Source organism: Podarcis melisellensis (assembly GCF_964234715.1).
Source record: "Podarcis melisellensis genome assembly, chromosome: 5".
NCBI classification, from domain to species: Eukaryota; Metazoa; Chordata; class Lepidosauria; order Squamata; family Lacertidae; genus Podarcis; species Podarcis melisellensis.
Window position 1 is genome coordinate 68,337,354 of NC_138537.1, and position 144,179 is coordinate 68,481,532.

Genomic DNA, 144,179 nt, shown 5'->3' on the forward strand with positions numbered 1-144,179 from the left:
TGCTTTCCACAAATTTGTTTGTTCCAATTCAGCGCTAAAGAGCGGGGGGTTTCCTTCTTGTGGATAAGCCCCGCCCCCTTCACATACACGTCTATTCCAAAATAATCCAGATTCTGTGGTTTGTGGATTGCAGTCACAGAAGAATTCAAGTTGCATCAGTACCAGCATTTCTGCATGCCCAATGGAATAATCACACACACACACACACACACACACACACACACACATGTCCTGCAGCTTCTGATCCTGCTTCCCCAGCCAATTTAGTGGTGCATAGGGTGGAGAGATAGGAAGCCCTACTGTGCTAGCGGTAGTCCTTGCATGGTTTTATGCTAGCGGGACCAGAATTTTCCTCCACCCCCACCCCACATCCATTCTGGTTTCCGGACTGCTATGCCATTTTGGCCAAGAAAAAGTTAAGTGAGTGCAGCTAAATGAAAGTCAAAAGTCTGGTGGTCTAACCCAAATCAAGCCATAGAATAGAGGTGCAAGTGATATAGGTGCCACAATAGGACAACGAGAATGTCGTTTGTATGACCGTGAGTGATGGAGCGTTCATCCAGCATTCACCCGGATCCACTTTTTGGTGCATTTCCCAGCCACTTTCTAGACATCAAAAGGTTGAGTTTCAGAAGTGGACTTGTAAGGTGACAGCACTTTAATCCACATTAAGCTTTATAAACACGCACCCAAAGCCCTGGTAGGTGCTTAAAACCTTCCAGCAAAATCCAGCAGGCTAGAACTGTACAGAGGTGGAGGATCTCCCCACCACTGCCATGTCAGTGGCTGTATATGTCAGAAGTGGAGAACCTTTGGCTTTCCAGAGGGTGTGCAACTTCAGATCCCAGCTTGCTTGGCCTTGTGTCAGGACATTCGCCTTTCCTCATCCTTCCCCACATTGGTGCCTTCTAGGTGTTGTTGGCCTAACCATTCTCACCATCCCTGACCACTGGTCACGCTGTCTTGGGATGATGGGAGTTGTAGTCCAAAGCATTTTGGCCAGGGGCGCATCATATAGGTAGCTGTTTCATGGCTGTATCTTCCCACAGTTCTGCAGGGCAATTTTGAGCTGAAGAATGGCAGGAAGGAAGAGCTAAACATCTGTTTCTCCTTGTGCCACTGTCCCTGAACAAAACTGGAGCCCCGTGTCTGCTTTAATTGTTGTTGAAAGTCAGGAAATTTGATTACAGACCTCCTGTGTTGTGTCTGTTTAGCCTTGAATATGTTCCTCCATAAAATGTCCCAGAATCCTTTGCAGCATGATAGGGTTCAGTGCTGGACACTAAGGAGCTCTTCTTCAGCCAAAAACTCATGTAAAAAAATTATTATTTAAAAGCAGAAAGATGGAGGGATTAAGCAGGCAATGACTAAATGATCAGATTCCTTTTATCTTCATAAAGCCAATGTTTATAAGGCATTGTAAACCAACAAAGTGCACCATTGAATATAGAAGATTATCCATCTGCCCAGCACTGTTTCCTCTCTCGTTTGAACCTGCAGTTGTGACTGCAAGCAATTGCCTTCTATTAAGATATTCCCCCAGTTTTTCTCTCTCTATGGAAGCAGACACTGGCATTGCTATAGAGGCTTGATGTCAATGGAGGGGGGTGGGTTCTTAGGACAGCAAATGAGAGAGGAGGTGGATTCGTGAATCAGTTCTTTCCTGGACAACTTTGAAGGAAATGATTGAAAGCCTCTTCCAATGGAAATTTACAGGTATTTTTATTAGCTGCCATAAAACAAAAGGTAGCAGCCCTCGGACCACACTTAGAACCATGTGGTTCTCTCTGTGTGGTCATGTGACCTTGTGTGGGAATATCGTGGCACCCTGGGTTGTGAAACTGACCGGCAAGGGTGTATAATCAAGGCTGCATGGACAATGTGTAGCATCATTGCTGATAACATGGACACACAAAATAGTTCAACCCACAGATTCATTTGTTCAGTAGCATGTATTTTCAGTAGCAGGGAATTCACTTCCTTAGCCGTTCACTGTCATAAACTAGACTGATGGATGTTAAAATGGTGGCTTCTACTGAGGAAAAAGACCCCCTGCATCCCAGCCCACCCTTCAGTGATGACAAGACTTGAAAAATAATGAATACGACAAACTTTTATAAGCCCTTCCGCTCACCGCTCCTGTAGTGCTTTTTTACTACTATGACTTCAAAATTATCCCTGCAGTAATGAGGACTCAAAATCTGTTTTTCTAAGAAGCTAAATTAAAGGTTTTATACATTCTCACAATGTTCTGTGTGATGCACAAAACTGCTTTGCGGACTGTCTCATGGGACCCGCAGGATATGCATTACAAACCCCATATATAGTGGCTCATAGATTGTAAAGTCACTCCAAAAAAACATACCGGTATACACTGCAGAGAAAGGTGTGTTTGTGTGTGTGTGCGATGTAGGCAATACATTATTGCTATTTACATTGCATCTGTTAAAATACACGTAGCCCTTGTTTAAAAATCCGTATTATTGTCTTGATATGTGGAAGCTTGCAAAATAGTGTGTGGGACTCAAATAAATTTTACCTGTTGAAATGAATAAAGCTAACCTATTCATTAACTTCAGCAGATGAGTAAAAATGAGCACATCCCTTGGCTGGAATTCAAAGTCATGCTGTGTTGAATGTTCCACCTCTACAAACCTATTAGCTTGCCAGACAGAACAATCCCCCCTCAACCCTGTGTGCTGTTGTGGGGGTTCTTCCATAGTTAATTTTGTGGGGTTCAGGGGGCAAACAGAAGGAGGAGAGGGGTTCATTAGGTTAACCCCACCCATTGCTTTTAGAAAAAAAAATGATGGTAAAATACAGACCTAAAAAGAAAAGCAGCATTTCAAATCCCCCCTCTTAAAAAAGCACAGACTCTTGCATGGCTGTAAGTATGGAGGACCATAAACGTCCCAGTCTCTGAAAAGCAGTGCAATCATTCATGTTTTCAGTTGAATGCCACCCTTTTTCTGGCTGGTGGGGGGCTTGCTCTCTTTCTTTCTCTTCCAAGGGTCCACAGGTTGCCTTGGGTCATATCCAGTAGATCCTATGAAGATTTTATTTTTAAAACGTGCACCCTGGTTTATCTTCCTAAGAAATCAAAGCAGCTAGCCACATGAAGACCAGTAACACAAGAATCATGTCAAGAAAGTAACCCCAAACAGCAGCAGACAGGAGCAAAAGCAGCCAAACAGATAGCCAAAGCTAAGCAAGCTCATAAATGTCATAAAAAGTAGTAAAATCAGAAGCAGAACATTGAAAAGAAGAGCCTAGCCCCATCAAGGCAGCAAACAGAAGGGACCGAGACTGATAGTAAAAGGCCTCTCTGAAAAAGGCAGGTTTTATTTAGGCAGCTGGAAATATTCATGGTAGTATCCAACATTAGTTATACTCAGATTAGATCTATTTAAATCAATGGAGTTATGTTGCTTAAATCCACTGGTTTATGATTAACACTGGGTATGATCCTCAGTGTTGGTGCCACAACTGAAAAGGCCCTGCTTCTTATGAGTAGACTGCCAGGGACGGTTTTGTAAATCATGTGTGTTCATGTGATACACCATCACTGCAAAGGTTCCGATGCATTATAAAGGTGGTATATTCAAATAAAGTGTCGTTAATGTTTAGATGCAGGGAATACAGCATTTTCTTTTGGTCTCATACAGTGCTCCTTTTATTTTGGAACTCTTTAGCTGGCAGCCCCAGCGGGTGAATGAGGAGGCAACAGCGGCGAAGGGGATGAACGGCAGGGCCCCTGTATCAGAGCACACCTTGACAGATGCCTCAGTCATGCTGGTCCTAGGCATCATCTCTCGTTGGCGAGAGAATATGCAGCAGAAACTCAGGTGTTGAGTGGAATGCAGGCGTGGGGTGGGGGGAGATGGGAAGACATATGGGAGATGGTGGTCTTTAAGTTGCCCAGGTCCCCGAACCACTTAGGCCCTTAAAACCAGTGGCGTAGCGTGGGTTGTCAGCACCTGGGGCAAGGCAAGTAATTTGCGCCCCCTAACCCGTGGATTTGCGCCCCCTAACCTGTGGATTTGCGCCCCCTAACCCTAACTCTCAGATGTTGCGCCCAGTACGGCTGGCCCCCCTTGCACCCCCACGCTACGCCACTACTTAAAACTAAGAACTAGCACCAGAACTGTTTCCTCCCAAGCTGTACATGCACTGTTCTGCTCTTGAAGCCAGTGATTCAGCAACAACCTGACCATTTCTTTACATCTAACTTTAATTTTTTTAAAAAGTGGCATTTTCTGAAAATGGTTCCTTCAAGCATCCCCTGAAAAGTCTGGCAAATGCTCTAGCATTGTGTTTACCTAGGAAGCATGCTGTATTAGCCGATTTACGTTTTGCAAAGTCAAAGAAAAGGAACTGGACAAGTTAAGCATTTGACGCCACTGGACCCTAGGATGCAGATGAGTTTTATATGCTACAGATTGGCGCACCATCTGTGCCCTGGGCTCAGCCTCGGGATCTGTTTTTAATGCCAGGGCTCTGAGTCCTGGAAAATGTGAAATAATCCTAAGGAAACATGCCTTTGAGCATGTGCAGAGTGTCCCCTGCTCCCCATGGCCAACAAATAACCACAGCCTTTCTCCACACACCTAGGGCTATGGAACGGGGGCTTCTAGGACAGATGGCATCCTTGACCCCGGGCACACCTCTCCTGTTTGAATGTAAGCACTGGTTAGAGAAGGAGGGGAGGAATTAGGCCAGCTAGTTCTATTTGTAGATCCCACTAATGACTCAGCATGTCACCTTGGTGGCAACAAGGAGGAACCGGGTTTTTGCTCCAGTGAATCAATCTGTAAAAGAATTTAAAACTGTGTCTGATGCCTGCGCGGTGCTCTCAGACAGGTTTATACCTGAATGGTGCTCCCGTATGTCCAAATCTGCAATTTATTATCAAACAGCCAAAGATCAGAATTTGTTAAAGGCTGGGGAGCATTTCCCATGGAAATGTAAGCATCTGTATTAATTCATTGGTAGCACACCCTCAACGTTTATTTTACTGCATTACTAAGGATAACTTTGATCATTGTGGAAGTCAGTATATATTTTTGAGCACTGTCCCTTCCTAAGGGATTAGTTTAGGAATGATGGAGCGGAAGATACATACTGCTAGGCAAAGGCTTCCAAGTGGCTGAGGGACACAGATTTAAGCTCAACCTGTTATTTTGCCCATGATTCTTGTGCCGGCCGCAGATTATTTGTGGGGGGACTCGTACATCATTTGACCTCAATTTTCTCAGGACAATCGGTCCACTGCAGCTGACCTCAATTCCATCCACTGAAGTCATTTGTGTTGACTACAGACAAGCTGGCGACAATTCAGGGCGGGCTTGATTCGCGTTCATCATCGCCGACAGCATAGGTGACCTGGGAAGCAAATGGCGAGAGGCACGTTGTGAAGGGAAAGGTGCTGAGAACAGGAAGGACGGTTGCAGTCTGCACAGGACTACCTGTGATTACCGAATGTCGATAATACACAGGATGGCTCTCTTTGCTGCCTGGGGAGGGTGCTGTTAGCAGGGAAGAGGTTAACCCTTTACCACCAGCACCCCGGCACCCACCCAACAGCTTATTTCTCCTTGTTCAAATAGCAGTTGTGGGTGGGTAGGAAAGCAGTATTCATTAGGCCCAAAGGCACAAAGAAAAAAGTCTAAGAAGACCCCACCTTAGCCCTGCTTAATCCTGGGGAAGAGGAAGGAGACACTCACAACCACAACATTCTGGCAACATTCTGGCCATGGTTCTGGCAACAAGGACTTCAAAGCAGTCAAAAACTTACCCTCCTTTTCCAGTACAGTCTCCCGCACTGCTCTCAGGTTTCAGCCTTGCTGAATCTTTTAAGTGGCCGAAATCTTTCAAGTGGAGATTTGTATCCCAGTCTGTATCCATATCAGACTCAACAACAATGTTGTTGTTTTTTTAATCAAGGCTTTTCGATTATTGGGTTGTTTTTTAATTGTCAAATTGCCTTGGGATTTTTTTAATGAAAAGCTATCCGTAAATGAAATAAATAAACACATGAATAAACTGGCTGCCCATTATATATTGTCAGTGAAATAATTTCCTCACGCGAAAGCAAATTCATGTAGGTTTTCATTCTTTGCGAGGAGGCAGTGGAGGGGAGATGGTATCCTTATGCTGATTCACATTTACTTGCATCATATTAGGAGACAAAGCAACATTTTGTGGGGGAGCGGAGTTTTGTCCATTATTGGTAATTGTCAAGCGGCTAAATAAATGAATAAAAGCAACAGCTGGGGAAAAAACCAACAGCCTAAAACTAATGAAACATTAGCATAAATGCCACATAGAACAGGGACTGATCTTATGGGTTAAAGCAGGCTTCCTCAACCTCGGCCCTCCAGATGTTTTTTGGCCTACAACTCCCATGATCCCTAGCTATCAGAACCAGTGGTTAGGGATGGTGGGAATTGTAGTCTCAAAACATCTGGAGGGCCGAGGTTGAGGAAGCCTGGGTTAAAGCCTGGGCGAATGGATAGGTCTTCGCAGGATGTTTTCAGCACCTGATGGTTGCTACTTCACATATGGCAGAGGGAAGGGCATTCCATAATACAGGGGTAATGGCAGAAAATGCCCGTTTTTCAGGTCACCGCTGGATAATATTCCATAGGGGGTGGTGTCACATGTAGAATTTCCCCACAAGTAGAATGTCCACAACAGACCATGGAGCTGCCTAGCAGGAGGTTGGATGGAGTTGGCTCTGAGGCCGTCCACCCACAAAGGATTTAGAAGGATTCTGGTCTGTGATGTTAGAATCATGACTTGCAGGTCCTTCTGGTGTTCCAGGAAGAAGTAGGGCGTTGGTGCCTTACCTGCAGGGTTCCTGTTATTATACGTCACAAGAGACCACCTGAGGAGCCCATCTTGCCATTTCTCAGTCTCATGGTATAAGGCTGCTTGTGTATGCAATGAGAGGGAGAGGTGGGGAAATAGAACATGATGTGGATTCTCCTTTCTTGGATGTTTTTAAGCAGAGGTTGGATGGCCATTGGTCATGTATGATCTAGTTGACATTGTGGTTGCATTAGATGACCCTTGGTGTCCCTCTACAATTCTATGATTCTATGTATTTGTTTATTTTATCAACTTAGATGCCACTTGCCAGCTCTACAGCTCCTAAAAGGCTATGGCATTAAAATAACAAACAGTCATCCCATATCTGCCTTGACAGAAAAGTCTATCCAGGTTCTAACTGGGTAAGAAGAGAAAGCTGAAGATAAATTTAGATACAGAAAGAAATGTAAATCCTGGTTCTCTAAGCCACACATCAGGTGATATACCTGTCTTTGGACCTTATGATTTACTGATGACCAGTTTTCCTTAATTTCAGATTTCATTTCCCCCCACTTCCTGGAACTCTTGATGGTTGCATCCAAGAGATGTCTTCCCTCAAAAGCTGAAAAAATAGCATTTTATTGCAGCTTCCTGTTGTTTCATTCCAGTGAATGGGCCTCTGTACCTTCAGTCTCTAGAACACTTGAACCAGTCTTTCTCAGAACCATCAATGCCAGCATAACACTGTTTCTGTTTTCACCTTGCTTTTTACGCTGTGCTGTGCTTCCGAATAAGCCCCATTGAACTGAAAGCAACTTACATCTGAGTAGACTTGCATAGGATGGGGTGCAAGCAATTTATTATGGTATTATTCTGTAGCTATAGCTTCCCCAAACCTTCTTTATTTAAAACCAAATTTGAAAAAAACACAACAGCACTATGTTCTGTAGAGTAAGTAAAATGCTGGGTATTTTTGTAACAGAGGATTCAAACAGTCCTGACCTCAACTTTAAAACCAAATGCAAAAGCTACATTTCTTGCAAAACCGTTTCCATTTCTTTTCTACATTCTACCCCACCGTTGGTGGCCTAAAGACTAGTGTTACAATACTGGAAGGAGCACATGTCTCCACGCACCCCAGCCAATTGCTCAGTGATCAGAAGACGTAACTTCTTTTGCGATTTATGAAAAAGCCACCTGAAGCAGGTGGCAAAAAGGGAAGAAACACTCAGATAGTGGGGACCCCGACTTGGAATTGTTTACATGAAGTAATGACCAGCAGGCTTTGCTGGAACCCATTTTTCCTTTTCTCTCTCCCCTCCCCACCTGCTTCCCGTGTTGGTATTGTTTTGATTGTATTTACTTTTACAGTGGTACCTCGGGTTACATATGCTTCAGGTTACATACACTTCAGGTTACAGACTCCGCTAACCCAGAAATAGTACCTCGGGTTAAGAACTTTGCTTCAGGGTGAGAACAGAAATCGCGCGGCAGCAGCAGGAGGCCCCATTAGCTAAAGTGATGCTTCAGGTTAAGAACAGTTTCAGGTTAAGAACAGACCTCTGGAACGAATTAAGTACTTAACCCGAGGTACCACTGTACTATAAATCAATAACATTTAAAACAAAAACAAAAAACAGTTTCGCATTCCATCTGAACCCTAAATTGTGGTTTGTCTTAATTGTGTTTTGTTGAAACAGGCCAGCTTCATAACCCATGGTTTGAAGTTGGCTTGTTTCAAAGTATTCGTATTTAGATCAATTACAATTTGTTAGATTTGAAGAAGACAACACGCTGTAGTTAGTAAGACAATGGAAGTGAAAGCTTCCAATCTCGTCCTTGTGGCTGTCTAGACTGAGCAGTGTTTCCCAAACTTGGGTCTCCAGCTGTTTTGGAACTACAAATCCCATCATACCTAGCTAGCAAAACCAGCGGTCAGGGATTGTAGTCCAAAAACAGTTGGAGACCCAAGTTTGGGAAACACTGGTCTAAAAAAGGAGAGCATTTGACCCCAGGCTTTTTTTCTTTAATGATAAACCGTGGTTATTGTGATGCTCAAAAGTAGCCAGAGAATTGAAGACAGGAAGACAGAAGCATTATTTTTTTAATATAATGTGTACAACATAGATGCATCACACTATTATAGGGTTACCAGACATCCCTGGCTCCCGGGGACAGTCCCTGGATTTGCAAATCTGTCCCCAGACAAATTCTGTCCCCGGAATGTCCCCAGATTTGCAAATTTGTCCCTGGGAAACGTGGCAATGACAGCCTCAGCGGCCCGGAGCCAGCCTGGTAGCGCAGTTGGCTCTGGCTGGTTTCAGGAGCTGCTCGCTGCCGCCGCCACTGCCAAAGGAGAATTGGGGATGTTTGGTGGTACAGATCTCCTGCCCCTTCCCCCTTTGTTTTGGCAGATCAAGGGAGGCTCGGGAGTCGCGGGTGGGTGGCTGTTGCCCAGGAGGGGCGTGAGGCACGCGGTTTCTCTGCCAGGCTAGGTGCAAATCCCTTCTTTCGCACCCTGTGAAACATAAATGCACAGAGTTTTTTAAAAAAACTGGGCAATGGCCAGCTGCCTGCGACTCCTGAGCCTCTCCCGATCAGTCAAAACAAAGGGGGAAGGGGGAGGAGATTGGAGGAGGCTCTGGAGTCACAGGCAGGCAGCTGCCGTTGCCCAGTTTTTTAAAAACTCTGCACATTTATGTTTCACAGGGTGCGAAAGAAGGGCTTTGCACCTTTATACAATATGCATGTGTGCTTGGGCCCAGGGTCTTTTGCCTCACCATCCTCACTACTGACTCCCTGTTGCCACTCAGCTTCAAAAAAAAAAAAAGTATCCCCGGATTCATTGAAAAAAAATCTGGTAACTATACACTATTATCCCTCAGATTTTAGTGATTCTTTAAAATCCTACAAAGCTGGTTTGACCAGAGATGAGGGTGGCATTTAACTAACTTTTACTCATAGTAGATCCATTGAAATTGATGGACGTAACTTAGTTATGTATATTCGTTTCCAGGGGTCTACACTGAGTAAAACTTTGTTAAATTCTATCCTAAGCATCGCATGGGGAAGGATGCCCGTCTTGCGTTACTTTCACCTCTCAGGAATTATTGTTTGTCTCCAGTCTGAGGAGACATGCTTAGGATCAGATCGTACCTCACTTTACTTTGAGGAAAGTACAATTAGGAATTCAGTTCTGGTGCTTGATCTTGTGCAGAGTAAAAAACACTGCGCAAACCAGCAAGTGAAGCTTTTCTCAGCATGGAGGTCAACAGAATCGCTTGTCAGTGCCTACAGATCAAACTGTTTTTAAAGGCACAGCTACAGAAAAACTGGCAAGCCAATCTTCATGCAGCTTTAAAGGAAGAAAAAAAAACCCCAATGTTTGCACGCCCAGTCAGATCTAGCATACCTACATCTACTGCTCCTTAAGAAAAACAACAGCAATTTGACATCTTCTTTTTTTGAACTGCCCTTAAGTTCTTCCTTATTGATATAACTTTCTGGAAGAAGGGAGCAGGGGCATTTCCAAAAAAGGGGGGGCTATATAGAAAGAAAAGGCACCCAGCGACTTTAACTCCAAGAAATGGGCAAATAGAAAAAAACAGTCTGAAGCACTGAAGGTGACTCATCCAAGCTGATTGATGCCTGTTTCCCTTTGGGGCAAGTTGGGGCATGTGTCTGCTGTGGTTTCAACCTGCTCTTACCTGTGGCTTTATTTGGTCTTTTGGAGGCATGCAGAGATCCCCTGCGAGCACGAAGGCCAGATTAACCACGGTGTAATTGGAGTAATTGCAGCAGGGCCAATGCCTGCAAGGGGTCCTTGTTGTCTGAAATATATATATATATATATATATATATATATATATATATATATATATATATATATGCAGGTTTTGGTGTCCTCGGGTGTCTTCCCGTGTAAAAGTTGGGGTGTCTAGGCGACGTTTCGACGAGGTCTCACTCGTCATCTTCAGGCTGGTGCTTTCGGCTTCTTGTTACTGAAACGTCGCCTAGACACCCCAACTTTTACACGGGAAGACACCCGAGGACACCAAAACCTGCATTCCTGTACCCGTGAAAATCTACGAAAGCATATATATATATATATATATATATCCCTTCCTGGAGGCAAGGTATGAATTAAAATGTGTAACCTGACAAGGGAGCAGGTTTTCCAGAAGTTGGTGACACAGGTTTCATGCAGAACACTTCCAGAAGTCTGAAGGACCTCCCACCCTGATTGGCCCTGAAGTCATCGTCTCCCACTCTTATTGCTTTTTTGGAGGCAAAAGGTGGCAAAGGAGCATATTCTGTTGCCTAGGACGAAAATGATGCCAGAGCTCGCTTCTTCCATCAGCAGGGCTTTTTTTGTTTTCAGCTGGAAATCACTGGAACTCAGTTCTGGCACTTCTCGGGTGGGTGCCATTGCCCTCCAAGTGTCCCTATTTTCCAGGAACATTCCTGATTTAGAGAAGCTGTCCCTGTTTCTGATTTGATCCTGGAATGTCCCACTTTTCCTTAGGACGTCCCTATTTTCTTTGGAGAAATGCTGGAGGGTATGGAGTTATCTGACCCCCGAGCCATCTGAAGGCAATGCTGTATAGGGAAGGTTTTGTTTTTCTAAAAAAGTTTAATGTTCTGTTTTTATATATGTTTATATATGTTTTATATATATTCTGTTTTTATATATGTTGGAAGCTGCCCAGAGTGACTGGGATAACCCAGCAAGACGTGTGGGGTATAAATAGTAAAATTATCATTATGGAATGAGACTTCCTTGTTTTCATAGGAGAAATGTTGGACAGTATGTTATAAGAGAACAGGCATTCACGGCAAATTCTAGAACCTCTTTTTCTAGAAAAATAGCACTGGTTGTCACGACTCACTTTTATGTTTTGGTTTGCATACTTCCTGTGAGCGAGAGTGATTTTGAGGTAGGTGAAAGCAAACTAGAGAGCTGGTAGGTTCCTTCCCAGTCTTTAAGATACCACAAGACTTTTCTTTGTGGTACCTTCTTTCATGTGTTGCGTTGCCCCAGGGACCCCAACCACTGGATCTGACCTTGGTAAGTGCATCCACAAGTTCTGTTTCATGTCCCCCAACATGGTACTTTAGCAAAGTATGCCCATGAACAGGCCAGAGTTTTAGTATAGCCCAGTTTTATCCTTCTGGCCAGTTGCCCGGACTGGAGGATGTGAAGTTCTCCCACAAATTGTGTCCTCGGTGTTATCATCATTATTTCCTCTCCTTTTCTACAGAGGAAAAGCAGCAGATTGTAACCTTCAGGGAGGTTGTTCTTCAAACACAGCGGCAGTCAATTCTATCTGACAGAGCGGACTCTGGCCCATGGAAGATGGCAAGGAAAGACGTCCTTCCTTGTTGGTGTTGGCACGGTTTTGAAGCGAATTGGACAACGTTGGGTTTGGGGCATAGCTATGACCCTAGGTTTGAGTAGCAATTGCTCAGTTTGTGGGGCACAGCAAAACCTGGGGGTTTCACTAAAAAAATACTACAAAACAACAGTTTGGCACCAGTTTGGAAGGGGTCCCAAATTTTGGGGTTAATGTTAAGTACGAACCCCGTTTTTGCTGTATCAGTGGCTCAGTTTGTGGGGTGCTGCAAAATGTGGGGTTTTCACTGCAAAACAACCTGCAAAACGTGTGACGCAGGTTTGGAGAGGATCCCAAATTTGGGGGTTCGTAGTTAATTTTCCTGCGGATAAGCCACCTTTGGATCTGGTCTCCCTCTTAGAATTGCAGCCTTGCTTGCTTATCCGCTAAATTGGTTGGCTATTTGACCTTTTGTTGAACTTTGCCCTGATATCAGTATTAGTGAAGGATGGGTTATCAATCTTTTAAATGAGTAAATAAAGATTGATTAAAAGATTTATATGCCGCTCTTTTCAGTCTTAACTTTCACGATCCTAAAACCACCGACCGCTGCCAAGATAAGCATGTAAATAAGAAGGCACAAATGAATTCAGCAGAGCCCTCAAATGCAAATGCTTAACCCAGCAGAAAGCAGCCAAAGCCACTGGAATTAAAACCAGGCAGATCACATGGTGGAAGAAAAGCCGAGGCGAATTATGGCAGCGATCCTGGCAGTCAGAAGGAACCTAGTGACACTATTTTTGCCCTTGTGCAATTGGCTCATTTCTCCCGCCTCCCCGTCTGCTTTTGTCTGACGTGTCTGCAGTAGCCGGGATTCATCTGGAAGGAGATCAAACTCCAGAGCAAAGCAGCACACACTGTGGTACTACCATCCCTGGAAATGGTTAAAAACAAAAACAAAAATTCTTGGGCTGCCGGGACGGACGGCCTTGCGAGGCAGAAGAGGCACTCCCCCCCCCAAAAAAACCCCCCAACCCTCCCACCCGGCTCCAAGGCAGGCATGTGCTGAGCTCAGTGATTTTTGCTCATCTGAGGGAGGGGGTTGGGGGGCCTGCTGAAATTGCGCAGCAAAAGAAGGAAGCAGGAGCAACTATTCAGAAGTGCAGGAGATGGGACAGTCCTGGGAACTCCCTGAGGGCTGAAGGGATGCACTTAAAGGATGACTGAAAAAGCCTTCCTGCTTGCGTTTATTGAGTTCTTCCTGTGTGCTGGGAAGGGAACCTGTGGCCCTCCAGATGTTGTTAACCTCTGGTACCCATAAATCCCAGGCATCATTGCTAACGGACAGGGAGGCTGGGAGCCGAAGTCCAACAGCAACAGGAGGGCCAAGCTTCCTTTATGCCTCCATGTAGCATTCTCACATTTTTCAGAAAAAGCCACTGAGGTGGGATTTTTTTTTTGGGGGGGGGGGGGACAGATGGCAAGGAGACAACAGTGTTCTCCTCCTCCTAAGTATTCATGTTGCACTGCGGAGTAATGTGAATAAAAAGGCAAGTCTCCGCCCCAAGGAACTACAGATCAACAGGAGGAGGGACAAGAGGGAAGGGAGTTTGTTGTTGTCTGCCTTGAGAGACAATGGAGTGAACCACCCAGGGTGAAGTGAAACTACTGAATATGAACAGCTCCTGCTGTGGCTTCAGAGACGGGTAGCTCATAACCGCTACCTCCCCTGCATTGCTTTTGCGCCAAAGTGACATCTCCAGGGAACAAGCCTTGACAGTGTGTATGGAGGTCCAGGGCTGCCCAGACGACAATATCCCCTCTTGGCCTCGCTGAGGTGGTCCAAAGGAAAGCAGAGCAACACGTTTGTCACCAGCTTGGCTGCAGGAGTCGCCAGAAGGAGGCCTACAAAGCGCCATCCGACCATCTCAGGGACTCCAGATTTACGTAGGATTCACTGATGAGAAAATACACATGGGTTGCAGATGGCTTCAAGGGCTAGGTTTAGGGGCAGACAACCCAGAGGATGCCATGCTGGGGGGTGCTAGGCTTGGGCTGCTTCTTCAGCTATCCTCTCAGCAGCTGAGCTTGGTAGTGCAGACATGACACCTATGGCTGGGGGTGGGGGGAGTTGGACCTCAGACCCAGGGGCTGATTTCAGCCTTTCATGTCCCTCTGTCCCTCCCTTCTTTGCACCCTCAAATATTCTTGCCTGGCTGGAATACATTATTGAACTCTGATTATGTCTTTTGCTGGTCTGGGTGGATGCTAGAGAGGAATGTGCGAGTGTGTGTAGAAACTAGCCTCCTGTACAAATGGTACATTCCAAAGGCTTCACAAGCTCGTTGCTTCTATGGCAACACCCTTGTAGTTGACCAACTCTTTAGACACGTAAAGAGGATGCTTAACAAGAGCAGTTCCTTTTGTTACAGACTCCAACCTTACAGATACAAAACCTCCCTGCAGGTGACCTGAAGGAATCGTCCAAATCAACCCCCACAACTATATATAGTGTAATGATTCCAATACAGCATAATAAAAGCATGATAATGAACAAAATCAATACAATAAACCTTAATACAAACACACCCTAAAGCCCAGATTGCATTCCTGCAGCATTAATAGAATTAAATATGCCCATATGCCTGGGAGAATATGTCTTGTCTGACTGGCACCATCAGTAAAGGACACTGGAGCCGAAGTCTGAGGCCCCACTCAGCAGAATGAGTTGGAGAGCTCCCCAATGCGGCAGGGCTGGTCTGTCACACTTTGAAGGAATGCAAAGTAATGCACATTGCCATCTATAACGAGGATGCTGTGCATAAGACCAGTAAGCCCCGAACTGAGCCTGTATCTTAGGTCAGACTCCATGCATAGCAGGGCCACATGGGAGGCAGAAATTGTTTCACCACTTCTTTGGGCACCCAAGGGCCACAACCAGTTTTTAGGGGACATAGAGATGGCTGTACCTTCTGTGCATGCCAAAATAAGGAGGTCCGAGGGAGATTCTTCTCGTGTTTGGAATTTGCTTCCTGACTCCAGAGCAATCCTCAATAGCTCAAGGGCTTGAGAGGAAATCTAAAGCTGGGCTTCTTGCCAGAGGTAGCTGGTCTAGACAGAGATGGTCTCCGCTTCCCTGCCCCCCCCTCGCCTCCCTTCCTAGCTGCCAAACCGGTCTCCATGAATGCTAATTCTTCATGCACCCGGTCGGCTAGCTTCATAAAACAGCATCCAGACATCCAAGCACGAAGGGCAAAGGGCATTTCTCTGCTAGATTCGTTTCTATGCTATTCCTGGTGTTGTCTAAATTGGGGGCCTTTTTTGTTGTTGGTGGTGCGTTGCTGCACTTATGCGTGCCATCTCATCGTCTGGGCGGTCGCATTGCTGGAGCGTGAGGGTGCTGGATCATGTATCGCCTCCCAGAGAACGGAGGACAAACTGGGAAATGGAGGAGATTAGAGACGGGGAAGGAGCTCTGTCTAAACATCCTCTGCAGCAGCCGCCTTTCCCAGCCGGCAGGGCTGGGCTGGGAATTGTGGGCCGGCACATCTTGAGGTCACCGGGTTGGGAAAGAGCTGCTCTGCCCTGTCAGCTCCCTCTGTGCACTTGCAAAGCCGGGATGAGAGATGCCATCAGATTAGATCAGGCCTGTACAACCTGCAATCCATCACACCCAACACAGCCCACAACTCTGCAAGGCAGGCTCACCGAGAGGGGGCTTGATAAATCTCCTGCCTGGAACTGTACAAACAAAGGGGCCGTGCAGCCTCTGGCAGACTGCATGACCGATGGGCTGCCTCTGGCTCTGTGGGGCGCATTTTGCGCAGGATTGTGCTCAGATCAGGTTGGACAGGGATTGGCTGTCTCCTCCTCTTGCTTCAGAGTGGATCCGTGATTCTGATCCTGGCTGGGGACCCCAAGTGAAAATAATAAAGAGGATCCTGAAAAGCCATAAGAGGGAGGAAAGGTTGCTACAGAGGCAACTTGCTTTTAAAACTGAAAAGCGTCTTGCCTTTTCAGCAGAGCAGTGGAAGTATACTTTGAAGAACGCCTCCTCCGTGCTTCAGGTTGGACACAGAGGATGCATTGCAATTTGGAAATGTTTCAATGACACCTCCCACAGCGTGGCTGTAATATTTTACTTTCGGTGCTGTGATCACCTATGAAGAACAAGAAAACCAGATTAGCGATCCTCACCTTGGCATAACAAGAGTTTAAGAGCTGAATGCTACAGTACGTACACAATAGCATCTAGTCTGGCTCCGTCAGACTCCCACCGCTGGTTTTTGAAGCCGGGCACACGTGATGTTAGCCACAATCCATCTGCATCCTGTTGTAACTGAAGTGCAAAGTAGGCTCTCAAGAGATACTCCTAATACACCCTCAAACCAGCTTCCATCCAATATGAAAATGCAAGCCAGTTAAACTGAAGTGTGGACAGTTCTGACAGCCTTTTTTGCACATGCCCAGATGACAGCATGTGCATAGATGACATCATCTTTGAACAGAAGTTGGAGGGGGTTGCAGGCATGGGGAAATAAATCAGGTAATGAGGGAAGACATTCCTACCCCACCCCCCTCTGGTTTGTACAGCAACGTTAAAATGCGACTTGTAACGTAATTGGGGGGGGAAACGATCTTGCAGCATTTTAAGCTGCTAATTGTGTACATAGACTTACTAGTTTACCAGGTACTAAAATAGGCTGCTGCAGGATTTTGTTATTAGGCTTTCTGTCCTGGGGCTATTTGCCAGAAGATCGGTGGGATAGTGAGCAGGTAGGCTCAAACTCCTGCTCATCCACGCTGCTCATTGGGACTATTGGTTTTTTACTTGCCCACAAGTGATCTGGAGTTAGAGGGGAGCACTGAAATGGCCAGGTTTGCTGACAAACACCAAGGTAGGAAAAAAACAAAAAAAAACAAGGGATGAATGGACAATAAAATGAGAAATGCAGTTCAATGTAAGCAAGTACAAAGTGATGCGTTTTGGGCCAACTCTGCCCCCGCCCCAATACACGCCAATGCGTGTTTTGCATTTATTCTGGTATGAAGTCCATCAGGCTGGTTGGCTCAGTCTCTCTCTCTGCATGCAGCAGAATCTCAGCCAGTCTGCCCAGACGCTCTAAAACCGTGGAAGTTTCCTGCGCTGTGGTGACCAGTGGCAAGCGACAACCTTAAGACCCTGTTACTTAAGAGCCCATTTCAGGGAGCTGCTCTTTCACTTCCTTTGCTTCTAGTACAACCAGTTCCAAAGGAGCAGCAACAAACAAGGGGCCTCTGGTTTTGCTCTTGTTCCAAGGCAGTCAAAACCCTCCCACTGGTGGCTTATGTGGGAGACTAAGAACTCCTTAAGAACCTTTTTCACAACTTAAGAGAGCAGCTGAAAGGAAACCCACAAAGCTGCTGGGGCTGTTTCCCTTTCAGACCTGCTTTTGGCAGATTTTAGAGCTACTGTTCAGCACCAGAGAAGCAGGGGTGGTTTTTTTTGTGTCTGTTTGTATACCTAAGAGGTTGGTTTTTTTTTAAGGTGCACATTTAAAAATATAAAGAGTGGGCGAGACAAGCACTTAAAAAACACGTGTTCTTTTTTCTGTGTGGTTTATTTCAAGATGTACATGTATTACATAATCAACAATATAAAGTGCCTGCTAAGACAGATAAGCACCTTATCTATCTTATCTTTCTATAGACATAAAAATGTAAGGCTGTCATCACGCAGTGGTTGGCTTGGCTGCTGATAGTTGGCCATGCCAACTGCAATGTCACAAATGGCAGCCAGGTGAGTGGGGAAGCAGTGCAGGTGGCAGGCACCCCAGAGCTGCTGTTTAATGGAAGGGGACAGTATAGAAAGCTATTGTGTCAGGTGCCTCCCCCCTCCATTAAACATAGCTGCACTGAGGATTAATGGAGGTGCTTCACACAGCAGTTTAACAAACTGTTATTTGAAATGCCTGCCTGTCCTTTAAAGGAGAGGGTGCAAGGGGAAGGTTTGGGGTTTGGGGCAAGCTGTGTGGGGAGGGGGATAAATGGGTGAGGTGTAAAAGGCGGTGGTCAGATGTGGGGGAAGGGCAATTGGCAAGAGTAGGTAGCCCCTAGTATTTGTGTTTGTGTGTATACACACACACACACACACACACACACACACAAACAGATGTTGGGAGGAAGAAAAGTCTCTCTGTGGCCATCACAGCAATTGAACAGGAGAAATTGAAGCTGAAAAGGAAGGTCGCACTCAGCTGGGATTCCCTATTTTTGTTTTAATCAGTGTGGCATGCATGCGCTAGAATAAGTCCAAGCACGCTATCCACATGTGGTCCACCTCCCCTCTCCTGCACATCCCAAGTGCGGACCCTTCAAGCTATTTTCCAGGGATGTTCCTGATTTTGAGAAGCCATCCGGGTTTCTGTTTTGATCCCAGAATGTCCCGCTTTTCCTTAGGATGTCCCTAGATTCATTTGAGAAACGCTGGAGGGTATGGAGTTAGCCAACCCCACAGCAGACTGAAGGCAATCCTGTACAGTGATACCTCGGGTTAAGTACTTAATTCGTTCCGGAGGTCCGTTCTTACCCTGAAACTGTTCTTAACCTGAAGCACTTTAGCTATTGGGGCCTCCTGCTGCCGCCGCACCGCTTGAGCACGATTTCTGTTCTCATCCTGAAGCAAAGTTCTTAACCTGAAGCACTATTTCTGGGTTAGCAGAGTCTGTAACCTGAAGCGTATGTAACCCAAGGTATCACTGTATAAGGAAGTGGTTTTTTTAAAAAATGTTTTCTTGTGTTTTATATATGTGTTGGAAGCTGCCCAGTGTTAGGGCAACCCAATAAGATGTGTGGGGGTATAAATAGCACAATTATCATTATGGAAAGGGACGTCCCTATTTTCATCGAAGAAATGTTGGAGGGTATGCAAATGGAAGCATTTAGTTTTGCTTTCCCTGAATCTTGGCTTGCTGTGTCATCCACACCAAGGATCGGCATTTATAACAAGCTCCAGTCAAACCATGGTTGCTGAAGCTGATTTGTTAAACCAACCAGTGTTTGGTATTTACTTATTATTAATTTTATAACCCGCTCTTCCTCCCAAGGAGACTCAGCATCATCCTTGGTCCAGAAGCGCAAGATTCAGGGAAGGCTAAATGCTGGTTCAGTTTGATGTTTAAATGTAGCCAGTGAGACTTACACCTGTCCATCTTACCTCGGAGAAATCAGGGGGCGAAAAGAGGACCAACTCTGGCATATCAAGTATCAGTTACTAATAAGGCAAGTAAGGAGAAAATACGGAAGGATAAACAGCTAAAGGCATAAAAATTCCACAAGCAAGGCGATGCATACATCACAATGTGGCACAGCACAGACATTCCCCTGGATTTCCTAATGGATGTTAAGACTTCAGGTTACTTCACAATAGATTTAGCTAAATCAGGGTCTTGTGTTTAGAGTATGAGCAATGCCAGCTGCCGGATAAACTCATGAAGCAACAGGATCAGTTATTTTCCAAGAGTATCATTTCTGTGTTCAGTTCTCTTACTATGTTGATGCAGAAACAGTAAAAAGAAACATTAGAGTGAGTGTGGAATTCTCTCTCTCTCCCCAACACCCCCGGGTGGAAATTTTCTGCTTGGACCAGAGAGCGTTAATGATAGGTTATATTTAATGTCCAGGGCATGTCACTTCCTGGAAATTAACAACTGTGCTGAAGATTCAGAAAGCATTATGGGATTCAGTTATGAAGTTAAGCAAACATCCGATTTCCTTATTCCAGGGCAGTGCAATGGAAATCTCCACAGCCCAGCGAGTGGCATGTTCTGTGCTTACATAACACTCAAGGTGCAACCTCAGGCACCTCCAGATAGAGGCAGATCTTGAAGAGCCTTTGGCAATCAGAATATACCATACAATAGCAGACTAGGTGGACCAATGGCACGGCCTACTATAAGGACTAAGAGACAGATGGATGTCAACAACAATGCATTCAAGAGAAGATGATCAGATAGCTTGGGAATGGACTTTGACATGATATATCCTCACAGACTTATCAGATAGCCTGCGAACAGACTTTGAAATGACAGCTATGCTTCACAGATGCTTCTCCTTATTTTCTCGGAGGATGTCAGATTGCAAGTTGCATTGTTGTCCTATACAGTGGTACCTCGGGTTACATACGCTTCAGGTTATATACGCTTCAGGTTACAGACTTCGCTAACCCAGAAATAGTACCTTGGGTTAAAAACTTTGCTTCAAGATGAGAACAGAAATCATGCTCCGGCGGCACGGCGGCAGCAGGAGGCCCCATTAGCTAAAGTGGTGCTTCAGGTTAAGAACAGTTTCAGGTTAAGAACAGACCTCCAGAACAAATTAAGTTCTTAACCCAAGGTACCACTGTATTCATTGGGGATGGCCATTCCCAACGAGATGCTACCCATATCCTCAGGCAGTTGCAGAGTCTGATGATGCTTAATAGCAGATGAGAATAAACCACATGCAGAGTGCAACTCTCTGTTGACACTGGCATAGGAAATCGTTTCGCTCTCTGATTGATGTTTGCTGTCATTACAAAAATGTTCTAACAAGTGCTTTGTTCCATGCTGCCTCCTATAAATGCGTTTTCAAAATAAGAGAATTGTCTGAGTACTCCTTAAACAAACTCCAGGAATCGTTCCAGGACACAGAGTACTGAGAAATTTAAAAAAACGAAACAAAGACACCTAGGGCTGAAAGGGAATATGCGATCACCTGGTGTAATCTTCCTTAGGTCTGTCTACTAATTGATAACCTATATAGGCAACAATAACCAACTCCCCCCCCCAGTCCCATTGGTATGCATTTGTGAACATGTGTGACATGCAGAAATTAAGCGGCGGAAGGCTTTCCTCTCATCGCACCCTTCATGTTTCATCTCTCCAATTCCTGCACAATAGACAGTTGGTAAAGACATAGAACATCAAATTGGGGTCTTCTATTGCAGCTTCATGATCGAACCATTTTGTGATGTGGAGGGTGTCCCCGCCCTGTCCCTTTAATGCAAGGACCTATTGTAGGAGCCAAGGCTGCCTATATAAGAAAAGCCTGCTGGATCAGGCCCATCCAGGCCAGCATCCTGTTCTCAAGAGTGGCCAGCCTATGGGGAAACCGGCAAAGAGCACTCTCCACTCCAGTGGCTTCCACCAACTGCTATTCAGAAATATTGGTGGAAGCATCTTGTCTATTATCCCCCTTCCATTAATGTTGCTGTTAACTACCACACGGCAAGCACGAATTCAGCAGGTGAAGCTATCCCCATCACTTCATCAGTTGATCTGCTCATGGGTTACCGGTGCCCTTCAAGGAGAAACAAAACAAAGCTGTTCAGAAGGGTGTGCTGCTCCTTTAGCACGGACAATGGAGCAAGTGGCCCCATTCCAGGATGCAGGAGTCCAGCACAACAAGACATAGGTGCGTGACTGAAGCCACATGATGGGGAACATGTCAGAAAATGTGCTAGTTTCAGCTCTGCAAGCACACACAACAGCGCAGCAAGCCAGGTCAGAAGTACTGGCTTGCTGTACGGCTTCCTTTTGGCTCGGATCGGTAAAATTTGCTGTGCCGTTTGGTCCAAGTTATTTAAGAAGCCTCCCTTCTGCTGTCTGAATCTGGAGATGTTGGCTGGAGATTTGTTTGTACATAATTAGAGTTCATGTACAGATTGTAGCACTTTGGGAGGGAAGAGCTGCAGAAAAGGCTTGAGTCAGTACAAAATGTTCCTCTGGCATTCCTGGAAACCCTGAGAACATCACAGCACAAGGCCTTTTGTTGTATTCTCTCTGCTTGTAAACTATTTTTACGGCATGTTTGGCGTTCCACAATCCTCCCACTTCTAAGAAAGGACGATGCACTCGACATGGTGACCTCCACCATGAGGATTGGGATGGGTCAAAGATCCAAACGTTAAATGGAAAGCATTGATCAAAATTACTTCACAATAATCTTCCCCTTCCCTCCGTTTCTCAGAATGAAAACAAGTCAAGAACCACCACCACCTCTTTCTTCTTTTTTTAAAAGGGTCAAAATGTTAATGAAGATGTTGCAGGTTTCTTTTTAGAAAACCAACATAGGTAAAAAAATTATTTTATGGCCAAACTGTGCCCCTATTTGGATAAGGACAGCCTAACTACTGTTGTCTGTGCTCTGGTAACCTCCAGGTTAGATTGCTGCTGCAACACATTATACATAGGGCTGCCTCTGAAAACAGTTCAGAAACTTCAGCCGATGCAGAATGTGGCAGCCAGATTGCTCACTGGAGCAAGATGCTTTGAGCATATTGCATTCTGGCCTGACTGCACTGGCAGACAATTAGTTTCCAGGCCCAATTAGAAGTGCTGTTTTTGACCTACAAAGCCTTAAACACCTCAGGACCGTAATACCTCAAGGACCACCTCCCTCCATATGAACTGACCTGGACCCCGAGATCAAAGAGTTTTAATGGGATAGATAATTTCACAAAACTTTCCCCCTGCTTAATAACAAGTTTGCTATATAATCTGCTCTGCGATAAAAATTGTGGAATGCAGATTGCTAACAAATTTCAGTGTGTGCATGCTTAAAAGAATGATGTATTGTGCAGTTTGAAAAGTTCTAGTCGGACTATACCTTGCATTAAGAATGCTTTGCCTCAAATGATCACCCACTTTCTATGAAATAATTTGAGATGTGGCTTTGTGTAAAGGATATGAGACTTCTCCGTATAGCCATTGCATGTGACACATTTATGGACAGTTGACAATGGAGAGAGAAAAGGGCAGCTTGATCAGTCATGAGAAGATGGAAATGATTCACTAGTTGTCAGCTTGTTAGATATTTCAGCTGTTTGCAATTTAATATCCTTCGTTTACCTTTTTTTTAATGAATGCAGATGTGGAGCAGCAGTATGCTAGCATGTTACACCAACTCCATAGTATTTGTAATGTAAAATTATGACCCTCAAACTATGACGAATTTGAATAATCTGTAACAAAAATTAAACACACAAACTGGAAGTCCAGTCCTAATGGTCAGCCTGCAGTTGTAGCTAAAGAGATGCTCTTCAGCATTTCAAGTTGGTTAAAGATCATGCCTGTGTGTCCCATTGTCTGTTTGTTGAGCTGAGGTCCTGCTTGCAGGCTTCTATGGACATCTGGTTGGCTATCATGAGAACAAGATGTTGGACCAGATTGGCCTTTGGCCTGTCCCAGCAGCAAGGCTGCTTTTCTTTGTCACTGAAGATCTGGAATTTCTCCTCAACCTGAAAGCAACAGGGCATGCATAAACTTGCATAATGCTGGGATGTTACTATAAAAAAGGAGTGCAGGACTGTCTTCCAGAGACCTTAGGGACTTCTTCGCTCCTGCAGCTATCCCAGTATCAGAAGATGCTGCGAGGACCTGGATTCCTTGCAACTCCACGTAAGCCCTGGTACATAGCAACTGTCCATACGGAGCACAAAAGGCGAGAAAGCGCCATTCGCTGAGCCTCAGCATAATTTACTTAAAAGGAAGCTCCACAGAAATCTAGGTAACTTAGCTTAGGCTTAGGTAGAGATCTGACAAATTTTATGGACTTGAACTTCTATATACCTTTCAAAACATTCCAACTCTTCATGAGAGCTAAAAACAAAGAAGATAAACTGAAATGTTTTAGTACCCTTTAAGGCTGCACAGAAGTTGTACAGGAGCTATGTTTTTCTTACCAATCTTATACTGATTGTATTAAAGCCACAGCAGACTTGTGATAAAATCTGGTGCAAAATTGCAGCAGCAACTTTTTGGTTTTGAGCACCCACTGCTTGCAAAGTTGTGGCTGCAGTATTTCAGCAGTTCCTGCCTCCCACACTACACTGCCCGTGTAGGTGGAGCACTGCTAAAATACACAAAAACTTTCCTGAATGTAATATATGACTCTGTCCTTAAAATTTGATAGAAAACAGGATACACAAAACCCAACCGTAAAACGTCTTCTACAAGCAAATAAGTGCTTAAGATGAGATGCCGCTATTGTGCTTTGGCAGATACAGCAGGAGAACTCATCCACTTGACTCATAATCATCCTTATGGAGTAGATCTTTAAAAAAGATTTAAATATGGACAGCTGCTTTATAGAAGCTTGTGTTGGCACCAGTTGATTCCCGTTTTCCCGACTCCAGAGCCCTTGAAAAGAATACAGGAGCAGACACCATAGCAGTAGAAATAATTTAATTGCCAAGCAGACGGTTCAAGTGAATTGGAACAAAGGAGAGGACAGCCAACGCTGCTTTTCAGAGGCTTGCTCTGCATTAAACAGCAGTCATCTTCTGCCAATATTTCCACAGTCAGTTAAGAGAGAGAAACAGCTGACAAAATGCAGACTCAGCAAAAACCAAGGAATCTAAATACAGGAAACAGTTAATGTTCTTCTGCCCTTCAAGTGATCCTATCCTATTGTTTTATCACATCCATCTTCAAAGGGACAGCTTAAGGCCAAAGCCTGTTGCCTTTTGACTCTGCCCTCCAGGAGTTTAACTTGAACAGTAACAAGGGTCCAATTACCCAGCCAACTTTCAGCACACATGCTCCAAGGTCAGCATAAAGGGTTGTAAGTTTAAATAGCCACCCCTTCCCTTTTGAGCAAACAGGTTCTTCTTCAAAAACTGATTGTATCTCCTTAGTTACAGCAATCACACCCTCCTGAAACAAGCTCTTGAGTGAGGCTGCTGGAAAACCGAATAATTTTTTTTCTTTAATAAAACCTTGTGTGTCTGCAGTTTACTGGCTCTGGTAAGAGGCAGCCCAGTTATGGACCGTTCTTTACTACACTGCAGTCCAAGCAATGGAAAACAGCCAAGTGTTTTAAAAGGGAACCGTGCAAGTGATTTATCTTTCCACATCAACAAACTTTCAACCCGATGAAGGAGTGAACCCCAGCAACTGTTCTATGGGTTTGTACCGCCATTCGTCTGCCTCCAGCTCTTCAACTAAACCAGCAAGTTTTTCCATCCGAGCAACTTGCTGATCTGCAACAGAAAATTTGACTGTGGTTAGCAATAAACTTTCAATTAAGCTTTTCAAATGAAACACATTAACAGCCATGAATAGTCTCCTGCCGCAGACAATTCTTTCATTGGTTACAGAAAAGTTCTCCCCCCCCCCCACTTCAGCAAGTTGGTTTCAATCTGCAACAAAATTTAAGTTTTGATTTTATTTATATATGTATTCTAGATGTACATTCACCTGTGCCTGGAAAAAGCAGGGTGAAAGGTAAGTGTGAATAAGCCCCCCTTCCTTTAGCTGTGGGAGAGTCAATTCCCCAGGGGGTGCAGGAAAACTCTTAATGTCTTCAAAGAGGAAAACCCTTTTACACTACTGAGCTACAGATTACAATTACAATAGCTTTCAATAAACGTAAAGAAAGGTTGTTTATATAACCAGAATCTACTCCCAGGAAAAAGACATCAGTAGAACTGCTTTTGCACAGTAAACATGAAGATCTGAAAGGGAATCTGACTTCAGAACAGTCATCTAACTTTTAGTCCACTTGGATTGATTATTGCAACTGAAGGATTCTTGTCCAATCTGCTGGGCCACAGAATATGGCTGGAACAGTACATTATCTAGTTTCGTACACAAAAAGTTAATCTAACCAGATAACACTTTGAACATTTTGCACAGAACTGCAGTACAAAAAATATATATGTATCTGATAGAGATCTCTTGCATCTTGATGGCACTTCAGAAATACCAACTGATCTCCAATATACCATGTGAGCCAGGAAGGAGGAGAAGAGGTCATATTGAAACCAACTGACCCGTGGGGCAGAGAGTGTTTTTTTTAACAGCAGAATTGCATCTCACAAGACTACCTAGTATGAATGCAGCATTCATACTACTCCTCTTATGCATACAACACAGGACTAAGTAATAGAGGTTTCAATAACTAGACTGCATAAATAAATATTGCTTTTGCAATTCTATTATCTGAGATAACATTGTGTCAACAGGTTCACAAGAGATCAACTAGATTAAGATATTTTTTTAAAAAAACACATTTGCAAATAGGGTCCCTTCTAACTCTACAATTCTATGATTCTATGATTATGGAACTTTTACTACAGATATATCCATTGACGATTCTTATATAAGTTGGAGAGTACTTACCATGTTTCACTTGCTTTAATGTGGATGCCACCTGGTAGCTGAAAACGGATTCACATAAGAATCTCTCTGAGCCATCTGTAAATAGAAGGCGAAGATAATTTAGTCTATGTGGGTGGCGCTGTGGTCTGAACCATTGAGTCTCTTGGGCTTGATGATCGGAAGGTCGGCGGTTTGAATCCCCGCAACGGGGTGAGCTCCTGCCAACCTAGCAGTTCGAAAGCACGTCAAAGTGCAAGTAGATGAATAGGTACTGCTCCAGCAGAAAGGTAAACTCTGTTTCTGTGCGCTGCTCTGGTTCACCAGAAGCGGCTTAATCATGCTGGCCACATGACCTGGAAAAACTGTCTGCAGACAAAACACGAGTTCCCTCGGCCTGGAAAGCGAGATGAGATGAGCGCCGCAACCCCAGAGTCGTCTGCAACTGGACTTAACGGTCAGGGGTCCCTTTACGTTTTTTATGCCTCCCTATGTCCATCTAACGGTGCCACTGGAAACAACAACCATTTCTTTTTGGACCAAGGATTCAAGCCAACCTGGGTTTGAACTCATGGAGTACTGAGATAGAAAATGGTTTTTGGTTTTGTTATCATTAATAGAAAAAAGGGGGCGGGGAGTGACAATTAAACAACCACCTGCAAGACTTCACAAAAACCCTGCCTGATAGCATCTCCAGGGAATGCTGGGGAAATCTCCTGCCTGAAACCATGGAAAGCCACTGCCAGGCAATTGCCCCAGAGATAAGGAATCTATGGCCCTTCAGATGTTATTGGGCTCTGGATCCCATTACCACCAGCCACCACAGCTGGGTCAGGGATGTTGGGAGTTGGGAGTCCAGCAGCAACTGGATGACCACTTTTCCCGGACAATACTGAGCGAAATTGACCACAGGCCTAATTCTTTATAAGGCACTTTCCTATGCTACTGCAGCCACGTTAAACAGAGACACTGGAATGCAAAATTTGAATCAGGGTGTGTCGTACAAATTGATCAAGCCCCTCGCCTTTGTTTTTCTCGTAAATGGCCTTGTTAGCTGTTAGGGGCAAAAGGCATTCTACAAATATAGCAAATAAATATTGCCTAGAAACTTGGACATTCCATTAACCATCACATAGATTTAGCTCAGTCAGTACAGCATGAAAACCTTAATCTCAGGATTATGAGTTCGAGCCCCACGTTGGGCAAGATTCCTGCATTGCAGGGGGTTGGACTAGATGGCCCTCGAGGTCCCTTCCAGCTCTAGGATTCTATGATACAGCATGGTTAAATAGCTGCTGATGGATCTACCCTCCACAGATTTGCCTTTCCAAGCCATCACTACATCTCAGGGAAGCAAATCCTGCAAGTTAAGTTTTTGTGTTGTGTGAAGGAGTATGCTTTTGTCTGCCCCAAGCATAATAATGCCAATCACCTCCTTGGATGACCTAGAGCTATGAGGGGGGAGGCAGAGACTGCTCTCTGTTCATTGGTTTTGTAAAACTCTATTGCACCCCTCTTTAGTTCTTTATGGAGAAAAACGACCAAAGAGTGTTTTGCAGATGCTTCAGCTTTTTTATATTAGAACGATGCTCCCAATACCTTGATCAATTTGGTGGTTGTTTTTCTGCCCTTTTCTCAGCTCTACCATATCCTTTCTGAGATGGGGCACAATCAGGGTTCCTAATGCAGCCACACCAAACTTTATATGAAGGAATTATGACCTTGGCCAGTCTATTTTCAACCCCCTTCCCAATTATCCCTAGCACATAATTTGCTCCTTTCACTATCACAGAACCCTGCGGTGATGCTCCCAGTAGCAAGGCTACCCATGTGGGAAAAAAGAATTAGCTCCTTAAGTGGTATCTGGACTGAAAAACAGATCAATGGAAGCAGACACCTCCTCCTAACATCTATGGAATTGAAGTGCAGAAAACCTGTTCTTGACTAGCCTGTGTTACTATTGTTCTTTCTTTCTTTCTTTCTTTCTTTCTTTCTTTCTTTCTTTCTTTCTTTCTTTCTTTCTTTCTTTCTTTCTCTCTCTCTCTCTCTCTCTCTCTCTCTCTCTCTCTCTCTCTCTCTCTCTCTCTCTCTTCTTTCTTTCTTTCTTTCTTTCTTTCTTTCTAAAAGGCAAATGAACTCCACTCCAATTCAATTGCCTTAAAATACAAAGATGACGAGTTTCACCCTTCAAAGAAAACAATTCTTCGATTTTCTAGAAGTGTCACAAAGATAGTGGGATTTCAGTTAAGATTCAATAGCTCTTCAAAGCAGCTACAAGACGGAGAACCATGTCAGTGCCCAAAAGCAACTGTAGGTGATTCTCAACACAAGGCTTTAGGGAGGTGGGGGGGGGGAGCCTATTCTCCCCAGGAATTGCTAATCTCAGGAGACTATAGGTGACTCATCCATAATGGCAACACACACCTTGCCTACCTGAGAGCAATGGAAAAGAATAGGACAATACATGTTTTAGCATCTCAAGGTGCAATCTTAGCAGTGAATGGAGCTGGCAACCCATGCTCACATTGCAGAATGTTAATCAATATGAGCACGGGTACTTGTCAAGTACAGGCAATCCAACATCGAAAATAGGCCACTGTGCAAATCCCTGGGACAAAACCTCTAAGATGTACCATGGCCACATCACTCATTGAAGAGAGTGCATTAGCACCTCCCACCTTATGGGAACAATCTTCAGAGAGTAGTTAGCACTGGATTCATCTAACTTGGAATTGCACAAGACCGCCAGCTGCCCTGCTCAGAAAGAAAATCCACTCATCCCAGCAAACAGGGTTAGGAATGGGTTGTCAGTCATACAGAAGAGAGAAGAGGAGACACCATTTTGACTCCCCATGACCATCATGTAGACTTCAGAGATTCTACTATAGAGTTTCAAGGGAGGAAAATGTATTAAACATGCCTTTGATTGTTTGGTGGGAGCAGGAGGGGAAATGACTGCACTCTATATACACTGAAGGCAGTATAGAGTTATGAAGGAATGGAGCTAGCAGAGCAAATGGCTATAAAGGATATCACTAAAAATTATGGTTGGAGAGAAGAAGAAAGATTTCAGCTACCAGAAGTGTGAAGTTTTGCACACAGTTTCCTCAGGAAGAGACTTCTTCCCTGTGGAAAGGGACAGGTGTTTGGGAAGGGGTAGAGCAAGTGAGATTAGGTTTGCCAGACATAGGAGGTTCCCTAAGCCCATCTTAAACAGTGGTAGCTACAAAGAGTCATAGATTAGAGTTGGAAGGCACTGCGAGGGTCGACTAGTCCAGTCCCTGCAATGCAGGAATCTTTTGCCCCACATGAGGCTCGAATTCACAACCCTGAGATTAAGAGTCTCATGCTATTAGGCAAGGGTTCCAGATGAAGTTGGACGATTTTGAAAACTAAAACTGAAATCAGTTACTGCACACTGTAAGTGTACATTTTGAAATTAACATGCATCTGAAATCTGCACTTACAGGGACTTTGGACATAAATAGAACAGTATTGTGCTTCGGTTGTGCCCAACTACAGTTCGGAATATTTTGCCTCACCATAGACATTTGTGTGGAAGTAATAGTGCCACTGTATTCTGCTCTGGTCAGACCTCACCTGGAGTACTGTGTCCAGTTCTGGGCACCACAGTTCAAGAAGGACACTGACAAACTGGAACGTGTCCAGAGGAGGGCAACCAAAATGGTCAAAGGCCTGGAAACAATGCCCCATGAGGAACGGCTAAGGGAGCTGGGCATGTTTAGCCTGGAGAAGAGGAGGTTAAGGGGTGATATGATAGCCATGTTCAAATATATAAAAGGATGTCACATAGAGGAGGGAGAAAGGTTGTTTTCTGCTGCTCCAGAGAAGCGGACACGGAGCAATGGATCCAAACTACAAGAAAAAAGATTCCACCTAAACATTAGAAAGAACTCCCTGACAGTAAGAGCTGTTCGACAGTGGAATTTGCTGCCAAGGAGTGTGGTGGAGTCTCCTTCTTTGGAGGTCTTTAAGCAGAGGCTTGACAACCATATGTCAGGAGTGCTCTGATGGTGTTTCCTGCTTGGCAGGGGGTTGGACTCGATGGCAGGGGGTGGTCTCTTCCAACTCTATGATTCTATGTGTTTTCTCCCCTCTTCCTTGGAGGCACCCACAACTAGAACAAAGCAGGGATGTGTGGTACCTTGCCCCAAATAATTTACTGATGGGGGTACAGCTACTGGAAGGGTTTTTGCTTCATACGGGTGACCAGCTCAAACAGAGCAGTCAAGGCTTGGAGGAAATTTACACTTAGACAACACTGGTCAGTGACTGTGTGTGTAGACTGCTTCCAAAGGAGCCACCTCTGCACTCTTGGTTCTGTGGGCACTCACTGGCCTTATACACCTGGCTCACCCCCGCCCTGCAATTGCAGGATCTGAGAAATAATTTAGTACAGGGATTAATTACCTTAGTCTAACTCATGCAAGGGCTGGTTGTTTTAACTGGAGGAACTTCAGGTCTGTTTTGAATCCTATACATCTCTTTATTCTGCTGACGATTACCCGAAGAGTTTGCCTTGTAGTTTCATGAATACTTGCAGAGCATGCAAAGGAGTTTCTGAGGCTTTATATTTAACATGCTACCAACATAGCCCCATCTGATGTGTCTGAATAGGATGTGTGAAGGTATTTGCTTTTCTCAAAGAAGACTACAAGCAGAGGGCCTGAGGAAGCAACCAATTGCAGAAGATACCTGGAGAGGTCCGGGAGGGCCTTGGAATAAAGGGCCTGGTCACAACATAGCATGCACAACAGTTGTCTGGTGGAGGAAAGGAAGGTTGTTCCGTGGGGCAGCCTTCTATTATGCTCTATACCTTGGAGAGGCAGAGCCAAGCTACACCTCCCACATTTGATTTTGCAGATGTATTTTTGTGGGTTACATCCTTCCCCATACACTGGTACCTTGGGTTTCAGACACTTCAGGTTACAGACTCCGCTAACCCAGAAATAATACCTCGGGTTAAAAACTTTGCTTCAGGATGAGAACAGAAATTGCGCGGCGGCGGCGGGAGCTCCCCTTAGCTAAAGTGGTACCTCAGGTTAAGAACCTCAGGTTTCAGGTTAAGAACGGACCTCCAGAACAAATTAAGTTCTTAACCTGAGGTACCACTGTAGTGTGAGAATTGTAAGTGAAAGTGAAATATCCAAATGATTGTTCTAAGAGATGACATGCTCTCACATACAGCTGACCTCCAGCACACAGCCCAAAGGAACTCAGCAGCACCATATTATGGTCGGTGTCTGAGATGAGATAGATGATGCAATTAAGGCTGCAAAATGCACAGTCCGGCCATAAGGACAAAAAGCCCTTTGAAGGACAAACATCTTGCTTCTGCCAGACTGTACTTCTATAACTCATCTGAGTAAAGCTGCACAGGCATTAAAGTTTAGTGATGTATTATTAGCCACCTAGGTCATTGCTGACCACAGTCCAAGCACAGTTAGGCACCTTTAAGTCTAATTGTTTTTGTGGGACCAGAACGTGCTTAAGTTCTGCTGGATCACACCCACTAGCTTTTATTTGTCCTGTCATTTCTAATACAGTGGTACCTCGGTTTACGAACTCAATCCGTTCCGGAAGTCCATTCTTAAACCAAAGTGCTCTTAAACCAAGGCGTGCTTTTCCTATGCAAGTGTGGCACTCAAAATGGAAGTGCACCCCCGAACGGAGTACGTTCGGATTCCAAAAAAAGTTCGCTAACCAGAACACCTTCTTCCGGTCTTGAAGTGTTTGTGTTCCAAATGGTTCGTGAACTAGGCTGTTCGTAGACTGAGGTACCACTGTATAGAAGTTGAAAGGTGTTAGTTAAGTGCAACTGGCAAAGGCAGTACATGTTACCAGGCCAAAAAAAGCATTTTAACTTGTTAAGCCAAGAGAACCACTTGGCTGGAAAAAAATAAATCAGTTTTAGTCGATCTTCTAAGATTCCTTTTCTTCTTTGAACATATTGCTTCCTGAACACTACAAACCATTTTACAATCTATGGCATTTATGTTCGTGCAGAATGATCTGTAATGAAACTCTTTTAAAAGCTAGATTTCTCCAGATAGGAAACAACGTGGAATTTTCCACATAATGTCTAGCAGCCGCAATCTGTAATCCTTCAGCCAGAACTGAACAGAAAATTAAACTTTTCAAAGAAGTAAAATTTATTATTTTAAAACTGGACATATATACTAACTTGAAGGAGACACGAGACGTTTGATGCAATATGCAGCCGCCATGGCTCAGAGGTACGTCACTGACAAAGGCAGACAAATGATGTTTATGTGTTGGAGCCTATAAACTTCTGAAGTGGTTTAGAGTCAGGGTCCAAAGAACTGGGTAGCTAGTTCTGCTTTTCTAAAGGAGTGCTCTCAACTTGTGCATCCCAAACAGCAGTTTTCCCAGTGGTTTCCAGAAACGAAGGGGAGTAGGGTGGCCAGGTGAAAAAAGATAATTGGGACCCTGCATCTTTAATATTTAATATTGCATAGAAGAGAGAATTGCAGCTGGTGTAGCCAAGCTGAAAATGTCCTCCTTTGTGCAGTTACTAAAGGTGCAGGAGCCTCTTTTTCTCCTGACTACCCTGCTGCAGGTTCTGCCTCCCATAAGCTTACACCACACATAATAATAATAATAATCACAACACATTTATTGTCATTGTACAACCTGTGTACAATAAAATTAAATGAGCCCCCCCCCAACACACTGAGGAGCACAGACACGGTCACTGATAAACAGCAAGTACTTTGCTCATTGGTACTGCTAGCCAATACAATGCATTCTTCCTCACAGGATCAGTTCCAGGGCAGAACACACAGTAACCAGAGAGATAATTCCGATGCAACTTCCTGCATGGGGTGAATATTATCTCCATAAGTGCATGTTCTCCCGAAACTGGTGAACCTCAAAACAGTGCTATCAGCAGCAAGCCTACAAATGGGAAAGATGGTGCCTGCAAAAAATCGAACAGTACCTCTGTGGCCAACACCCTCTTTAAACTACTCACTCAACAACTCCTAATGAGCACCTAGCTGCAGCTTCTACCCATTATTTAAAGCTATTTATGCCCCACCCTTCAAAGAAACTTTCCCAGGGCAGCTATAAAAGAGCAAAACAAAAGAGAGAGAGAGAAATTATATATAACAAAAGCAATGAAAATATATGCAATAAAAGCAACAGCAATAAAATCGAAATGAGCAGATGGCTCATTTGGAAGATCTGAAAGATGTTTTCCTGGTACCAAAATGATACTGCACTAGAGGCCAGGCAAGCTTCCTTAAATATTCCACTGGACCACTGATCAAGGAGGTGGAGCCCCCAAAACTCAGTGCTCTCCTGTCTCTCCCACCCCTAGATAACAACGGTGTGATAATAAACCAAGCAATGTTGTTGCTATGTGGTGGAGCCAAATGATCAACCTTTTTTAAAAAAAGGTGATAGAACAGACTGTGGAAACTATCAAGGCATCTCTTTATTAGCTGTGACCAGCAAAATTCCTGCAAGGATCTTAGTAAACCGTCTCCTAACTATATCTGAGGCTACCCTTCCTCAGTCTCAAAATGGGTTTCGACCTTCTAGGGGGACAGTGGACATAATTTTCACTCAACAGCTTCAAGAAAAATGCAGAGAGCAAAATCAACCGTTGTATATGGCATTTATTGACCTGACTAAAGCCTTCAACACTAAATTGTAATGGCCTGTGGACTGTCCTTCTGAAAATTGGCTGCCCAGATAAATTTCTGAACATCCTTCAGCTCCTCCATGATAATATGACAGCAACAATCACAGGTAACAGTGGTTCTCAAAGTGAACCATTCACAGCGGGATCAGGTATTAAACAGGATTGTATTATCGCCCCAACTCTATTATTTTCATTGCCATGATCCTATACCTTGTCAAAGGGAAACTCCTCACTGGGGTAAAAATCATATATTGAACAGCAGTTCTCCCAGTGGTTTCCAGAAGCAAAGGGGAGTAGGGTGGCCAGGTGAAAAAAGATAACCGGGACCCTGCATCTTTAATATTTAATACTGCATAGAAGAGAGAATTGCAGCTGGTGTAGCCAAGCTGAAAATGTCCTCCTTTGTGCAATTACTAAAGGTGCAGGAGCCCTGCCCTCTTTCCCCCCCAACTACCCTGCTGCTGATGGAAAGCTCTTTAACTTGAGTCGGCTGAAAGCAAAGAGTACAGTTACTATAACTTCCATCACAGAGCTTCAATATGCTGATGACAACGTGGTGTGTGCACACTCAGAGGGTGACCTCCAAACCATCCTAAATAGCTTCACAGAAGTTTACAAAATGCTTGGCTCAACATCCAAAAAACCAAAGTGCTGCACCAACAAGCTCAAAACAACCCCTCTGCAGCGCCACAAATCCAACTCAATGGTGCAATGTCGGAAAATGTTGATCACTTCTCCTACCTGAGCAGTTATCTTTCCACAAGGGCCGACACTGACGCCGAAATCCAGCATTGCCTGAGCTCTGCAAGTGCAACTTTCTCCTGATTGAAGTGCAGAGTGTTTGAGGACCGGGACATTCGCAGGGAATACTTGTTTACAAAGCTACTGTACTACCAACCTTACTGTATGCTTGTGAAACATGGACCACTTATAAACGTCATCTCCAACTCCTTGAAAGATTCCATCAATGGTGTCTCCGAAAATTTTTACACATCACCTGGGAAGACAGGCGAACTAATGCCAGTGTTTTGGAAGAAGCGAAGATCACCAGTGTCGAAGCAATGATTCCTCAACATCAACTTTGTTGGACTGGTGATGTTGTTCGGATGCCTGATTATCAACTTCCAAAGCAACTACTCTATTCCAAACTTAAAAATGGAAAGCGTAATGCTGATGGTCAACAAAAGAGGTTTAAAGACTCTCTCAAGGCAAATCTAAGAAAAATGTAGTATAAATACTGACAACTGGGAAACACTGGTCTATGAGCGCTCCAGTTGGAGAACAGCCTTCACCAAAGGTCTCACGGTGTCTAATTCAGGACGAAAGGGAGAAATGTGCTAAGAAGAAAGTACATTTGGCAAACCCTCACCATGATCAAATCCCACCCAGAAACCTACATCCCCACTGTGGAAGGATGTGTGAATCCAGAATTGGCCTCCACAGCCACTTACGGACTCACTGTTAAGACTGTGTTAATTGAAGACAATCTTACTCGGCCAAGAGTGATCACCAAAGAAGGAGAAGGAGCAGAGAAAATCAGTCAGGAGGCCTGCTGGAGAAATAACCAGCAGATGCCGGCAATACTCCAACTAAACATGGGGATTATTGTCTTGGGGTATGTGTGCACCAGACACCTATCTGCATGCTGGACCCTACTGTCTGTGCCCGTCATTCTGATTAGTGGAACAGTGACTTCAATTCTCCTAAGAATTCATAAGCAGGGATTCCACATGCAATCCCTTGTATGGGCTTGCTGTTGCAATTCAAGCGAGGCGTCTTCCTTCTCTATCCATTTCCCTAACAAAATTGGATCTTTTGGGGATTATAACTTCTGTTTGGGTGCATGGAGAAGCCCTGGAACTTGTGACTGAGGGTGTCAGTTGTTGTCTCCCTAACCTGTGAACCATGGAGTCCTCCGTGTACAAGGAAGGCACTGCAGGCTCTTTCACGCAGCAGGTTTGTGCAGAGTGGGTGTGGGCGTCTACTATGTCCCATGGTATAAGCGTACTAATGCTGCCAGGTTAGATGACTGCAATGCGTTATACATGGGGCTGCCTCTGAAGATGGTTCGGAAACTTCAGCTGGTGCAGAATTCAGTGCCCAGGTTGCTCGCCAGGGCAAGATGCGTTGAGCATATTACACCAATCCTGGCCCAACTGCACTGGCTGCCAATTAAGTTTCCGGGCCCAATTCAAAGTGCTGCTTTTGACCTATAAAGCCTTAAATGGCTCAGGACTGCAATACCTCAAGGACTGCCTCTCCCCATATGAACTGACCCAGACCCTGTGACTGTTTTATTTCATTTAATACCATCCATCTGATCATCATCTAAGGTCCTTCTTCGTTTGCCTCTTCTGCGAGAGGTCCGGAAGGTGGCAACACAAGAACGGTCCTTTGCTGTGGTGGCTCCCTGTTTGTGCATGTTCTCTCCCAGGGAGGCTCGCCTGGCACCTTTGTTACATATCCTTAGGCACCAGGTAAAAGCATTCCTTTCGTCCCAGCCCTTTGGCTAATTAAACAACAAATGGCCTTTTAAACTGTGGGGGGGGGGGGTGTAGGTCTGCAAAGAGTTGATTATTTCAACCAAATGCCTGATGGAGAGGTAGAAAACACTACTGAGAGACAAAAATTGAATCTTTGATTGGGGGGGGGGATGATAAGATACTCTGATCCATGTGAATGACCACAAGGCTAGAAATGCATATTAAAATTCATGAAAGATGATGCATAACACTAGGGTTCTTTTGGCATTTCACCAACTTGCAGCTAATCTTACTGTATGCACTTTGAAAAATCAAAATTCAGTTTCTGGTCTAGTATCCCCTCAAAAAAGTATATTTCAATCTGAGACCCTTGCTTTAGGGCATGATGAGGCCGTGGTAAGAAACCTGTGGCCCTCCGAATGCTGTTGGACTCCAACTCCCATCAGCCTCAGCCGGTATGGCCAATGGTCGGGGATGAGGAGAGTTGTAGTCCATCAACATCTGGAGGGCCAGAAGCTCCACGTCTTTGCTCAACAGGCTGCCAGATTTGACAAATGGCAAGAACTGGCCCACCCGAATAAGAAGGCCCTGTAAGCAATTCTAGGCAAGGCTGATTTATTGTTATGCTATCAGAAAAATACTATTAAATTATCAGAAATCTCTCCTCCAGCTACGATAATCTTTACTGTTGTAGTCATGAGACAAGGCAGGGGGTGGTGAGGCAATTGCTTTGGAGATATTAAGCGTTCCTAACTGTGGTGGAGCCATACATCCCCCTCCTCATATGAGCAATCCATTTAGTATAAGTCTCACCAACTATCACCCCCCCCACACTTTCCCAGAACTATTTGCAAGAAAGTGGGGGAAGGATAATGGGTGATTTTCAGCGTAGGAAGTTTTTTTTTAACTTCTCTTAAATACATGTGGCAGCTGAGGAGTCTTATTTCTTCTTTTGGGAACAAAAAGCCTCACCAGACATTCTCTCCTGGGCACATGCCCAGTAACACAAAAATACTTCAATATTTTAATTGGTTCTAGAGGCTCATTAAGTTTGAGGACAAGCATTTAATCTTAATTAATCCAACAGTTTGGCATACAGATGCTAATATGTATACATATTAATTAGGGTTGTGACACAGTATATAATTAGTGCAACATGGCAAGTATTCATGCAAAGTGATGGCATGATCTACAGAGTACAATGTTCTTCCCTCCCCACACTGAACTCTGCATATAAAGCTCTAATGAAAAGCAACTACCTCTCAAGAAAGGAAACAGCAACTATACCCACCCATCCTGCCATGTTTTATAAAGGAAGAGTTCCATCCCAACCTTCTATTTTTTAAAAAAATAAATGCCTCCCATTCTTGGATGGAGAAGCTACACTATGTGATGGCAAGTGCTTCCAAAGCTATTTTTTTTTTTGGCGACGAGCAAGTCCCCATGCTTATGCCTTGTGTTGTTTCAATATGTTAGTTTTTAGTTTTGAAATGCCTATGGGGAAGAGATTCATTCTTTCAGCACAAAGACCTAGGATGAGTGAGTCTGGAAACTGCCACCAATTGCAAACCTTAAGGACACATCAGATTCAAGTCCCACAGCTGAACGGTGCATCCTATTCCTGATATCGGTAATACTTGTGAGCCACCTGTTATAGGGAAGGCAGCTTCTAAAAGCAGACCATGCCATACCCAGATATGGCAATTGGATAAATAAGCATATAATTTGTTCTTGCTATGCGTGGGACTAATTGTACAATTCAGTTCCATTCCTACTCCTAAAACGTAAATGTAAAGAGGATCCATCCTTTCTTGTTGTCATACTGTTAACTGTCCTGAGCTGTTAGGGGAAATGGCCAACTCTATCCTAATAAATATAATCTATACTGAAACTTTACATATACTAGCAATCGATTGCTTTCAAGGATTAAGAGACATGCAGGTCAGTATAAAGCTACCTAGAATTCAATATCTTGCTCTAGCAGCAGAACCCAGGGCAGCTTTATTCTGACTGATATGTATTTGCATTGCTAAGCAGTAGCTACTGCCTCAGATCTTAATGAACAGGCCACCATCCATCAAGCCTGAGCAATTGTACTGACAGCATAGCATACTGGCCAAGAAATCTAAGCCACTGGAATAAAGTCTGAGTTTCAGTCAAAAGGCAAAGTGCCCTTACAAGAGTCTAAAGACTACTTGGGACTCTGTAAAGGCGGGGGAATGAAATGCTTTTGCGTCTTCCTGCTTGAACTCAAGGTTTAAGCAGGGAGAAGATGGGTAAGTGTAAGCAAGAGGAGGAGAAAAATCCAAGAACTGCCAAGGCAAAATAGGAACATATGGGGAGAGTGCTGATGCACTCCAGTCCAGCTTGTAGGCTTCCTCTAAGGTATCTGGTTGGCCACTGTAAGAATAGGAAGCTGGACTAAATGGGCCTTTGACCAGATTCAGCTGCGCTCTTATGATGTCCTTAAGTGTGTCTGGAGATCTATTACTGATAGGATTGCCAGATGCTAACCTAAAAACTTGGCTTGTCTGTTTAAGTGCTTGGAGATGCTGCAGCCTCTGACTTTACCCCTTTGGCTTATCTTGCCTGCTGCAGAGCACAACCAGTCCTGTTTGATGCCGAAGGCAGGACAGAAAGATGGGTCAAGCATTAACTGAGTAGAAGGTGCTGTGGTTGCATGCTCTCCTTTATGAGCCCAGAGGCTCTGAGACAGGCAGTCTCCTGGCTAATACCGGGCAGCTCCTAAGTATCCAAACGGGCTCTATAATTATCTGCAGCGAATCCTGAAACAAGGGTGCAAATCATACATCGCCGACATTCCAAAGCCCAATAGATCAGATCAGCAATACAACATCAGGAGAGTGGTGCCTGGAATCAATGCAGCTTACTGGGCGAACGACTCCATCCAACTATGCAGGTTGAACAGATGCAAAGGGATAACAAAAGTAGCACAAGCTCCACTAGAATGCGCACGGCACAGGGCAATCCTGAGCAGGTTTACTCAGAAGTAAAGTCCCCCCAGGTTTATTGGGGCTCACTCCCTGGAAAGCAGCTTAAGTTGAGAGCCCGTATGCCACACACAAAACTGTTTTACCGCTACTATCTCCTGGCTCTTAACCACTCTCGCCTGCACCAAGAGAAAACCACTTTACTGTAAAGGCCTACAGAAGCCCCTGCTGCACAGGCACAAGGGTGAAAGTTTATGTGATGTTTATCAGTGCCCTTTTTACTGCCTTGATACAAAAGGAGGAGATATGCAGAGCAGTTACCTTCTAACATTTCGCCAGCTCCTTTGGGGTACGTAAAGAGAGCTTTTCTTGGTGTAGCAAGGTCTGAGACGCTGAACCCAGACCCAGTTACGGAACTTCCGCTAACTCCACCAGCCGAAGACGATGACGAAGAGGCAGCCATTTTGCTCAATCTGAACCTAAAGGCAAGAGAAAGGAAGACATGAAAACCAAGTGCTTCAAGTGTATGTACCATCTTGATTGCTTTCTTCTTGTGCTGTTGTTTACATTATGTGAGGCTATCAGTGGAGGGAGTGTAGCAGCACACTGCTGAGTTAACTGGGGGGAAACAGCATTTTGTTCACACATAAGGTAATTAGGGAATATATTCAAATTAATGGGGGACTTGGCTTGAGGTAATGTTCTGTTTGCCTTAGCAAGGGAACAGTGTAGCTCAAGTGGCCAGTCTAGTACCAGCTTCTGGTCAAAAGTTTTAGCCCTGCTTCCTAGGCTAGAAGGAAGGTCAACATATTTATTCCAGACCCATGTCTCAAATTAAATTGCAAACCCACAAAATCTAGGTGCCTGTGATTATGAGAACAGTAACAGAAAAACCAATTTCAGAGACTGCCATCCCAACCTAAAACAAATCTTCTTAAACATATCTGAAGAAGTGTGTATGCACATGAAAGCTTTTACCCAGAACAAACTTAGTTGGTCTCTAAGGTGCTACTGGACTATTTATTATTATTTTATTTCTTCTTAAACACAGTAATCTCTACCATTATCGATGGGGCCCATTAGGAATTAAGAGTCTGTGTATTTAGGATTGCTAGCTGAGAAAACAGATCACACAATCACAATATAGCTGTGTGCCTTTGAGCTAGAATTGGCAACTTTTTAATTCCCCCACCAGACCATACTATTGAAACACATCAAGATTCAAAGGGAGCGCAGTGTAAATCCGCCTCCCACAATTTAGCTAGTTTACATAACTCAATAGATCAAAGCTGGAGGCTGTGCTACACATCTTCTGTGACCCAGCACAAAGTCTGAGTTAAGAGAGCAATATGATTTGAAAAGGATTAACTTGCTGAAAGCTTAATTTATAATAATTATACTCAACATAGTTAATGCCGATTGTTAAATATAAATGATAACAAGAGAGGCATGGCAGCTTACATATCAGCTGCATGAATTCACACTATTTCAGACACCACAGAGACCTTTGTACCAGGAAAGGTTTTAACCAAAGTTATGTCCCTGATAACCAGATTACATGTAGCTTAGGTAGTGATGCAAATTCCTTCCAATCTGATGGGACAACATGCCAACAGAAATGGTTATTCTCCGCAGTGCAGGCTGTGGCCTAACATCCCAAGGATGAGACACTGAGAACAGGTTAAAGCATCATTCATTCAAATAAATAGTAGTTTTATTGAAGTGCTGCAGGGCTTTAAAACCCAGACAGTTCTCATCAAGTCAGGTACTCAGAGCAAAACATGATTGCATGTTCCACACCATCCACCTCCACCCAGCGACTCTGAGTGACCCACATACTGTGGCTCCGGGGAGAAGTGCAACTGCTGGACCTCTCGACAGAAGATGTGGGCAAGCCTGTCATCAAAGAAAATGCTGGACATGTTGCAGTGTGCTTGGCACTATGCACACTTAACCAAAGGCTGGCAAGGAAAAAATGGCACAATAGAATTTTAAAAATCAAAATAGATTTATCTTACAAACACTGTCAAGTAGAAAAATATGCAGCTGGGTATTCTGCTTTTCTTTTTCTAAAAAAAAAGAGTCTACAAAAATCAAACAGTTTAACCTTGGGACCCAGGTTTCTTTAAACCCATTAGGAATTAAGAGGTAGAAGATGAATATATAAAACTTGAATCTGCATCTGTAGGACAAACAAACAAAAGCTACAGGTGCTCTTGTTCTCAGGAATGCATAAGAATATTTGGACCACAAGCAGCCACAGCACCACCCCCAACTTTCAAGTCTTGACTCTTCTTCACCTTTTGCCACAATATGTGTCTGTACCCTACTACTCCATTTGCTCGCAACATGTTTGCTCTTAGAAACAAAATGCAATACAAACTTTCACCACTGGGTGGCAGCCAGAATGCAGAAACCCAAACTTTGTGGAGTTCTGTGGCACCTCAAAGGCCAAGGTCAATGTCATGCATTTCATTATATTATTTGTATTTATTTATTGAATAAAATACATACACTGCTCGAATGTAGGAAAAAACCTCAAAGCAGTTTACAAAGCCCAGAGAAGTTTCCGTGAATCTCCCGGGGTCCAGGACGCATTAGGTTCACATGCTCTTAACTTCACTGTTAGAAGATTAGGTGCTCCTAGACAGGAACTTGGTATTGTGATCACGAACAGATTGAAATCATTATAAAAGGTCACAAATAATGAGCTTTAACGTGCAAAACACTCCTGAGCCAAGTCCTCACAGCTTCTCCAGCCACTTGGGTGTGTTTTGCAGGCAAAAAGCTGTGCATTATATAGGTGTGTGCCATTTTTTAGAGATGCCATGCACATTTATTTCACATTCCAGATACCAGTTCTCAAGTGCAGAAAGTAACAAAAGAATTGGCCCTAAGATGCCACGGGATTCTTTTCACTATCAGAGGCTAACAAAGATGGCTAATGTTCTGAATTGGTTACCAAACACCTTGTGGAATCAGATAGCAGGAAGAGGAACTGGATATGACAAGTTAAATGCCATGCAGTGAACTTCTCCCACTGCTTCTTTCCTTTTGGGTCATCCACCTATTCAAGGACAGAAGCAATGATAAGGACACCATTTCACTGCCAGAATGAATATTATTAGAATATGCAAAAGGAAAACCAGAAAAGAGCCATTTTTACTTATAATGGGGAAAGCCTAGTCAACACAAACTCTTCATACAGCTTAGAAATACAGCAAGTGTAAAACCCAATCTAAGCATTGCTTGTGAATAAATGAAACATTTTTTCAGCCCCTTCCCCCTAACAAAAACACCCTTAGATCTACAATGCCACCTCCTCACATTTCCTGCATTCACATGGGCTGGAGAGGCCTTAAAGCTGTTTCAATTACCTTCCCCAGTTGAAGTCCTTATTGTTATATAAAATCTTTTAAAAGTAAGATACAAAACCTTTAGGTTGTTTTGTGGAGCCGGCTATCTTACAGTATTAACTACTCCCACAACCTAAAGAAAATGCTCTTTTAAGCTGTTAATGTAGATAATTAAAAAAAAAAAACACCTTACAACACACAACACAGTTAAAGCAATTGCTGTCTGTTTAGTCACTGAATACCTACTGTTTTTATTATCCATTCCAGATCTACCACAATTATGTACAGCATCTTCCTTCCTCTTTTATGAGCCATGCAGCCCATTTCACATTTGTAAATCGCCATACTCCAATGACTACCTGATCAATGGCTCAGCATGCTACCCAAGCATTTGCTGGAGGAAATACATCTTCCAAAAGCTGGCCACAGCGGGAGCAGTAAATTAATCCAATCAAGGATGGCTTTTTGTGAGCTTGTATTTCCTTGTGTTGTCCTAGCTAGTATAAGCCAACAAAGCTATCAATTCTGAGGTACACAAGAGTCACTGGATGGCCTATAAGCCAGGCGGGTATTATAGCCTCCTTTTTAAAAGACTTCAGTGTCCTCTCTGCAACAGGATAGAGAATATTGGGAAAACCGGTTCACTGATTTTGAAATAAACAAAGGAAAGAAATCTAGTAAAACTAGAATCTCTCTAAGTAGTAAGCATGAAGATTCAAGTAGCTGTCCTTTGGACTGTAAATGTAGGTGTTCTATTTCTCTCTCTCTCTCTCTCTCTCTCTCTCTCTCTCTCTCTCTCTCTCTCTCTCAGGTCCTGGGCATTTCAAGTATTCCTCTGCTGCTATGCAAACCCAACCACATACCCCAAACCTCTTTCTATCCCATATGGTCACAGACACAGGTTAATAACCTGAAATATGCTTGCATCAATTAAGTTCCGGTTAGAATCACAGCTACTGAAGATTCATAATAGACACTTTTGGGGGTCTCTATGAAAGCAAGTTAAAAAAATGTAGTGATGTAGCGTTAGTCTGTTGTGACAAAAGAAAAACCACACACCTCAAGATGTTTTGCAACACCTTAAAGACTAATGAATGTATTGTGACACAAACCATGCAAACCTATGCACACCTGCTAGAAAGCAATTCCAATTTAAATCAGCAGGACGTACTTCCAATTAATGATGCACAGAATTGTACTGTTAATCTCCTTACCTCTGTAAGGCAACAAGTGGCTTCATGCAATTTGTAGCCAGAGAAATCCCACAAAATACAAGAGGATATGTAATATAATAATGTAATGAAGGCATTCACAGCAAGTCCTGAACTTGGGGTGGAAACTCAGTTCACGGGCGCCACTGCCACACTCTGAGCAAACGAAGGAACTGCAGAGAAACCAACCAGGAAGCCACAAGTGCACCCAAGTGAATCATGCGGCACTTCACAACCTATAAAAATGCCCCAGTCAGACTTGCTGTCTCACCTAAGCCACTAGAAGACGCTTCTGTTGCTCTCTGCCCTTCAAGCAAACATGGTCAGAAGGAAATCAAATAATCTACAGCAGAGAGACATTAGAACTCGAACAAATGCAAAAGAATCAATAGGTTAAAAATAGATTTGACATTGTACATACCTTTAGCCTTGTGTGGGGGTGTATGGGGTGTTAGGGGAGGGGTAATACCTCTGGTGGGGGACACAATGTGCTCCTGGGGCAGTATGTCCTCCTTTAGTCCCCACCCTGCACTCAGCTCTCACCTGTGGCTCCTAGAAGCTGCCAGCATGCGACAGCGGCCACACCCCCATCTAGCTCTTCCTCATATTGACTATTTTTTAAAAACCAACCAGTCATGTAAGGGCTAAAAACAGAAAAAATGTTGCATCTAGTTTGGCCCTTTGAGTGATATCCCATTGCCTACATGAGATATGAAATAAACGGCTGTAACACAAGGCATTTCCCAGAAACAGAACCAACACTGGAATAGTTGGAGGGGTGTGTCCCCACAAATATCTTGCTAAAGTTCTCAGACTGCCAGCTACCTTCATACTGTACCTCTTCAGTCTTTGAGCAAACCTCCTCATAGCCTCAACAGGGGCTTCAGTGTCCACCAGAGATAGCACAACATGTCTGAAGCTAGTAGGGCCGGCCATCAGTGTTTCCCCGGGCACCTTTGTGGGGTCACAATTGGGAGAGGACCACTCATCATGCTACGTAGTTGTAGGCCAGTGAGCAAGCCCTATTACTAGGTTGATTCATTCCATGTATAGTAACTACTTTCTGTGAGTGGATGTAGGTAGCAAATAGCCTAACAAATTTTGAGATAGGTGTCGGCAGGTTTAAAGAACAGATTTAAAGACACAAACCTAACCAATTTCTGCATCCTATTGTTAAAAAAGAGATTGCTTCTCCCGCCCCAGCCCCACAGCACACTTTCCCCTTACTTTGCAGCCAAGGGCTCAAAACCCCTGGAAGAGATCAACTATGGCTTGGCTTACATTTTATCAAACTATGGCCCAGTGGGACCACACAGGTTTGTGGGCTCAGGGAGAGGACCCTACAGCCACTCTGCTCATCCCTGGTCTTCGGTTACAGCTTGTGGTTCATGACAAGAGACCTCAAACATGAGCCCCAGTCTGGATGTGAGCAAAATGGCTTTCCAAGAGCCCATACACCTGTTTCCTCTAAGCCATAGTTTGGCACAAAATGATGTGCAAATCAGGTCAGTGTAATGAAATAAGGAGGGAGGGTACCATCTAAAAGAGGCAAGAAGGCTGAAGGTTATGCAGAACCGAAATCAGTATCTTTAAATTGTGTCCTGACATGGAACTGCAGGACATTTTGCAGAGAACTTTTAATTCAACGTTAGTGGCTACCGTGGGGAAAGAAGTTTTCAGATAGTGAAATAAGAATCACTTTAGCTCTGTTTAGGTGTCCAGCTGTACAAACTATGTAGAGGTCACTAGGCCACCCCCAACACACCTGCATGCACCAGCCCCACACTCTCCACTCCCAACCATGCCACATTCAGCACAAAAGTCTGAAGGCAGATCCTAAGCATATTCAACTTAACATACTTGAAAACCTCTTCCCAATCAGGAATTCTGATAACACAGGTTATGATCACAAGGAGGGTGCATTCAACTCAAGCTGCATTCAGTGGCAGGGGTGGGTGCTAATGCAGACAGGTGGATGGGTCGAGTTTGCGCCCCCATGCATTCAGCTGAATAGAACTTTTCTGAACACACTTTCCTTGTCACCTGATTACACGCATGGGTGTTGCTAAGGGGGAGAGCAGCTGCCCCCCCCCCGAAATCAAGCAAATCTACAAAAATACTTAACTAACTGAGGCTCTGCCCTCTAATATAAAGCCTGCCCCCCAACATAAATCCTGGGCTGGCTATGCCCATGATGACACGTGCCATACTGAGACCACAAGGTCAGCAAGTGGAAGAGGTGCTGTACTATTGGAGTGACCCAACCAACTGAATTATTGTGCCTTCAAGGATGACTTCCATTGAAACTCATTGGGGAATTCAACATCTTATTAAAAGCTCTCTACATTTTTGAGTACCATCTTGAGGGTTTTCTTTTCAACCATGCACTGACACACTTGCACTGAAACAGTTTCCAGGTGCCCCGTAGACATGATAAGCTACCAAAAGACAGTCATGCAGCTACTTTAGGCTGCAGTGGTATCTCTGCTGGTTTGCAAGAAAAAAGCACAAGCACTTATTACATATGGACAAACAGGGGTTCACTTCTTGACATGACAGATACAAGCACAGACATTCTGTTTAGCTATTTCGTTTAACTATCTGTTCTGTATAGAATGTGACCTTCACAGAACTATTGCAAGAATAAATCAATATCTATGTACATCCTTTGGTTTGCCTGGCTGATCCCAGTCCCAGTGAATTCTTTTTACTCTCAGTTGGGCTAGCTTCCCAGTTGCCTTGTCGCTGTTGTTTGTGATGATAATTACCTCCTATCATGAGGGCAATAAAGCAGGATACTATATTTACTATAATCCGGGTCACTGCAAGTGTCAACCGTAAGCCACTAATATATTTTCTATTTGAATACAAAATGCTGGAAGGTGAGGAGAGGGAGGTGATGGAACCACGGCCAGCTGTGTAGCAAGTGTTTCTGCTATGCTTTAAGCAGCCTTTCCCCCTTTATTTTCCAAAGATCTACAAACTTGGTCCTGTGCATTGACTTCAAGAACGTAAAATTAGCCCAACTTTTTATACACGCCTTTTTAACGTCTGCCTGCTCCGCAGATTTGGCAACCTAACAATTCGAGCAGCAGGATCCTATGCGTTCCTGCTCAGAAGGAAACCCTCGCTGTGTTCTTAAGTGCGACGCGACCAAGGCCCACTAAGCTCGGAGGACCGTTTCCCCAAGTAAACTTGAACGGAAAACAGGGGTGGCAGCATGTCCAGAAAGCAATATGGGAACGGCGGAACTCACCGCGACGTTACACCCCGCCGACTTGACTTTCAAATGCCCAGTGCGCTTGCGCCGTGGCGGGCAACCGAATCGAAACACGCATGCGCGCAACCACCCCGCCAATGTGAGGTAGAGACCAGGCCGAACAACCGCGGCCTTTTGTTACTCGCCCATTGGCCTCCCGGTGACCAGACGCGGCCGCTTTAGTGCGCCCCACGGCACCCCCGGTAAGTAAGGCGGCAGGGTCTCCCGTCCTTATCTCGTCCTTACCTCGCTTACCCTCAGCCCCTCGCAACTTCACTTACGAGAGCCGTACCGGGATGACGTCGGCGAGGAAGACGTGCGCGCGCCTAGGAGGCTGGCGGGCACGAGCACGCCCAGAATACGTACAACGGCGCTTGCGGAGGTGGGGGCCTCCTCCTCCTCCCTCAGGCCATTGGGTGCCATGGCAACGGGAGAAGGACCAGGGAGTGCGCTGAAGCCTCGAAAGCAGGCCGCAGCCCCCCAGAAGTTTATGAAATTAAAGGGGAGGGAAATACGGAGGTTATTATTTGATGCCAACATTAAAAAAAAAAAGTTCGTTGTTTAGCATTGAGATGCAGGTTAAAAAAACAAACTAGTATTCGAGACATTAACCCATATCAGCATCTGCCACTTATGCCCAAGAGGCTGAAACTCAACCAGTAAAGCGTCCTACTTTGTCAGGATTCCTTGATGGGGGAAAAGCTCGACCAGTTGCATTTGGGTCTGTCACGTCACAGCAAGAGCTTTGCAAGGGGGGGGGGGAAGGCAACACTGCCTAGCAAAAGTTATAATGTTTTCCGACCTACTAATATATATAGCGAGAGAGGGAGGGAGAGAGAGTGTACTACAACGCCTCACTAAATACGGGGGGTGGATCATCTGGCCAGATTTTGATTCTTGGTACTGCTGCCCTTGTGAATTTATGTATATATGGGTTTATAATTGTATTTGATTTGTATCAATGTTCCTTGCACCTATATCACATGGTGGTGGGTGCCTTAAAAATATTTTAAACAAATATCCCCAAGACATTTGCACATGGTATGACAGAATGGTGGCAAATTGCACCGTCACTTGGCACAGAAGTGAGGAAAGCAAGATCAGGAAACACTGTCCAGTTGATTCATTTAGAACAGTGGTTCCCAACCTTTTTTTGACTATGCCCCACCTAAGCATCTCTAAAATCCTGATCCCTAACCCCCATGACATATAATTATTATTATTATTCAAAAAGTAAGCTGTTCGCATGGAGGAAGCCTAAAAAGCCATTCACTGTTAATAACTCATTCTTGAATTGCCCTATCATAGTGAAGGCTGCAGTCCTAACCATGTTAACACGGGAGTAAGTCCCACTGGACACAGTTGGATTTACTCTCAAGTAAACATGTATAGAATTGTGCTGTTGTACTAATGTACATGTGGGAGGCAGTGGAGGACAGGAGTTCCGGGTGTGCTCTGGTCCATGGGGTGACAAAGAGTCGGACACGACTAAACAACAACAAAACAACAACTAGTGTACAGTTCTAACAACATCTACTCAGAAGTAAGTCCTGTTGAATTCCACTTAGTCTTTCAGCAAAGGGAAAACACAATGGAAGTTCTGCGGCCACCGCTGATAAGAATTGGAGGACGTGTTTACAGGAAAAAACATATTCGAGAACAGCCCCACCAGCATGAAGAGGAAGAGGATTTCTATGCAGGTATGATAAGAATCCACAGAGTTCCATTTCATGAGACTATGATATGAAACTGATCTTGGCATTAGGACTTGGACAGAAGTACTGAATATGGACCATAATTCTCAAGAAAATGCCAACACCCATGCTGTCTGTATGGACTCAGTATAATAAAGAAACAGACACTCAAGATGATAGAGAGTGGGTCTCAAAATTCTTAACCTGTTTGTTTAAAAACAGAGAATGTATGAAATATATGGATTAGAGGACAATATTATACTTAGCGTAATGTAGAGATGTGAGGGTAAGCATCAGGAATACAATTATATGAGGGCTGTAGCTCAGGAATAATATATGGGCTTTGCATATTTATGGTTATATTTTCAGATCATGGTCTCTCCAGTTAACAGAGCTGGATAGCAGGGCTGCCTGTGACTTGCTGCACAAATCAATGTAGACTAGGGATGGGGAATCTATGGGGCTCCATGATGTTGCCACTATGGAATGATTGGAGTTGTAATCCAACAGTTTTGAGGGCCACAGATTCCCCATTTGTGGAGCTGGCCATACTAGGCCTGGGGGACTATTGATATGTCTTGTTTTATGGTTATTGTTGCTTTTTTTGTTGTTCCCTTTGTGAATGATGCCATGGCCTTTGGCTAGTGCAACAAAGTTTATGGTGATGATATGTCTTCATACAAGGGGACTTCATCTCTTGCTACTCTGTTTTATTCATAGGAAACACAGGGCTCTCTATGCCTGTGATTATTTGTTTCTTTAACTTTGAAAGCAAGAGCTTGCCTCTGCTTTTCTGGAAGTGTATGCAATTAGTCAGACTTTTACCAAAAGGCAATTGTCACCATTGATATCACAGTCTTAACTCACAGTTTGGAGTGGAATTCAGCACACTGCTGAAAAATGCCAACATTAGTAAGTTGTGTTGAATTGCTAAATATTTCACATTCTGCTATGGAGTGGGAGTTAAAGCTCTATTGTCAAGAGGCAACACTTGTTTTTGTGCCGAAGTTTGCTTGCATTCGAAACTACTGTTGTAGTCACTTTAACGGAAGCACCAGATGGGCTTCTGAGGAGCCATCCTGCCCTGAAGGGTGGGTGGGCAGAATAAATAGCTTAGACATGATTTCATGAGCAGAAAGCACAAGGAGAAGAGAAACAGCAGAAAAGGAAAAAGAAAAGGGGAACAGGGTGGTAAATATCATGCCAGGTCAGAAGAATCGATGCAGTGCACACCTGATCTTTATAATGTGTACACTTGGATCCAGAATGGATATATTCCCATGCACCTAGGCAACTGAACCAGCTGCTATCATACTTTTTGCATCTTGCTTCCCAATCCCTTTTCCTTGTGTTTCATGTTGTGTTCTTTAGAGGATAACCCTTAGGAGAAGGAGTGTCTGAGGCAGGTAGTGGTAACGAGATTAAATTCCAGACCTAATAGAAAAAATAAAAAGTGACAAATTGCTGGGTCTGGACGGCATTCACCTGAGAGTTCTCAAGGAACTCAAATGTGAAGTTGTAGATCTTCTAACACTGTGAAGCATAGATGTGAACTTTTCCCTTTTTCTAAGGGAAATTCCCTTATTCCGAATAGGATTCCTCACAAGAAAAGGGAAAAGTTTACAGCTATGCTGTGAAGTTGTAGATCTTCTATCCCTTAGACCAGCCTCCACATCTGGAAAGCTGCCAATGTAATACCAATTTTTAAATAGGAATCTGGTGGGGGAGGGGGATCCAAAAATTACAAGCCACTGGTGGCAAGTATTGACAAAGAAAAAATAACTTGGCATATAGAATAATAAGCCTTGCTGAACAGAGACAGAAATCTCACCTTTTAGAGTTCTTTGAGAGTGTCAACAAGCATATAGATTGGTGTGATCCATTTGACATTTGACATAGTGTCGTTGGACTTTCAAAAAGCTTCCAACAAGGTACTTCACAAAAGATTCCTGAGTAAGTTTATCAGTTATGGAGTAAGAGGAAAGGTCCTCTTATAGGCAAGGAATTGGATAAGCAGCAGGAAGCAGAGTGTACATGTGCATGCACAACTATCTGAAATGTCTACGTGTGTATTGCACTATGTGTATGCAAATGTCACTGTGCAACACTGCACATGTACAGACACACATTTCAGGCTGTATATTTTGGTTTGCTATAAACAATCATTTTATAATATATTAGCCTCATTTTTTTCCAGTGGCCTGCCTCTTGAACGCCCTTTCAACAAATTACTCGCAGTTATTAGCCTTAGCTATAGTTCTTTCTTTGACAAACAACAGTGTTTATCAAATCAGTAACATACTGTAAATTAAATTTAAGGCGCTTTAAAATGCTGCTTCATACAATGAAATTTTGTTCCACCTTAAAAAATCCGATGATGGTGAGAGTGGGATAACACAGAGGTTTGTGACATCTTTTGAAATTATATTTCTGGTTAGCTGAAAAATAGTTGCAGTGTTTTCTTGCTGAGATAAAAATATCCCATTTTCCAACATATTACAGTCACTGCTGTTGAGACTAGAAGTCAATATCACTTTGCCTCAATTTTCAGCTTTTGGGTCCTGCATCTGTATCCACTGCTATTCAGTGTTTTCTTAAATAAGCATTTGTATGAGGCCAAAAATTCAACATCTAGGAGAAAATTTTCTCCTACATCTCAGAGAAAAATAGATTTCCACAGGGCTATTCTGTAGATTATTTTCAATGAGAATGTAAAAGAAGAAAGAAAGAAAGCCCTCCAGTTGACAGCAGCAGCTGCTTCCTGACAATGTCAGGAAGACTTAAAAGTTAGCATTATGGGTGGAAGCCATTGTAGTGTGAGTGGACTTCTGCTTATGTAATTGGATTTAACTTCCTTTCCTCCTCCGGCCAGCCCCCTCATAGGCCTCCAGATCTAGAGGATCCCAAAACCTTTGGTTTGTGAGGCGCTACAGGGTAGTGGTCAAGTCACATTTTGCAAACAGAAGTCTGTTTATTATTTACCCTTTAGATCAGGCACCCCCAAACTCGGCCCTCCATATGTTTTTGGGACTACAACTCCCATCATCCCTAGCTAACATGATCAGTGGTCAGGGATGATGGGAATTGTAGTCCCAAAACATCTGGAGGGCCGAGTTTGGGGATGCCTGCTTTAGATGAATAGTTTCTAATCACTCCATACCTTGCAGGTCCTGATGATTGTGTAGATGAACCCTGTGATGCCTTTGTAGTGGAAGAGACAGAAAGAGGCTACCAATGTGCCGTGGACATTCCCAGCCCACTATACAAGTAAGTCTGTGTGTGCATATTCAGAATTGCTAAGCATGCAGCTAGAACAACAGAGGGGAAAGTCAGGTGTTCTCAGTCTTTATTATTGATTTTCCAATTAGCATTTGACAACTACTAATGGGAAATTTGGGATAAATTAGTTGCCATAGCCTCACATTGTGGGGACTGTCCTATGCCTCGATCACCAGGAAACTGGTGCTTGTATTAGCATTTATGATTCTAAAATGGGTAGGATGTTTAAGCTGTTAAAGTTTGGAACTACTTAATCATTTCTTTTTTTAAAAATTATCACTGATTCCCTTTTCTGCTTTCCCACTGTATGCTTATATAGATATATAATAGGCAAAAAAGGAGAAACAAAGAAGAAAATAGAAACAGAAACCCGAACCTCTATCATTATTCCTAAGCCTGGAGTTGAAGGAGAAATTGGTGAGTTCTGGGTTTTGTAAAAATTTAAAGGCCTTTAATTTTTATGCACAGGTCTGACATGGTGTGAAACTTAGAGATGATAAAGGCATCGTGGTACTACTTGGAAAATAAATGTAAAAACTGTCATGAAGAATGAAATTAGCTGCCTCTATAATACTGAATTCAGTACTGTATAGGAAAGGTAATATGACGTCTTCGGTGCAGAATGTCAAAGTAATTTGTGTGACTATGACTGAAGGGTGGCAATTATTACAATCCCAAGTTGCCTGTGGGATTTTGGCTTGGATCCCGAGATCCCATGGGCAGGTCCATGCTCAGTGGATTCTGCCCTGATGGAAGAGGAACGGAGGCAATTTTGGCTGATTCTACCTGCAACCCTTGAAAATCTGTTCTGTGGTGTTGACGAATCCACTAGAAGACTGTAGGAAGTAGCATGGGAGTTGAAGTGGATATAGACAAAAATTGCCTCCCTCTCTTCTGACATCAGAAAGCCCTGCCTAATTAAAGACCCTCCTGCACATAGGAAAGGCTAGGTCCAAGCCACTGAAAGTATCTAGTAGTGAGCATGTCCTTCCATGCTGTGAAATTCCCTAATAAATGCCTACTGTATTACACCAATTATTGCCTATCGCAACTCATTTTTGCTCTCCCCCAGCTGCTTTTGTCCATTTAAGTCTTGGCTGAGGCCACTCACGTATTCTTTTTTGTGTCCAAATAGCTGCTTATCCCCTCACTATCTCCTACACCTTTTCTGGGTATAGGAAAAATTAAGCCACCTTTTAGAACTATGGGCTCTTTACTCTTTTATTCTAGTCCTTGTTTCACTTACTGCCTTCCTGGCATTTGCTGCCTCCTCCATATATTATCTGTCTGTTTATCTCTCTCCTGAGGCTTCTGGGAATAGTCTTTCTGTACTTGCCTTCTCCTTTGCTACAACTCCAGACAATTGCTTTCTTTCCGCATTCCAAGCTCTTCCATGCACACCCAGAACAGGATGCAGAAAAATGGGTTTTGAGCATGTTTGTATTAGGTTTGTTTGTATTACTGTTTTGGTGTTGATTTGAAGACTTTCAGTAACTGAATCTTCACTTCACTTGGCTGAAAATAAGGAATGTAGAAGCACAGTGTGAACACATTTTAAACAGACTGAAGAGGGTCAAATTCTTTAATTCCACTTATGGTATTGCCAAAAAGTAATCTTGTAGATCTAATGTTAAGGCTATCATTGTTGGTTGCATTCTGTTATTCAAAAAGAGGGAACTACATTTTTCTCTTCATATTTATGTTTGCATAATTGTACAGTCAGATACCATAGTTAGCATGACATATTTTTTTAAGAACCAGATATGATTGAATGCTTGCTATCCATTTATTTATTTCCCTCCCCTTAATTATACTTTCTGCATGTAACATTAGATATTTATTTTCCACACTTTTTTATTCATAAAGTGTATGGACTGCTTTTACACAAATCATTGCACAGTAATAACAGTAACACACACGAAAAGCTCTATGGCTAAAACAAGTGACAAAACTCTGCAGTGCACCCATAATGTGAACTGAAAACCTCAAATATTTCCATAGGAAGTAGAATCAGTTATTATAACAAAGAGACTCAAAAATAGACTACTTTGATAAGAGAGAAAGTCCTGGCAATATCAATAGGTATACATAAATAAATACAAACCTGTATCAGGAGAAATAAAAATTGTATGAACTAAAGGACGGAAACATTTTAATAGATTCTAGTAATACATAAATATTAATATATTAAAACCAGGGAGCTTCATCTCACACTTTGAAAACACTAGTTTGATAGTAACACTGACCTGTGTATTCATCTGAGATAGCTCTCACCTTGTTAGGAACTGGCTTTCTGGTACAGTGAAAAATCTTGTTATTAATTCCAAACTTTTGTGAGCACATGTAGCAAGCTGTCATAAATCCTGTCTTCTGTTTTGCTTGTTTCCAGTGATCACAGGACAACACCGGAATGGTATTATTTCAGCTCGAACACGAATTGATGTTCTTGTGGAGAGCTTCCGCAAGAAACAACCCTTCACACACTTTCTGTCATTTGCACTCAACCAGCTTTCAATCCAGGAAAAGTTTCTACAGTTCAAAGAGGAAGTGTTGGAGAAGTGCTCAAATGTAAGTTGCCGTGATAATACTCATAAATAGTTGGAGTTTAAAAAATAAGTAGAGAATGTTGCAAAATGCTACATGAGCTTGTCTAGATTGGGAGACACATTAAAAATATGTCATTAGTAACAACACTATTACCTGAGATGATATACTCAATGTTAGCAATATGGTGGGATAATAAGTATGATGATAAGCCATGAGAGATCATAGAAATACAATTTGTATTTTGCCCCTGGAATTCGCACATTATAAAGATAAAATCCAGGATTTCCCCATTGAAGCTGCCCACATCCTTTAGTGATGAAGAAGTGAAAGCAAGTATTTCCCCAGCGCTGGCACCTTGCTACTTCCAGGACCTCTAAGCTAAGTTCTGTGGCCTGTCTGTGCAGAAGGGGTCAGAAGTGCGTCCAGTTTACACGGAGTCACTTTCAGAAACTGTGTAGTGCTCCTCAAATGTTGGTATTCCTGGGAAAAACAGACTTATACTCTCTGTATAACTAAATTTTAAGAAAATCCCTAAAAGTTACAGTCCTTTTATTATCTATTACCAGTCCTTTTATTATCTATTATCTATCTATCTATCTATCTGGAGATCAGTAAGTCTCACAATATATTTATGGCACACTATTTTCATTTCATGTTGAATGGTATAGGCACCTCTCTGGTGAAATTCTGTGTGCAGCCAGATAAAAAACAACTTCAAAGTACTGATACTCTATTCTGAGAAAATAATTTGATAGTGCATCAGAATGTGTGACTCCAGTATTTTATGAGGGTTTAATTGGATTCCTTGAAATCTGACAACATAATCCCCTTTGTCAAAATTCATAGTCTTCACATTTTTAAAACCTAGAATTAAGTTACTGCAAGAGAGACTGGAGTCTGTGAGGTACATTATTTTTTCCACACTTTTCTCTAAACTCTGTTGTATAAAATACACAGCTGCTAGTTAGTAGGAAAAAAACATACTGCTTTCGCATATGTCTCTCATTCATTTCATGGTCAGTTATCCCACCCTTATGTCACTTTATCTCACAGTGGGATGTTCCAGAAAGCAATATTTGCAAACCTATGCTTTGTAGCACGATATGAAAGTATATACAGCTGTGCAAAGCAGCGGGTGAGCTTTTAGGATGCTTAGAACCTGAATATGGTGCTAGTTATGGAAGCTGTATGTGTTTGCTCTTGCTGCTTTTTTCAGCTTCAAAATAGAGCAGTCAGTTAATGATGTCTCTATTCAAATGAGGCTGATTAACAGCCATGTTATTTAAAAAATGGAATAATATCAGGTGTTGAGATTAGCATTTCTGCTGGTTGTTGAGCAATGGTACGGAATCTTTCCCTCTCACGATAATAGTTACCATGACAACCGAACATCCATCATTTATATTGCTGTAGTCTCATGCGTCTGTATATGCTGCAGATAACTCTTCCTCTTTTTTGCTTCATTAGAAAATTAAGGGTGTATTAAAATGTGAAAATTAATAAGCATTGTCCATCTAAGCTTTTACACTGAGCAGACAACTTGTACTGAAGGTCAAGGAACATTTATATTTATTAAAAGTTATTTTTATACAAACCACAGATTTCTTTCTCAGAGGAAAGCTATGGTTGCCTTAACAACATCAGAATAACAGCAATTATAATCAAAATTCATAAGAATATCATGCCAGATAACATGGAAAATAAATCTAACACAAATAAGTTGAAATCAAGATGCCTGCTTGAACAGAAAATATATAGCTTGCCTTCTGAAAGAATAAAAGTTTGAATACAAGTGTACAAGTTTAATTTGCCCTGGCAGATGTCTCAGGGGACTAAGTTTTCTCATCAAAGCATCACAGCAAAAAAGGACCCTGTCCTTACTGATTTTATTTCTCAAGTAGCTTCTGCTACTTGCAGCTTGTGGGTTTGTCCCTTTGTTAGTGTCAGTATTTTTATATAGCACAATCAGAGTGCCTAACACTTTACAGAACAGATGAGGCAGGTTCCTTCTCTGATGAGCTTACAATATAAAGTTCAGTGGAAGACAGGGCTGGAGAAATAGGGGTGAGCATGGAGGCAATGTGTGATTGTGTTGGTTTCACTTATTTAGGTTAAGTTGCAGGCTGATTTCCATTAGGGTCCCCAAACTGTTAAAGCAGGAAGGACGAAGCATGTTTAAGACAACTAAAAACTAACGGAAGTTGCTGTGAACAAAGGAGCATATAATTCTAGTAGCATATAAATCAAAAGCAGTGAATGTAATGATATATGCCCAAATAAAGTCAGAAAGATGGAAAGCACAATTTGATCAAGGCTTTAATTATTGAGTAAATCAAGTACAGTACATTGGTACCTCAGGTTACAGACTCCGCTAACCCAGAAATAGTACCTTGGGTTAAGAACTTTGCTTCAGGATGAGAACAGAAATCGCACGGCGGCGGCAGCAGGAGGCCCCATTAGCTAAACTGTTATCTCAAGTTAGGAGCAGTTTCAGGTCCAGAACAAATTAAGTTCTTAACCTGAGGTACCACTGTACTTGTATTATATCCTCAAATTAAATTTCCAAATTAGAACAAACAAAGCCATAACCAGCTTTAGTCCCTTGAAAAAGACTATTCCATTGATTGTATTGCAACAATTGATTGCCTTCTGAAATGTTTCTGAATAATGACCACCAGGTGGACATACCATAACAAATTGTCATATGTAAACTTCTATGAAAAGACTGCTTAATGGTTGGGGAATGAATATTGAAGTTCTGGTGCTCAAAGAAGGCAATAAATCTGATTGGATTTATTGTTAGACAGACAACAGCTCAAGACTCCACCAGTTTCTTTACCAGTAAGTTGCAAGATTGGACCAAATTATACAACATAATTTCAAAAGAGCGGGTGGTGTTCAGGAAACAGAATGATCAGTGTTTTGTACTAAATCACCCAATTAGCAGATATACTAAATATACAAAAAAAACCACAATCATTTGTAGCTTTTCATGATGTGCCTCCGCCGCTTGTCAGGATCAAATGAAATAAACTGTTGTTGAAATTATGGAGCAGAGACACAGGTTGTTGTTGGCCTTCATTCCAAAAAATCATACAGATACTACAAATGCCATATAATCAGATTTGGGGATACGTATCACAAATGGTTATTTGATGGGTGTCATCAAATTAGGTCACAGCTTTAATTATTTGGAGGTTGAATTTTCAGAAAGAGGTACCTACAATTAAGTATGGAGTGGGTATTCAGTAGGGAGTGCCTTCTAAATAAGGCACTCTCAGTTCCTCAGTGAAATCTCCCTTGTCTCATATTGGAACTCACGTTCTGCCTCCGTTATTTGCAGCCAAGATCTCCATCCTCCCCTTTCTGCTTTTAGGCAAGGGTAACAGGTAAAGAGGAGCAGGGGCAGTTTATGGTAGTGTGACCTATGTAGTGGCACTAGGAACCACAATGCAGGGAGCGCCACAACAATGCTGTAGAAGCCAGAGGCAGGGGGCACCAAATTTTAGTGTCACACAGGGCACTGCTGAAATCTGAGAACCCAAAGTCTGCTACTGAAGGGGAGTGGTGGAATTGATTGCCTGTTTAAGTGTTCTACCAAGTACTCACCTTTAAGAGTGTTAAAAATGCCTTGATAACTTCACACGTTATCCTTTCTTTTGTTGAAAGTAAAAGAAAATCTCATCTGTTGAAGTATATATGAGGAAGCTAAGATCTGGGGTTTGGTGGTGATAGAAGAACTGGAAATAATCTTGGCCACAATTTTCAAAAGTTCTGTACTTAGTACTCTCCTGATACATTGACAGTATGCATTGGATAGAGACAGGATTTATGCCTGAAGTTTTTGTAATGCCATTTTTTATGTATTGCTGTAAATTTCGAAATGGATAAAAACACATTACCAAGAAAATATTTCCTGGGGGGAAAAGAATAAATCTGGAAATAGCTGTAGATCCAAGTACAAACCTAAAATGCAGATATTTAATATTGGTTCCCAGAATCTAAGTAAATGGAGCCCATACCAGGGCAAATAAAATAAAAAAAATAAATAGGCAGAAGGATCATTTATCTAATCAAGCAATAGATTCTATGTAACACTGCCCCATGATTTATTTAGTACAGTATTATGTGAATGGTCAGAAGTGAGTGTTGGGTTTGTGACCTACTCCATTCCTCTTTTGTTGGTGCGGTTGTGAGGAAGAGCTTAGTGGTATCCACTTACTGGTTTAAACTAATAAGAGTCTTTCATTTTATCTGAAATGGGAACCCTAGTTAGTTTAAACTGTGGTTCGATGAAATGAGACATCAGCACAAACTGATTTGAAAGTGTCTTGCTGCAATTAATAAACCATAGTTTAAACTCACAGCAGTTAGTAATTTGGGCCATAACAACAAACTGTGGTTATTTTAAATTAGGAATCAGATGTTTCCAATCTTCTTGCTGCCTTTGGAGAAATCACCTTTAAAATGAGTTTACTGAGACAGGGTTTGCTTTATATACAATAGATGAGCTTACTGTGCACATGGGGTTAGGTTTGAAATACAGTGGTACCTCTGGTTAAGAACTTAATTTGTTCTGATAAAATAAAATCCAATATTGGAAAGCACAGGAGCTACCCACGCTGGAAGAGTGGCATGCGCAACTGATGGACTATATGGAACTGGCTGAAATGACTGGCAGAATCCGAGACCTGGGAGAAGAAGCAGTGGAAGAGGACTGGAAAAAATTTAAGGACTATTTACAAAAAAACTTTAAAATATATGAATGTTGAGAATTTGCTAAGTTCCGGGACAACATGCTTCAGTAATTAAATTTTGATTATTGTGGAAATTAAGTTAGGACTGTGAAATGACTAAAGTTTAGAGTAAGGTTTTTATTTTTAGGATGGATGGAAAGTGAATTAATAACAAATACTCTAAATCTAACTTATAAATTAGACGAAAGTACAAAAACGCAGGAAACAAGATATCAATTTGCTGTTATCCTTCTTTATTGTAAAAGATGCAGGGGATGGGGGATGTGGGGAAGTCCAGTGGAACATGAAAAATTGTTTTCAAAATGAGAAATTGGCTCTTCTATAATTTCTTTTTCTTTTCTCTTTCTCTGTAAAACCGCTTCTGTGGAATTTTTGACGATGTATTTGACCTTGGAAAAAAGCAATAAAAAAGATTATTTTTTTTTTAAAAAAAGAACTTAATTTGTTCTGGAGGTCCGTTCTTAACCTGAAACTGTTCTTAACCTGAGGTACCACTTTAGCTAATGGGGCCTCCCGCTGCCACCGCACAATTTCTGTTCTCATCCTGAGGTAAAGTTCTTAACCCGAGGTACTAACTCCGGGTTAGCGGAGTCTGTAACCTGAAACGTTTGTAACCCGAGGTACCACTGTACTAAGTACAGTTTCTGGTAGATGGCATCTGACAGTTACTAAATCGCATGAGACTGCCATAAGTGAAAGTAGGTCCTGTTATAGATTGTTAACAGATTGTAAAAATGGCACTTCCAACTGGCTGGCTGGGTGGAAGTTCTTGGTCACTTGTTGGATGGAAAAGGTGGTCTTCCTGGCATCTCTCCCTAAACCTCTTTCAAGGGCTTATGGGCCTTGCTCAATGGAGGAGGATGTGGAATGGAGGGCTGAGAGTGGAAGGGGGATCCCAAAATCAGCAGTGGTACCTTCCATGCCATAGATTATATAAGCTACTATGATGATAACGTTACTATAGTCTCCCGAGTTCTTTTAAATTATGAGTGAGGAATTGGTGGTTCTCCAGATTTGGTTGGACTACAGCTATCACCATCCCTGACCATGAGCTATTTTGGCTGTTTTAAATGTAACTTCCGTGTTGAAATAAGAATGTTCATGAAACTAACATTTTTATTTGTAGTTGTTTTTTCCTGTAATGTAAGTATGAAGAAAACATTGTCGGGGAAAGCCTCAGCAGCCTTATTCTCAATTTTCTCTTTCCTTCAAATTTTAATTTCCTTCATCTGTTTCTAAGCCTTCAACCTTTAGTACTTCCCACTATATGGAACAATGATGGTTACAGTATTTATAGGGTTATAAAGGCTTGCTATTACTTTGTGTCCAGCAGAGGGCAGTGCTAGGAAGGCAGCAGTAGTGGATATCTGAAACTCAGTATTTTAAGAGTCTGATGAGCGACTCCTAAACATAAATGTGAAACAAATGATATTGGTTTAAATGGAATGTGCTTCCATTAAAAAAAAAGTTTCTTAGATGTTAGATGGTATATTCAGTTTTGAATATACTGCCCTTGCCAGTCTATCCAGGGAGTTCCTCAACAGCTTTGGGGAGGGGAAATGTGAGACTTACGGTAAGTGGCTCGACAAGAATTGGCTACCCAGACTTGCATGAGCAAAAATGCTTTCTGCCGTTGTTGGATGCAACACGCTGTCTCTACTCAGTGCATTTACTTAGCTCCATAGTTCTGATGAAGTTTTAGGCTGACTTTGATTCTGGGACATTTCTCATAATTCTGGGCAAAGTATTCCTTGGCTAACATGAGTAGTTATCCCACATCAAAAATAAATAATTGAACTTAAAACTGAATTGGAAATGGCTTGTGGGTAGGAAGGAAATAAACAACTATCTGACTTCTGAAGGCAGCCCTGTTTAGGGAAGTTTTTAATGTTTGATGTTTTATCACATTATTATTATTATTATTATTATTATTATTATTATTATTATTATTATTATTATTAAGTTGGGAGCTGCCCAGAGTGGATGGGGAAACCCAGCCAGATGAGCAGGGTATAAATATTATATTATTATTATTATTATTATTATTATTATTATTATTATTATTATTATTGTTGTTGTTGTTGTTAAGAGGTTTCTTTTTCAGAGCAGGCAAGTATCTAAGCCGAATTATAAGGGCTGTAAAAGCTAGAGCATCTTTTTAGCTTCTAGTGGAGTTCTAAATTCAATTTAGCATTTTAAGAGTGAGCCCCAGAGTACAACTCATCCTACAACAATATAAAAACTGTGACCCTAAGTACACTCATTGAGAAGAGGCAAAATGCACTGGACACTTCATACTTTAGTAATTTGATTGTACTTATGGATACATTGTGTTCTGTTTCTACCATATGTGCAGACCTATTACAGACAATTGCTTTTTAAATGAAATCTAACCACTATTTGCATAGATAATAATATCTAATTACATTGTCCTTCTGTTACATGAAGCAAGCTGAGTTTGCACCAATGTGTCCAGCTGAATTGAATGTTCGTCTTCTCTGAGGCATTAATAATAACAGTGATCATATGGTACCAACATTATACATTGCATTTTATGGAATACAAGAGGGCTGCTTTAACTGTTTGGTGGCCATCAAAGATTTCATTGGGTTTATGCACACACAAGGCACATAGATAGTAATAGAAAGTCATTGTACACATGTGGCTCTGAACCATTCCAATCACTTTATATCCCTTTGTTGCTTTATCACAATATAACTGATGCATTTACTGCTAGAAACTTACATCTAAGAAAGCTTAGAAAAAAATTGTGACAAGTATCTGAGAAGTAATCTAGTGTTAATGGTAGCTTTCCATTATTCTAATGTGGAAGCTCCAAATTAGTTTGTGTCAAGTTAAATGGTGAAAGAAAATAGAATTTAGATACAGTGGTACCTCGGGTTACATATGCTTCAGGTTACACACACTGCTAACCCAGAAATAGTGCTTCAGGTTAAGAACTTTGCTTCAGGATAAGAAAAAAAATTGGGCTCTGGCGGCACGGTGGCAGCGGGAGGCCCCATTGGCTAAAGTGGTGCTTCAGGTTAAGAACAGTTTCAGGTTAAGAACGGACCTCCGGAACGAATTAAGTATTTAACCCGAGGTACCACTGTATCAGCTTGTAAGTCTGGTTTAGTCCAGATTTTTGTGAGCGAACTTTCTTCTCTAACTTTGCTTTACTTAAGAGTTGTTCTAGATATGCTTCTGACTCGCTTTTTTATTATTGTTGTTGTTTCTGCTGCTGTTAGGATGCTCAAGAACAACAGGGGCTGTTTGAAGATATTGCTGGGTGCAGATGTAAAGGAAAAATCAATGCAATTCAATGGCACTGCATTGATTACTAAATAGTAAATTATGAACTGGGAGTTTGAACAAGTAATTTAAAGGCTCTTTGTCTTAAAGCAGGCAAGCATCTAAGCAAAACAGCAAGGGCTCAGCAAGCTAGAGCAGCCTGTTGCAACTTTGCTGCAGGCTTTTCTTGATAAAAGTCCACTCAGAAGCGTCATGGGGTTAAATTGTTAAGATTAAAACACATTTGCAGAACAATCCTAACCCCCAACCTCCACTGCTGGGATGCATTTAGGGTATGGGGAGGATTTCCCTTCTGTTTGTCTCTGACCATCAACAATGTGAGTTCTTGACATGCTATGGCTAGTGGTGTTCCTGTTGGTAATAGTCAGTTTAATGGCTCAATATGGAATGGAATGGCAGTGGAGAGAAGTTGGACCAGCCATGAATTTGCTGGACCCTGAACTGGTCCTGCAGCTAGGGAGGGACTTGATCCAGGTCTCTCTGCTGTTGTCACATGAAGCTGGCACAGCATAAATTAGGTGAAATACTCCTTCCCTTTCCTCCATGGCCAGTGTGAGCAGCAGAGCTTCAGATGTGGTGGCAGCTCTCCTTCTCTGTTCAGCCTGCTGTTCCCTTGCCAGGAATTAAGATTGCGTCTTCAGGTAAGGAGTAAGATCCATTGAACTCAGTAGGTCTTACTTCTGGGTAAACCTACTTAGGATTGTTCTGTTTAGACCAGGCATCCCCAAACTCTGCCCTCTAGATGTTTTGGGACTACAACTCCCATCATCCCTAGCTAACAGGACCAGTGGTCAGGGATGATGGGAGTTGTACTCCCAAAACATCTGAAGGGCCGAGTTTGCCTATGCCTGATTTAGACCACAATCACTAGAGCTCTGAAAATGTAGTAAAAGATGAGAAGCAGTTGGTTTGATATTTGCAGATAATGTATAGGAGGGAGTTATGGATCTCTGCTGTTAATGGGGCTTCCTCCTGCGAAGCTAGTTCAGGTGTTTCCTAGTGATGTGCAGCATCAGAATAGGAAGCTGTCAGAGCATGTAAGATACCACTGATTCCTGGAAAGCTGTAGAGAAGAAATTCAGCTGATTAGGTTGCTGGTAATTATAACATGAAATCTCCTTTCCCCTCCCCCATGGGATTAGATTGACTATCTCTCTTTTCCTAAAAGCTGCTTATTTATTGTGTTAATATATTTTGTGCGCATCATATCTGTGAGCATTACAGAAATTAAAATGAACTGCTGTCAACAGTTGGAACATAACAAACCTGCCCCCTGCTGCCTCCCCAGCTTCTGAGGCTCCCTGTGTTCATTATGGACTAAATGGCTTCTGGGGCTTGTCCCATATTTGAAGAGAAAGCTCATAAGTACAACCACTTTGTCTTTGCAGTATATCCTAAATAAGCTTTCATGCAGAAGAGAATGAGGACCTTTTTCAGCTTTGTTTTTGTACCAGTTGGCAGAATGGAAAGAATGGGGGGGGGGGAGAGCTTTTGTTCTCAGCTGCTTTGAGCATTCCCGTTGAAAGGTGGAATTGACATTAACTGAATTGAATTGAATATTATCAATTTGGCCTCCTTTGTCTGTGAGGGCCTGGAAGGTAGCAGTGACGGTAGTAACGCTTTCCCAATAACATGGGCAGCATTGATAACGGATTCCTAGCTCTGTCTGCAGATTATTGCCCATGTTCAGTGAGTCTTGGAGTCTGCAGGATCATAACTGGAGTCATAAGATATGGAACAATACAATGGCTTGTTTAAAGCAGTCTTTGCCAACCTGGTTCTGTTCAGATGTTTTGGACTGTAACTCCCATCAGGCCTGTCCATCATCGCCTTGCTGTCTGAGGTTGATGGGAATTATAGTCCAAAACATCTTGGGGACACCAGGTTGGCATAGATTGCTGTGGAACTTTCTGTTTCTGGAAGATTTCAGCGAATGATTTAAAAGTTTCTGTGTATAAAGGGGGCTGACAAAATCTCAAATTGGAGCAGTGTTTCTAAAAGCTTAGAAACAAGAAAAAGCCTTTGTCAAACTTCTACTATTCAGGGATCAAGACCTCTGCGTTCCTCATACTTGGATCTATTTTTACACTGAATAGATATTCTATAGTGATTCCTGACTCTTGGAGGGTGCAGGGCCCTAAATCAATGTTCTTGGTCTTTCTTCCAGTTGGTATTTTTTTATTCGTGACACAGTTCATTCACTGTTGAAAATTCATTTCCCTGTGTAGATAGTGTTTAAAGCCCTAAACGACTTAGGCCCCAAATAGCTGAAAGTGTGCCTCCTCTACAGACCCTCTCAGGGGTTAAGATCAGGAAGGGGGCTGGTAGTTCTGCCAACCTCAGAAATTCAGGGGGCAGAGACCCAGGGAAAGGGCATTCTCTCTGTGGCAACCCCTAAGGTGATACATCTGATGATTTCACTATACAGCTTTCAGTGAATGCTGATGATACGCCAATTCACCCCGGCCTTTGGCACCTGAAATGTGTGTTCCCACCCTATTCTGTGACTATTATTTGTTTTTAACATTTTTTAATATTGAATTTTAAATTGTTGTTACTGTTGTGGGACCTGCTGATGAAGGGTTGGTAATACATTTAGTCATCATAATTCCAGGGTCCTTGCGTGGCAGAGCCCCCTGCTCCTCCAACACTTCCTGCATCACCCAATGTCTCCTGCCATGCACTGTCATCTGACACACATGCGCCCCAGCCTTGCTGGTGCCACGCCTAGCCACGGCATATAGCTATTCCAGTGTGATACATATTGCTAGCATTTCCCATGTGTGCAGTGCATAGGCAGGCATCAAGCAAGATGAGAGTGAGGATGTGTTGATTCTACAGTCTGCATCACTGTATATGTGGCGGAGGAGTAGCAAATGATCTGCCACTTTGCTCCTTCAAATAAGACTTGCATAAGAAAGGGAATCATTAGCTGGCCCCCTGCTGTGCAGCATCACTTGGGTTTCTGAAATGTAAAAATTAACAATGTGGTTGAATGGAGACAAGACAATTACCTGTAAGGAAATTACCTTTTCTAAAGCAGCTATGAAGATAAGAGCTAACTGATTTTAAAATGCAGCAACCAGCAAAATGTAGGAAATTATGTAATGTAATTTGAATACATTTATCGGGGCATTTTTTAGTTTGCTGTTGTTGTTTTTTAAATAATATTTCCTATTTGTTGCTATTGCCATGTTATTATATGACTTTAATTTTGCATGTCACCCATTTTGAATTCTGATCATCAGACGTTCTACTTCAAAAATCTGGAGTTGGTTAATACCTTTCTCAGAAGCAAGCAAAACATTACAAAAAGTTATTGAGTTCTCGAGAATTCTTCAATTAGGCAAGATGTTACACAAAATAGGGGATTGGGAGAGAAGGAAAAAGAAATAAAGTAAAATTGGGCTGGATGTTTAGCTATGAGGTTACCTTGAAGACTCAGTTACAAGATGGAGATAGCAGTTGAATAGGTCTCCCTAAGATGCTACAGGAACCTGGCTACAAATCTGTGAGATTGGAATAAAGAACCAATAGCTGCTCCACATTTTTTAGAACATAAAGCCTCACTTGCAATAGAGACACAGATTCCTAGATATGCAAAAGTAAAGAGAAACATGAATTTCTGATGTCACTCAATGAATTTCTCAATGTTTCTACAGGACTATGGTGTCAGTAGTAGCCTGTTCCAGAACCCTGCCAAGCTCCATCTGACTATTGGGACACTGGTACTCCTGAATGAACAGGAAATCCAGAAGGCCCAAGAACTCCTACAGAGGTGTAAAGAAGACTTTGTTGAGTGAGTAAATTGAAAGCACTTGGGATGCCATAATCCAGCTGCAGCACTCAAAAAGAAGTACTGGTTCTAGGGCCAGGGTAACTTAGAGGGGTGTGGGGTATCCCAGTTTGCAGCAGTTCAGCAAACCATTATTAGGAGTAAATGAAAAGCCTACACAAAACAATACAAGGACCTAATTGCACTTTGTTCTTGATATAAACCATTTAGAAGCATCTCTTTGCTTGCAATCTTATTATAACCTTGCATTTCTCTCTCTCTCTTACAGTAGCTGGTTTTATTTGTACATGAACAAAGATTGATTCTCCCCTCCTGGAAGTGCATGAAAAATGTGATTGCCTTGGCACTTTTTCACTAGCAGAGCCTTTGGCAAATAGCTCCCCCCACTCAATGGTCGTATATCCCTGAGATTAATTTCCGAAACAAGTCGAAGGTAGAGAGTATTGAACTGTATTAAAAAAATAAGCTCTAATACAGTAGATCAGTGATTCTACAGTGCAGGAGTTGTCATAATCTACTACACAAAACCACAGTCTTTGAGCTGTAGAATTAGCAAGCTGTGAAACTATGAATCCCCCCCCCCGATATTTTTTTCACTTCCAATCTTTTTGCAAGGACTTTTTAGCAGAATGAGTCCTAGCTTGCAGGGTGAGACCCGCAGATGAGCTTGCAAATGATGAGCATATTTTTTTTAGCAGGTAAGCACATTGGTGGCAAATGCAAAGTGAGTTATGGCCAGGGGCTCGTCTCTGACCTTGCTTTGGGCTTCAGAGGCACTTGAAATCAGTGAGGTGCTCAGAAGTGGCAAGAAGCCTTACTGTGCCCCTGAAGTCCAAAGCAAGGTCAGAGATGAGCCCCTGCCCATCTCTTACTTTACATTCCTTTTGTGACTGCAGGTTTGAGCCTCCTACCACTCTCTCCTAAGGCAAAGGGGGTGGATGGAGAGGGCTTGGCCCTGCTTTGCTGAGCTTCGGAGTCACTCTAATGCAGCCAAATTTCTCACTGCTCAATGCCTCCAAAGTGGCATTGAGCAATCCTCCATAGCAGGAGGATTGGTGGCAGTCACAAAACTGAACTGGCTTATTGAGGCCACAAAAATTGAGGACTTCTGGACCCAGTTTTGCATCACAAGACACGTGTGTGTGTGTCATCAAGTTGACATTAGTGTGTGATGAGGACTTGGCAGCAGAATGAGCAGTGTGCTTTTCTAGATTGTTTGTTTAAATTGTCAGAGAAAAGGCCTTTGTCTGCGTTATTCAGGGAGCAGCTAGCTGCATGGATTCTGATACTATCCACAGAAATAGATAAAATTCTCATCCTTTGCTTTAATATTTGACAGTATTTGGCAGTTTATTATGTATGGAAAAGATGCTACAGTTGTTTGTACTCTTTAACAGTTAAATATTACTAGCACTGTGCTGTATAATATCTAGAAGTTGCTGCATGTAAAGCTTGCAATCTACATTAATAATGACAGGATTTAATTTTCCTCTATGATTCAATATTCTATAGTGATTCAATGTTCTATAGTGTAAGATTGTTGTGAGTTGAATCCATTGGGTTGTAGTCAGCTAACGTGCTCAGAGCAGACGCACTGAAATTAATTGAACTAAGTTAGGTTTATATGATTCTAGAAACAGCAGAAACAAGGGCAAAAGTCAATAGTGATGAACAATTCATTCTGTCTTCTAGGGAAGAAAGGGTAGGTATTCTGGGGAATTTGCTGGGGACAGGATATAGTTGTGAATTCTGCCAATGATCATTTTATTTTGTATGATTTTCTGTTCAAAAAGGTATTCTCAAGCAGCATACAAAGGCTTAAAAGAAAATAATGAAAATAAAAAATTAAATATGCATCAAACTACTGAAATAACAGCTGCGCTAAAATATATAAATTTAATTGAAGTAATCCAAGTGAATTGGTGTAGCCTAGTGCAGCTGACCAAGTGAATTATGCAGTTGCCAAATCTTAAATATGAACTGTGTTTGGTGTTTTCCCCCTCTTTCAAACAGCTCAATTGCTGGAGGCAAACCACTAACTGTAGAAGTAGCAGGTGTAGAGTACATGAATGATGATCCAGCCATGATGGATGTTCTCTATGCAAAAGTTCATATGAAGGATGGCTCTAACAAGTAAGTTTCCCCCTGCATTTTTAATTTTAAAAAAATCATTTTCATTCCACAAAGTGATTATATATGAATTTGCAAAAGTAATATAATGACTCTTGAGAAGGCTCTCAACCTCTGAGTTTGATTGTTTCTGCCAGAAAATATACTGCAAGATATCCAGGAGATAAGGTTATTGCAACCTCTTTGTAGGTAAAGAAGGGTCTGTAATGAGTTTGCCCTTGGGCTGATAACAAGTAGTATTACTGAGAGAGATAATTATGGAGTATCCACCTGTGCAGTTTCTGCTTAATGTTGATACTTCTGAAAACTAGAAACTGTTTCCACTCTCGTTAGTTCTAATTTACCGTATTTTTGGCCCTATAGGACGCACCGGCCCATAGGACGCACCTAGTTTTTTGGGGGGGAAATCAAGTAAAAAAAATTTATTCCCCCCCCCCCAGGTTTGTGCAGCCATCCCCAAGCTAGAAGAGGGAGACGGAGTGCTCCGTCTCCCTCTTCTGCCTTCAGGGACAGCCTCCGTGGGGCAGCGGCTTGCCCCGCTGTCCCCTGAGCTTGTGGGGCTGGTGATGGGGAGAAGCAAGCTTGCTTCTCGCCCCCGCCAGCCTCCAGACCAAGTCCAGGAATAGCGGGGTGGCGGCGCCCTGCCTCCCCACTATCCCCCGATCTTGTGGGGCTGGCGATGGGGAGAAGGAAGCTTGCTTCTCCCCCCCCCCCCCCGCCAGCCTCCAGATCAGGTCCAGGAATAGCGGGGTGGCGGCGCTCCACCTCCCCGCTGTCCCCTGAGCTTGTGGGCTGCAGGCTGCTGCCCGCAAGCCTAGAGAGCCCGCGGGACCTCCCGCCAGGCTCCCAAGGCTTGCGGATAGCTTCCTGAAGCCTGGAGAGCGAGAGGGGTGCGCACCGACCTCTCTCGCTCTCCAGGCTTCAGCGAAAGCCTGCATTTGCCCCATAGGACGCACACACATTTCCCCTTCATTTTTGGAGGGGGAAAAGTGTGTCCTATAGGGCGAAAAATACGGTAAATATGTGGTTGAAATTCTTACCACTGCTAGCTAGTGGCTGCGTTCACACATATGTGGGTGAACCTGAAAGTGCCCAAACAGTGCATCAGGCTTGTGCACTCCCCCCTCCCATCTTCTCTTTCCATGCAGTCAGGAGCAAGACGACTTCAGCAGAGTTTTGTTTCACTTTTAAAGTGTTAGGTTTGAACCACAGATTCTGATTTAAAACAAACCTTGGTTCATTTTAAAACCCACTTTCATAACCCATGGTTTGGAGTTTGTTTGCTATGTGGCTAGCCATAGGCTTTTTAAAACCAGGATCTCTGATGCACATGGTGGTGCTGAGCCAGAATTCTTTAAAAATGAAACTAAATGCTACTGAAGTCCTGGCCCCATGGAAGGCAGAGAGAGGAAGGGGGAGCATGGAAGCTGAAAACTTTGTTTGGACCCGTTCAGACTTGTCTAGATGGCTAACCTGCGAGAATGTGGCCCCTGTCTTTTCAACTGACTGCTAAGTCACATTGTTATCACAATTTTCTAATGCTCTTTACTTTGCTTACTTGCAAAATATGAATGTTCATTTATTTTGTATTCAGTGTTGTCACTACCTTCCCTAAGAAACCAGTTTAAATATAGACCAGGCCATTCTTTTTGTTTTCTTTTCAAATGTATATTGAATGTTTCAATTTATTTATTTCTTCCCTTTGAAATGTATCTGTGGTTTCCTGAAAAGAAGCATCAGAGTAAATAGTTACAGCAAAATTAAATAAACAAGATTTAAATGTATCATTTCAAATTAATCCTCAGCTTTTGTTAAAATAAGGACTACCATGTTTTTATTTGCTTTAGCTTTCTGCCTTACAAGGAATCTGATCCGTAGGATCAATGGTAGAGACAGATCCTAATTACTTTGGGATTTTACAGTTTCAAAGAACAAGTGTCCATTGCTTCATAGCTCTCTCACTACCCATTAACTGGATTCTGTGCTACCAGGACATACATACTTGGGATGATATAAAAGCTAAGGTGCTTGGATTTAATAGATATACTCAGTAGATTCCATGAGTTTAATAACTAATAGTAACATACAGTATTAGTTACTCTGATACCTTAAATAAAGGGACTGACTCTTTCAACACTTAGGATTATAAAATAAGTTCTTGATCCATCCTTTATATGGCAATGTGAGAAGCAAATATCCTTTCTGATTTTTGTTTGCTTCTGAATAGTTGATTTCCCAAAGCATAAGAGTTCCCATTTCCCTCCTTTGCCTTGGTGATGCTGGAGACTGTGTTTAGACTGTGTGGGGTGGGGTGGGGGGAGGCAGTGAAATAAGGTTATGCTCTGATGGTTCCCATGTAGCAAAGACTTTGTAATTCATTTTAATTTGTCTCATTTCTTTGATTAATTTTATAACATCATAAAGCACCATTTTCACTTGAGCTATTTTGTTAATTTGTTTTAGTATCATCTGTGATGATACTTCTTTCATTTGTCATCGCTAATTTTAAAAGTCACTGATGTATCACCAGAAATAAAATGATGAGGGGCGAAACATAAGATTCAATCAGTAAGACTAGAAATTGGCCAGTAACTGCTTCAAAGGGACAGCTCAAAGCTAGCAGGCTGTAGCGTTAGCTCATCAAGGATTGTCAAGCAAATGGTGACCAGAGAGGGAGAGGGAATAACCTTATTACTGTTCCATCTCTGAGTAAGACCTAAAGGGCCAAGGTGGCAACTTATAGCTGGAAAGGGATGAGCTATCTGGCAAATTATGTTGCTAATGGACTTAGTGACAAGATTGTATAAGACTTCCCATTTGTGTGATGATTTCCCATTTTAATGAGCAGGAATGTTTGGTTTTAATGAATGTTCTCTGTCCGTGCTATGAATCTTGCTCAGTCCTTTCAAGGAAGAAAACATACTGAAGAGCTACGGGGCTTTAGAAATGTGTTCATCCCCTAGTGCACACATTTAGCTTGCAGTTAGCACAAATATAAATCATCACACTTTTGTGTGGGGAGATTACTTGTATGTTCTAGCAGGGACAAGTTCCTGTACACTTATCGAGCTTCCTGATTCCCGTATTTGACCTTTCAGAAACGTTCAGTTGTAATCAGAACTGGAATTAAACTGATGCCTTTAAGATGATGTAGAACCAGTGCTTTTCTTTTTGAAAAAAAAAGGGGGGAACTCGCCACAAAGTTTGTTTGTTTGTTTGTTTGTTGCGGGCCCAGTCATAGTGCTGCCGCCCCCACGGGCAGTGGCTAAATGTAAGATGTAATTAATAAACTCAAGCAGACAATGATCTGGATTAGAAATGGCCACAACTTTATTGCTTACAGATATAGGTGGATTTTTGGCTCAGGCATTGGGTATATATCTGTTCCAGTCCCCCTGCCATATGTGTGTGTGTGTGTATTTCCACTTATAGAAGCAACATAGTTCATTATGATTGATGTCATCAGAGACAGCTAAAATCTCACGGCAACTCTATACAGTTCTAGCTGCTTTGGTCAACTACTCATTTTTGGGTAGGTGTTCTCAGCTGGGAGCATTGCTTTGCCTCTTTTCTATCACTTTCTATCCTTCCACTTTTCCTGTGGAGAACCATTATCTCAAGCTGGAGCTGAAATGGTGAGGAGAGCTGCTGTATATGGTGACCTCATGTTTTCCTTCTGTCTGAATTCCATCACTCTGTGCTTTAAATGGCGTAAGGCAGAATAATTCATTCATAAGCACCAGCCTTGGAAAGCATTCCCAGATAAACCATGCAGCTGAGTTGTACCACAGCAGATTAAACCAAATGGGTTCAATTATGCTTGGCAGTGAATAAACAAAAAACGATCCATCTGACTTGTCTCTATATACATCTTAACACTTGACTGTAAATGTTTCGGGTTATTCTGGCAATGTTCAGAAAACAAACATGTCCAAATAAAGTTCCACCCTGTGGCTGTGTGCTGCAGGTTAATTCCAAAATGAATGTGATGTGCACACCCAAATAAAACGATCCTGTAGGATGACCTCCCTGTGTACCACATTGTCCTAGAAATGTCTGCATTGTAGGGTAGGGGAAGGTGCTGTATTGCTAGGGTTAAGCAAGGTATCGTCAGTTCCCAGCTACATTGTTTTATCACCTCTGTCACTAGAGACGATTAGTGACAGGTACCAGCATGACTTGAAGCAGTGCTTGTGATTCAGAGGTGATTTCTTTATCTCAGACAAGCATCCTTGGCCAAGTTTCTGATTTCCACACTACAAAGTTGTACATGGAACAAGATAGATTGTTTTTAGCATGATATCAAGCCATCTTCAGGTGGGGTCAGTATATTTTTGGTCTTAAGAACATAGTTTTGTCATCTCATCCCATGATTGATCCCTTATCTAGGCTTGCCTTGTATTCTAAGCCCAGTGACAAATGTGACTGAAACATTTTTTTCTGTACTCCAGACCCGCCAATTCCAACTTTCACCACTGATATCTCCCCACCTTGAAGAAATGGCAGGCTGCAAATGCAACATCTGTTGTTTGAGTAACAACAATTTTATGTATCTTTCCTTGCAGGGTTATGAACATACAATTATGTATGCCATTACAGTAATGAAAAAATGGTGGCTTTCCTTACTTCCTTTCGCTTTCCATAGGCTCCAGGTCATAGCAGATAGACTGACAGATCGGTTTGTGACCTCTGGACTAATGATGAAAGAGTGGGATCGGGTGAAACTCCATGCCACAGTCATGAACACAATCTTCCGGAAAGATCCTAGTGGTGAGCATTTGTTAAGGTCTCCTTGAGGAAATATAGCTACCACTTTGATCTCTGAAATTGCTGTATGGTTCCTGTGTTTGGTGTTGCTCATTTGTTATTGTTTTGTGACCTTTAGGCAGAAGATAATTGGTTCATGACTCTCAAAAGGAGTAGGGTTCCTTCATTAAGGTTACACAGTACAGAGCAGAGAAGAAATCTTTTGTTAAAACATTAAACATACTGTTTATATCTGGCAGAAATTGGCTCTTTCTTCCCCTTATGTCTGATGAAAGTTAGGGTATTGTATTGCTTTTTAGACAAGACTGTTACCGTCTTCATTCGTATTTCCTGTATCTAAAAAATGGATTTGGTTAATGCTATGTACTTCCAGGCTCCTGTATTGTTTTGCTTTGTTTTAGTGAGAATGACTATATCAGTAAATAGAATAGTAACTGAGTAATTGAACTGAACCCTGAACATGCCTTGCACTAATTCTAACATACTGCTTACAGCAAACTATGACAAGGACATTTCCTTAAGTCACTCTGTGCATTGCATATTTTAAGGCCATAAGAACTACCACGCTAAGTTCATCCAACTAACTGTATATCAAGATTTTGTCTTTGATTTTAGCTGATGGAACAAATAGGACACTTAATAGATGTGTTTGTGTGATGTCTGCATCTGAAAATTCAGACTTTCTATCAAAGAGTCCACACAATCTCAAATCCTGTGCCTGGGCTGCACATTAAAAAATATAAAAATTCTTAGTCCATCGAGGTTTTTACTATCCTTCCTGGAAGCAGTTCTCACAGGTGAACAGGTAGCTTGCTGCTTACAAGCCTGAATTACGAACTACTGCTCATGTTTATTTTTAACAAATAGACAACTTCCAAAAGTCGTATTTTCAGATAGCTGGTTTGCACAACATAGTAAGCCAAACTATGGCGTAGTGAGATAGCACTGAAGTTCTTTATTGATTTTAGCTTATGATTAATGAGGAGAGAACCACTGTTTCTGGTTCTTATGATATGCTAAGCTACACCTTGGCTTAGCTCAGTGCAATGCAACAGCTTGTTCCTTGCTATCATAAGGGCTAGAATTTTGAGGGGTTTTAATGAAACATGAACATCTCAGAAATATTGGTGGTTATATGCTTGTGAGGAGAATATGTAGATTTCAGAGTAACAGAGCCCTAGCTAAGGGGTAATTCATCTTCTTGAGTTTGTTCTCAGATACTGGCATTGAGAGATTAGAGACACCTTGTGAACAAGGATGCATTGCCCAAGTGCTTACTTTTCCTCATTGGTTTTAAATATATACTATGCAGAGTGATCAGATATTTGATTCTGGACTTGGTAATTCAAGAGATGAGAGAATGCTTTATTGCTGAAATGTGTTTTGACAGAGCCCTGAGTATTACACTCTAGTTTCCCCTTGGATGATTCTATTACACTGAGCTGTCAGCCCTGCATAATCCTTGCAACAATATTGATGACTGTAGGAATTTTGACATGATACTTTGGGAAATAATTTGCAGGTTTTCTTTCTTGTATAAAAGGTGAGTGCAGAGTTGTATTCCATGTGTGAAAAAACCCTTTTAGGCTGAGCTGTAATTTGATATATTTATTTTGCAGCTGAAGAGCAAAGTAATAGATCTGCAGGCAAATTTTCCAAGGAAAGGGAGTCATTTGATGGACGAAATATATTGAAGGTCAGTGTGAAGTAGGCTTGTTTAGCTTATGTTAAATGACATTCCAGGTGAAATTAAAAATAAATTGCAAACTTGCACCTGTATATTGTATCTATGATATCCTAATTGGTGGGAGAGAGGATGGACTATTGTACGTACTATGTATGTATGTACTTAAAAAGAATATATGTACTAAAAAGAAAGGAATTCAAACTGAAATGCTATTGGCATGTCTAACATCTGCAAAATGTATAAATGACACTGACATATGGAGGCACATTGACTGGTCTAAGTGAGATCCTAATATAGCTATTAGACATGTGATTGCTGATGCATGGGTCCTTTTGGACCCAGAAGAAGGTGGAATGGGGGCAGAATGGGGTGGGGCACTCATATACAGATATTGAAACTGTAGTCCAAAGCAGGTAACCATAGTTTACCAGTGGGAACAAAATAGGAACCTCTGTTTCGTTCAGGGGTTTGCAACCCGCGGCTCTGGAGCCACATGTGGCTCTTTTACACCTTTGCTGCGGCTCCAGGGCGGATACTAGCGAGGGGAGGGGCGCATTGTGCGCCCCGACACTCCCCACTGTGGCGGGCACTGTACTGGCTGTGACGTCGCATGGGGGTGGTGCGTGCGTTAGTCACGCACCGTCCCGTCACCTTCCCGCCCGCCCGCTACATTGTAAGGGGCATGTACGCTAGTCACTGTTTTGAAAGGGAGTGAAGAACACACAAACAAAAAAAGGTAACTTGTTAATTTAACGTTTATTTCTATGAGGAGGAGTAATTCTGAAACAAAGAAATAATAAAAAATGACAAAAAAGTTATTTTTATAATGACGAGTTTTGCGGCTCCCAGTTTTTTTTCTTCGGAAATGGGTCCAAGTGGCTCTTTTTGTCTTAAAGGCTGCAGACCCCTGGTTTAGTTAGAAATGCCTGCATTTCATTCAAGCATGCAATGAGAAAGGTGGCAATAATTTGCTGTCTATGCAGCCAAAAGAGTTGTTCATATCTTGGCATGTCAAACCCAGGTAGTATTATCCAAGCATAGTTATTGTGTGTGTGTGTGTGTGTGTGTCAGAAAGTCAGACAAAGACATACAATAATAAATACTTAATTGCAACACAGCAGAAAAGAATATAAGCTGTCATTAGGTCTACCTTAAGCTACTTTTGAGTCCTTCATTCCTTGAACATTCCCCAAATACTTAGATTTTTAAAAGAAGCATACATTCAAGTAGTTCATTCATCTCCCACCTGTCCCATCTTCCTGCTTGGCAACAAGTTAAAGATTGTGTCATTTGCACTTCTGTGTCTTGACTTGGCATGCTGATGTATGGAGTTTCTAAGTGGAAAAATACATTACATTTGATCACCCATGTCTATTATTCATACCACAGCTCTGTGAAATGTGAGACAGACCAGTTGTTTTTTAGAAGCATTAATTGTGGGGTTAAATTTTTTTTTTTTTTTACTGTTCCAGCCAATAGAACCATTGGCTGTTTGATGCATGAAAGAATGCTGCTAATTTCCCCCAAGCACGCCTTCTTTTAAGAAACACCATCTTTCTCCAGCACCCCCACATTCTTTCGCCACTCATTTGGCATTTCCCTCCTCGTTGCCAACTGCCCAGAGGAACACCCACTGGCACTAATTAAGTATGACTCATAACTGGCAGTAGAGCCCTGACAGCCCGACCATTGATCAGTGATGCGTTCTTTTGAATTTTGCTCTGATAGGCGCTCTTGCCCCTGCCATTTTATATTAGTTACATTCTTCTGCTAATTCTCCTTGCAAAGTAGTTTCCTTGGGTTTAGAGACAGAAGCCCAAATGTCAGATTGGTTACGAATGCAGCTGCAGCAACTGTCACAGCATACCAGCTGCACCCTGCCATCTAAATGCAATGTGCTTTACAAACTCACCCATTCTCCCTTACTTCTTAAATTGTAGTCTTTCATTTATTTATTTTTACTTCCAGTCCAGATTTTGTATTGTTGACTTGTTATTTGCTTTGTGGATGCTTATGCAACCAGCTCAGTGATTGGGGTTAATTCTCCCAGTCGGATAACTTTCAGATTGGTTTGATAACTGAAAATGGGAGCATGCCAGGTAAGAGCAAGCCCCTTTTTATAGAGCATAACCAAAAGAGGTCGAGCAGTAGTATAAAGAAATTTCATTTGGAAGTGGTAATTAAAGTATATTTGCAAACTCCAAGTGGGAACAGCAAAAAAAAAAAGTGCACAGCTCAGGCACAAGCTGATGAACTTCCTGCAGCAAGTTAGGCACAGGCCTATTTTAAAACACTTTTTCATTTTTGTTCTGCTGTGATACTGGACTGGTACCGTATCAGCCACCGATGATAATATGGAGAATCAGTACACCTCCAGTGGCATTTTCTTCCATAATATGCCACTGCAGATAGCCTTTCCAATAACCTTTTCTGTTATAAATGTAGATTTTTTTTATTTTGCAGTCATTACCTACCAGTGTAGATCTTTGAGATCTATTAACTCACCTTGAATTAATTTCATCCACATCAGCACATCTGCCAGTGTCTTCCAACAATTATTTAATGCTTCACAATAAGCAATATGCATATTAAAAATAAACCTTAGGCTTCTGTGCATCCAGACATTTTCCAGCAACAGCCCTGTTAGACAAACAGAAGATCCGTTACAGCACAATCCTGTGCATATTTACTCAGAATTAAACCCGCTGAATCACAGAGCAATCTTGACACTGGCTGGGCAGCCGAGGGGCATGAATGAATGGGGTGGCCACTGCTGCATCCACAGCCTTGCTACTCAACATTGCCTGGGGCAGATAAAACCCTGTTCCATGCTGATGTGGAACTGATGTGGTGACTGTTCCTGGATCAGGCCCGATACCATCAAGTGACTGCAGTGGGGTTAGTTTGGGATTCAGTGAATCTAGGGCCAGTGCAAACCCACCCCCCAACATGCCCCATTGGGGGGCTTTCTGCGAGTTCCTGCTAGCGATACTTCCACCCCAACCTACACTTTCAGTGGGCAGAACAAGGAGCTCCAGGCTGGAGGAGTGATGCTAGCAGAGCTCTGAGGAGAGACTGTGACAGATTGGGGAGTTGGATTGCAGCTTTAAGTGTGTTATGCCAAGTATGTTTAGGATTACTGCCACACTTTGATCATTTTGCTCTTGTCAAAATACTAGGGCAGGGTTTTTCAAACTGTTTTTGGACTACAGTTCCTATCATCCCTGACCATTGGTCCTGCTAGCTAGGAATGATGTGAGTTGTAGTCCAACAACAGCTGGAGACCCAATTTTGGGGAACCCTGTACTAGGGGCTTCCACCCCTGCTGGCTTAACTCACCAACCTCATTTACCCCCACCCCGCTAAAACCACCCTATCCCCTTCCTTGCCAAAGCCACCTCCCCCCTTACAGCTTGCCAAACTCCTCCCCATTAGATCAGGCTCAATCTTTATCTCCCTTACCCCTAGTGGGCCAAAGTGATTTTTTTGAAGCTGTGCTGGGACATCAAAATGAACTGAGGTTTGAAGGGAGAAGTTTCTGGGGGATGGGTGCTGGAGAAGCTGATAGGCAGGTGGGTTCATGCCTTCCAGTGTACTCCCCCATGCTACCCCCTGTGGAGGTTTGAATGAGAAACGTGGGGTGGGGGCATTTGGAAACCTTGAGTAGCCAAACCTCCCACCTCCTCCTCTTGGATTTAGTCAACTCTCCCCCTCACTCTATTTACAGTATTCATTCTGGTTTGTTTGGGACTTGAGTACTGGCCATTACCTTTAAATTCGTAAACACCTTAGGATCAGTATATCAAATGCACTGGCTCCTCCTACCTTATGAGCCTGCCTGTTCTGTGAGGTCATTTGGAGAAGCCTGTTTGTGTATCCCACTGATATCTGAGAGTGGGCTGCTGGGAATGTTCAATAGAGCACTCTCCCCTATTGTGTCTAGGCTTTGGATTACTCTGCCTGGCAGATTTATTTATTATTTTGTTCCAGCAGTTTGTTTCTCCTTTTTGGCCTTCTCTTTTGCATGTATTTGATTTGTATTTTCTGCTATCCCCCCCCCCCTTTTAAGTGAGTTTTTTAAAAGTGATTTGTGGTGTATGTGTGTATTTACCATGCTGTGAGTTACCTTCAGTGCCTCATATTAAGGCAGGAAGGCAGAATATAAATGCATTGAGAATAATTACTCCTACTACTACTGAAGAGGCCAGACGTTAGGCATTAGGATGCAACAGTAGGGGCTCAAGAGGTAATAAGTCTGTAAGAAGCCAGAATACATGAGGCTGGGAGAATTTTGAGATTAAAGTCGGCTGGTACCTTCCTGTAGAAAACACCATACTGACTGTAATAAATATATAGTAGAAAGTAATCTGATAGAAAGGGCTCAGCAGGTGTCGCATGTTTTCAAATGGATGAGAACATAAAATAACTTTTTGCCTGCTTATAACTGCTACCAAATGCCAACGTAAACAGAAATGTTTTCTTGCTTCCAACAATGTTTAAATTTTGGAAAATTTGGGGCAGGCTTGTGGATTCTATGTTTGGACAGCTGCTGGTAGTTCTTTTCTATGTGCCGTTGTCACCAGAAAAACCCAGGAATGTGATCCTGAAGAGGGCACTCCTAGCTGATCTTAGAAATCATGAAGAAACATGTGAGAGGAAGGCTTTAAGGAAGGGTTTCCCAAACTTGGGTCTCCAGCTGCTTTTGAACTATAATTCCCATCATCCCTCATGCTGCTAGCTAGGAATGGTGGGAGTTGTAGTCCAAAAACAACTGGAGACCCAGTTTGGGAAACTCTGCTCTAATGAGTCTAAGCCATTATTGACTGTATGTTCTGAAAGAAGATGTCATCTCTTCCTTCATATGCAAAGTCCAGTATAATGGGATCCCAGTGACATAGAGTCCCCTTTTGTTTAAAGCAGGAGTAGTCAACATATTACGGATGTTGGACTCCCAATTTCCATAATCTCTCACAATTGTCTGTGCAGGCTAAAGCTGATGGGAGTTGTAGACTGATAAAATATGGGGGCTATTGCAGTGTATATCCCCAGGTTTGCAGATTTCCAGAGGCTTTAACTGACAGTGCTCGGTAATAATCTATCCCTTCATAAGATTCCTGCATACACTTAACTCTTGTTTATTTTAAGGATGTATAAAGATCTTAACATAAAACCTCTAAGTGGTGAACAAGAGTGCATAAACATGCATAAGATAAAATCCATCATAAAACAAAACTATAAAGTATAGTTGGAATGTAGGAATATAACCTTATATTGAGTTAGATCATTGATCCATCTAACACAGTACAGTGGTACCTCGGTTTTCCAACGTAATCTGTTCCGGAAGACCGTTTGACTTCGGAAACATTCAAAAACTGAAGCATTTACTTCCAGAAGCATTTACTTACGGAAAACTCAATACGGAAGCTGCGTGGAATGTTCGACTTCCGAAAAGCATTCGAAAACCGAAGCAGTTACTTCTGGGTTTTTGGCGTTCGAAAACCAAAACGTTCGACTTCTGAGACGTTTGAAAAACGAGGTACCACTGTATTGTCTATACTGACAGGGTTTCAGGGTTTCAGACGTTCCCAGCCCTACCTGCCAGAGAATGAGGTGGGACCTTCTTCATGCAAAGCAGATGCTGTGCCACTGAGCTATAAGCCCCTTTTCCATAATAAAAAAAGCCTTCATCATAGATCATATCAACTGAAAAGCAATGCTGGAGAAGGCCTGAGTAAAAAGGACAGAGTAGTAGGTTTGTCCAATCATCAAGGAAACAGAGTTCCTTACAACTGGTACACTCATGCTGAAGGTTCTCTTGCCAGTTGAATGCATGACACAGCAAGCAAGGTCTTATCATACATTTCCTTAACAATTCTTTGCACTGCACTGACCCGCTAAGGTTTCCCTTTCATCCTATGGCGTAAACCTCACACTTACTTCACTTCCAATCCATTAGAATGTCCAGGCCTTGAGGTACTCTGCTCCTGTAATGAAGCGAAGATCATTTGGTGTCTTTCCATCTCTCTGTGTTTAGGAAAAGTAAGGGAGATTTAGCAAAAGATAATAAAGTGATAATGGGGTATGATCTGTGAGTACACTTGTAATCCACATGTCGGTAAATAGATATAACCTAGATGCAGGACACAGATTTTTAGTATGACCCTTAACTTTGTAATGTCATATATTTAAAGTGAAATAGAGGGGAAACTGCCTGGATTTTTTTAAAAAAATAGCCTAGAGTAACAGCTGCCTACATAATGCTGAGCAGAGTTAATTACATCCTGATAGAGAAGGGTTTTATGGCATTCCACAACAGCCATTATTGAGAAACTGACAGAGCTTAACTTTCTTAATAATGACCCTCCCAGGCTACAGCCCCATCTCCACTAGTGCTGAACACTGAAAATCAGTTTGGTTATTTTATTTAATTACAATACGAGAAAGAAGTGCTAAGGCATTGTTGAGTTTGTACAGGCCATATTGAGGGGGTCTGGTTGCAATCTGAGTGACTTGGATGAGCCCACAATCATATTCTTCTAAAAGCTAGCTCCTGGATTCTCTTGTTTTGTCACACAAAATGAGAGACTAGTCTATAAAGCCAAGGGTGGGGATATGCATATAGGAATGGACTTCGTTCTTAAAGGCTTCCATAGAGTCCTATTGGGTAAAGTAAGCTAAGATGCAAACTGGGACTGGATTGCAGGGGACTAGGAAAATCTACCTGTGCTCTGGACATGGGGCTCATGAGTGTATCCTGGTGCAGCTCATTGGCTATGAGTCAGTTGCTTCCTGTGACAAATAAATGAATTGAAAGATGGTGTGTCAGTAGGGATGGGAGTGGAACATGTCTTGTATTGCAGCTACTTGGGTCACTTGGTGCAGGAGTGGGTTCAGCTCTCATCCCAGCAGTGTTCCCACATGCATCTTTTTATTTTAAAACGAGTAGCTGCTGTCTGGTCTTATAGGTAAAAGTACTGTACTTGGGTACACTGTTCTGAAGCCTGCTTCTTTCTTCTGAAATTAGGAGATCCAGTCTCCACTGACAATGTTGCATGCTAAATGTACACCAGTTGGAGCTACTTTTTTAGTCAAGCTGTTTATAAAGTTTCCAAATAAATAATATTATACTCACACTTGTGAGTCCCTACAATATATGTGCTCTCCTTCCACCCTTCATAATGACAGGCATTTCACAAGTAAATTAAGAAAAGCAAGATGACTATAACACACTACTGGCATGCTTCGTAAACACCAGAAGATAAAACTAAGAAGTTGATGAAAGAAAACAAATATATGTTTTGTAGCATTTTTGGATAGAATATTTGGTGAAGAGTGTTTTTTTAATATTGTAGTGGCTAGGTAGAAAAATTGAAAGGAGAATTGGAAACACATAATGCCACTTTGCACACTGCAGAACATTGCATCTATTTCTGATCCCTGCATTATTAAAGGATTCTGATATACTAGAGAAAATTCAAGAACACACAATTAGAATGATGCTGTGGTAGGGAGACCGCAGGGCTAAAGAGAGATTCAAAATCAACTTTTGCATTGTCTGGAGAAAGGAAGATTAAAGGGGCTGGATGACTGTATAAATACATTAATAGAAATCTAATATTTGAGGGGGGAAAGCTTTTTTACATCCTCTGAATATGGGCAATCCTTAAGCTAGTGATCTAAGAGAGAATATGAGAACATTCAGAAGAGAGACTGGGAAGAAAATTTATTTTGTTGGAGTAACTCGAATACAGCAAAAAAGAAAAAGAAAAAAGGCAATCCACTGGAGAAACAATTCTAGGAAGAAGTGAATAAGAAATGTAATACAGTATAGGGAATTTGTGATATTTTTGTATCTTTCCCTTTCCCTCATACTCCTTTCAATGGGCATTCCTTTCAATGCATTGGGTCAGTAGACCACACTGACCCAATGCATTATGTATCTTATGAGACAGAAGCTTTATGGGAGAAAGTATGTGATTTATTTTGGACATTCTGTATCCCCTTTATGTTAGACTTTCCAGAGTATGTGTGCAATTCACAGCTACAAGGCGATAAATATCATTGGGCACACTCTCACTCCTATACTTAAAAGTACATCCTTCCATTGGGAGAGCTATCCATTTATTACAGCTCCTGCTTCCTGTTCTTTAACCAGTGCCTGATCCATAAGAGGACCTGTCCTCTTATCCCATGACTGCCCGCTAAATCTATTCTCTCCCTTAAAACAAAGCACTCCAGTTTGCACTTCACAATATACTGGGAGTCGGGTATTGTTGTCATCTGTAAGTACTAACTTACTTGATTATTCTCTGCTACTGACCTTGAGTAACCTTTCCAAAAAGCATGGAGAAAATGCCCAGAGGCAAGCATATGTATAGAAAGAGATGTTCCAGTCTCAATCTTTAGGTTTATTGTAAGAGTAATTCAGATGTTTTTGCCTGAGAACAGACTCTTGGGGGACCTACTTGTGGCATATTAACATATATGAATCTTTGGTATTGCCCTAAGGAGGAAATAGCTCTTGATCTGAAGACGAATGTCTAGATTCCTTACACTCTTGTGAACACCTCAGTGTTCAATCCTTCCCTCAGCAAAACACAAACAGAGAGATGGAGCACACAAATTGGTTGTCAAATAATGTGATAGTTCCGCTTAAGGTAGTAGAATGAGGTCACATAACAGCAAGATACTGCTTCACGGAAGTAGCACTGGTACCAAGACAACAGGGTCTGCTGAAGGTGTGAATGGAATATTGTAACGTGCCCAAGTTTTGCAATATGGAGAGACATAGTGGAATGCTTGCTTCTGTTTCAAGTAGTCTTTGTTTAGCTGCGAGGCTACTTGGGAAGCAACCAATAAGGCCCATTTTGCAGCCTAACTACTTCTAAAGCCATCAATACCTCATTAACACATTAGACTCTCAGAGGCCTACATGGCTTCATTCAAAGTGCATTAAAGTTAATGGAGCATCACTAAAATGTGCCAGAGAGCTCTGTGCAGATGTATCTTTAATTCATTATTTTTCAGCAGGTGCCATTACTGCTTGCTTAACTCTCTTGTAACACCGATTAAAGGAGAGGGAACTCTGTATGTGCTTGTCTCTGTGTGCAGCTAGTTACTCAAGAGTATGATCTGTTACTAATTTGAGTGCGGTCCTGTGGGTGGGCTAGTAGTTTGTTAGCAGTGGGTATTGAAAATAATGGAGCATAAAATGCAGCAAATGTGGGTATTTCCAGGTATTGTAATTAGGTCTTGTACCAAGAGTGACTCTGTTGCATGATCATTTAAGTATAACAGGCCTTTGGCTAATTAAACAATCTATGGCCTTTTAAACTGTTTTAGGGGGGTATTGTTTTTATTTGTTACTGAGGTATGTATTTTTGTGTTTTTATATTGTAAACCGCTCTGTGATGCTCGGATGAAGGGAAGAACAACGGTCTCCCTTGGGAGGTGAGGGACTCTCCTTCATCGGAGGTTTTTAAGCAGAGGTTGGATGGCCATCTGTCATGGATGCTTTAGTTGAAACTCCTGCATTGCAGAGGGTTGGACTAGATGACCCTTGGGGGTCCCTTCCAACTCTACAATTCTATGATTCTATGAATTGCCTTCATAATTCAAACACTATCTAATTTTGTTCTCAAATCTTGGGGTTTTTTAACCCTAGCATGAGACTTTTTAATAAGCTTCATTATATTAAAGTTCTTGTGGAAACAGTTAATCAAAATGAGAACTGAACGAAAAGAATATTGTGCTTGCTGATAAAACAGAGGCTTCTATAAATTGCTTGGCATGTTAGTTTTGCAGAATAAGACACAACATTTGGGGAGCTTTGAAGGTGTTTTTATGGAATCCTAAGGAGACCCCATTAATCCTTTATAATCCTACATCTCCAGATCATAGCTCTTTAAAATATTAATACAATGCAGAATACATTTTTTTAAAAAAAAGAATGGGAAGGGAAGTGGACTGGATAGACCACTTCATTCTTGAAGGCAAAGTCCTTCGTGAAACCTTATCCAGATCAATAGTCTTCTCCAATGTTCATGGAACACTTTTCATGCACACTCACTTATGGAAGAACCACTGTCTTATTATTTAGTGGAACAATCTGTCTGAGCCAAGCCAAATGCTGCAGTAGGAGGGAAAAAAGGTCGCTGGATAGCTAGCCTGTTGGATCAGGAGAAAAAAACTGGTAGCCTCTTGAGGATGAAGCACAAGCTATTCAAATAAAAGGCATTCTTATCACAGCATCATCCCAGTCAGCATTCTCAGTGTGACAATCTGTCTTGCTCCAGAAGTGCAGGGAAAAGCTAGGATTTCCCAGCCTGGCCCTGAGAAGGCTTCTGTGCCTTTTGTTTCATATAAGGGAGAATTTTGGCATGTGCTGTCTTCCAAAGTTTTGTGACTGGAGATGCAATTGGACCCAGAAAAAAAACATACAAGATTGAGGGGTGGGGGGAGAGAAAAGCTGAACGCAACAGATTCTGAGTAGTACACCAGATTTTAAAGAAAAAGTATAAAATACTCTTACAAATTATTCCTTTGGGACTTGATGACATTATTTGCTCCTTTTGCTATTCTAGGGAGACTGTTCCAGAAATCTGTCAAGCTGTATTTTCAAGGTGGAAGGCCTTGATAACCTGTGGGTTGTTTTGGAAGCCCTGCTATGGGAAGTAAGGAAAGAATGCCAGGCCGTCATTTTCTTCTTTTCATTTTGTCCCCCGTGCTTTTTGTGAAACTCTGCAGCACATCTTAATCACAAAGCACCTGTGCCATAACAGAAGTTTTTGTTCTTCATCTGGCTAGCATGCCTTTAAAAAGCCATTAGAAAGGAGCAGCAGGCTCATTTTGACAGAAGGTAGCATTCATTTCACTCTGGAGCAGAAGGTAGGGTCTTTCGCTCTGGAACAGCACCAGCCTACCTGCTCTTTTAATGGTTGTGGAGCTGGAAAGCTTCTAGGTGCCATTAAATGGTGTAAGGTAATTACTAGGCTTGCAGAGTCTGGAGTCGCACACAGTCGGATATATGCTTTTTGTACGTGACCAAAACGTTATTGAAAACATATTTCAAATGTGGAATGAAAAGATCTGAATCAGCTAATTAACCCTCCATATTTGTTCCTTCGTTGTGATGGTTAGTTGTATGCAAACTTCTGTCTCCTGATCCAGTAAAAGATCTGACTCAAGAAACATATCTATGAATTCCACTGAATGCCTGTTCACTGCTACTCATCTGAACAACAACTTGCCTCCTGAAGCATGGGCGTAGCCAAGATTCATTTTGGGGGGGGGGGTGTCAGGCTTTATGTTGGGGGAGGGCAGAACCTCAATTAGTTAAGTATTTTTATTGATTTTATTGACGCCCGTGATCTGAAGTAAGCTTTGCTTTGGAAATGTAGCAAAGAGGCCCTTTTGTTAGAAATAGTTGAACGATCTTGGAACATAAATCACTGAAGTGCTGTAAGTTTGTGGTTCTTGTTACGTAATACAGTGGTACGACGGGTTACGAACTTAATTCTTTCCGGAGGTCTGTTCTTAACCCAAAACGGTTCTTGACCTGAGGTGCTCTTTTGCTAATGGGGCCCCCCGGCTGCTGCCACGCTGCTGGCACACGATTTCCATTCTCATCCTGAGGCAAAGTTCGCAACCCGAGGTACTACTTCTGGGTTAGCAGAGTTTGTAACCTGAAGTGTTTGTAACCCAAGGTACCAGTGTACTGATGTGCCGGGGGTGTGTGTGGACGGACAGGCTCTTAACTCATTGTTTTACTGCATGTTCATTGACTGCATGTTCTTATTCCTTCCTGTTTCCTGCTTGGTGGGGCATTGCAATCTGGATCACCTGTGTAAATCAGTGTGCGAGAGAGAAAGAGAAAGCATGATGATGTGTAGAAGCTGGATTTAGGTGATTTTTAGATTCCTTCCAGCTTCATGCCTTCTAGGAACTAAAATATCAGATTCATTCCATGTCGCAATGGAGGTTCATTAACGAGAGTTGTGTGGGACAGATGGCCAAAGCATACTGCGTCCATAGTTCCCATCTGCCTGCTAGCCAACTGAGATCCATTCCACATATTCATGAACTGTGAAATTCACCCCATTTGTATCAATCAGTCTCCTTTGTCCTATCAATCACTTTGATTTATTTCTTATCCCTACAAGCATTCCTCCTCCCCCTTTCTCTCTCCCACAGTATCAATATCTGCCATCTCAGGATAGCATGTGTTTCTAAATCCATGTGGTTCCCAGAGGACTGCAGTAGAGGTTCTTTATTTATACTTGCAGACCCCTCTTTGGTTTTAAACCAATCTTCTCCTTGTCAGAGACCTTGTAGTAGATACTCATTTCTGCCAAAAAAGACTGAACAAGAGCTGCAGGCCAATACAACAAACATTGTCTTCTTTGATAAATTATTGTATGCTTGATGGGTGAGCTACTTACAGCTTATTTCCCTCTAGCTTGTGCTGGTATTAAGGTTCTGATTTAGTCAAAGTCTGAAAGATTATAATAATTTGCACTTTAAGTAATATTTTCCACAAAGACAGGCTATAAAGAGCATGGGTTTAACTAGCTAGTTCTTCTAAGCCACGGGACCAATATATTTTCAATTTAGGTTATTTTATACTTGTTTAGGGTAGGATTATTAAATTTTTCGTGGATAATTTCAAGAGAAGCTGGCTGAGGGCTTGGTACTCTCCTGTATTTTGCAATATAGACTAAGCACTTGAGTAGATAAAAGTTTGTGAAGCCAAGGGCTCTGGAATGCCTGTTTTAAAGTGTATATTTAGTTGTAGTCACTGAAAATTTCAAAGTCTCCAGGTGGAAAACTAGGGAGAGTTATGATCTGTAAGTCAAGAACTGAGCAAAGTTACTTTCTAATATTATCTGCATGATAGATGCAGAGCATGTATTGCTCTTTAAGACTGTAGTCAAATAATGTAATCTTGAGTGTAATCCCAAACTCTCTACCAGTCTGTACCTATTTGAATGTAGCTGAAGTCAAGTCCTCCCACTTCTTCATCAGTGTGGCTGAGAGCTAATTAATATGTGTATGGTGAATTTGCCCCCTTATTTTAAGTGTACACTTGGGTGCTTTTCATTTGTGGGAGAGTGAGATGGTAGGCGACCACTTTCCCTGCTAAAAATGATGTAGTGAACCTCGCTGCTTCAAAATAAGTGTGAATTTTGCCTTCAGAAAAGAGTGGACATGAAAACAACCCCAATGGTATCTTTTGGTGGGGATTTTTTTATCTCCTCTTGGGAAAACTGGGTGCTGCAGATGCGATAAAGGAAAGGGCAGTCACCACAAACATTTTCTGTTGATGGAGTGCCCTTAGAAACATCCATCCTTGGAGTTAAGCTGAGGTAATCATATTTTTAGGTCCTTTTCTGTGGGCGGGTCATGATGGGACCAGTTTAGGCAGCTTAGCTTGCCTGAGGAGGAAACTGAGGGGTGGGTATGAGTGTGTTGTCTCTCTCTGCTCCACCGGCACAAGAAGTCTGACTAGGTCCCTGGTTGCTCTTACTGTATATCCTATCTGTCATGCATAATCTTTATTGTTTACAAAATCAAAGTAAAGAGCAAATTATTACATTTCTTTACATTATCTTTGAAATGGTGACTTCCTTCAGTCTTACCACAAATCGTCCTTGTTCATAATAAACATTATTTCTGCATTCCTTTGTTTGTAATGCCATTAAACTATCTCATTTATGCATTTCCTTTGAACATTACCCTTTATCTTTTACAGAGCATCTTTAAAACCCACCAGAGTTATCTGATCCTCTGTTAGACTTTCCAGATATCTTGTAAAACTTTCCCAATCTTTGATAAACCTCTGATCTTTGATGTATCTAATTTTTCCTGTCAACCTGTCCAATTCCACATAATCTAGAAGTTTTGATCGCCATTCCTCCCGTGTCGGTATAGCCTCTGATTTCCAGTTTTTCGCTATTAGGACCCTTGCTGCCGTTGTTGCATATTGAAACAGCTTGTAATCTTTCTTCTTAATCTCTCTACCTACCAGACCCAGCAGGAACGCCTCCGGTCTTTTACCAAAAGTATATTTTAGCATTTTCTTCATTTCATTGTAAATGCTTTCCCAAAACCCTTTAACCTTTTGGCATTCCCACCACATGTGGTAGAAAGTCCCCTCCTTTTCTCTGCACTTCCAGCATTTGTTATCGGATCCGTACATTTTAGCTAATTTTACAGGGGTTAAATACCAGCGATAAAACATTTTCATTAAGTTCTCCTTTAATAGTACACAGGCCGTAAATTTGATATGTTGGTTCCAGAGTTTCTCCCACTCTTCAAAATAAATATTACGACCCAGATCTCTGGCCCAATGTGTCATTACTGCCTTAACTTCCTCATCCACTAGATTCCATTCCAGTAATATTTTGTACATTTTGGACAAAATTTTTGTATTGTTCTCCAAAATCTCGGTTTGGAATTTAGAATTCTTATCCGCATATCCTTTCTCTTTTACATCTTTCCTGAACATTCCGTGTATCTGATGGTAATGCAGCCAATCAAACACATGGGACTTAACCTGGTCATACGGCCTCAATTTCCACTTCCCTTCCTCCTTCGTTAATAGTTGTTCATAGGTTGCCCATTTGGTTCTCTTATCGCTCTTTTTAACCGACATGACTTCTAGTGGTGACAGCCATTGTGGTGTTTTAGGTTCTAAGACATCTTTATACCTTTCCCACACTTCCATCAGAGGGCCCCTAAAAATGTGATTCCCAAAATCTTTATGTACTTTCTTCTTCCCATGCCACAGATAAGCGTGCCACCCGAATCGATTGTCATGGCCTTCCAAGTCTAACACTTCTACCTCTTCTAATTTTATCCAAGCTTTAACCCAGCACAGGCATGATGCCTCAAAGTATATTTTCAAATCTGGCAGGGCAAAGCCTCCCCTTTCTTTAGAATCCGTTAATAGTTTAAATTTTATTCTCGGTTTCCTCCCCTGCCAGATAAATTTGGAAATCTCCCTGTGCCAGGTTTTGAATATCTTTGTGCCTTTAATCACCGGGATGGTCTGGAAGTAAAATAGCAGTCTTGGAAGTACCGACATTTTAATCGTGGCTATTCTCCCCCAGAATGACAGTTTGAGTCTACCCCACGTTTCTATATCCTTTTTAACTCCTTTCCATGCTGTTTCGTAGTTGTTTTTAAATAAGTCTATGTTCTTTGACGTTACCCATATGCCCAAATATTTCACTTTCTTAGTCACTTCTATTTCTGTTTCTCTTTGTAGTTCCTCAATTTTATCTGCTAGCATGTTTTTAGTTATTATTTTTGTTTTCTTTTTATTCAATTTGAAGCCTGCTACTTCCCCATATTGATCGAACTCCGTCAGAACTTCTTTTATTGAATCGAGTGGGTCTTCTATTGTTACGACCAAGTCGTCCGCAAAAGCCTTAGTCTTGTATTCGTGTTGGCCAACTCTGATTCCTTTGATTTCTTTGTTGTCTCTAATAGAGTTTAATAATACCTCTAATATCATTACAAATAATAGTGGGGACAGCGGGCACCCCTGTCTTGTACCTTTGCTTACTATCAGTTCCGTCGACTCCACATTGTTTATTATCAGTCTTGCTCTTTGTTCGGTATAAATTGCTTTTATCCCATTGTAAAATTCGGTGCCCACTTCCATGTATTCTAATTGTTTCAACAAGAATTCCCAGTTTACATTGTCAAACGCTTTCTCGGCGTCGACAAATAACAGTAAACCTTCTTTGTCACATCTGTCTGTTAGGTATTCTATTATATTGATAACACTCCTTATATTGTCTTTCATTTGTCTTCCTGGCAAAAAGCCGGATTGATCTTTGTGAATACTTTCTACCAGAATAGTTTTTAGTCTCCTTGCCAGGACTCCTGAAAAGATCTTGTAATCTATATTTAACAAAGAAATCGGTCTGTAATTTTTGATTTGTTCTGGGTCAGAGTCTTGTTTGGGGATTAGTGTAATCAGTGCCTCTTTCCAAGTCTCTGGTATTTCTCTTTCCTTAAGGATATTATTCATCACTTCTTGTAATGGGTTCAACAGCTCTTACTGTATATCCTATCTGATCTTGTATCCAAGTCTAAAAACTATCACCCTTAGGGGTATATTTAGATTTGGGGGTGATACCACACAGCGTAGCTGCTTTGTATCACCAACAAGGCATCTGATTCCTTAACACAGTGTTTCTTAACCTTGGGTCCCCAGATGTTGTTGGACTACAACTCCCATCATCCCTGATCTCTGGCCTTGCTAGCGGGGATGATGGGAGTTGTAGTTCAACAATATCTGGGGACCCAAGGTTGAGAAAGGCCCCCCTCCATCTTCTGATGCTTAAAACATTCTTACCTTCAGGCTGAGTCCTTAGCCTCCCACACCCGTGGCTGGGAGTATCTGGTTTTGTGAATAAACTGTACGGGCAGCTAAGGACATGTTATTTCTCTTGCCAGCCTTCTTGTGCGGCTTCACAAAGGACAGTTTTGCACCATTAATCTCCTTATCCTTAGCCGGTGCTTTATATGGTTGATACTTTTTAGTGAATGGATTCCCTACAGACTGACTGCATGTGTGTATTCATTTCCGGGTGAATGTGTGCATCTTATCCTCTGATACTGCTTCTCTTTGTTGGTAGATTTTTAACTGCAGAGCATTGCAGTGAGTTGTTCCCATGGTATTGAAGTATTGAAATTCTCTGCAGAACTGCTAGGTTTTCTTTTTTCTCTCTCTTTTTTTAATTAATTCCAACTGGTCCTTTTGGCCTTGCCACTTTAGGCAAGAGCAAAGCTTTTGGAACCGATCAATACCTGTGACAGTCACAGTGAAATCCAGGCCAGGCTGCCCAAAGCGCAGAGCAGAGAGATTACATGAAGGAAGTTTTAAATACCTCTGCTTCCCCTTTCTCTCTTCTGGTTATATTTGTCGTCCTGCTGCCCAGCACCTTTTCAGCCAAATCTATTAATGTTTCTCATGCTTGCTGTGTTCATGACAGGTGATTTAAAAGCAGTAGTTTGTGCTGGCATGTCCAGGTTTTCATAAATGGAGCTGCAGTGCTGCTCTGCTGGTAGCCTGGTGTATATTAGCCCTGTGATTGATTGTAGCTATTCCCAGGTTTGAAAACAGAAGTGGTGCATCACATTTTGGGGGAAGGTAGCTGTCAGGGTTTCTGGGAGAGAGGAGGAGATGACAGAGGAGACGGAGAGCGAGTGGGAGGAGGGGCAGAAGGATGAGGAAGAAGATGACGGAATTCTGAGGGAATCCACGAGTCTGAGCAGCGAGTCAGAGGATTCTCAAAAGGGGGTTACCTTAATCAAGCAAAGGGGAGGAGAAGGGAGAAGCGGAGAGGAGCCCAGTGGAAGACAGAGGAAGCAAGAGACGTCTCAGCCGGAACGGAGTAAAGGGGGTGGAGTCGTCAGCCTCTCGGAGGGAGCAGGATTAGGAGAGAACAGAGAGAGGGGGTTGGAGCAGGGTGTTCAGCCGGAAAGGGTGGAGAGCAGAGCAGGGGGTGGTGTAGCGGTCGAAAGAAAGGTCAGCAGCAACGTACGCGCGCCAAGTTCAAACGTAGAGGCGCGCGGAAGTGGAGAGAGCTCAGGGGAGGAGCCCGGCCCTAAAGCCAGAAAGAGGGGGGAAGAGGCGGCAGAGGATTCAGCCTCAGGCGAGTCACGGAGAGAGGGAACCCAGGGGGGCAGGAAGACCCCGCGGAAAAGAAAGGAGAGGAAGAGGTGGTCTAGAGCCAGGCTATTAAGTTGGTGCGGAAGAGGGGAGGAGTCAGAGGGGACTTCAGCGGTCTAACGTGGCAGACGTACGGCCACAATGCTGAACTGTATGAGAAGCAGAAATCTTCAATAAACTTTTCCTGTAAATAAGCTGCAACGGAGTGAGGTCTCTTGTGAGCTGGGACCAGACCTGAGTGGCCGTGACAGTAAGTCCCCTCTCTCAAAGCAAAAATTTTTTTTTGCGAAGCTCACGAACGGGAGCAGCCATGAGCGCTGAGGAGCAGCTGGTTGCATTGCGGAATCAGGTTACCGCTCTCACATCGGCAGTCATTGCTTCGCAGAAGAAGAATGACGACTTGGAGAAGACGTGCCAGGATTTGCAGGCAAGGTGGGAGCGCGCGGACAAGGCGGGGGCCCCAGGATCCAGAGCGGAGGGCATTGCGCTTGGACGGAGGGGGGGTGCCCTAGTTCCGCATTTTAATGGCAACTTGCAAGACTATCCCAATTTCAGAGCGGACGTTGTATATGCACTGCACTTACTCCGTCACGATTTTAAAGATGAGGAGGAGAGAGTGGGGTTCATTGTTTCGCACCTGCATGGGGAGGCCAGGGCTTGGCTACGCAATTTGTGGCGCGAAGATGGACCGGCCCGTCGCGATTCAACTGCGTTCATCAAAGCGATGGATTCTTGTTTTCAATCCTCTGTGGATGTGGACATTGCGCGCCGTCAAATGCACGGGCTGAGGCAGGGGAAAGCGACTGTGCGCCAATACCACTCTAAATTTTTTGCATTGCTCACCGCCTTAGATTGGCCAAAGAACAGTAAACCGGTCAGAGATCTTTTTTGGGAGGGATTGAGCCCCCCCATCAAGGATGAGATCGCTAGGGGGGACAGACCCCAGACCCTAGAAGACGTGGTGCAACGGGCTTTAGCTCTTGGAATTCGACATGAGGGGCGTCCGTGGCATGAGGAGGACGGGCCCCAAGCGCGTGCGCAAGCAAGGACTCTCCCTTTTGTGCACAGGGACTTCAGCCGTGCGCACCCCTCGCCAATGGGGAAGGACAGAGAGGAGCCAATGGAGATTGGTGGTGCTAGGGCTCAGAAGCCATCCCAGAGCCCTGTCCCTGGTGCAGCCAAAGCGAAGCCTCCTAGAGGAACCAGGAAGTGTTACATCTGTGACAGTGCGCACCATATGGCGAAAGAGTGCCCCCAGAGGCTCCAGAAGCACACTGCAGCGCTGGCAACTGTAACAGCAGAGGTGCAACCAGGGGAGCAGCTTCAGGGAAACGACAGTGCCTGGCTGGAAGCAGAGCTACTGGGGCTCAGCCAGGCGGATCTGTAGACAAGCCCCCAGCATCACTGCAGAGCGTGGACCCTTTGCCTCCCAAACCGGCAGTTCTGCTCACAGCAACACTCCAGTTGCCTGATGGGAGACTCCTCGAGGTTCCAATAACGATCGATTCGGGAAGCAACGCCGACTTCATGGGACTGCAGTTCGTTAAGCAGCACAACATGGCGCTCCTGCCTGCAACGACGCCTCTGAACGTGGTCACGGTGGACGGCAGGAAGTTGCTGGGGGGGCAAGTGGTGCAGCAAACCCCTCCCATGATGATGCAGATTGGCAACCATCGAGAGCTTATTAGTTTCAATGTCACCCACTTATCGGACACACCCATCGTGTTAGGCATGAGTTGGCTGGAGAGGCACAGTCCCGCGGTTGCGTGGTACCAGAGGCAGATCAACTTTTGTTCATCGTATTGTGCTCAGCATTGCTTTCAGACCGAGCAGGGAGGAGAAGCTGAGCAGCCATTGCATCTGGGTATGGTGCAAACAGTGCCTCACAAGTACCAGGAATTCTTGGAGGTTTTCTGTGAGAAGGAAGCTGACAAGTTGCCGCCTCATAGACCTTACGACTGCGCGATTGATTTAGTGCCAGGGGCGCAATTGCCTGCTGCCAAGCTGTACTCCATGTCGGAGGACGAAATGCAAGAGCTTCGGGAGTTCATAGACCATAACCTCAAGCGCGGTTTCATCCAGGAATCTAAAGCAGCGGGAGGCAGCCCTGTTTTCTTTGTGAAGAAGAAGGACACGCCCCAAAAAAGGCTTATAGTGGATTACAGGTTCATCAACAGCTTGACTAAGCCCAAAGCTTTCCCCATGCCCAAGATTGACGACCTTTTAGCGACCGTCAGGAGGGGCAAGATTTTCACCAAGCTGGACCTACGTGGAGCTTACAATCTCATCCGCATCCGGAAAGGAGATGAGTGGAAGACCGCCATGTTCACCCCTCTGGGCACATACGAATACAGAGTCATGCCTTTCGGCCTCCAAAATGGCAGCCACGTTTTTCAAGCATTTATGCACCACGTGCTAGCAGGTCTCCTCTACAAAAAGTGTGTCTGCTTTCTCGACGATATCCTGATTTTCTCGGAATCGCCGGAGGATCACGATAAGGACGTGAGGGAGGTCCTGCAGAGGCTGAAGGAACACAGGCTGTACGCCAAGTTGGAAAAGTGCCAGTTTGATGTCAGAGAGGTTGATTTCCTTGGCTACAAGTTGTCCGACGAGGGACTGGCCATGGACAGGGCTAAGGTTCAAGCGCTGTTGGACTGGAAAAGCCCTCGAAATCGGAAAGAGGTCCAGAGGTTCATCGGCTTTGCTAATTTTTACCGCAAGTTTATTAAAGGTTTTGCGAACGCGACGGCGGCGATCACTGACACCCTCAGTTCCAAGAAGAAGAAGTTCGTCTGGACCGAACAAGCGGAGCGGTCCTTCCGGACGCTTAAGGGTCTTTTCGCCTCCGAAGAGCAGCTGCTCCACGTGAATCCCGGCAGACCCATGCGGGTAGAGACCGATGCGTCAGATAGAGCGGTTGGGGCCGTTCTTTTGCAAGAGGATTCACAAGGCAACTGGCGACCGGGTGCGTTCTACTCCCGGAAGCTCAGCAAGACGGAGCGCAATTATACCATATGGGACAGGGAGTTGTTGGCCATTCATGCAGCTTTCAAAGCGTGGCGACACTTCTTAATAGGAGCCAAGCACACGGTGCAGGTCCGCACGGATCACAAGAACTTAGAGTATTGGCGGACGGCTAAGTTGCAGACCCAGCGACACATGCGCTGGGCGGAGTTCTTTGCGGACTTCGACTTCAAAATAGAATACATCCCAGGAGACTCCAATGTTATTGCAGACGCGCTGTCCCGAAAGCCGCAATACTTGGAGGAAGCAGCTCCAATCGCAGCAAAGCACATTTTCGCACCGCAGGCGTGGACGTGCGCTACCATCGCAGTCGACCTGGACGCGGTGCGACGCGCGTTGCAAAGGGATCAGTTTGCACAGTCTAAGATGGAGGAGCTACGCGGAGGGTCGCGACACAACGATGAGTTTCAATTACAAGATGGACTTTTGACTCGTAAGGGTGCCCTTTACGTGCCCACCGACGATCTTCGAGCCAAGGTTCTGCAACAGTTGCATGACGCCCCTAGTGCAGGCCATTTCGGCAAAGAAAAGACGATGGAGTTGGTGGCTAGAGACTTTTGGTGGCCCCAGATGAGAGGAGAGGTGGCGGACTACGTCGCCAGGTGTGATATCTGCCAGAGGTCCAAACCAGTGCACCAGAAGCAGGCGGGATTGCTAGAACCGCTGGAGACACCGCAGCAACCGTGGGAGAGGGTAGCGTTGGACTTTGTTACAGACCTGCCCAGCTCCAGAGGTAAGACGGCGGTGTTAGTGGTGGTGGACTTGTTCACCAAGATGGCGCACTTCATCCCTTGTGCCAAGGTGGCGACGGCAGAACAGACCGCAAAGCTCTTCATCGATCACGTCTTCAGAGTGCATGGACTTCCGCAGTCCGTCTTGTCCGACAGGGGGCGCCAGTTTGTTTCCACTTTCTGGCGAAAGCTTCTGGGCATCTTGCACGTCAAAATCAACCTGACATCGGCGAGGCATCCACAAACCAACGGTCAAGCGGAGAGGGTCAACGCGATCATGCAGCAGTACCTGCGGTGCTACGCCAACCAGCGACCTGCGGCGTGGGTGGACTATCTGCCGATGGCTGAATTCGCCTACAACAACACGAAACACGCTTCCACCGGGGTGACGCCTTTCTTCGCGAACAATGGCCGTCATCCCAGAACCTTCCCGAGATTTGCGGCACCAGGAGGGGGGGGGCCTCAAGATGCCGACCAGTTTGCAGCGGAGTTGCAAGAGGTGCACGAGGAGCTGCGGAGACATTTGGAGCTGGCAAAACAGGCGTATAAGGTGCAGGCCGATAAGCACAGGAGGGCGGGAGAGGACATCCAGGTTGGGGACTGGGTGTGGTTAGCAGCCCACGCGATGCCGGCCAGGTCATTGGCCAAGAAGAAGTTAGGACACAGGCAGCTAGGGCCATATCAAGTTGAGGCTAAGATCAATCCGGTGGCTTTTCGTCTAGCCCTTCCGGAAGGTTCCAGGGTGCACCCGGTCTTTCATAGGTCGGTGCTCACTCCCTACAAAACCCCACACAGGTTTCAAGAGTCAGGAGCACCCCCAGAGCCACGTAGGAGGGCGCCTGAGAGGGGGGAATCGCCAAGACCAGAACCTCTTAACGAGGTCACAGAGATACTGGACTCGAGATGGGGGGAGGAGGGAGTTGAATATTTTCTCGCCAGGGAGGGCACACCAGCCGCTGCTAATAGTTGGGTGCCAGGCTACGAGTTAGACGAACCCCTTTTGAAAGAAGAGTTCCATGCACTTTTCCCACATAGACCCATGCCAGCTGAGTACTTTGATGACTGGCTTTTCACACCCACATTGTCAGATAGCACGTTCAGGGGTTTCTCTTCCCCCGAGGAAAGAACACCAGAATCAAGCCCGCCCAGGGGATCGTGCTCGGGGGTGGACACGGAAACCCCTTATTGGTGGGAGGAGCAGCCAGAGGAGGAATGGCGTAAGAGGTGGCTGATAGGTCCTTGGCGGGCAGCACCGGAGGAAGTAGCGATGGAAGCAGAGACTGAGAAGCATTTGGGGGAAGAACCCGACTTCGAATACACTTACACAGAACTGCCAGCAGAGAACATTGACGTAGACGACCTGTATCCTGAGCCTACCCCCGAAGAGCCGCAGTTTCCACAACCGGTCCCCGGCGAGCGGGAGGGGGGAAGGGGGGGCTTCGAGGGGGGGATGGATGTCAGGGTTTCTGGGAGAGAGGAGGAGATGACAGAGGAGACGGAGAGCGAGTGGGAGGAGGGGCAGAAGGATGAGGAAGAAGATGACGGAATTCTGAGGGAATCCACGAGTCTGAGCAGCGAGTCAGAGGATTCTCAAAAGGGGGTTACCTTAATCAAGCAAAGGGGAGGAGAAGGGAGAAGCGGAGAGGAGCCCAGTGGAAGACAGAGGAAGCAAGAGACGTCTCAGCCGGAACGGAGTAAAGGGGGTGGAGTCGTCAGCCTCTCGGAGGGAGCAGGATTAGGAGAGAACAGAGAGAGGGGGTTGGAGCAGGGTGTTCAGCCGGAAAGGGTGGAGAGCAGAGCAGGGGGTGGTGTAGCGGTCGAAAGAAAGGTCAGCAGCAACGTACGCGCGCCAAGTTCAAACGTAGAGGCGCGCGGAAGTGGAGAGAGCTCAGGGGAGGAGCCCGGCCCTAAAGCCAGAAAGAGGGGGGAAGAGGCGGCAGAGGATTCAGCCTCAGGCGAGTCACGGAGAGAGGGAACCCAGGGGGGCAGGAAGACCCTGCGGAAAAGAAAGGAGAGGAAGAGGTGGTCTAGAGCCAGGCTATTAAGTTGGTGCGGAAGAGGGGAGGAGTCAGAGGGGACTTCAGCGGTCTAACGTGGCAGACGTACGGCCACAATGCTGAACTGTATGAGAAGCAGAAATCTTCAATAAACTTTTCCTGTAAATAAGCTGCAACGGAGTGAGGTCTCTTGTGAGCTGGGACCAGACCTGAGTGGCCGTGACAGTAGCCGAAAGGAAACTGCAGGAACCGAGCAGACAAGAAAGGGGGTGTTCCACTCATTCTGCCCAAAGCAAAATATATTGTGCACATTTATGGAAGCCTCACTTTAAAGTATTCTTAAAACTATAGTTAAAATGTTTTTGAAAATTTTAATTTTATTAATCCTATGTTTAACCCACTCAAGACCATGGGTTCAGGGTGGCCTACAGCAGTTTCATCTCTGTCTTCAAAAGATCTACAATCATAAGTAAAGTTTGGGTGGCTTGAGAAAACAAAGGAGGGCAAACAAAAGATCATCCAACTTGCTAACGTTTTTTTACTTGCTGTTAACTCCCCTTAATCTGAAATAATGTAAGCGAAATCAGGACAGGTGTGGCACCTTTTGAAAACTACAGTGGTACCTCGGGTTACATACGCTTCAGGTTACATACGCTTCAGGTTACAGACTCTGCTAACCCAGAAATAGTACCTCAGGTTAAGAACTTTGCTTGAGGATGAGAACAGAAATCGTGCTCTGGCGGTGCAGCGGCAATGGGAGGCCCCATTAGCTAAAGTGGTGCTTCAGGTTAAGAACAATTTCAGGTTAAGAACGGACCTCCGGAACGAATTAAGTACTTAACCCGAGGTACCACTGTAACTGATTATGTCATAGGTTTCCGTGGCCCAGAGTCAACTTCATCAGATGTGAAGTAGAAGGCAGCTCTATTAAACCTAAGCTCAGGAGGCCGGGTCACGGGACCCCTTTTTCAAAGCAAGAAATTAACATTGCAATATCAGAGACCTTTTGCTACCATCTGTGCTCCCAAGAGCCTCTTTCCTAGCTGTGCTTTGAGAGGGAGCTTATGCCCTTTGGACTACGCTATTGCCCTCATCTGCCTACTCTTGATATCCAGCAGCTTCAGTCACCTGAGGCCTGAGGGAATAAAGTGAGGTAATAAAAGTAGGAAGCTTGATGTGAAAGCGGGAAGAGAAAAGGCTGGGACTGTTCTTTAAATCTTGCGCTATGCTCATGATTAATGTACGGCTGGTACCTTTCTAGAAAAATCAATTGTTCTAGTAAAGTTCACTGTGGGAAAGTGCTATTTTCTGTCTTCTTTTTTTTACATGTTGAAGTCACACCCCACTCTGGGAACAGGTGGCTATTTTAAATAAGTGTATCCTTTTAAAATAAGTGTAAAAGGTATTTTAAATAAGTGTAAAGGTACCCCTGACCGTTAGGTCCATTCGTGAACGACTCTGAGGTTGTGGTGCTCATCTTGCTCTATAAGCTGAGGGAGCCAGCATTTGTCTGCAGACAGCTTCCGGGTCATGTTGCCAGCATGACTAAGCTGCTTCATGTTTCCCCTTACCCTTTCTTGAGCGATAGGACTGCTGTGGGGCTTTTTAGTTTAGACAAAAGGTGACTTTATAGAAATTTGTAAAATCATAGCATGGCATGGAGAAAGTGGATCATAACATTAAAACTTGCAGACACCCAGTGAAGCTTAGTGAAACTATGGAATTCAGTCCCACATGAGGCAGTGATGGCTACCAACTTGGATGACTTTGAAAGAGGGTTCGACAAATTCATGGACGATGGGACTTTCAGTGGTTACTATTGGCTATTTCCTGTCTCCATTGTCAAAGGCAATATGCTTCTGAATACCAGCTGCTGTAAACCGCAGGAGGGGAGAATGCTCTTGCACTTAGTTACTATATCTGTTTTTGTGTCTGTGTACACAAAGTGTGTTTGTGTGTGTGTATACATATACCGGTATATAGTGCTTTTTTCTAGAAAAATAGGTGCTGGTACACACCATGAATTGTTACAGTAAGTGCTACACTTTTCAACAACAACAAAAAGAGGTGTCGGTACTGCGTATTCTTGAGTACCCCCTGAAAAGTGTCTGTGTGTGTGTGTGTGCATGAGCTTATTTTCAAATAAGAACTGCCTATATGGGAAGAGAGAGCTTGCTTTTGTTATCTCAAACAGATATTTGCAATATCCTGTATATGCATTTTGCTTCCTGCGCTAGCTTGTCTTCAGGCAAATAATCCCCTTAGAAGTTAAAACTTCAACATTCCGCCCCCGCCACTGCAAATAAATACTTCAATATTCCTCACTTTAAAAACATCTTCAGGCTCACAAACAATCTGACAGTAACAATTTCCTGTTGTGTAGGCAGTGCAGGGAGCATCCTGTTTGCTGAGTAAGCAAAAAGGTAGGATTATGAGGACCTGTGAGAGCTACTTATTTAAAATATATGGAAAATAAAAAAACAGGTGTAGTCTTAAAATCCCACTTCTGGCCACTAAGCTCAAAGCCTATGCCCTGTCAAAATTGCTGCAGTCTTCAAAAAATATTCTCTAAATACTGTGCTCGGTCAAACTGGATTTTAATTTAAAAACAACCCCCTACACACACCATTATTAGTTCTAATATATGAGAAATGTATATCTTGATTGCAGGAACATAAGATTTTGGAGCCTCATTATGGATTCATGTTTATAATTGCATAGGGCTTTTCAATTCTCCTTTTTTTACCCTGTGCTTTAAATATGACATCAAAACTTATTTTTAAATGTTTTCGATAAACTGTATTCTCGCTAGGCTTAACAAGAAGCAATAAAAGGATATGTCTTATTATCCAAATATTGATTTTCCTAGAATCTTGATTATTTCAAAGTAATTTTTGGCCTCCTCCTGTGTAGTTTCATGTCCTTTTCAAAATGTAACTGCACTTCCAGCAGTTGTTGGGGCAATCTTTTAGTAACTCAGGTTTTCAGGACCAGCTTCCAGACCAAGGGTGGAGGACAGTGAGGGCCACATTCCCTTCTTGGCATGCTTCAAGGGGTCACATGCCAATGGTGGGCACAGTGGCGTAGCGTGGGGGGTGCAGGGGGGGCAGCCGCACCGGGCGCAACATCTGGGGGTTAGGGTTAGGGGGCGCAAATCCATGGGTTAGGGGGCGCAAATTACTTGCCTTGCCCCGGGTGCTGACAACCCACGCTACGCCACTGGGTGGGCAGGGCCAGAACCAAAAAGGGGTGGAGCAACAAATGTAAATTCTACTCTTTACACAGTAGGTGACTTTCTACACTGACACTCCACTCTGTCCTCCATCCAGGCAACCAGAAAAATAGTCAAGGAGGGGCCAAAGTAGGGACAGTGAGGTTTATTGCAATTCTCCTTTGCTACTTTGTTCTCTGAAGCTCGTGGGTGGAAGAAGGATCTGAAAATAAAAGCTAGATTTATAGTTTAAGAACCTTTTGTTTGTTTCCAAGGCTCCATACTTAGAGACTCAAGATTTTGAAATTCCTTTTGCCTACCACCCTATTAGATCCCGTAATGTATTCTGCCCAGCCAACCAGATCATTTTAAGTCCCTGTCTTTGCTTCTGCTCTTCCCTATCCGTATATTTGCAGCGAGATTGACAGTACAGCCCAGTCAGCTGCAGCTTGCCTTGAAGTGTCTTCATCTTTGAGCAGTACAGTATATGTCTCTCCCTCAGGCTCCCCTAGCAAACTCTTACGGTGTCAGATGCCCCACCCACTTGGGCAAATCCTGATTTACATAAGAGGGTCATGGAACATAAAATAAATGGCCAACATCAGTGAAGAAGTGGTTTAAGATAAACCGTACCAGGGAGAGTTCAGTACATTTCTGGAAAGAAGTGAAATATATTACATTATGCCTGCCAAGTAGATTTTTGAATTTTAGTGGTTTCACACAGAAGAATCAATGCATTGTCAGCTCTGGATGAGCAGGGCTTAATGAAGCTGTAGATTTTTTCAAAGCCGCTGGGAGTCTTTAATGGCCAGAAGAGTTGTATGTGCCCATGTTGAGCTGAGGTCTGTAGGGACAGATATAAAATGCAGAAGAAGTCAGATGGAGTGTGGGTTTTTAAGACCTCCATGATGGGGAAACTAAGCTACTCAGCCCTTGTTGACCCTTGGCACAGCAGCATTAAACCAAGTTTGAAATTAGTGTATTTGTTGAAAGGTTTTCCAAAGGCATTTTAAAGGCAGAGCAATTTCCTGCTTCTTAATGGAATGGAGAAAAGCACTTGAATGTGATGTTTCTTCAAAGCAATATTACTGGCTTCCCTTTGTAATATATTCTGATGTAATCGTTTCATCTGTCTCCTGTACAGTGTTAATCACTGGAGCAGCTTTCTCCTGAACTAGGTTTCAGGAGTGGTGTGTGTGTGTGTGGTTTAAGTGCCCTTGAAAGACTTCATTGAAGGAATTGGGTCAAAGAGCCTTTTGTTCCGGTTCACTCTTCTTATCTTGAACAAAAGCACCCGAGAGTGTCTCCTTTCAGTATGCAGTTTGATAACCTGCATTAATTAAATGAACTCAGTTTATTTATCATGGACGTTACAAACTAGCTCTCACCAAAGAAAGCCTTGTTTAACCTAGTTCATGAACTACTGGCGATGACCATTTTGTGTGGGGCTGTTGTTCCTGGTCCCTCTACCCCACATCCCCTGCTCCATTACACCTCAGCCCACCCCTGTTCTGCCATTCTTCCAGGTCCAAAAGGACCTGTGGCACCGGTGATCACATGTCAGTCAGATGCACCTAAAATGGTTGTCGCAGAAGAATGAAGACTCAGGGTTAAACTATAATTTTACCTCTTCCTTGAGCCACAATCCATATCTTCTGTGATACCACTACATACCAACAAAGAGAGGCAGTAACATATTTTATGAAATCTACTGGGAACTTGGTCACTGAGCTCATTTTGGCTGATGAAGGAGCAGCACTCACATTCCAATCTGTGGGGAGCCCAGGGAAGCAAGCAAAAGTTTGTCTGAAGGGCTGATTCCACTTTTATGTTTCCCTTTGTGTTTTACTGAGGCAAGTGTAAACAAGGATTGTGAAATGTCAGGAACAGAGATGGCCAACGGTTGGGCCAGAGGCCAGATATAATCTGTGATGCTATTATATCTGGCTTCTTACTGTCCTACAAAATCAAAGTGTTTCAAAAATATTGTTTGTAGTTTCACTCATAAGAAATATGAGCACACGCTTTTCGGGATCTTTCATTATTTCCATCTCGTTTCTTTCAGCTCTTTGAGAACTTCTGCTTCGGAGAAGTGCAGCTGAATTCAGTCTACCTCTCTCAGAGATTCTCCTCAGATAGCTCTGGTTACTATGCGACATCTGGGCAGTTAAATTTCTCCTGAAGTAGAGACCAGTGCCCCAACAGAATGACATCAGAACTGCACAATGATGAAGAAGGAGAAGGAGAAGGAGAAGGAGAAGGAGAAGGAGAAGGAGAAGGAGAAGGAGAATTAAATGGATCCTCTTGATGGGCCAGCGTCATTCTGTCCTCCTTCTAAATTTGCAAATTCACCTTGGTCTGAACACAGTGAAAACAATTACTTGTTCAAATAAGATATTTTAGTTTGTTGGTTCTTTTACTGAAGAATAGGTGCTGGTTACAGATGAAATAATACATTCTGCGTGTAACAGGCTTTCAGTTAGTTGTAAATAAATTAATCAAGGTTACCAATCCATTTTTTTTTACTAGCTTACCTTTGAACACATATCTAATGCTAGTTATTACTCATGGATTGCCCTAAGAATCGATGCTTTCAGTTTACAAAAGCTCCCATCTTCAGTTGCCTAGAAGGGGTTCTTACTGCATGTCCAGGTGGGCTGCAAGTAACTCTTTTCATCTCTGAAATGGTCACTGTCCATGGAGCACTGTCCATGGAGCACAATCCATGCAAAGCAACATTTTTCCGTACGAGGGGCCAGGTTTTGCCACGTGGACAACACCCTGGATGATTCTGCTCACATGGTAGTGAAAAATCACACCCAGCAGTGTGATAATGCTTGCCTATTTCCTTGTGTAGCCCCAAAGGCAGTGGGCATGATGTGTTCGCTTGTGTGCAGCTCTGAGCATTTACTATGGCTCACAGTGTTGTGACCCGTATCTTTAAAAACATCTACAAGCTATTGTATATGAGTTCTAGAATTATTTCATCTCATAACAAAAAGAAGGGAACAAGAGTATATAAGGAGAAACAGTGAGAAGTGAAAAGGTAGATGGAAGGTAAGGCAAAAGCAAATACAAGAATTCTGGTAATATCTGAAATATTATTCCCCATATTACTGAATGCTTGGAGTAAATTCTGGAAGATCTAACCTAGTCTTTCTTAATGACTGGGCAAAGGACACTGGGCAAAGGATGCCTGCATTGAAGCGGGTTGGACTAGATGCCCCTCGTGGTCCCTTCCAACTCTACAATTCTATTGTTTATTTGGTTGGCAGTATTTGATATGGGACTGAATCATGCTGCTTATTTTAGTACTGGCAAGAAATGTCCAATTCGCATCCATATCCCTGTCCCTTGAATGTTACAAAACAGTTTTCTAGAAATTCTGCTAAAGAGAATAAATGTACACCTGCCAATTTTTAGAATGCAGGAGCTATGGCATACATTTTCCTGTTTGCTACTTGGGGGATCATCCTCACTGTCCACATCCAGTTATACTAGCAGCACAATTGTTTCCTGAGGGTGGGCTGGGCTTTGTTGTTTACCAACTCAACCAACACCTGTTTCCTTGCATTAGCATCTCAGGATGTCCTGTCGTGGCTTTTTTTTAAAAAAAAACCCCAGTGGCATATGGGAACACAGTAGCCTGCCTTATACTATGTCAGTCTATCTAAGTATTATCTTCTCTCACTGCCAGTGGATCTTCAGTATAGGAAGCTGCCCTAGAGTCCTACCATTGGTCCATCGACACCGGCTGGCAGTGGCTTTCCATGATTTCAGACAGGACTCTCTTCCAGCCCTGCCTGGAGCTGGGACCTTTCACAGGTAAAGCAGACTTACAGGACTATTCTCAACGATTCCTTACCATCCCTACCTGGAGATGGGGATTGAAGCTAGGATCTTTTGCATGCATTATGGCCTTTCTCCCAAAGGCAGGCAAAGTGAAACTCTTTTTGTGGCATATGAATAACTACGAACCATTTTAATGATTACTCTTAAAATATGCAACCCCTGCGTTCCCTATTCACTCCTTAGCTGGCTGATGTCATCACTTTCGTTCTTCAGCTATCAAGAGTCTCTTCTGAGGCTCTTAAGGCTTGACTTTGCCAGTCACCTCGAAGAGCACAGATAGTTCATTGGAGGTCTGATCCTGAGTGATCTTCCCCTCCACACAGCAATTTTCAGCACCTTTTGAGAGGTACTCTGCTTGCCCAAATACAGGCCCCTTTGGTTCTTCCTTTACCCAGAGCAAAGGCAGAGGGAGGTGGGGTTTTTTTGTTGTTCCACTTGCTCACAAAAGCCAGGCATCTCTTCTGCAGCAGAAAGAAAAGAGGTACATCAGAAAGCTTCTTGACATATTTTTATTTTTAACAACAGTAACCAAGAAGCTGTTTATGCACTTAGCAATGCACTTCATGCTGCATATTAGAGCCCGAAAAGGAGACGAGGACTATTTTTATTCTTCTTTGTCTGCAGTTCCCTCGTAGAAGCTTTCCCAATCATTTTTCTTTCCTGACCAGTTTTGTCCTTTATCGTCTAGCATTGATTTTCCCCCTAGCTGCTTGTTGGTTATTGAGGTTGACATTAATATGGCTGGGTTTGATTATGCAGGGCCAGATTCTGCCATTCTCATTGTTCATAGAGTAGTTCTTTCTGGGTACTACCAACTATACCAAATGGGCCAACCTGAAGCTTGACAAATCTTTTTCAGTGCTACAGATTAAGTAGTATAGCACTGAATTTCGGTGCAAACCCACTATAATATAGTTAATTACTTAGTAGGTCAAGGTCTAAACTCGGAGAACACAATTTATTTTAAATGAGATTGGAAAGGGTTTCTTTTAATTGTATGTACTTTCTTTTTCTTTTTTGAATATATATATATATTTAATAAGTTTGTTCCTTTATAATGTATGAAGTATAATTAATTCAGCAACGCTGGATTAAGTTGGTACATAAAATTCACAGCAGAGAGAAGCAGATCTGGAATTAATTTCTATGAAGCTGAGTAGTAGTCCAATACCTCATATGGACATGTTTAAGGGCAAGCTGATTAATAAATATATTTTTGTTTTATAGCGAGTTATTTTAGATACATCTGTTTTGAAAGCTGTCCTCAGCAGAAACTTGGCAGTTAGCTAATGCAATACACACAGCTTGTAAATGCTTAGCACTGGGGATACCTCAGGTGCCTCATCACAAGTCCTATCAAAATTCTTACATTGCAGGTAGGTGTTCTAATACAAACGTTTGGACTCAGCACATCACAAAGATAATGACTACGTACCAGCATCGCTGGATACCTCTTTCTGAAGACGACTGGGAACTCTATCCAAATAGCCATCTAACTCTAACCCACCTCAAATAAATGGACATTCAATCTATGGACATTCAATGGACATTTGCCTTCCTTCCAGCTGTGTTAGCTGGGGATAATTGGTGCAGCACTGTGGCAGTCCAACACATCTGGGGCACCAAGTTGAGCAAACCTGGTCTATGCTGTTGGTGAAGGCAAATTGGGATCACAAGAGCTGGTGGCAGAGCATTGTCAGTGTTCAGTGACTACAGAAGCTTGTGTTTCTTGATGCTGGCTTAAGTCTTAAGATTTGGGAAATGTCCCGCCCCGCCCCCCCAAAATCTGGTTAGTACAGTATGCAAACCTACACATTGTTGTTTAGTCGTTTAGTCATGTCCGACTCTTCGTGACCCCATGGACCAGAGCACACCAGGCACTCCTGTCTTCCACTGCCTCCCACAGTTTGGTCAGACTCATGCTGGTAGCTTCAAGAGCACTATCCAACCATCTCGTCTTCTGCCGTCCCCTTCTCCTTGTGCCCTCCATCTTTCCCAACATCAGGGTCTTTTCCAGAGAGTCTTCTCTTCTCATGAGGTGGCCAAGGTATTGGAGCCTCAGCTTCAGGATCTGTCCTTCCAGTGAGCACTCAGGGCTGATTTCCTTAAGAATGGATAGGTTTTATCTTCTTGCAGTCCATGGGACTCTCAAGAGTCTCCTCCAGCACCATAATTCAAAAGCATCAATTCTTTGGCGATCAGCCTTCTTGATGGTCCATCTCTCACTTCCATATAACACTACTGGGAAAACCATAGCTTTAACTATATAGACCTTTGTCGGCAAGGTGATGTCTCTGCTTTTTAAGATGCATATTATTGCAGTGAGAGAGAAGTGGCTTACATTTTGCAATGAAAACAAATCCTTGCATTTATACTGGATTGACTATGCTTTTGTTAAATGTTTGAAGGACATTCACATATTTCAAAGCAAGGAATGAATATACCCCTGGGAACTTTGGCCAATTGTGGTAGCTGGGAAATCGTTGGTCATATGTTTACAGACGTAAGCATCCTTTAAAAATTGTGAGGTGCAAAAATGAGGATCTGTCTTGACTGTTGTAACATGTAACAGCACTGAAAGAAACACAAGCACAAAGTCCATTCTTATTTGAGCTTAATGGAGCTGGTGCACAATGGACACTTTAAGGGCCTTTTAAAATTTAAATTATCTAAAAATGTGAGGTTCTGGACATTAGCACACCTCAAATAGGTGCTGACAAGGGGTGCAAGACATCCCAAAGGGAGGGGGTGGAGAGAGACGAGAACCCTGTGTCAAAGATGTCTAAGCAAGGTGACCTCACAAGGTATATCATCAAAAGCCCTGAAGAACAGGATCAAGACAGACAGCGACATGGAACATGCACCTCCATTTGCCTCTGCTTCCTCTGTCATCTCTCCTGTCTCCAGTTGGGCAGGGGCATATCCTCTTATGCAAAGTGCAGTATACATTGAAGATGCTACATTAATATATATTTTAGTCTGAGCACGTCGTACAGATGTATCAGGGTACAGAAGTATACGAGCCTTAATTAAGAAACCTTTCTGGCAGCCACAGGGTTTTGTGAGACACTGCACAAAAATCTACAAGGAGCAAGCAAATCACAACATTGCTCTGTAACCACTGGATCTGCTGCCCAAGGCAATTTCAAAATCACTGCATTGTGTTCTAAGCAGTCCTTATTTCTGAGTCATTGTGTTGAGCACTGTAGCATTAGCTGACTGTAGCAATTGATTTGTGCCCTGCACAAAAGACAAGCCCAGCTGACAGGGTCAACACTTTAGAAACATTAAGAACTGGGCTCATCAGGTTGTAGTCGCACAGCCACTTGACATCTGACAAGTGTGTTAGATGCAGGCAATCTAAGCACACCTCTGTCTCTCTGCTTGCAACTGGCTCCGGTTGAAATTTCTGAGCACAGCATTTTGACTTGGGAATTTTCTTCCCCCCCCCGACAGACAGCTTGGCACTGCGCTTTGACAAAGCACCATCTTTTGCAGAGCAATACAGCTGAATTGATTCTGCTGCTCATGTTGCCCTGCTTTATCCATCCCTTGTGATTCTAGCTGGAAATTACAGGGTTATTCTTACCGTAAAGCCTTTCATCTTGATAGCCACTTTGAAATTGCATCCCTGACTTGAAAATGATACTGTGTGCGCCCAAAATTGCATATTTTTTGCATCTCAGACCCCAAACCTTCAGGACCAGCTCGTGAATAATGCCTGCTGCATACTTTTTCTATCCCTTTCTCCCTATCTGGAATAGAAGGAAGCTTTGCCAACAATGGTGTCTGAGCCGGAGATAAAGACTGCTTGAATTTTCTGGTTTTATTTTATCTTTGCTTTTGCTAAATCTCAAAACACACACAAAAGCTATGTGCATGAACTGTGTCTAGATGGCTCTTCCTATGATTTCTTACTGGAGACAGGGTTGGGAGGGGGGGTATAAACCCTTGCTGCATAGACCTGGACCCTTCTGAATCCTGTTGCCATCTGAGTTCCTGTCTGTAATACACGTTGCTTAAAAGAAGGTTACATGATGTGCCATCTGCATGCAGACAATAAATAAGATAGATGGAGCAGTTTAGGATGGGCTGCGTTTGATCAGATTATGTGTGGCTTTTAGTAGATCAAGCCTCTTTATGCCTCACAGAACAAATATGACTGGCAAGTGGAAAAAAACATGTGACCAGCGATGGCTGAGTTTCCTAATAGAAAGGCAGTTCTCAGGATTTTAGGAGCGCCTTTTTGCATTCATCAACAAAATGCTTTCTGACTGTAATTGTGGCACAAATACCTAGGATTCCAAGAAACCAGGATTTCTTTATTATGTTTATATTTCCTCCAAGGAGCTCAAAGCAGCATACACACATCTCCCATGCCATTCTACCTTTACAACAACCCTGTGAGGTAGGCTAGGTTGAGAGAGAGTGATTGGCCCAAGGTCACCCAGTGAGCTGCTTGGCTAAATGGCGATTTGAACTTAGTTCTTCAGTCTAACACTCGTGGTCACTATACAGTGCTGAATCTTTTCTATGTTTAAAGGCACCCTGGCCATTTCTATGCATAGCCCGATCTTATGTATGATTCCTTATTTTTGGTGAGTTACCGGTATATGGGTCTTCCTTCCAAGTTAGTCTGCATAGGGTTTTAGCTCTATTTCCCCCAGAAAGCACCCTCCTCTCTGTCTGTCTGTCTGTCTGTCTGTCTCTCTCTCTCTCTCTCTCTCTCACACACACACACCCAGAGACATTTTTTGCCTCCTCCCCTGCATAATTAAAGTTTTGTATGCAAACAACTGCAAGCTATGGCTGTAATGAACGGACAGTGTGAAATAGTTCCGATCACATGACTGCATTTCCGATCACATCACTGCATTTCTTGGCTTCGACAGAAAACCGTTCTTTTCTAGTTCATAATCCTGCATATTTGCAAAACCACGTCAGAGAGTGGTGCCCGGTTTATAGATTATGACTTTGGAGCCAACAAGCTTTGGCTCCATTTAAGACCCTCAGCAGTCCACTCTCTGTGTAAATAGCAGCATCTTAAACCAAGTTAAGTTGCACGGCTAGCAATGTGTCACATGATACTTAATCGTGCCTCTCTTGCCAGCGGAACAGATGGCTGATGCATTTCTGTAATGAACGTAGTGCCGCAAAGGCATTGTCTGCAAACTTATAGCCACATGTGGCTTATTCATAAATCAGGCAACCAAGGTTGAATCCACCAAGGTACTGATTCTGCACTTCATTTACTAATTGCATGGGTCTAGTACTCAGTGAGGTGCTAAACCTCTGTCTGGGCAGCACTACTCCAGATAGAGACTCTTAGGACAGAGTGCTTTCCATTTAAATCTCTCTCTACTGGTCCACTTAAAAGCTACTTTACATTTGGCATATGATACTGAAAAGGGTTCAAGAAACTGGGTTCAAGAAATAAGGATCTTTTACTCATGTGTGATAGATTAGCTATAATGTAGATATCTTTGGGGAATGAGCATTTAGCACTATCTCTGACTTAGCAACAATTGGTGCAACTAGAACCATCATTTTCTCTGCTATCTTGAAGGCTCCCCTCTAACCTGCAATGACAGTTTCTTCTTAAATATGTTATACGAGTGACAGGCAGGAAGGAAATAGCTGAGACCTCCAGGTATAGGGTGGTATATAAATTCAATAATAATAATAATAATAATAATAATAATAATAATAGACATTTGGAAACTTTGTCCTGCTATATATTTACAGTATTGGGCTGGGATTTTTTCTTTATTTTTTTAAATTATCTGAGTAACAGGGACAACATGGACACCACAACATCCCATGCTATTTGTCACGTTGCCTGGGCCTCATAGGAATACTCCTCCCCCACCCCCACCCTGGCTAGGAGACAGCCAAACAATAACTGATTATTTCCATATATCAATAACGGGATTTCTAAATTTCAGCTTCCCCCATCACATTTTGGAATGACTCTTCATCTGATCCATGGAAATAATCACATATTGTATTACTATGTCCTGGCTTCTTCTTCTTTGGTTAACTCACGTGATGTTAAAAACTCACTCTCTAGTTTTTGTTTAATGTCTGTTCAATATACCCATCTGTACTCTTCATGTGCAATGTTCACTGATGATACATAGATAGATGATAGATGATAGATAGATGATAGATAGATGATAGATAGATAGATGATAGATAGATGATAGATAGATAGATGATAGATAGATATAGATAGATAGATAGATAGATAGATAGATATAGATAGATAGATAGATAGATAGATAGATCGATAGATATAGATTATAGATGATAGATAGATAGATAGATAGATAGATAGATAGATAGATAGATGGATAGGGTGGCCCACTGTGGCTTATAGTTTCTAGCAGTTGGTTATCAGCAGGTCAAGACAGTGAAAAGCATGTGTGTCAACTCTTGAAACGGGTTTCAACATCCCTGCATAGTCCAATGATTAAATGCCCTACTGGGATTCCTCGAAGCTTTCTGTCAAAAAGGTACGTACCAGGCTTTCTGTCAAAAAGGTACGTACCTTTTCCGTACCAGGAAAAGGTACGAGAGAGCTCATTTGTATCCTGTTCTTGGAGGATTTTCTGAGAAGAGAAACCATAGCTCTTTGTCTGCTTTTCCAATTTAGAGTGGATGAATCCTTGACTATGGGCTTGGAGGTTCTTGAGGGGGGTGGGTTTGCGTTGAAGAGCTGGAAAGATACTGTCTTAAGCATGCACAACATTAGAAGATCGAAGTGTTGGCTTCCCCGCCCCCCCTTACTTCTATGCATGTTCAATGGTGTTTATTTCCAGATAGGTGTGCACGGGGTTGCAGCATGAGTCTGGCAAGACTGTAAAATCCCTGCACAGGAAGAACCAGGACTGATTGGCTTCATTGCTGCAAAAGTAAGGAAGTCTCACTGGAGACTTGCAACATCAAATTCTGCTAGGTGGTTGAACCCGTAGGTGATATGCTAGACAGTGCACTTAATTGCCCAGTATAGTAGCAGCATAGAACAGGGAGGGTGGACATCTGGTGAGGTAGAGGTTAGTTTTTATTGCTGTTGTTTCAGTTGACAGGTTCTATAACTATTCAGGTCAGCAAGAGTAGCTGCACTGAATAATCTGATTACAGTATGCATTTTGGGAGTGAGGGGAGTCAGCGTTGTGGACATGATCCTGCCACAGTTAAGCACTTTCAGTTCCCACTTATTATTTCAGAAGGGAAGTCCAGGACATGCATAACTCTCTCCTGTGGAGAACAATGGCCTCACAAATATTAATAATTGCACCTACCAAATGGGTGCCCCTTCCCCACTTTTAAAATGTATCCAGATATTGTGATAAGGTGTTTGTGTTTGGTATAGGCCTGGTCCTTTGTATAATCTTGCTGTTGCCGCATTGGTGCTTGGGTGAGAATAGGTTAGGATCCCTCGAGACACCCGATTGTACGGAATCCAGCAGTTTTCAGTTGGGGAGCAGGGGTTTGAGTAGAAGCAGTTGGGCTTGAAATGTTTAGTTATCACATTTGGCAAAGTCGTTACAAACAGCTGTAACCCCCCCAGAGAGTTCCTGCGGTATCATATAGCTAGGAAGTGGGGGAAAACATGGGTGTGGGAGAAACATTATCTGATGTGGCCTGAGGGGTTAAAAGCCTTTCCTGTAAAGCCACTCTAGCTGCAGGGGGCCTTTTTTGGGGAGTAAAATTAAGATGTAAAGTGTGAATAGGACAAACAGCTATATCGGGTGATGCCATCTGGGCAGCGTCCCCAAACACAGTGGGGTTGGCTTAGTACATATTGCAGGAAGTGGAAATAATACACATATTATTACACAATGGTCCCATATGACCATGAAGTCCAGAAGCTAATATTACCTAAGGGCATCACTGTGTGTATCCTTTGGGTACACTTGGGCTTGCTACAGCTCCCTGTTGAGTGCCAAGCCTACGGCAGGCCCATACATCTTGTGTGACACAACCCCTTAAGGGATGGAGAGATGCCCCTATGAAGAAAGGCCGCAGCACTGGGAACTTTTTAGGCAAGTAAGAGGCAACAGGTCGCAAGTTTATAAAACTATTCATGGCAGGAAGAAAGTGGACATGGGGGGTGGGGAAGCACCCTCCCTCTCTCAGTGCTAGCACTGGTGGTGGGCATTCAGTGAAGCTTATGCAGGGCAGATAAAGGAAAGTGCTTCCTAATGCAGCACATAGTTAATCTATGGAACTCAGTTCTGCAGGAAGTAGTGGTAACCAACAACCTAGATGGCTTTCAAAGAAGATTGGACAAATTCACGAAGGAGAGAGCAATCGATGGCTGCTAGCTGTGATGCAAAGCTCTGTCTCCACAGCTGGAAGCAGTATGGTGTTTTGGAATACCAGTTGCTGGAAGCCACAGGAGGGAAGAGTGTTCTTGTGCTTGGGTTCTGGTGAGCCGCTGTGAGAATAGGATGCTGACCTAGAGGGGTCATCGGCCTGATCCACCAGCATCTTCTGATGTTCTTACCTGTCCTGTAGCTTTAAAAGAAACTGCTGTCTGCCCAACCTGCTCTGAGTTCTGTATAACCCTGAATGCTTGGATGCCTTCGATCACAATAAGCTCCTCTTTCATGTATATTTCTTATCTTCTGGGACATGGGCGTAGCTAGTGGGGGGAGGGCAGTGCCCCCCCAATCAAGTAAATAAATAAATATGCTTAAGTAAAAGTAGAAATTGTGGAAATATTTTTCTGAGCACTTGGTGTCAAAAGAAAGCAATTTAAAACGACGGTTGTGGAGACATTTCATTCCCCATGACAGAGCCAGACAGAGGATGATGACGGGTGCCCACCCTGGTCAACATAAATCCTGGCTACGCCCAAATTGTCCACAGCTACTGAACTAAAAAGATGTAGGGTTCCTGCTCATAAAAAAATAATCTAGGACCCCACTCCCAAGGTCTTTCTTGGGCTATGCACTGTCATTATTAGTCAATAGCAACACTGAGTTGCCCTTTGCAAATTAGGCAGAAGTCGAAGAGACCGGTGCATTCCGAGTCCTTATCCCCCCCCGCCCCTTTCCCGGTCCCCTCCAACCCCCTTCCGTCGGGGGTGGGCTTCTTTTAACAGGTATGATGATGTCAAATGTGATGCTGATGCTCCAGTGACTTAAGCCTGCCTCTTTTGGCGCAGACTCCGTAATCCTCCCGGTGGCTCCCAGGCAGCGCCGGGCTTCGCAGAAGTAGTGCATCTCCTAATCAGGTCACATTTCAGCGGGGATCCAGCCGCCCTTCTCTCCCTCCGAGCCGGGAGAGAGATCAGAGGAGGAGGAAGAGAAAGAAGAAGACTCTATAATCGTTTTGCGGCCAGCCAGGGAGCCACCGCCTCGCAGGCAAGATGAGAGCCCCAGGCTGTTGTCTGGTGCCGCTGCTGCTGGCCCTCGCCTTGGCGGAAGGGGACGGCAAGCTGGCCAAAGAAGGCGACAATCCCGGCAATTTCATGGAGGACGAGCAATGGCTGTCTTCCATCTCCCAGTACAGCGGCAAGATCAAGCACTGGAACCGCTTCCGAGACGTGAGTCCGGATGGAGTAGTAGCCCATGCATGATTTTGTATTTTCTTTTTTTACCTCGTAGCATGCAAATTCCTCCGCCCCGCTAGCATCCAGGGCAACCCGGGAGTGGGGAAGGGAGGGAACGGTGGATAGAGGCTGTTGCAACGCGCTGCACCCGCGGGGGTGCATGGGCAACGGAGCGATTGGCAGCCTGCAACAATTGCTGCTGCTGCTGCTGCTGTCGAGGATGTAGGTGCAGGCGTGGCGTGGAGGAGGCGGTGGCGGGTTGAGGCGGCTCCTCTTGCAGCGCCAACCCGCGTGCAGGTGTCGCGCCGGCAGCCGCCAAGAGCAATCGCCGGTTGCAGCAGCAGTAGCAGTGCGTGGAGCAACCGTTGCAAAGGCTCGGGGGGGGGGGCTCCCAGTGGCTGGTGCATTTGGAGCGGGAAAGCTGGGCGGGTAGGTGGGAACCTGCACCCGATTCTTTGCACGGCGGCTGTCGAGCAAAAAGCGGGGTTGGGAGAGCTGAGGTTGCACTGTGGGTCCCGATTCTTTATTTTTAAACGAGAGCAAGTGGGATTTGGATACCCGGCTATAGTTTTTGCAGCCTCGCGGTTTAATTCCTGTTACGCACACAGACACACTCGAGTTTGCAAACATCTCCCCTGGCCGCCGCGCAAGCTCGCGTTGCAACCTCTTTGCTTGGCTGCGCAGAGCCCCGTCGGAACTCCCGATTCCTTCCGACGCGGCCAGGCGGAGACCCGCCCTTGCCAACTCCGACGAGCCCTTTGGCGGCGGAGCCGTTTGCTGCAAGGCAAGCCACGCAGCGCCGGGGGGGGGGGAGCTGTGCGTGTGTTTGTTCCAGGCTGGCATCTCGCCTTCTCGCTTCCTGCTCAGTTTGCCACCTTGTGCAAAGATTCTTTGCTATATATTTAAGGTCCCGGAAGAGTAAACGCCGGGTGGAGTTGGGACGGGGCGGGTGGATCGGCTTCCACGTTAGTGTGCTTTGGTTGGTCTTTCTGGTTACTGCAGTGTTGGAGCGGGCACACTTCACTCGCCGCTCCCCCCCTTCTTCTTTTTTTACGGCTGACGCCGGCGAAATCGGACATCAGCGAAAGGACAGAAAATTGAGGGAGGGGGAATACAGTAGTAGATGCAAGGGGAAACGGAGCCACATTATACAGGTGTGCAAGCTAAGCAGAAGAGGGAAATCTGCCGGGCTTTGCAATCCTGACTAGTCTACTCGGAAGCAAGCCGCCTTGAGCTCAATAGGACTCATTCCTAGGTCATTTGGGTGTGTAGGATTTCAACCCCAGCCTGTCTTGTTCTACGACAACTACCCACACCTACAAGATTTCTGAGAAATAAATGTGCCCCGTGATTGTTTAGGATGGTCACTAGGGAACAGAGAAGCTTCATCTTACACCCAGATAACAGATGCAGGTCCTCCTTTTTCGGGGGGGGGGGTTCTGGGGGGTGCTGCTGTTGCTGAGGTTGCTCATCTGGCATCAGCTATCAGCAAGAGAGTACAAGGAATGAGTTGGCTTACCTTTCAAGGCCAAAACTGAGAGTGATTCATTTTCTACAGATTCTTGGGACCCAACCCAATAGAGGTCAAGGCTCATGTGCTTTTTAAAGAAAATAGGCACGTAGAAAGAGAGAATTTTGGCAGTTGCAGCTTTTCCCATCTCCAAGCAGCACCATAGCGGTGAGCCACACCTGCCGAATCTGCTGCATCCTGCCTGGAAATAAGGGGGAGATTTTGGAGCCTGGACTTCACTTGGCAAAGGAAAGTGTATTTCTACCCATGTCTTCTTACTAGCTCACTTACTTCCATGGCAGGTTGTTGTGAACCCAGACTGAGTTCGGATCAAGCTGCCTTGCACTGGAGATAATTAAATTAAATTCCCCTGGGTACATCTGGATAAATGGACTCAGGCTCATGAATGCCGAGTTTGGTGGGGTTTGCTCCCAGCTAAGCCTATGTAGGATTTGGACTGACGGCTGCTTTTGCTGAGCAGACTCATGCAGCAAGCTCTCTGGAGTATGTGGCTGCAGATTTCCTTTTGAAAGCCTCTTCGTCTGTTCTCTGCTGTTGGGACAATGGGTGGATAAAGCTCTAGTTTGCTCATCCTGCAACCAGATGGGCAATTCTCCCCGCTCTGCTCTTTTAAGATTTATTCCGTGAGGTCCACACTAAATAAAAGTCGGAAGAGAGGCACTCCCCAGGGAGACCCAATATTTGTGGGGTGGGAGGTGAGGGGGTTCATTTGTATAGTTCTCCTTTTTAAAATTAATTGACCAGAAGATCACACCACAGCCACCCCTCCCTGTTTGAATAGATCTGCTTTTCGGTCCTCCCTGTGCCTCCTCATCAGTAAAACGGTGCCAGTTTTCATGGGGACTAGGCAACCGTACAAACGAAACAAAGGATAAATGAAATAGGCTGATGTCTAGGCTTGCTATTGTTGTTAACTGCTGTGCCTTTTAGGGGCAGCCCCGACCTGCAGAATTTTACCAGGTGACACTTTACCTGCCATTTGCTTGCTTGCCAGGTAAAGCGTCTTCTGCTCGCTTTGTGCGTGCCCAGGCAGGTGATAAAGAGGAAGAAGCAAGTCCAGCCAAAAAAAGAAATAATGCTCTTCTCACTGCTGGCTCCCCTATTTATGCAGCGTAAAGTGTAAATCCTGCATTTGGAAAGGGGGAGAAAAAACATTTCCGTGGGCAAGAGCACTTAGATGAGTTTGCCCTCGAAACATCTGTTAAAAACCTTAGTTTTATTCACCATCAGGTGGACAAATGATGGGTTCCCCCTCCCCCAAGAGCCCCACATACAACCTCTAGTAGCAGAGGTTGCGAGCACTTGTGGATTACAAGGGGGTGGGAAAAGAGCTCTTTGCACCCTGCTTGTGGTCTTGGTTGAACATGGTGGAAACAAGAACTAACTAACTTAACCCCACACTGGGGTATGCGGGCCTTGCGTCTGGTTCGCTGGGGTTTTTAGGTACTCACACATGCACAATTCGTGCTTGTGGGTGGGGGTCTCTGAGGGGAACCTGCAAAACGATTTCTTACACTTGCACAAACCTCTGCTCCCCCTCTCCTCCCATAGACATTCTGATTCCCCCCACTTCTTTCTCAGCAGCCCCCATTATGGCTAAAATTATTTCTGCACTCGCTAGCTGAGTTTGGCATCGGAGGGATGCTAGTGATTTTAGGGAGTGCTAGTTAATTCCGGGTTAATTGCTCCCAGGAAAAAGTCTTGCGAGCTTGCCAGCATGGGCACATGTTTTTTCCGACATAGCCCCTCCGACATCTGGTTTGGTCTATTTCATAAACCCACCAAGGAGGCTGGGAAAATGTCTGGTCAGCTGATGGGAAGGGAGGTTTGGAAGCAGCTATGGTTTCATCTAATGGCTGTTCCATCAGAAGGAAAAGCAATTTGATTAAGCAATAAAACTCAGAAAGCCTGGCTTTTGCCCTCTTGACATCGTCTGAAGAGCCACTTAGTTCTTCCCACTACCCCTCTGGAAGATTTACTAGCAAAGGCATTAAATAAAGGGTAGGATGGACGGACGGACACACACACACACACACACACACACCATCCCCACAAAGACATGCTGCAATCTGAGCGGCTTTGGCCAGGAACAATGCATTTGCAAAGGATTATGAATGCACCTCCCCTCCGCCCCCCTGCCAGATTGTCTTTTGAGTCAGTAATGCACAGCCAGCTTTCCATTCTGCGGGTCTGTGCCCATATAAAACATAGAACACTAGAAAGTTGGGGGTCACTCAATGACATTGATTGGCAGCTGATTCTGGACGGGCAGAAGAAAGCGCTTCTACATATAAACTGTGCTTAATTGATGGGCTGTGCGCCGACACAGGTTGTGACGACGGAGGCTGGCTCAGATGCTTTTAAAAGAAATAAGACAAATTTATGGAGTAGGGTGGGGTCTATCAAGGGCTATTAGCCACTGTGCGCAGATTGAGTCCCTTGTGTTCAGAGGCCGTATGGCTCTTGAACTACTTGCTAGGAGTGGAGGCAACAGCATGAAAAATATATTGTTTTCCAGCCTTCCTGGTGGGCTTCTTAAGCATCTGCCTAGCGATTATCGGTAACAAGATTCTGGTCTAGTTGGACCTTTGCTTGGTCTGTTCCAGTGAGGCTTTTCTTATGTGCTTTTACGTTGCACAGCAAACATACTTTGGCATAGTAAGGAATTGCGCAAGGGCACTTTTGTCCTGGCTATTTTTGTATCCTTTCTTTGAAGGGCAGAGAGAGAGAGGAAAAAAACATAACTATATGTAGAGACCTACTGTAATGTAGCAGCTAACAGTGGGATCCTTTACATGTCTACTACTCAGAAGTGAGTGTCACTGAGTTCATTGGAGCTTACTCCCAGGTAAGTGGGTCTAGGTTTGCGGATGTGAACCGGTTCCAATCAAAGCTCGCTGCTGCCAATAACTCAGTAGGTCGATTCACTCAGGTTTCTGCCAGCCCACTCTCCCTGTTGCATCTGCAGTAGAAAGATAATCATTCTGACCCACCTTACAGGACTGTTGTTTGCAAAGGTTTATGAAAACAATACATGCAAAATGCCTTGAAAACCTGTAATGCTACATACTGTGATTTCATTGCAAAGCACAACAGTGTGTAAGGTGCATAAATGAAAATACAGGGAGCTTGTTTGAAGTCTTGGTCGGCTTAACTTTGCAGTATATCAACTTGTTACATATCGCTCTTGGTTTGAATATCTTGTCCTTGTCTCCCTTTTGCATACATAATTTTTTTACTGTTCATTAACTTGGACATGTCCCCCCCCCCAACACCTTCACTTTAATGTGGGCCAACTCTGAGTCCAGTGTCATTTTAGCAAAACCTCCTGATAATCATATTTAAAACTTTTGGAAGCTAGAAAAGGAAAACATGTGCCTCTCCTAAAGAAAAACGAGCATAAGAAAATTAAGCTGATTCAGTAATTACTGAAGCCCGTGGTTTGATGCATATCAGTTCGGGGGTGATTTTCAGTGATGCCAGGGAACGTCAACGCATACATATATATGTACAAGCATTCCTGATAACGGGATGTTACAGATGCTTTGCAAGTCAATTGGCTCTCAGCTTAGAAAATACTGTAATATTTGGTGCCTTGGCAACCCCACCCGACGTTTCCTCTAAGGAATGCAAAAGGAAATTACTCCCTCTTCCCCATCCTTTTAAAAAAAAACAAACCTCTCTAATGTGGCTGCATGTAGGATTGCAACAACATTGTATGCTTTGATGCAAAATAAAATCACACTTCTCTCCCCACCTGACTCACGCAGACACTTTTAATAGAGCACCTGCCCTTCAGCCAGTCCTGTGTGCAGGATTGCAGCCATGGTGCATGCTGGTCTTTTTGAAGCAGCGTCTCGTTCCTCCATCCCTCCGGGTTTCCATTTCTCACGGAGTTGTGAAATAGACACGCGCAGCTGCTCCTCCGCATAGGACAGTCTATACTCTTGACTGATGCCATTCGTGGCAGCTCCAGAGGTATGCTAGGTTCCCAGGGATCCTTTTAAAATAGAAACAGGGCGGGAAATGTTTCCATGTTTGCGTGCCAACAAGGTGGGCCGAAGAAATAGTTTGGGGATACGCTGCCTTGTTGTGGAATTTGGCGGGTTTGACAGGAACGAATGCGAAACGGGAGAACCGCGGGTGAGGTTTTGTTGGCTCGTGGCAGTGAGACGAGTAATGCCTGTGCTACGTTCCACAAGAGAGCTCTCTCTCTGTGTGTGATGAATTAATTCATTAAAAGCACAGTTCCCAGCAGCCCTTTGAAGGACCTGCCCATCGAGGGCTTTGAGTCTTGGAACATGATTTATTGCTCTGTCTGAGCACGATAGGGCGGGTATTAATTAGGCCATATCCAACAATTCAGTCACTCTTTTTCGATGCGGAGACTCTGCAGCCTTCTCCACTCTTGGAAGGGGTTGCATCTCTGTGTGAGTTCCTCTGGAGCGGAAGAAGCCACCTTCCACTGAGTCTCCCTTGCTCAATATTGTCTTCTGGGAGCAGCTTATCTGTGTTTCTGGCAAGTGTCTCTCCCAGCCTTAGTTGTAGATGCCAAGGTTGAATCTGGGGCTTTGTAGTTGCAATGCCATGTGCTCTCCCTGTCAGGAGACATGCTCAGAACAGTGACTCCAGCAGAGGTGAACAGGTTGCTTTTTACTGTTCTGCACTGTACATGTGTACATCTTTCTGGAGTGAACGGTGCCTCCAGTTTTAATTCAAGGGGGGGGGAAATGTGCCTCAGCTCTCAGACATTGGGGAAACAATGGCCTAGAATTAATCGGATGGTTCTATCTATCTCTAGATAAAGAAGAAAGCCACAATGGGCCTACCAAGCTTGTCCTCACCCTTTTAATTCCCATTAGGGTTGGGCCAATATATATCGCCCAAAACTATTGTCCACATTGTGATATCAGTTTCATAATCTTTGACCTGGCAATATATCATGAATCATGATGCGTGTTAGGGCTGGGCGATAGATCATCCAAAACCAGAAAGAAGTCCTCAATGTGATAGTGGTTTCATAATTTTTGATCTGGCAATATATCACAATTGCATGTGTGTGCTATACAAAAATCATGATGTTGGAAAAACTGTGAAGCAAGCCAATCCCTCTACATAGCTCCATTCTTATTTCAGACATTGTGATATATCGGTATATAATGATGTTTAGCTGGTGATAGATATATCACGATGTTGGAAACCAGATACTGCCCAGCCCCGTTGCCCATCACGTTCAAGCATTGTTGAAGGGACTGTCACTTGCATGCTGGTCTTCACAGCCCTAGTTGCATTCATGCGATGTGATTCACTCTCAGCATCTTCTTCAGTCATACTGAAAATAGGCAGTTGACCTTCGGTTAAAAGGAGTAGCCTTGCCAAACTTGCTTGCACTCCCATCTGACAACATCCATGATCCTGATGCTGACAAGGAATGTGGATTGATCTGATTTCTAGCCCTCCCCTGATCCTATGCATAGCTGGGTTGGAACACAGAGTGGCTGGTGCTACAAGAAGCTTCTTAGGCAACATCAGTGGCTCAACTAGCAAGCATAGGGCTAGTTAGTATATGAAAGGGTTAAGATAATAGAGCTGTGTTTCCTAGTCTCAGTTCACGCCTCCTCTTCCTTCTGCCCCCAAGAGGGAGGAAGTGAAGATTCCCCCCCCCCACACTGAACTCACCAAGGAAGAAGTGCCTAAGCAAGTGCCAAGCTTAGAGCACATATTTGGAACTATCTTTCTGTATTTTCTACCCAAGAGTATTCTGCCTTGCTACTGCTTGGATAAATGCATGAATCTGACCTTTGGAACGTTTTGTAAGTAAATTGTTTTAAATTTACTTAACTGTGTGGCCTGTTCATTGCAAGATGGGGAGAAAGAGAGGAGCGCTGTTTGCAAGCGGACTAAATGGGATAAAAGGATCTAACAACCTATATTCCTAACGCTATGCAGGCAGCTACCATTTTCTGTGTATCCAATTGGCGTGCAACCTCCGACGCATGGGTCCTTTTGGATCCATGAGAGGGCAGGGCAGGGGTGTATGATGGATCTTTTGGTAAGACCCTTCGTCCTTCATCCTGTGTAACTGAGTTTCATCATACACTAATGGCCATTGTCTAAACCAGTTAATAAAATAAAATATGACAGACTGTACAGTGTATTGTTACGGGACGCGGGTGGCGCTGTAGGTAAAACCTCAGCGCCTAGGACTTGCCGATCGCATGGTCGGCGGTTCGAATCCCTGTGGCGGGGTGCGCTCCCGTCGTTCGGTCCCAGCGCCTGCCAACCTAGCAGTTCGAAAGCACCTCTGGGTGCAAGTAGATAAATAGGGACCACTTACCAGCGGGAAGGTAAACGGCGTTCTGTGTGCTGCGCTGGCTCGCCAGATGCAGCTTGTCACGCTGGCCACATAACCCGGAAGCGTCTACGGACAGCGCTGGCTCTAACCCTATAGAGTGAGATGAGCGCACAACCCTAGAGTCTGGCAAGACTGGCCCGTATGGGCAGGGGTACCTTTACCTTTACCTTTACAGTGTATTGTAAGGATGAGGAACCTTTGGTCTTCCCAGTGTTGGACTCCAGTCATCCCTGACCATTGGCTATGCTTGCTGGAGCTGATGAGAGTTAGAGTCCACCAACATCAGAGGGCTGGATCTTTCCCACCCCTGGTGTATTTGAAGCAGATAAGGAAATAAGGGCACAACCAGCCTAGTGTTCCTTCTGTATGCAAGCTTTGCCCCTTGCTATCCTATCCCAGCTCTTTGCACACTTCTTCTCATGCACATTTGTAGGTGGGGTGGAGGAATTAGAGGTGGGGGTCATGATATATCTGGGCTTCCAGGATCATGAAGTAGCTTTCTTGAATTACGCTTTACTTGGTTAATTTTGGGGGAGAAATAGATGGTGTTTCTAGACCCTTGGCTGTACTGAGGATGTCCCCTCCTCCCCCGATAGTTAATCACTTGTTCTTGGGGATCCAGATTGTTTTCCTTCAAACCCTTCTGTTGCAAGGATATCACATTTTCCCAGCACTCAAAACTGCAATATTTTGTTAGGTGGGAGAAGATACTCTTTATTGAGCCAATGCATAATTTGTAAAAATGGAATATGATTGCATGAGTATCCCAGGCACCTATAGATACTGAGTGTGTCTTATGAACAAGGAGTAAAGCCTTTTGGGAGCTGTAGTTCATTAAGGGAACTGGGTGTTGAAGCTCTATGAGTGGGAGATTACAGTTCTCAGGTTTCTTTAGGGGACGTTGCATGCTTTAAATGTACAGACAACAACCACAGCTCCCAGAATTGACATACCTGGGGTATACAGAAATTTCCAACAGAAGAAACGGATGGTACGTTTCTGATATTTGCACCAGGACAGCAATCGCTGACGGTTACTGAATTTTATCTGCAGGTCATTTTTTTGGACTCAGAATTAACTTAAATTAGATCTGTTCAGTGTGCTCCTCCAACTTAATTTATTCCCCTGCAGCTTTCATTTTGAAAGCTTTAGAAGAAAGTACTAGCCTCCCGCCTCACATTAGCTTGGTTCAAAATTTAAGTCCAATGGCGCAAACACTTGGATGCACAAATAAAGCATATCTGTGATTAACATTCCGCTCTCATATCTGCTTCACTCCAGACATCATAATGATCGGTCCAAGCTCAGCTGCTCCTAAACCTTATATGGCAGATCTAGAATTTGGACACTGGTCTCCTAAGTTCCATATTTAGCACTGTGTCATCCGCAGCACACCAGTTCACATTACGAACCATGCTATTTACATGGCCCCCCAGAAAATGGGCTAAAATATTTAAATCTAAATCAAAGGTATGTTGGAGGTGTAATCAAGGGGAAGGAACGATGTACCACATGTGGTGGGGTTGTGATAAAATTTAAAAATTCTGGAACACTATGATGAATTAAGAAAAATGTTTAAACAAACATTTGAGAAGAAACCTGAAGCCTTTCTTCTGGGTATTATGACAATTGATATACCCAATGACAATTGGGTATATTTCTATATGTTTCTATATGCTACAATCGCAGCAAGATTGTTAATTGCTAGGAATTGGAAGGGGGACAAAGGAAGAATGGCAAATCAAATTGTGTGAATATTTGGGATTAGCAAAAATGACAGAGGCAATTAGGAACCAACCAAACCAAAAATTTAAGAAAGAGTGGGAATGTGTGAAAGGCTATTTAGGAAAACATTGTTCTCAAATAAAACCCTTGATATGTTTTGAATAAATTTCGCAAAGTTAAGAACAAATAGATAAGTTATATTATGTGATAGAAAGGTGATAAAGACAACACAGTCGAAAAGAGACAGAAGATAGAAGAAGCTGCAATGAGGTGTTGGGAAGTCACTTGTGAAAGAAATATTGATATTGCCTGTGTGTGTGTGTGTATGTATACACACACACACACACAGAGAGAGAGAGAGTGTATATGTGGGGGAAAAGGACTGGAATATGTATATGAATAACCAGTTAAATTTTTTAATAAAAAGCATTAAAAAAACACCACGAACCATGCTATTCTACCTGTTAATCTGCATAAATGCTACAAGACAGATTAAGTTTCATGCAGCAGCACATCTTCAGAATATGTGATCTAGCTTGTGTGTGTTAGTGCTTTTCCTCATTGTCCTATGGGGATGTGATGAACCATGCAGAGAGACACCCTTAGGACGTTGCATTAAGAACCGCCCCATGGCTGGCTTGTTTTTTTGCTGGATTTCTTGCTTTAAAAAAATAAATAAAATATCTCACATCTCCCTACGGAGAGACCCTTGGCTTACCAATTAAAACTCTACTGTTGCATTTGTCCTCTGTGACCTGCAAGCACAGGAAAGGATCAGGTCTGTAGCAGGAGGCCCTCTTTGAAGTTCCCACTGTAGCTACTTTGCAGGGCCGGCCCACCCATGAGGCAAGATGAGGCAACTGCCTCGGGTGGCAGGATCCTCAGGGGCAGCAGATTTGGCCTCCAAGGAATGCATTGCCTGCTGCTGCCGCTGCTGCCACAGTGGTGCCATTGGAGGCTGGATCTGCTACCTCTTAGCCAGCCCCCCCCATGGCACCAAAAGGGGCTTTTTGGTGAACAGGAGATGCTGCTGGTCTCCTCCCACTCCTAGGGGGCTTCCCTCTCGAGTCTCCTGGGCTCTGTAACCACCCAGCATTTTTCAGAGCAGGCCCCTACCCTTGTCATGACGGTCTTTGATCCCCACTTCACCCCTTCTTCCTTGGCAGAGGGGAGGGTGCCATTTTGTGGTTCGCCTCAGGTGCCAAAATGCCCTTCTGTTTTGCATTACTTGGAAGAGGCAAGCGGCTCAAAACTTGGAACTGAGAAATGTATTACCTCTTCAGCATGTGATGAAAACTTCAGCAACACACTTGGCTTTCCTCTTTCCCTCCCTTTGTTGTTCTTTTGTTTGGTATCGAGGACCACCTGAAAGTGGACTACTTGTGGCCTTTGGGCTACAGTTTAAGACTGTGGCCCTCCAGATGTTGTTGGGACTACAACTCCCATCATCCTTGACTATTGGCTATGCTGGCTGGGGCCTTTGGGACTCCCAACAACTTCCGGAGAACTGTAAGTTCCTCAAGCCTACCTTAAGAGATGCTCAGAGCTCGGAGCTGTTGGAACACTAACACAGGGCAAGTGTCCATGGATGTGTATCTTCTTTCCAAGAATACATTTAGCATTTAGAACTGTTAGCAGCCTTACTATTCCACTCGAGGCACCCACACTAGTCCAGATTTTTCCCAGAAGAAGAAGAGGGAAAGGCCACGAAGCCGTAACAAAGCCCCTCGATGCCACTCCTCCTTGAAATATCTGTCCTGACAGCCAGCAAGGCTAGAGCTGAACTGTGCATTCATGAATATAGATCAGAGCTCTCACTGTGCTGGTGAGGGTGGGCTGTAATTCTCTGTGTTAAATAAACCAATTAGTTTAATAGATAAAGGGCAAGGATAAAAGAGGGATGGGAGGTTCCCCTGTTAAATGCTTCCCACTGGGGGCCCGTTATGACAACCGCATAATGTGGAATTAGCAAATCCTGTTTGCGATAGAACTGGATCCTCTGTAGGGTTTCCTCTGTAGGAGCTGGACATGGCCCGGTTCCTGCAATAACTCTGCAGAAGGAGGAGTTTTGGAAGCTGCAGCTTAAGAAGAGGCCTCAAAGCTGCAGTTGCCCAAACTCCTTTTTACACACCTTTTTGAGGGCATAAGGACCATCCTGCACATCTCATCACCCTGCTGTGTCCCCAGGAAGAACATGGCCTTGGACAACGTTTTCTTCCCCCATCACTCATCTGGGCTTTCCATACTCCTGGCTTCTCCTCTACCCAGGAAGATTGTGTACAAGTCCATTCAGAGTTCTCTCCTACTCTGAAGAGGAAGTTGTCACTCTCTCTGTGGTAGAACATGAAAAACGGGGGATCAGTCCTTACTCTGGTTACACATTTCAGGAGTAAAAGTGGGATCTAGGCTTGCTGTCCTTTTTACCAAGGATAGAAAGAGTTATGCAGAAGTTTGTCCCCCAACACTTTATCTCCATGCCATTAAAATCTTTTTGTGGCCAACTGCTGTTAAAGTCCTAAGAAGAGGACAATTTTAAAAACCCATCACCCCAATTCCTTGTACTCCTACCCCTCTCACAGCAATGGCTTGCCTTTCAAGATTCCCCTTCCCCCACCTAAAGTTTCCTTGTTGAATGAAATTGACTAGTCCAGCAAGAGCTGGGCTATTTGGTCCAATCAATTTCACCACTAGCTTGGATCATGTGAGCAGCCACTGTAATTGAGAATAAGGAAAATGGAGCAAGCAGGCTTTGTTTTTCTGAAGCAAGGTGGCTTTTGCATCAGTTCTGCTGATGGTGCTGGGCGAGGGCTGGTGTCACAGTGGTGGGAAGCGGGAAGTTGCTTCCATCAAAATAAGCATTTGCGCACACCCAGAAGCTGCTGCAGAGGTGGAGAACCTGTGGCCCTTTAGCTGGTGTTGCACTCCTACTCCCATCAGCCCCAGCCATCATCGCCAACCACCGGGAATGATGGGAGTTGTAGTCCGAGAGCCACAGGTTCCCCATCCCTGGCACGCATCCTGTGACCCTGGTTGCAATTGGTCCTTCTGCCTTTTGTTCCTCCTCTGGCAAGATTTACAGTGCTCTGCGGCTTTTCCAATGTACTTGTACTTGACAAGCCGACAGGGGGAAGTTAAATGCTGCACAAGTATGTATGTGTGTACGTACGTTGTAGGTGTGATGTTGATTTCTTTTCTTCCCTTTCCCCCCGTAAACGGCCATCTGCGCTGTTTGCTGTTCTGACATTCCAAACAGCCTCTAAGGGGGGAGAGAAACGCGCCTGGTTTTGCATCTCTCTTATGGGCACACATGCTTGAAAGCCCGTGTCTGTGCACCCAAGGGGAACACGAGCAGTTCATGTATCCCTTCTGCGTTCAACGCACCAGCGGCAGCCCCCCGGAGTCCTGCTGCAACGCAAGGCCCTAAACGCAGCCCCAGAAGCTCTCCCAGTAATGCGGGATTAATAAAGCAAGTCTCTCGGAACAGGCTCCCTCCGCTGAGATGTATGCTGTGCTCGGTGAGTCACGATTAGCTTGTGTCACTGTGTGTCACCGAGAGCCACTTATGTGCCATAAAATAAAATAAAATCTCAGCTTAAGCTGGCTGGTGCACTGTACTCTTGTCCTCTGCAGGGCAGGATGCATGCGAAAGAGGCAAGGAGCCGGGGATGGAGCCCAAGGAAGAGATTCAGCTGTGCCAAATCTTTCTCCCTCCTCTCTTCCCTCCCCCTTCGGCATGCTGCTTCAACACACACTCTATTGTTCCTGCAATTGCTTGGGAGAAACATTTGTGCGGGTTTTCTCAGGCTCTCTTTGATAGCTTGCCGTTTGTTTTCCTCTCTGAAAGCTCCCCCCTCCCTCGATTTCCAGTGCAAACCTGTTAGGATTCTGTTCAGTGGAATTGACTCCCGGGTCAATTTCGCATAAGTTTGTTTGATTCTGGTTTTTGCATCTATCTGTGATTGTTATTATTATTATTAATTTTAAAAAGGCTGTATGAAAATGCATAAGCACATACTTTAAAACGTATTGAAATAACACTTCATCTGAATCTGGATTTAAATGCCTGCCTTATCTCAACAAACACATTCCTAAACCCATTTTATCCCCAAATCCGTAATTTTGATGTGTTTTGGTGCATCTTAGGGGGCCAAGGATCATAACTGTAAAATTCAGAAGTGTGTGAAATCTGAAGGACGATTATGTTTCAGCCCGTGTATCAGTCTGGAAGATGCAGATTATATCAGTTTGCTTAAAAATGCAGACAGGACAAATCCTCCTTCATCCTTAGGTAAGGATAAGATTGCAACCCCCCCCCCCAAATTGCCTGTGCATCTGCAGAAAGGCACACACCCCCATGATGTTGCCAAATGCAGCTCTATTAATAATTGGGCATCTGAGGATGGGCAGTATTACTTGCAGCGGAAATGGCGTTCTGCCTTGTTAACCACAACCAGGCAGATCTGGCCGTTATAGAGTTCCAGTCTCTCAACTGACTTAGGCCACGATACAGAAAGGCTTGACAGCTGGTCTCCTGGTGCTGTAGTTACCCTGTGGGCCTCCTGGCCTTCAGTGGGGCTGAATCTGCAGAAGCATGTGGGTTTCACATACTGCAGATGTATACTGTGGATGGCAAGGGTCTTGCACATGTAACAGGTGCATACGAAGGGATTTCAGTAGGTCTAACTCTACTTCCTACTCTTCTTCCCACTGCACCTGCCAGAATGCTACCTTTTGAACAGCCGTGAAATGTGGAAGTCCTCTGACCTTTGCAAAGGGCCACCATTGTCGTGAGCTGACCTTGTGTTTCCCAGCGTGGCACCTGAGAACTCCACGGTGCCCTCAGACATCCTCTTTGGTGGCCTTTGCTCTCCCAGTTTAAAAAAATATTTTCCCCCTTGGCCGGCCTCTCCTGGTTTTGGAGAAGGGGGTTGTTGCTTGCCTTTCCCCTTTTTGGAGTTTGTGCTCTATTTGTTTTGGGGTGGGTGCAGACATTGGGAAGAGGGATTTCTGAACATCACCAATTTTTCTTATGTTGAAATGGGCCCATGGCACCCCCTGGGCCCAAATAGGTCAGGGGACCCCTGAATCAAGCCATGGCTGTCCCAGGTATAGGTGTGTTGTTAGGGGTCCACTGGCCCAAGATCACCCAGTGAGCAGGGATTCAAACCCTGATCTCCCAGGTCCTAGCCCAACACGTTAACCACTACACCACAGTGGCTTTCAAAATCTTAAACCAAATGGTGTGATGGCAAGCCCTCACTTAGCTGAGAAGTCCTCCTTCTAGCTGAATTATTCATAGAAGACCTGTACACACAAAGAGACACATAACAAACATCATTACAGCTGTGAGAACAAACAACACTCCGCCTGTAGTTTTTATTGCCCTCCCTGCAGCCTCCCTTCTGTTTTTCCAGTCTCAACCTCAGATGCACAAATGTGCTGAGCTCAGGTCAGTCAGGACATTGCTGTCACTTCTGGTGACACATGCCTCAAAATAGTAATGCCAATGGACACTTCAAGGATAGGGTCTGAATCAAACCATTTGGATTTCTGAAATACTGACCATGATGGGGCTTGTAGCAGAGGCTGTGTAGCTCTTGATGCAATTTCCAGAGATCTGGAGTCTAAATCCAGTAATCTAGAGCAGTCTTCGTCAACTTGTCGCTCTCCAGGTGTTGCTGGACTACAAATCCCATCAGTCTGGGGGCTGGTGGGCGTCGTCTAACAACTGAAGTGATAGCTAGAGCATGAGACTCTTAATCACAGGGTCATGGGTTCGAGCCCAACGGTGGGCAAAAGATTCTTGTATTGAGGGGGGTTGGTGATTATGACCCTCAGGGTCCCTTCCAACTCCACAATTCTATGATTCTATGCCATTTGTTCAAATATTGTAGGAGCAGAGATTCTTTGGGGGGTGGGATGGGGGCATGTTTCTCTGGTAACAACCGGTGCACGAATTAGCCAAGCTTGACTGTGGTTTTTAAAAAGACTAATTCCATTGTATTAACAACAAGAACATCATTCGAAAACCCAGAAGGCTGAACTCCACTTAGCACAGCATGACCTCATTTGGAGAACTGCGTTTAGCACTGGGCACTACAGTTTCAGAAGGATGCTGGCGAGCTGAAAGGTTTTAGAGTGGAGCTTTGAGTATGATCGATGCTCTAGCAGGGGAGTGTGTGTGCGTTGTGGGTAGAATAATATTGCTGGATTTGCAGTACCCTGCCTGTCTCCATCTTGCCTGTTAGATTTGCAGTGCCTGCCCCGTTTGGCTTCAGAGCGAGAGATTGTGAAATGCCAATCTGGGCCTTTGTGCTGTCTTGCCTTCTATCTATATTATCAAGGGATCTGGGGGTGGTGGATTGGTTGAGTTGCCCTGATGTCAGAGAGGGTAGTGGGATTTTTGAGTGCTGTTGGCTGAGCTTCCTGGGCCAGGAAGGAGAGCAGAGCAGGGGCCCAGGGAAAGAGGAGACCAGGGTGGAGGTTCCTGAGAAAGCAGAAGCCCGAGGAAAGTGATGGAGGGGAGATGAGAAAGAGTTGGGAAGGACAACTCCCATCATTTGTAACAAATGGCCATGCTGCCTTGGGTTGGTGGGAGTTAGGGTCCAACACTTGGAGGGCACAAGTTCTTCATCTCCAAGAAAGGAGGTCCTATGATCTCCCTGCCCAGTTTGTTCCCACTGCTCTTCTAAAAATGGGAGGTGCTTTCCAAACTCCTCAATGAATATCATCAAAGTAGCCACAGCCACTGTGGCTCATAGCATTTGGGGTTTCCTTCTGAAAGGGACTTAAGAACCAAATCATTTTGAGTAGGAAGAAGTGTTGTACATTTTGCATCTTGTGGGTTTTCTGGTCTAACGACACAAGATCCTGAGTGTGGAAACTACACAAACGCAGAAGAAGCTTTGCAAGCCACTTCAAAATGTGCATTCAAAAGTCTGCCTCTCCTTCACAATCCTGATCACATGTATCTTCAATCTCTCCCTGTTAACTCTCCCAGCTTTCCTTCCCATCCCACTTCTTTTCCTTCTGTTCCTATGGGGTGCTCCCTTTCAATACCTGGAGGGCCACAAGTTCCCCACCCTTGATTTATTTCTAAAGGAGTCAGTTGGAAAGCCCGCTCTCGAGAACGCTGTAGGTACTAGAAATCCAGTCTTGGAGCAGGCTGCTACCCTTCGAAAACACACCGTTGAAAACATCTGTCTTCTGTTTGTATAGATGTGTAGCTGTTTAGATTTTTATTGCTTGGTTTTACACTCCTATTTGTGTCTAAGCCTCTTGGAGCCATTTCCATGAGCAAAGTGACAGTAGTAATAATGACAACAACATCTAGAGACATCTGACAAATTTAGACGTCCACATTCTGAACTAACGAGCCCCAGTGAGTTGGATGCTCTTTATGGGCAGTAGACAATGTGGGGAAATCACCCAGGTAGAAGAAGAAGGGGTCTCCTTATGAAGAAGGGATAAGGGGAGGTGGCACGTGCTTGTTTTTGTTTAGATGGAGGCATGATCTTCAAATCTCTGAGCTGTGTTGAGACTGAATGGACACCCCAACTCTCCATTATACTAGAACAGGCATAGGCAAACTTGGCCCTCCAGATGTTTTGGGACTACAACTCCCATCATCCCTAGCTAACAGGACCAGTGGTCAAGGATGATGGGAATTGTAGTCCCAAAACTTTGACAACATGGCCCTGGTGTTCCACTTCTGCTCATTGGGAGCTTTGCCAGCAGCTTAGGAGGATGAGCCATTATTAAAGGCCCTCGTCCGTGCAGATGTTGACGCTGAAGTTAGGGGACTGCCAGGATGGTATCGGGACCATCAGAGTGCTCTCTGCTTGTTGGGCAGGGTTGTTGATTTGATTTGGATGTATGTTCAGCATAGCTAAAACAGAAGTGCTTCAAAGCATTCAGAATTAACTTAGCACAACATTCGCAACCACAATATGGGGCAATGGCCACTGGCTGGGAATGGAGCAGCTTTGAAAGGTAAATTGGGTGGATTCATAGAAGAGAGGGAAGCAGCATGCTGTGGTTTAAAACACTGATTCTACCTGTTCCCTCTCATCCCTTTCCCCCCCACCTCCGAACAAAAGAGCCAAAATGGAACTGAACTGTAGCAGAAGATGCCTTTCCCTTTGATGCAGTTCTGGCGACCTGAAGTTAGGTTTCAGCTGGTGGCTGAAAGGAGAAATGTCAGCAGGAATGAGCGTCTGTTTCTCTTTGCCGAGGAATACAGGCTCTTAATATGTTTTCCCTTTCCAATGTAATTTAACCAGCCAGACATGAAAGAGCTGGGTCCCTCTGCCAGTCTCTTATCAGCACATTCCTGCCGTAAATTGAAATTCTTCAAAGGGAAGGGGGGAAATGCCCCTTGCATCTTTTCGGGTCTTTTCTAATTATCCCCATCCTCCTCGCGCATGTCAGTAACTTAAGGGGGTGTCCAAAGCTTTGGGAGAAAGCTCAGTGGGCTCAAAGCAGGCCAGCAATGAGCTGCCTAAAGCCTCCCAATGGAGCAACATGGGAAGTTTGGTCTACCCATTGTTGCTCCAGGCTGAAGTATTATTTATTAAGTTTAGACCACGGGGCAGTGGACTCTATATGAATGAATCTGATGAAGTGCACTGTAGTCCACAAAATCTCATGCCCTAATAGGTTTGATCATTTTTAAGGAACCACAAGACTCGGTTGTTGTTGTTTTTTGCAATTTACACTCACTTCAAAGTGTCAAAAAGTTACTTATATAAAAAAAGCACTTACATGCAGATTGCTTTCAATTTAGCCACTTGCTAAAAAAAACACCAACCAACACAGGTGATGGAGCAGCTAAAAATAGATAGCCGCAGTATCTGGGTTTTTAAAAAATGATTTCGTCATTTTAGGTTGGATTTTTGTAAGCCAACTGAAAATTTAGAGGAAGCGGATTATAAATAAATAATATTGTAGTTTTTATCATTTTCCTAATCATAGATCACTTCTGGAATATGCCATGAAATACGCAATTTTAAGGTGCTGAAATACCTGTTGGGTGTCTCTTTGCTAATTCCCCACCAGTGGCCTGTGTTGTTGTTTTTTTAGAGACAATTGTCATTCTCTCAAACAAACTACAAGGCAACAGCCCCCTCTTGTCCTTACTCTTGTTCCTAGCCCCTCCCAGCCTACAAATCTAATTAGTGCATACTGGCTCACTCCCCCTTGCTCAGCCATTAACTATGATGCAAAGAACAGGCATACACCTAACCTCCCTGCCCATCTTTTCCACGCTTCCATAATTCAAAACATCCTCCTGTTTGTTGCGGCCATTAACCTTTGTTCATAACCTCTTTGGTCTGTGCAAGTTTCCAAGCATGTATTTTATTTTATTATATTTATTTTAAGATGAACTTTACAGTCAGGTTCTTCAGAGACTGGAGGACAAGAGGAAATTGTCTTATGGGCTAGTTTTGGGACATGGAAGAATGTTTGGAGCAAGATGGTGATTTCAACTTGGGCTGAAGATGGCAGGTGGCCTGAAAGAGGAATAGGGTGTGAGTGTTCATCTTGCTTTCCCCTGTGGCCCAGCAAGTTTGGCAGGGTTTTGTTTTTGTATGGTTTCAAAATCCTTATAAACCTTTTTGACCGGAAGTGACAGTGGGACGAAAGAATTGTGCATTTTAAAACATTAACTCTGCCTCCAATGTAAGGAAACAACAAGAGCACTTTGCAGGAGGATGCTCAGAATAGCAGCCACACACACAGAGAGAGACACACTGCAATTTGAAAAACTAAGCTAGAAATCACTCAGTCTTTGGGTGTTTGTGGCTTCCCAGATGTCATGTCCTGGTTGAGACCTTTGCTGAAAGATTCTGCTTGGTTTTGCAGGAGCCAACATGTGGCAGGTGGCTGCAACAAATCTTCGATTCAGAGAAGCTCATAAAAGCTCGGAAGACGTGCTGATGTGCTGAGATTTATAATCAGAATCTTTCTGTGTGTCTGTTGCTTGCCCCTTGGCACTGCCCTCAATATGAGGGAATCTCTTAATGTTTGCTTTTGCTTCCCAGCTACACCATCCTGCAAATAAAAATGGTGCCCTCCCATCAGATGTCAAGGAAATAAACTACCTGACTTTTAGAAGACACCTGAAGGCAGCCCTGTTTAGGGAAGTTTTTAATGTTTGAAGTTTTATTCTGTTTTAGTGTTCTGTTGGGAACAGCCCAAAGTGGCTGGGGAAACCCGCCAGATTTGTTGTTGTTTAGTCGTGTCCGACTCTTCGTGACCCCATGGACCAGAGCACGCCAGGCACTCCTGTCTTCCACTGCCTCCCGCAGTTTGGTCAAACTCATGCTGGTAGCTTCGAAAACACTGTCCAACCATCTCGTCCTCTGTCGTCCCCTTCTCCTTGTGCCCTCCATCTTTCCCAACATCAGAGTCTTTTCCAGGGAGTCTTCTCTTCTCATGAGGTGGCCAAAGTATTGGAGCCTCAGCTTCAGGATCTGTCCTTCCAGTGAGCACTCAGGGCTGATTTCCTTCAGAATGGATAGGTTTGATCTTCTTGCAGTCCATGGGACTCTCAAGAGTCTCCTCCAGCACCATAATTCAAAAGCGTAATTGCATAATTCAGAACCTGCCAGATATGCAGGGTATAAATAAAACAACAACAACAACACTGCTGTTGCTCCTCCTGATACTTTTTTCTAATACCTGGTCTTTCTAGACCTGGCAGTGAGGCTAAACAGTCTCCATAGTTCTGCTGTGTCTTTGCTACTGCAGAGTAATGTGTTGGGAGGTTGGTTCCTTTCCCCCCATTGCTCACTTTCGTCCTTGGTGCTCCTGGTTCACAAGAGCACTATTTGTGCAGCTTCCATAGCACTGCCCAGTATTAAAACACGGGGCAGTGCTATGGCAGCTGCGCATGGGACATAGGAGCCAAAGGGTCTGAACAAGGTGATGCACTGGAGACTCCCTTTGTCTCCCTTCTAGATTTCCAGCCTCAAGCTGGGAGAGAGAGCAAGAGAGAGCCAAAGGGTAGAGCTGTCCTAGCACAGCCCTGCGTCAATGTTCTGGTGGCTGCACATGCCGCCGAGTCCCTTTTAACAGGAGGGAATGCGCCTCTTTGCCCATTGTTTCTCGCCGTAGACATGAAAGATGAATGCAACAACGCAGGCTTGCTTTATTTACTCTGACTTGGAGCCGCAGGCAATGCCATGCCTTACCTTGCTTGATGCTCGACTCTAATGGCAGCATCTGCTCTGACAGTCTTTCCAGGCAAGCTAACGAGAGAGTGAGCAATGGAGAGAATGGGTTGTGCTTCTTTTCAGAGACGAGCCGGAGTTCGGTGCATAGATGTGTCGCCTTCTCCAGCTGGAGGCTCAGCCCAAATTTGAGCCAGAGTCGTTTTTCCGTCAAGCCTGTTAACATCAAAAGACTCCTAAAGAAAAGATGGCATGTTTAAATGACTGCTCAGAAAGAATTACAGTGGTACCTCAGGTTACAGACGCTTCAGGTTACAGACGCTTCAGGTTACAGACTCCGCTAACCCAGAAATAGTACCTTGGGTTAAGAACTTTGCTTCAGGATAAGAACAGAAATCATGGTCCGGTGGCGCGGCGGCAGAGGGAGGGCCCATTAGCTAAAGTGGTGCTTGAGGTTCAGAACAGTTTCAGGTTAAGAATGGACTTCCAGAACGAATTAAGTTCTGTGTCCAAAATAGCTATTATTACAAAGTCCATGTTTGATAGCATTGGAAAGTTTGGGTCAGAAAAATGTCATATTTCAGGTATCAGTTTGAGAATAGAAATTTTGTGGAATAGACACATCGTGTCCACATTTTTTTCACCATCTAGAGTTATAGCTTTATTTTAGCAACATGTAATTTAATCACAAATTTTCGTGTAGTCCTTCTGCCAGGAGCCATCTGCCCCTTCAACTCAACCCGGCTCATGATGGTTCCTCAAACTTCTGGGCCATGTTACCAAGATCCGGATTAGAACCGGGTGAGAATGGAAAGATTTTAATGAGGCAGAAAATGAACAGCAAATTCATCATCTGAAAGCAGAGAATGTTGCTATGTGCACATGCAGTTATAGGAATAAAAGTGAAATTAGAAGAAAAAAGATGAGGAGAAGAAATGGCTCTATAAATAAATGCCCATTGTGGTTTGTGCCTGAGTCCTTATCTTGGTATTGTTTGCTAGGATTCAGACAATAACAACACATTACACCGTTTCAATTATGCATATGTCTGTGGATCTCCAGACCTGTCATCTGATAAAAGCATTCTTTGGAATAGGTCACATTTGAAAGGTTTGCCAGATTTTAACGGCTTGATGTCTATAAACCCATTCATTGTCTGCTAGCTAAGAGGTGAGTATTGCCAATTAAAGTAAGCAAGAATCGTCAAGGTGATAACGGCAGCGAAAGAATGCAGGCGGAGTTTGACTTTTATCAGGCTCCATGTATGCACAGGTCACCTCCCTGCACCTGCCTGATCTGACCCTGCGAAGAATGCAAGCTGACACGGATCCTGTTATCTTGTCCATTTCAATCTCTTTCTCGCTCAGAGGAACAGACCAAATACTCGGAGCGTCCGAGGGTTGGTTCCGTGATACCCTAGCAAGCAGCTCCTTCCCCAATCTGCACCCTAAAATGGTGGAGCCCAGAGAGTGCCGCACCATAAGCAATTGCCTATATGTGAGTGCCCAGTCCTTGCCCACTACTGTAGCTGGAGTGACCTATTGGGATAATATTTGCTCTCTCCTTCTGAAAGGCAAGTCCACAGCCAGCAATTTTAAGGCTTCCTCCAAGGGAGATGGGCGCACAACCCTAGAGTCGGACACGACTGGCCCGTACGGGCAGGGGTACCTTTACCTTTACCTTACCAAGGGAACTTGGGTGCTGCGACTCGTCTTCATGCCCCATTGCTCAAGGCAAAGAGAGAGAAAGAGTTCCTCGTTTTTAAATGCCATCACTGTCATTCCTCCTTCATTTGGGAGATGGCTCCTGAGCTCAGGAAGCACACTGTGATATTTAATGTAGGGTGCTGGCCTTATCAGCATCCCCACCCTGCTCCGGTTGCCATTTCAGCTTCTCTTCCCTTCATTAACGGGAGCACTGGGGAGGGGGAAGTTCCCCTGGAGATGTGTGTCTGGGGACCAGTGAGTAATGAGGCTGTGCTGTGCACCTTGCCTGTCTCTCCCCCTCTCGCTCTCTCTCTCAAAGTCAATGTATTCATGTTTCCTCTAATGTGCCTGGCAGAGCGTGGCTGTAATGGATATGCAGAGTGGAATGACCTCACTCCAAGCAGAGCACACAGGCTGAGAGAGATGCAGCTCCTGCAACAGGGTTAATTGCTTTCCCTGAACTGCGAATGTCTGCTGCAAGCTAATGCAAGGAGCTTTGGGTGCCCTTGCTTTTGGTCTCTCTGCCTTTCTCTCCTTCCACTCTGAATCCCCAAGATTTTGAGTGTTACCCACCTGCCCTTGGGAGTTTGTGTGTGTGGGATCAGGGACTGTGCTGTCAGGCTCCAAAGAGTCCATTCGCCCCACCTTTGGGCGAGGCCTCGGGTTTAACAACAATATGTGTTGTCAATATACGGGGGCAATGTGCTCCAGTCCTCTGTTTCATCAGAAAGGTTATTGGATGTTAGTTTCCCCATGCCATACATTCTCATCCCAGGTTTCCTCTCCCACATCTGTTGCAATCCATGATTTGATGAGCCAGCCGTGAGAGTCCTGTGTCGCTCAGCTAATGGCGTGATTCCTTCCCCTGGTGTAAATAGCAACCCATTTTACAACATTTGTAATTACAGGCTTATACCGAACTTGCCGCTTCGCTCTGCGTGTTTCGTTCTCATTTTGTTCCCAGAGCACCCTGCTGCTTAAGAGAAACGAGTTTAAGCCCTTGCTCTGTTGCAATTTCTAGAGCCCCTTCAAGCAACTAGGCGTTGTGTAGTAAACAAACCAAACACAGGTCTCTGCCCTCGGATTGAATAGCAAGTCAGTAGGCTTGGCCCCTGCTTTGCAGACCGATGGCCTTCCCGTGCAGATTTGGTGGCCCAGTGGTTTTTTGCTTTTGTGGAACCAGGGAGCACTGGAGAGGATTCTGTGCCAGCTGGGACTGGCGAGAGGTGTGATCTAAAAGTTCTGGAGGGCACCAGGTTGGAGAAGGCTGGGCCACGTGCTCCTCGCTGCTCCCCTTGTGAACTGAGCCTGGACATTAGAACACACCAGATGTTGTATCCAGTGCTCCTACATTCTCGGGGGCAATTGTGCTTAACCTTCCTCAACCACTCTCCAAACTCCTCCCCAGTATAAACTTTAGATTGCTTTAAAATGCTTGTCCTTTCATGTGTCGCTTTTTCAACATTCCTGTAATTCTTTACTTTTTTATTTTCATTTTTCCCGCTCGGACGTTCCCATTATTCATTTTTTTACATTCTTTTTTAGACCATTGTCATTCCATGTTACACACGCACACACTCTCATTCCCCAATAATTTCTCTGCTCTCCCCCCTACCCCTTGCTCTCCGTATAATACCCCTTGTCACTCTGCTGGAATCTGCTCCTTTAAGAAAGAGCGCCCTGTCAGAATTAATGAGCCATCAGCTCCCTCCTGCACTGGAGTTGACGCTATTTGTGGAAGGCATTTTCCTCCCTGAAAATGCCAGCGGGATGTTGTCCCACCAAGCTTTTCTGATGCTGTGCTTGGCGACGCAATCTAGTGGTGGTCCTGTGTCTGCGGGATGTTTTATTCCCGAAGGAACTGTAGAAGTGTGCAGCTTGTAAGGAGATGCAACCATAGAGGCTTGCTGGGTTAGACCGGCTTCCATCTAGCCCAGTGTTCTGTCTCCAGTGGTGACCCAGAAGGTGCTTCTCATGCCAGAAGAGGACTTGTGGGTCTGAGATGAGCCAGAAGCCAGAGCTAAGCCAGAAGTTAGAACCGAAGGCCAAACTAGGAAGGCATGGTTCTGAAGGAAGCCAGAAGCAAGGACCAAGGATGCAAGAACACATTTGAGAGTAGGAAGACTGTGTCACTCAAGTAAGGCTCCTCCAGGACCTGAAGTCCTACCTGCCCAGGAGAATGCAGTAGCAAACCTGGTTGGGCATAGCCAATCCAAAGCCTGAATATACTTCACTAAGAGTGGCCAACACTTGTACTTGTCTTGTGCCTAGAAAATATGGATCGAAGTTGTTTTCTGCTTGTCCCGCAGTTTCTAGGCATGGATTCAAGCGGTTTTGCCTTTGCCCTGCTATTTCCCCCGAGTTTAGCATTCAGTTGGAACCAACAGCAATCCATGGAAAGCTTTTGGAATTCACCAGGCGCATTTTGCACCTGGCTATTGGCCAGTTGCGACCAAGTGAAGATGCCTGGGTGTCAGGATGGTGCCTGATGTCCGAATGAATTTCAGGATCCCCAAAGTTGTATTGAAAAATACGGCTTTTGAGCCATCTGGCCCCCAAAATAGCAACTAGGCATTCTGTTTTAGCAACTGTAACCTTGGTTTAAGGAGCCATTTCTAACACTGGTTCTGATTCGGTGCTAAACTGCGGGATTTCCTGGGAGAAAGCAGCAAGGTAAACAGTAGCATGGATGAACCCTAAGAAGGTATCACCTGCAGTTCAGTTTTCACTCTCGATCAGGCTTCCTCAACCTTGGCCCTCCAGATGTTTTTGGCCTACAACTCCCATGATCCGCAGCTAGCAGGACCAGTGGTCAGGGATGATGGGAATTGTAGTCTCAAAACATCTGGAGGGCCGAGGTTGAGGAAGCCTGCTGGTACCTTTTGCTCTCCTCTAGTTGGTGTTAATCAGAGGAATATGGGCTCGGAAGATAGTTTCATTCACCTATTGTGGCTCATATCAGTTGATGAGCCCATTCCCCATGAATTGGTCTATTCCTTTGCTTTAGTGCAACATAAGCATCCTGTGGCCATAATCACATGCTATGGTAGCAAATGCTTCAGTTACTGACAATACGCCGAGAGCGGTAGCAGCCAGGCTGTGACACCAGCCAAGTACAAACTTAATTTAGATTTACTAGCAGTAAAAGGGTAACTGCTGCAAGCTAAAAGTGATCTGACCAGAAAAGCCTCCCTCTGTGTTTTTTAAGATAGCTGGCCACAAATGAGAGAGCATGTTAGAAGACTGTGGCTGCTTTCAGATTATGGTATTTTGGCTTAATAAATTGAAATAATGGCCAGGCTTTTGCCTGCACAGGCAGCTGCTTTTCAAGAGCCATGATTAATTCAGGAAGGCTCTAATTAACCATAGTTTCATCCAAACCAGTAAACTATACCAGCTTCAGGGGGGAAACCAGGATTGTAGGCTACAGGTGGAAGTTGGTGTAAGATCCTAACTTGTTCCAAAGCTGGTAACCCTTAGTTTCTTGGTTTGGGCAAAACAGGAGCAGTGAAAGAGGGGAGATTTCCCCCACCCACTGGCGAGCCAGATCTTTGTGACGGAGACAAGTTGCTCATTTCCTTGTACCTTTTAACATTATATGCCATCTTCGGAAAGAAAGATAATAAGCCTGACTTTTCAAAGAGCAGGACTCATCAGTGCTTTGCCGAGACTGCACAAAACGTCAACATTATGGCTAAATGCATTGAAGAGCCGGTTTTCTTTTTTTATTCTGGCTTCTTTCAAAATCAATCGCACTAATGGGAGGTAAAAGTCTCTCTCTCTCTCTCTCTCTCTCTCTCTCTCTCTCTCTCTCTCTCTCTCTCTCTCTCTCTCTCTCTTTGCTGTCATTAGAACGTATGGGTGGAAGAACACCTATTCCCACTGGCACTTTTTAGGGCCATCCTTTTAGTAGCACATATAATGGAATTGACTTCTTGTTCCAAGGGCCCCCAACGTTTTGGCAAGTGTTCTGTGTGTCTGGTCCAAGGTGTGGCTCTGCAGCAGGACACCACAGTTAAGGCGTTTGCTGTGCCTTCGAATAGTGTTCCCTCCATGCTACTGAGTCGGAGAGCACAGCAGCTGGAAGAATAAGGACAGGCAATGTGGGAAATCTGGTTAAATAAAATGCTTCATTGCACACACTATGGAATCCGCTGTTTGGAGATGGCCACCAGACTGGATGGCTTTCAGAGAGGATTAGACAAATTCATGGAAGACATCAATGGCTGCTAGCCACAATAGCTGTGTTCTACCTCTGCTGAATACAAGTGGAATTACTTCTAGGCACTTCTGCATTCAGGTCCTTCTTGTGGTCTTCCTATGGACATCTGGCTGGCCACTGTGAGAATAGGAACCTGGACTAGATGGGCCACTGGCCTGATCTAGCTGGGCTCGTCTTATGCAGGAGCGCAGCACTGGTGAAGTAGAGCAGGCCTGCCTTTGTTACAAAAAAATAATAATAGCCCACAGCCCTTGTGGTGCTGGCAGAGGGAGGGAGGGGCCCAAATTTAAGATGCCGGCACCACGTCTTGCACCGATTGGCCACCCGTGTGCTGCTCCCTGGTTGAGTCTGTTGATTTAATGGGCAATTGGTGCCCACCAATGGTGTTATGGAGTCCTTCCTTGCTGTGCCAAACCAACTTGGAGAGGCAGCCGTCCCACTGCAGGCAGGTGTGAATTGAGTCTTTCCCCAGAGCTTGCATGCTTGAGATTGTCAGTTGCCACTGGTAGGTAGGTACATTATTAATTTGAGGAAGAATGGAGCTTTCTGCCCCAGTGGCCCTCCCTTTAGAAGCACACCGATAACATGTCGGTTTGGGGATGATTAAGTCTATATGGTTAATGTTGGGATCAGTTTCCTGCCATGGAAGCCGCCCCTCTCTTTTTGTGAATGTGCTGTATGCGTGAACACAGCAGTGGCAGGATGTAGCAGCTGGTCCCTCTGCAGTCTTATTCAGCATTGCAAGAAATGAACCTTTCGATTTCGACTCGGAATGCAAATGTTGCCTCCCAGATCTAGACTGTTTATCCTGGCGGGGATTGGGACTAGCTCCTTGCTGTTCTGCACAATATCAGGATGAAAAATAATAGCAATGAGAGGGTTAATATATATATATATGCATGGGTATATGAAGGGCAGCGTCGCTAAGGAAGTAACTGAAAACACTCCCGCATTCTCTTGTCACTTATCCATTCATAAGATGCCCAACTGTGCGGCTTCTGCTGGGAGCTGCAACATAGCATTGCAGCGTGGAGTGCTGCTCTTCCGGATTCCAGACACTCCATTCCACCTGCAACCCTGTTTTCTGGCCTAGTCAACATTAAGCTGTTTTTGAGATTGCCCAATCCCCTGCTTAGGGTATTTGATATTTTTTATTTCACTTCTGCAAACCCTGGGGTTTCCCCCAGCTTGCTGATATCCTCTTATGTCTGCATGGAGGGTGCCGTAAGGGAGCTGGGACTAAGTGACCAGCCAAGGCTTCTCCCTGCTCTATAGTCAGTGGGTCTTGGAAAAACACACGGATAAATCGTGCGGGGGATGGGACACTTCCAGATTCAGGAACTGTAGTCTTGATGGGAGGCCATTTTCATATTTTGCTTCATGTGCCAGTAGGACCCGAGACTGTCTTTAAGATCCCGCACACTTTCATCTTTATCTATAATTCCTTTCACATCTTTATCTATAACTCCTTTCACATATTGTTTTTCCTGCAGCAGACATACGTTTCAGCCAGGTGCAAATAGATGTTCCGTGAAATATTTTATGGCCCTTTTGTTCTTCAAGAGCAATGGAAGTTCCAGGTTGTTTTGTGTGAAAATATGGGCAGTGGCGTTTTTGCCGTGATTTATGCCTGTGTGGTTTTGGCTTCTGGTGCAGCAAAGCGAGGGAACGGACAGGGCAGGAGTCCTTGAAAAACAACAACAAACCTTTAGCTTGGGAGTGTGGCTGGCCAGCTGCACAGGAAGAACAAGAACAACTCGGGGATGAGGCTGGATTGAGGAGAGGATCATGGCTGCAGTGAGCTGACCTGGAAGTAAAGTGTGACCTCTGGGGATAAAAGTGGTCACAGAATTGTAGAGTTGGAAGGGACCCCAAGGATCATTTAGTCCAACCCCCTGCAATGCAGGCGGCACTCTGTACATCCTTAGAGGTCGGCACCAACACTTAGAACTGTGCTCAGAAATATACTGGGAGCCCATGTAGATCTTTTAGGACCGGTGTTATGTGTTTCCAGCAGAGTTCCTTTGTATGGAGTTCGCCCATCTAGGGCAATATTGCCTTATCTGACCAGGAGTGGCACCCCAGGTCTCAGGCAGAGGTCTGTTCCTATTGCAAAACATGCACCTTGCCAATGAGCTATGATCCCTCCCCTACTTAACGCTGGACCAGGGTCTTTACCTTAGCTCCCCCTGCCCCACATGCTTCATGTTCTATCTGAAAAGTA

General features: G+C 43.9%; 2 protein-coding genes, 1 long non-coding RNA gene and 1 pseudogene across 9 annotated transcripts; 3 read left to right on the plus strand and 1 right to left on the minus strand.

Moving 5' to 3' along the window:
* The first annotated feature begins 3,375 nt into the window (after positions 1-3,375).
* On the plus strand, positions 3,376-5,929 carry LOC309370954. The gene is made up of 3 exons (XR_014168760.1): positions 3,376-3,845; positions 4,612-4,679; positions 5,256-5,929. It is a non-coding gene; the product is annotated as an uncharacterized lncRNA (long non-coding RNA).
* An 18,400-nt stretch (positions 5,930-24,329) lies between these two features.
* Positions 24,330-47,604, minus strand: ANAPC16 (anaphase promoting complex subunit 16). Of its 4 annotated transcripts, none has more exons than XM_081913216.1 (4): positions 47,503-47,604; positions 39,706-39,863; positions 26,285-26,359; positions 24,330-25,143 (listed from the first exon to the last, which is right to left on the minus strand). In XM_081913216.1, the coding sequence occupies exons 2-4, from the start codon at positions 39,845-39,847 to the stop codon at positions 25,028-25,030; spliced, it is 333 nt and encodes a 110-aa protein (XP_081769342.1). In that variant the 5' UTR covers positions 39,848-39,863; positions 47,503-47,604; the 3' UTR covers positions 24,330-25,027. The 4 variants fall into 4 exon arrangements, with proteins under 4 accessions (XP_081769342.1, XP_081769344.1, XP_081769345.1 ...); XM_081913218.1 differs by having other exon boundaries at positions 47,457-47,581; XM_081913219.1 differs by lacking the exon at positions 47,503-47,604 and adding an exon at positions 47,208-47,231.
* Positions 47,262-104,343, plus strand: ASCC1 (activating signal cointegrator 1 complex subunit 1). 3 transcript variants are annotated; one of them, XM_081913185.1, is made up of 10 exons: positions 47,262-47,413; positions 48,779-48,910; positions 52,072-52,171; positions 52,503-52,600; positions 54,573-54,751; positions 66,462-66,598; positions 68,609-68,728; positions 73,371-73,495; positions 75,112-75,188; positions 103,894-104,343. In XM_081913185.1, the coding sequence occupies exons 2-10, from the start codon at positions 48,802-48,804 to the stop codon at positions 104,008-104,010; spliced, it is 1,062 nt and encodes a 353-aa protein (XP_081769311.1). In that variant the 5' UTR covers positions 47,262-47,413; positions 48,779-48,801; the 3' UTR covers positions 104,011-104,343. The 3 variants fall into 3 exon arrangements, with proteins under 3 accessions (XP_081769311.1, XP_081769312.1, XP_081769313.1); XM_081913186.1 differs by lacking the exon at positions 47,262-47,413 and adding an exon at positions 47,959-48,110; XM_081913187.1 differs by lacking the exon at positions 47,262-47,413 and adding an exon at positions 48,101-48,124.
* A 10,425-nt stretch (positions 104,344-114,768) lies between these two features.
* Positions 114,769-115,431, plus strand: LOC309370940 (testican-2 pseudogene; annotated as a pseudogene). The gene has a single exon. The product of its transcript is annotated as a testican-2 pseudogene (transcript).
* The last annotated feature ends 28,748 nt before the right edge of the window (positions 115,432-144,179 follow it).

Coding starts and splice junctions, on each gene's coding strand:
- ASCC1 (XM_081913185.1), top strand. CDS start 48,802: ATGGAAGTTCTGCGGCCACCGCTGATAAGAATTGGAGGACGTGTTTAC. Junction 54,752..66,461: donor TGTTGGAGAAGTGCTCAAAT/GTAAGTTGCCGT, acceptor ATGTTTCTACAG/GACTATGGTGTCAGTAGTAG. Junction 75,189..103,893: donor ATGGACGAAATATATTGAAG/GTCAGTGTGAAG, acceptor CGTTTCTTTCAG/CTCTTTGAGAACTTCTGCTT.
- ANAPC16 (XM_081913217.1), bottom strand. CDS start 44,818: ATGAGGAGGTTTGCTCAAAGACTGAAGAG. Junction 39,864..44,789: donor TTTGCTCAAAGACTGAAGAG/GTACAGTATGAA, acceptor TCTTGCCTTTAG/GTTCAGATTGAGCAAAATGG. Junction 25,144..26,284: donor ATTAAAGCAAGTGAAACATG/GTAAGTACTCTC, acceptor TTTCTGTTGCAG/ATCAGCAAGTTGCTCGGATG.